Below are 143,660 nucleotides of genomic sequence, written 5' to 3'. Positions count from 1 at the left end.
AAATTGTCTAGGTGTCCCAGCAGAATCAAAGGAGATAAAGACAGAGTGATTCAAGTAATGAGGAATAACAAGGCCTGGAAAAGTCTGTCTGCTCCCAGAGGAATGTGCTGTTTGGGGTAATTAGTGCCTGTGACAGGGCAGGAGTAGTTGCTGCCACAGTGGGCATGAGGAAGTTACAAGGCAGGTTTGACACAGCTTAAAATTTCCCCTCCCAATCTGGCAATTTTGACTTGTATTTTTAAATCAATTTTAGAGTTGAACCACCTCAGAAGTCCCACCTGGGTTCACCTTTTCATTTCACCAGGGGTGAGGAGGATCTGAGCTGAGAATTTCTGGGATTAACCCACCCCAACCTTCTGCTCTGACAAAATTCACCTGCTCTTCTGTGTGAGAAAATATCCAAGGCAGAGTGAGGGCAGATTGAATCCTCTGACAAGGAAAGTCATTATTCTAAGAAATTCCCTCCAAGCAGCAAATAAAAAGGAATGATCTGACACCAGATGTCCATTTTCATTGTCAGGGCAGTTTTTGGAAGACCCACCTTCACCAGCAGTCTCTGGAGGATCCCTGTAGGACCTGGAAGCAGATGGATGTGGGAGAATGAAACAGTGCTGGCCCCAAAGAGCATTCCTGAACTTTATTTGTTACCAGTGATAGTAGTATTACATCATATAATTATTATTATATTATATAATTATATATGCATTATAAATAACTATATATGTATTATATATAATTATATGTGTATTATATATAATTGTATATATTGTATATAATTATTTATAGGCATTATATATAATTATGTATGTAATATTATAAATAAATAAATAGATGTACAATTTTATATATATATATATATATATATATAATTATATAACTCACCTAGAAACCTTAACCATGACAAAGCCACCCCTGGCACAGACAGCATCAAAACTTTCCTCAGACAGAAATTTGCTGCTCCAGAAGTGTTGTAACCTCATAAGTAAAGCATAAGAGAAGAATGAGAAATGATCTTTCAGGACCACACAGCAGCTTAACAATAAGACTGGGATCCAAATCGGAGCTTTTCTGGCTCCCAGGCTGCAATTCCACCAGCCAGATGGAATTTTATGGAATTTTTCAGTGGTGTATTGTAAAGGTACATCTCCCAGCTCATGCTGGAACATCACCCAGTGACTCTGGGCACATCCCAAATAAATGCCATCCCTGCCGTGTTTGGGCAGTCTCAGAATCATGGAATGGCTTGGGTTGGAACGGACTTGAAGGATCATCCAGTTCCACCCCTGCCGTGGGCAGGGACACCTCCCACTAGCCCAGGTTGCTCCAAGCCCCTCCAACCTGGCCTGGAACACTTCCAGGGCTGGGGCAGCCACAGCTTCTCTGGGCAACCTGGGCCAGGGCCTCCCCACCCTCCCAGCCAGGAATTCCTTCCCAATATCCCATCTAACCCTGCCCAGAGGGCAGTGGGAAGAGATTCCCCCTTGTCCTGTCCCTTCATCCATTGTCCCCAGTCCCTCTCCAGCTCTCCTGGAGCCCATTTAGGCCCTGGAAGGGGCTCTCAGGTCTCCCTGGAGCCTTCTCTTCTCCCGGTGAACACTCCCAGCTCTCCCAGCCTGGCTCCAGAGCAGAAGGGCTCCAGTCCTTGGAGAAGCTCTGTGGCTGCCTCTGGACTCTCTCCAGCAGCTCCATTTAATTTTTATGTTGTATCATGGGATGGTTTGTTGAGAAGGCACCTTAAATGTCACCTCGTTTCCACCCCCTGCCATGTGCAGGGACACCTTCCACTAGCCCAGGTTGCTCCAAGCCCACCACGTTGGTTCTTGAGGGGTAGCCCTGGTGAAGCAGCACATGGGTTGGGGTTTGCTCCCCATCCCTTGAGAATGATGAGGCCACACAAATCCCACAGCACCAACCATGGCCCTGGTGACACAGAGACAGGGACAACACCTGGGGCTGTCCCCTCTTTGTGTAATCTCACAACCAGACCATGGCTCTCCCTGGTTTATCCTGGAGGCAGCAGGTGAAGCCTTGCTATTTCCAGCCACATTTATTTATTCCTTTCCTCCAGTCTCCATGAAAACAAGTTATGATATTCCTGCTGCTCTGGGAGGTCAGGCTGTGCTGAAGCTGCTGGGAGCCCCTGGCACAAAGCAGAACAAATGCCAAACCGAGAGAAGTGTAATTTCTCTGCAAAGAGCAAGGAAATAATTGGCAAGAGAGTTGAAAAGCACTAAAAGTGAGAGGCCCGACCTTAATACCACTTCAATTATTGAAGAAGATTGTCTTATCTCTGTGTTTGGATGGGTCTGATCAAACCTCACACCGCTGAGGGCATCTCATCCCTGTGCACAGTCAGAGCTGACAGGTTGGATCCACCGAGGACCTTTGGATTGCTTTTTATCAGCCTTCCTGGAAAAGAGGAGCAAGGAGAAAAAAAACCAAACAAACCATGTGCTCTGAGCTGAGCTTGATCCTACAGAAATCAGGGCTATCAGGGGAGTTCAGGCTTGGCTCTAAACAAATAAACACAGAAATACAGATAGTCCATGTGTGCCATGCGAGGCTGAGCTGGAGATGGGGATGGTTCTGCTGGGAACCAGAACCAGATCCTGGGATTAGGTCATAGAATCATTAAGTTTGGAAAAGACCTCTAAAATCATCAACCCAGCACCATCCCCATGTTCAGGACCATCACACTCCCCTGAGCTGTTTGAATTGTGAAGAATGTGAAATGTCCTCCCTTATTAATTTATCAATACCATTATTAATTCCGTTAATAATCACAGGATGATGGAATGCTACCACAGGAATCCACTCTGCAAACTAGGCAAATACGAAGTTAAAACCCATCTTTCGAACAAGGACTGTAGGTGTTGGAGGGAAACACTGGTGTGCCCCACCTCCAGTATTTTATGTTTCACTTCCAGGATGTCCATCAGCCCCTCCCCAGGGGAGAATGGGTAATGCAGGAGCTGATGGGAATGTCCCAATAGATCTTCTGTCTTTCCACCCACCTGATACACCTCATTTGTAACCCCAATCACAGTAATCTCCTAACCCAATTCCTTGGCACAGAGTGCACTATTCCTTGTGCACGTCTTGGGCTGGAGTCCATCTCCATAGGGAATCCTGGGAGAAGTCTTCAGCACACTGTCACTATTTTTAAGAATCACAAACTCTGTTTTCACAGCCAGAAAGAACCTCTTGAATCATTTAATCTGATCTATAACAAAGATCATAAATCATATCCTTGATACAACCTCTTGTCTGAGCTCCAGCACAAAGTGTGGAGGGTGAACCCAACCAAAAACTGGTTCTAAGAAAGAATAAAAAATAGTAAATAATAATAATAAACAATACATAATGAGAGCCATACCTCCAGTCTTGCTTCAGCTCAGATGAAGTTACTCATTGCTGAAGAGCAAAGAAGTTTTGTTTGTGCCCAGACTGCCCTGAAGCCACTGATCCCTGTTTGCCAAAGTTCATCTTCTGGAGCCTTTTGGTAAAAGAGCAAAAATCAACTTGATGACAGAATTTGCTGCTGTATTTAACAGAATAAACATGATTGTGGTGGGTATCTTGAATATGTAATTGTTTTGCTGCAGCCAAGCCCTTCCCACTGCTCTGCCCTGCAAAGGCTTTTACACCTGTGCTCAGCAAACACTGGAATTCTCTCAGTACAAAATGGTTCATGGTCTCAGAGCAGATGAGAAGCTCTGAATCTTTAATAACCAGGTATTCAAGAAGATAATATTTTTGGCAAGTGAAGTAAAGAGTTATTCAAAGTTTTCAGCTGTTTCAAAGTCAACATTGGTCCCCAAAAATTCCCAGAAGGTGCCGGAGAGCTTTCCCAGAGGCTGCCTGGGAGCCATGGGGTTTATTTTCATTGAACCATAGAATCCCAGGATGGTTTGGGTGGGAAGGACCTTAAAATCATCCAGTCCCACCCCCTGCCATGGGCAGGGACACCTTCCACTAGCCCAGGTTGCTCCAACCTGGCCTTGGACACTTCCAGGGATGGGGCAGCCACAGCTTCCCTGGGCAACCTGTGCCAGGGCCTCAGCACCCTCCCAGCCCAGAATTCCTTCCCAATAATCCATCTAACCCTGCCTTCCTTCAGCTTAAGGCCATTCCCCCTCATCCTATCCCTACACTCTTTTATTTTATTTTCTTTAATGAGGAAGAACACATCAGGCTTGCAGGTTCCACATGCAAGTGGTTTGTTTCCTTGTTTTCTGGCCAAAAAACCAAGATGCCATTGCTGCAAATGTCTTGACCACAAGGAACTGCAAGGGTTCCTCTCAAAGGGTTTGGGGACAGGTTTGTGCTGCATTTTGCACAGAAGATGCTGCAGCAAGTACATTGTATCGTGTATGGGATCAAATGTATGTTCAAATGATATCATTCCCATGGGAAAGTCCTGCAGAGTTTAGTAAGGAATTTTAGTAAGGAATACAGACCTCCTGAGCAGTTGAAATGATGCTCCTGAGCCAGGTGAGATTTACACCAGCTTTGCACCTCCTCCATCTTGCACCAAGCTGTGCTACAGGACTGGGACAGAAGTATGCCCAAAGGCAGCACATCCATATGGATATATTCCCATATATCTGTATTGCCCTGGAGAAAAGAAAGAATAGAGGAAGAAATCAGCAGTAATTAGAGGTTTAATGTGTCTGAGCCTTGATTTAGTGTCAGTCACCAACCACAGGCAGCAGACGAATGAATTAAAATGGAGCCAATTTGTGGCTGGGTATTTATTAGCATTGAGATAATATTCCCCATCCGTCATATCCAAGGCATGTTCCAAAGTGCTCCTGTGTCTTGAGTGCCCAGAGGCCCTGTAAATCCCCTTCTCTGGATCCTGCCCACAGTCAAACTCATCCATCTGCATGAAGATATTCCTTGTGATGGAAACAAAGATCCAAAGGAGTCATAAAAGTGAGAGGCTGCAGATGGAGACAGAAGGAATCCAACCCTTCCCTTATGTACAGCTGGGATTTACAACCTGCCCAGCACAGATTTGGGATTATGGGAATAAAATCCCAGCTGCCATTGAGAGAGATAATTTGAGAGCACCTAAAAATTCTTTATTCAGAGGGTGGGGAGGCCCTGGCACAGGTTGCCCAGAGAAGCTGTGGCTGCCTCAGCCCTGGAAATGTCCAAGGCCAGGTTGGAGCAACCTGGGCTAGTGGAAGGTGTCTCTTGCTCTGTCTTGGCTGGGCAGGTGAGGGAACAGCCTTGGGACTGTTGGAGGGTGAAGTTCTTGAGGTCCAGACCTGTCCTAACCCTTGGCCAGGGTCCAGTGGCTCCTGAGGAACAAACATCTGAGGGGCTGCAGGACTGGAGTTGTGTTTCTCCACAGGGACAAGGAGGCAAACACTGCTCTGAACACATTTCCCTCCCAGGGTCTCTGTGGCTCTGGCAGGGTGACAGTGGGGACAGGGCAATGGGACACTTCAATAGTTGTGTCTGTGCTCAGAGCTGAGGGTTGGGTGTGTTAATCCTGCTCTCAGAGGCAGAAGAATCAGGGTTTTTTTAGAACCTCTGTGACAGTTCATCTCCAGTGCTTTCACCAGAGCAAAGTGAAAAAACCACCGATTTTCTCTGTCAGGCTGTGCCAGAGGGGTAGCAGCAGCATTTTTACATCCATGGCTGCCTGAGAGGAGAAACCTGTAATTGCAAACAAAATCCCAAATTGCCTCTCCTCTCCCTGCTCTTTTAGAGCACCCTGGAAGTTCTGCAACAAGTATGTCTGGGAGAAGTTTAGCACATCTTTGGTGTCACGCCTTGTGCCAGCTGAAGGTCACAGACAGAGCTGCCCTATCCCTCTGTGATCCATGATCCATGATCCATGTGGAGGCAGAGGTGGGTGGGCAGAGGCTGCTGCAGGTGGCTGGGTCATTTTCCTGAGAAGATCTGACAATATTAAAGGAGATCTGACAATATTAAGGAGATTTAGGAACTACTTGTCATGGTGGCAGATCAGAAGTGGTTTCACTTCACTCTTGAATCCTGACAGAAAAAATCATGGGAGTGGGATATCAGAATGAGAGGATGAAAGAGGGGGAGGAAAGCTAATTCCAACACTAGACTCATTATCCCAGCTGTGATCAGGCATCTCACCTACCATGTAGTGCCTGATAAACACTAATATTCTGTCATTAACATCCTGCAGCCTTCCATCTATAAAAGCTCCTTATCTCTCCTTTAGAGCCAGGAGAACCCTCCCCAGGGCAGTATCTCCCCCTCGATCTCCATCTGCTTTCATTCCTTTCTTTGTTTCTGTGCTCAAACAGGAATCAAACCGAGCCAGTTTTGTGCAAACCCCTCCTGACATCCATGCTAAGGTGATCTGGGATCCTGATGGCACATCCTAAACTTAGATTCAAAGGCAGAAAATCACTAATGGGCTCCTGTGAGCAGTGGAGACTCTGCTTTTTAAGGCTTTAAAGCTCCCTGCCGTGGATTGAGCCAGCTTGGACTTCTGCCATGGAAAAGCTGTCGATCATCCCAGTCAGTGCCCTCTCTAAACTCCATGAGCTGCTTGACTCAACCAGTGAGGTCAGGAAAAGGCAACCAGTGGTTTGGATCTGTGGTGTCACTGGGATAGAGGTGGGAGCTATGTGCTCTCAGCACTAGCTGGTTTTTCCCCCAACTCTTCACCTCTACCTGAAAGGAAATGGAGCAACAAAGGGAGATTCAGCAAGGAAAGGTCCAGCCAAAGAGGATGGAAGGGTGTCTGGATCTGCTAAACTGAGAACTGCCAGGGGGAGCACAGATTATACTGGATTGTGGGCTCATTGTTAGGCTAAAAGAAAGGGAGAAGGAAAGGGAAAAGGAAAGGGAAAGTCCCAATGACAAACCAGCTGTCCTTGCTCCCCAGTTGCTTTGTTACTCCACAAAGGGCCTCTCTGTGCATGTCACACATTGCTCTGTTCGTGTTTGGCTCTTTCCACAGTGAGGACACCACTCATCCCCTGCAGAGATGAGACTCAAGTGACAGGAACATCTGGAAGGGTCAAAGGGACATGGTTGGTCTCCTCAAGATGGTGTTGAAGTAGAGAAAAAGAAGTCAATCCAATATCTGAAGGGGCTACAAGGAAGTTGAAGTGGAACTGGAGTGCAAAGACAAGGGTGAATGGCTTCCCACTGCCAGAGGGCAGGGTTAGATGGGATATTGGGAAGGAATTCTGGGCTGGGAGGGTGCTGAGGCCTTGCCCAGAGAATCTGTGGCTGCCCCAGCCCTGGAAGTGTCCAAGGCCAGGTTGGAGCAACCTGGGCTAGTGGAAGGTGTCCCTGCCCATGGCACGGGGTGGGACTGGATGAGCTTTTCACATGCCTTCCAACCGCTACAAATCCTTGGAAACAAAGTTGCTTTGACTTCCATCCTGCTCTTCAACTGGAAGTGACACCACCAACAGTGGAGCAGGATGGGATCAGGCTCCATGGTTCTGGGGGCTGCTGTTCTGCACTGTGGTCCTTCAACTCAGGACTACACCCTATGACCCAGGCAGTGCCACAGAATTCCAGCTTTTTTGAAGGACTTTCTGGACCTACTCAGTGGCACAAGGAAGGCTGTGCCCAGTCTCATACCAGAGGGTATTCTTAAAACCTGTTAGTCCTGACGGGGAGGAGAGCAAAGGAGGGAAGTGCAAAACGAAGAGGCAGCAACTTGTGAAACACTAGAATTTCAAGCAGGGAAGTGTGAGGGAATAAAAGCTGTTACAAAATGTAAAAGAAATTCTACCTTTTGGGGCTTAATGAATCCCTGCCTGTGAATCTGATTGAATCTATCTAAAGGATCCCATTTCATCCTGGTCTGTGGATTTCCAAGGTTTCTTGGAGCTAGTCCAGCTTTCACCATTAGTAAATACAGCTCCTTTTGTCTGAAAGTTGGAAATGCCCAGCCCAGAAGGAGAATCCCAGAATCTTCAGGGTTGGAAAAGACCTTTAAGATCACCAAATCCAACCATCAACTAGCACCAGCACCATGGTCACCACGAACCACATCCTCAAGTGCCACATCCATGTGTTTTCTGAGCACTTCCAGGGATGGGGACACCACCACTGCCCTGGGCAGCTGTGCCAGGGCTGGACAACCCTTTCTATGAAGAAATTTTCCCAGTGTCCAACCTGAACATCCCCTGGCACAGCTTGAGGTCGTTTCCCCTTGTCCTGTCCCTTGTTCCACAGGAGCAGGTGCTTGCTGACACAAAGGCAGCAGATCTGGGTCTTCTGGAGGACACCTTTGTCCCCAGCACAGCACCACCAGCCTGGCATTCCTGGGGTTTCTGTCCCACCGTGGTGCCCAAACCTCTGGGCTGATGATCCAGCAGAGACCAAGGGGGGAGCTGCAGCTACAGCGAATAGAATCGTGGAACTGTTAAGGTTGCAAAAGATCTCTGAGATCCCCAAACCCAACCATCAACCAACACCACTAAAACATGACCTCAAGTGCCACATCCACACGTTTTCTGTGCACTTCCAGGGATGGGGAATCCACCCCTGCCCTGGGCAGCTGTGCCAGGGCTGGACAGCCCTTTCCATGAAGAAATTTTTCCCCAATATCCAATCTAAGCCCACCTTGGTGCAACTTGAGGCCATTCCCTCTCATCTTGTTCCTTGTTCCCTGGGAGCAGAGCCTGACCCCCACCCGGCTACCCCTCTTGTCAGGGAGTTGCAGAGCCAGAAGGTCCCCCCTGAGCCTCCTTTTCTCCAGGCCGAGCCCCCCCAGCTCCCTCAGCCGCTGCTGCTGCTCCAGCCCCTTCCCCAGCTCCGTTCCCTTCCCTGGACATGCTCCAGCCCCTCAGTGTCTGACCTATCAGAAAGAGCCCAAAGTAATTGCACAGAAAATGTCCTTCAAAGCTCATTAACTGAGGAGACCAATATCTCAGAGCTCACCTTCATGAGCCAGTAAATAAGAGAAAGTCTTACCTGTTCTGCTGGACTAGTGGAATTCTGAAGGAAAGGTGGCATCCTCTGTGTTTTGCTCCCTGATATTCCTAGCAGCAGTTCCTTGTAATAGGAAAAATGAGTGGAAAGCAGTTGCCACACTCAGATTTTGTGCTTTATAAAAAACTAAACGAATGCTACACAAAGCTGGCAACAATATCCATCCTCAAGACACCATCCCTCTGGAAAATGATGTGGTTGTGTAATTAGGGGGGATATTATAATGTAAATGGGTAATTAAATTCACAACATCAACCTCCATCCTGCTATTTTCTGGTTGATGCCTTCTTCCATTATATTCCATTCCTTTCCTTTATATTATTAGTTTAATGTAAGTTTTTATGCACAATAAGGAGCTTTCTTATTAGCTGTGGTTTGTCCCTGCTCTCACTTCCCTGCCTGGATGGAGTCACAAGGAGTCTCCTGCCTCCTGAAGTCCTGTCATTATCTCAGGATCTTCAATTAAAAACCAGAACTCTTGGAAACCTCCCTGTTCTGAGGAGAAGTGTGAGCAGGCAAATCCAGTGTGTTTGTGTCTGTGGAGGAGCCTGAAACAGCAGTTTTGAGAGATGCCAAATGTCCTGTGTTTCCTAATAATTAGCTAATTATTCTAGCAGCTCTTTCAACACCCATCCCATTAGGGAAGTCTGTCACCCCAGAGGATATTTATGGGAATAGGTAAGAAATCCTGCTGATGACCCTTGTGTTATTCCTTTTGTTTCCTCTAGAGATAAATCTCCTTCCATTTTTCTGGGAGAATTAAGGAACCCAATGCTCAGAAGTGCTTTGGTCCCTGCCTGAAACCTCCTGCCTTGCTCTCCTGAGTCTGGATTTCGAGATGTCTCCTGCAGGTCTATGCCCTGATCCAACATGGAGAGGGTTGTCAAGCATTGGAACAGGCTGCACGGGACAGTGGTGGAGTCACAGCCCCTAAAGTACTCCAAAAACATGGATGCAACACTTGAGGATGTGGTTTAATATTGAACACGGTGATGCTGCTAGTTGGTGGTTGGACTTGCTCATTGCCAAGGTCCTTTCCAGCCTCAATGAGTCTGTGATTCCAGGATTCTTCTGTTTTTGCCTCCTGATCTGGGGACACAAAGGGGCTGAGAAACTACTTGACCTCCGTTTGAAGTGCCTGTGGCTCACAAGGACTCAACTAATTCCAGAGTGTCCTGGTAGCTCCAAGCTCCAGGATGGTCCTTGAGATTGTGGGAGCAGCAACCACACAGGGCCAGGCTACAGAGCAGAGCTGTGCAGTTATTTTTAAGCCATCCCTCACACACAGGCACTTCATGGTTACGGAATATGGCTCAGGAAACATCTAAACCCAAAGCATCTCCCCAGCTTTTCACATCCAGTACAAACCTGAGGTGAATGATCCCCTCTGACTTCCTCCCAGAGCCATTTCAGTGTTAATCAGAGGGAACATTTCCCAGAGAAACAGTTCATATCAAATTTATAAGCCTTCCCTTGGGGAGGAAACATCCATTTCCCTTTCTACTTGTCATTCTTCTTCATTTATTGAATCAATAAGGCCTGAAATCTAGCAGGCTTTAAGTAAAAAATGAACTGCTCATATCAAAGAGAGCCTGGATGGATAAAAAAAAACCCACCCCAAACTGTTAGAATCAAGATGCAGTTAATGAGAGCAAAAATAAATAGAAACAGAATCTAAATGTAAATGAACATTACATCACCACTGGCATTTAAGCTCATTTTGAAATCCAGAATTAGAAACAGATTTAACTTGCATCAACTTGCTGTGTTCACACAGACAGAGCTGCTTTGGGGGCACAGCTCCAAACCTTCTGCTCCCCCCCAAAAAAACTCAGCTGGAGGTGGAGAAAGGATCAAGGGGGATCAGGCAGAGGGGGCAAATCCTGACTTTCTGGTCAAAAAGAGGGTGAAGAGGCCAGGAGAAATACAATTACATTCCTTTCTCCTCAGGAGATACAATCTGGTTGTGTTTGCAGCTCCAATTGAATTCACTCAACCTCAAGCAGATTAAAGGTGAAAGCAAATAATTCAATTCCGGCTCAGGAGAAGGTTGGGCCCTTAATTAAGTGAGAAAGAGTCCAGGAAGAGGAAAATAACCCCAAATGGAGTTTGAGCATCAGATTTCTTTCCCAGCTGTCATCTCAAATCCTCAAGATCCGTGTTGGCCAAGCTCAAGGTACAGTCACAGACTGAAAACACTCCTGGAGTACTAAAGCTTGGAGTGAGATCTTAAAGCTGGTGCACCTGGACACCTCCTCCACTACACTCCCCACAGGAGAACCTGCTCAATCCCTTCTCTCTTCTTCCAGGGGCATCACCCCCTGGATATTGTTAATCTCCCCCCATCTGTGGGGGCAGAACCTTCCTGGGGTGAAACTTCTCCAAGTTAACAATTCCATGGCACCCTTCCATTAGTGGATTCCTTCTGGTTTACAGGGCCTCACAGCAGCATTTTGAGGACTGTCATGATATAAAACACAAAAAGCACAACTCTCATAATAGTATTCAACAGTTCCACCAGCCTCCCATGACAGCTTGGCCCATGGTGCAGCCCAACAGGATCCAGTTTTCCAAGGAGACTGGAGGTTAAAACGTTATCAATACAGATAACAGGCTTTTAGAGATGCTTTATCCAACCATTTTCTCCTTCCTTTCATAGAATCACAGAATACCAGAATGGTTTGGTTGGGAAGGGACCTTAAAACCCATCCAGTTCCATGGACATGGACACCTTCCACTAGACCAGGCTGCTCCGAGCCCCGTTCCAGCCTGGGGTTTGGTCACTTTTGGAGCTCATGAAATCCCAGTTATCTTTCAGAGACTTGGATTCCATGGGTCAAAACTCTTTTTTACCTGGAAAATGTCATCTTCATCTTGGGCAAAGCAAGTTTGTACCGGAAGAAGGAGTCATAGGAAATGATTCACTAGAGGAGCTCTGTACCCTCACAGTTAGTGAGGCAAGGGCTCATGGAACTAATAATTTATTCTTTCTTACTTTGATATTCCTAATGTCACTATCCTGAATCACTCTGAGCTAGAAAGTCAAGTTTTACAGATCTGGAAATATCCACAGAAACATTTGTGGTGACACAAAGGGAATCATTGTTTAAAGGTCCTTCTGCCATGCTTGTGTATAATTTAATTTGCAATACAATGATATTAATACAAAATTATCAAATCCCTAAGGATCTTAAAGAAAAACTACTTGTTCCCAAATCTTTACTGCAGAGAGAGGAACAAACCATCTGATTTCAAGAGACTACGGCAGGGGGTTGGAAGAAGATGATCTTTAAGGTCTCTCTCAACCCAACCATTCTGTGATTCTATGACGGACTCCTGACAGATGAAGAAAGGCAAATCCATGCAAAGCAGACTTCAGAAAAAAAACTGAAAAAGCCAATAATGGCTCTTCCTTATTGATGGAGAACTTTTGGAGCAGCTATATTTAGATTTGTAACTGGAAAACAACGTTGTGCTTTCTGAAAAAGAACTGTGTCCTTTCAGAGTTATGTGAGGTCTAAGGTGACACAAGGTCAGTGCTGTTATTGGCTCACTCTGATCTCTTGGAATAGATCTTTTCTGACCAAGAATTCTATGAAAAGGTCAGTGGAATGCTGCTTTCAGCATGAAATCACCTTGCTGCAAAGGATCTGAGACCTGAACACTGAGGCTTTTTCCTTCCTCACACACTCCCACACTCACACACGTAAGCTCTGGTGCCACGGGAAGCTCCAGCACTGGTGGGCTCCTCACTTCAGCTGATTTCATTCCTTTTGCTTCCCTAAGAATTGTCATTGCACTGTGGAAACGTGTCATTTGTGAAGCCAGAAGAGGCAGGAGAGGGAAGGGAGCAGGGAGAAAGGCAAAGCTCACCATGGCAAACAGCCACATCTGCCCTGATTGCGGTGAACAGGGACAGGAGGCAACTGAAGTCTCAGCTGTTGAGGCTGGTGGAGTGTGTTTGGGAACACACCAGGCACAGACCAGCCTAAAACACAGCCAGGCTCAGTCCCAGCAGTGGGAGCACATGTTCCCACAGGGACTTTGATAGACAGAATAAAGTCGGGAAAGGAGCAGGCAAAAGCACCGGGACCTCTACAAGCACAAGTCATAATTTCACACAAACACTGAAGAAAGGCTTTGTCAGCTCCTTCAGATGGTCAGTCTTGGGGGTTGTCTCCTTTGGGACCTCAGACGGGATGAGGGCAGTGCCCATCCCTGTGCTGGCACTGCTGGGGCACCTCCAGCCCTGGGGCCAGTCCTGGGCCCCTCAATCCAAGACAGACACTGAGGGGCTGGAGCGTGTCCAGGGAAGGGAACGGAGCTGGGAAAGGGGCTGGAGCAACAGGAGCAGCTGAGGGAGCTGGGGGGGCTCAGCCTGGAGAAAAGGAGGCTCAGGGGGGACCTTCTGGCTCTGCAACTCCCTGACAGGAGAGGGAGCCGGGTGGGGGTCAGGCTCTGCTCCCAGGGAACAAGGGACAGGAGAGGGAACGGCCTCAAACTGTGCCAGCAGAGGGTCAGGTTGGACATCAGGAGGAATTTCTTGCTAGAAAGGGTGGTCAGGCTTTGGCAGTCGCTGCCCAGGGAGACGGTGGAGTCCCCATCCCTGGAGATGTCCAAGGAATGCCTGGCCGTGGCACTCAGTGCTCTGGGCTGGGGGACAAGGGGGGCATTGGGCACAGGAGGGACTCACTGATCCTGGAAGGATTTTCCAACCATAATGATTTCATGGTTCTCTGATTTTCTTCTGTATTAAGGCGCAAAGAATGCCTGTCCAACTCCACCGTAAGTTCAGAGAGGCTCACCTGGCCATGGCAGGCTCATGTTCCAGGTGAGTGTGAGGAAGGATCTGTGCCCAGAGAGAGAGAGCCCTGCAGGCACATCTACAATGCCAGTATGGTGGGGAGAGCCCTGTGTCCCCTCAGGGTTGCCTGCCTGTTTGCTTCCAACTAGGAATAATTCCTTCAAGAAGAAAGAGCCAGTTGAGCAGCTTCATTCTGCAGGAGCTCCTCTGCAGCACCCCAGGGATGCCTTGGATATGGAAACCAGGCTCCCACCAGCCACCGAGATGATCTGTCAGAGGCAGTTCTCCCCCTGCAAGAAGTTTTAAGATATTTAAGAGGGTATATTTCCTGTGTCATATTCCATAAATATATTTAAGAGGGTTGAAGAAATTCCCTGTGCCATATTCCATAAACATGATGTGCTCAGGTCCTGGGGAGGTCTAGGGAAGGCAGGTAGAATTCTGTCACCTCCATCATGTGCCTCAGACTCCAGGTATTCTGAGACTTTTTAGGTAATGAAGGTTAAAGTTGAATAAAGACCCCATGGGCAGCTAAAGAAGATTTGAGATGATTGTCCCTTATATGCCTTAGACAGTCCAATTCTTTTGTATAAGGTGGAATTTGAGGCTGAAATTAAATTCTTCTATGTGGGAAGAAGAGGGGAGAGGGATCCTTTGGCCTCCCATGAACCAAAGCAAGAATGACAGAGGAAAGGATGTGAATTTAGGAAGGCTGGCACTCTGAAATTTAATCATGTCTGCTGTGGCAGGGAGAATTAATTTTTTTGAAACAGGAAAAGCTTAAATATTTCCCAAAATAAGCATTCTCCATGATTATTTGTAAGGCATCATGGATGGGCTTGGCACTTCACTGACAGAAACACTGGCAGGTCTCTGCCTGGAGGAATTTATAATTAGAGCAGAGCAAGGGAAGATGATGGGTAAGACTGTATGGGAGGACAGGGATACAACAGGGAAAGATCAGGAGGAAAATTAGATATTCTTTTCTGCCTTTTTTTTTTTGGCTCATTTTAATGACACATTTTAAACCTAAGATAAAGATCTGACTGAACTTCAGATTTTTTGCTGCCCAAATTTTCTTCTGCCCCAAATTGAAACAGAAAACCAAAAATTTGAAATTCCTCCTGCAATAAATCCACACAGAAAGGGTGATGTGGGAACAGTCTCACTGAACTGCCTCACTTTCCTTGGTGGAAAAATTTTTATCCTGTTTATTCTCCTGGAAACAATTGTGACAGAAATGAAAGCACAGCATGACATTGCTGCTGTGAAACACCCAAGGCACGAGGCAGCCTTGGATGTCTCCGTGGTTTTTGTGGAAAGTTTTGGGAAAGAAGCTGTTCCTGTGAAGTGCTTTGATGTGGCTAAAGAGTTTCTAATGGAAAATGGAAAACAGCTTTAGGAGAAATCCCTCAACCAAACCCAACCCACCAAGGAAGAATACGGGGTAGAATCAAAGTGCTGGGCATGGGATGGTGTGAGAAAAAGAGGGGAAAATGAAGGAAAAAAGATGATTCCAAGGCAACAGCCCTTGAGGGAGGCCAGAGGAGCCAGGACAGCTGTGCTTTTTCCCAGTATTTGAAGAAGAATCAAACCCAAAGCAATCCCTCAGCAGATGAGCAGCCAGGAGCTGGTGTGGGAGCTGTGAGACCATGAGGACAGGTCCAGGAGAGTACAGAGCCCTCCAAAACCCTCTGGGAACAGGAGTGGGATGACTGGGCACTCTGAAAGGAGGACAGGTGCAAAACAGCGTGTTGGCATTTCTCTGACCCCTTGGACATCTCAGAGGAACAGAAGTTCAGTGGTTCTACTCCCAGAGGAGTAGAATTCACTGGTTCTGCTGACAGAGGAACAGAATTCACTGGTTCTGCTGTCAGAGGAACAGAATTCACTGGTTCTGCTGTCACAGGAACAGAATTCACTGGTTCTGCTGTCACAGGAGCAAAATTCACTGGTTCTTCTTTCAAAGGAGAGCTAAAATGACAAGCAGATGCCACATTTGGGGACACAGCTGCTCCCCTGCTAAGAAGAATCTGTCCCAAAACTCAGGGAGTCCCAGAATGCCTAAATCAAAAGGTTCCACACAGGATATTTGGATCTAATCTTTCTTCAAACTCTGTTTCTGACTTCTAAAGCTGGTTAGGGATTTCCCTGACTGCTGCCACCTCCCCAGATGAATGTAAAGCACATTTCCTCCCTTCCGCCTTTCAAATGAGCTCCCAGAGTCCAAAGTGCTGGGGACATGTCACTCCCTTTAACTGGGTATATGAAGTGACATCTATAACCTTTCAGGAATTGAAAAATGAGCAGGAAGACACATTTCTGTAAGATTACAGCCCTTTTTGGATGGAAAGAGAACAGCTGTGATGAACCCACACATCCCCTGGGTGCTGAACTGACATCAGTGACTGACTTCCTAAAGGATACCACCGGCCTGGAGACCTTACCAACCCCTGATGCCCAGCAGCATTCAGGGAACCTGAGCAGGCAACATATTCCCAGATCATTTCAAGTCTATTAATACAGTTCTGGAGTGAAGAGCTTTCCCTCAAGCCCACAATTGTGATTTGGAAGACTCTGGCTGTGTCTTGCACATCAGTGAGTCACACTGTATTTTCTTTCTGCCTGAGAAACAATATGACTGTGCAGGAAGGAGAAAGGCAAAAGAAGTTTTGATCTTGCTCTGGGTTAAGCACTTGATTTGAACTCAGAAATAAGACCCTGGGTGCTGTGAAGTCACTGCTGGGAAGGGGAAAGGTGGCTGGTTCCATGGAGTGAGGACAAAGACAGTCACACAAGCACAACAATAGAAATGCACCTGCTGCAGGTAAATTAAACCCTTCCTACAGAAGAAAAGAACCTCCCTTGGAGAACAAACACAGAGTGCCTGGGAGATGTTAAAGGCAGAGAACTACAAGGAATTATGTGATAAAACATGTGGATAAAGCCAAAGCAATGGTGTGGAGAAGGGGAAGGAGTGTTTAGGCACATGTTACAAACTTGGGCTTTTACAGAACTGTGCTCATTCCCTTTGCTGAATCTCCTGAATTTCCACACTTCCCTCCCCTGTGATCACCACTGTGGAAGTCTTGGCTGCAACAGTACAGGTTTGATAAGGAGAGGACAGGAGAAGGACCTGGGAAAATATTTAGCTGTGGATAAAGCTCATGAAGAAAAAAAAAACCAGCTCTGAATAAAATACGATTTTGGCTGCCTTTCATCCAGATCTCCCACCAGTTTTTATTTACACATCAACACATGGTAATTCAATAGAGGTTGTGGCTGCCCCACCCCTGGAAGTGTCCAAGGCCAGGTTGGATGGGGTTTGGAGCAACCTGGTCTAGTGGAAGGTGTCCTGGGGGTTAGAGTAAGATGACCTTTAAGGTCTCTTCCATCCCAACCCATTCCATGAGTCTGTGAGCCAGGAACAAAGCAGCAGCTGGCAGTGCCAGGCTCTGACACTCACCCAGTGCTGTAATCAGCACCAGGACCCCTTTCCCAACCTCAGGAATACTTACGGAGTACCCACAAACCTGGGAAGCGGCACTGAATTCCTCTCAGCAGAGTAAAACTGCACATCTGTGGGGAAAGAACTGTGTTCTGTACCATCCACACGCAACCAGCATCGAGGCCCATGTTGGCCCTGTTTCCCTCTGAGCTGGAATTCATATTATCTGGGCCATGGAAAGTGCCAGGTGCCTCCTCTCCAAAGCCATCTGTGATCAAGCAGGACAGTGGTGCTGGACCAGGAGCCTTTCCCACGAAGCAGGAGATACCAAAGCTCAGAGGCAGGGAAAAGCAGGTGATGCGCAGGAGCAGCACTTCCCAGCCTGGTGCTCCTGAGTGTCTCTGAGTGTGGAAGGAGCAGTGACAGTGACAACGATCCCACTGGATCCTCCAGCACCTGCTCCCACCACACATTCCTTCTGCAAGGGCAGAGGTTGCTGCTTGTGAGGTTGAGAAGGGTCCTCAGGCCACCAAAGAAACACAACCAGCACAAGAACTCACACTGGGGGCTTCAGGGGTGGTAAAGTTTCCCGTAGGATTTTCATAGGGCCAAGGGCTCTTCTGTTCTTGCAGCTGCACAGGAAGCCACCTGTGGCCTTGGGCACTTGTATTTTCCCTCTCTTGCATCCCAAAGAGCCCAAAGAATCCCTTCCTATCCCACTGAGGAACAGATCTCCTGGAAATGGCTCTTTCTGATGTCCATGGAGCTGAAATCAAACCACCCAACTGCAGATTCAAGTGGCACCTGCACTAAAGAGAACCAGGGGCCTTCAGACTGGGAAAAAGGAGAGGTGGGAGATCTTTCCACATCAGCTTTTACCTGCCTTCCTTGAATGTGCTTTCTGCCTTTCCATGTTGATTGTGAGGATCCAGAGTGTGGCACCAGGGGACAAGCAGAGCTCAGGGACCCCCCTCTCCAAAAAAAAGGAGTGTAGAACTACTCTGTAGAGACTGGGAGAACCCAAAACCCCACTTTGCTGCCTCAGATAGAAGGGACCAGGTTGCAGAGCACAATGTGCTGCACATCTGTTTCTTCCAAGCTGGGGCTGGTTTGTGCTCAAAAAAATAAAAAAGAGAAAAGAAAAAAAAAGAAAAAAAGAGAAAAGAGAAAAAAAGAGAAAAGAGAAAAAAAGAGAAAAGAGAAAAAAAGAGAAAAGAGAAAAAGTTTGGGAAGGTAAGGAGAGAGAGGAAGGAAGAGAGGAAGAAAGAAAGAGAGGAAGGAAGAGGGGTTGGTTCTGTATAAGGGCCTGTTTTGGTACCACTCTAGTTTACCCTATAACAAGTGCTTGAAGATGAATAAAAAGGCTCTTACCTCCCTCTGCGTGTGTCTGCAGGGTTTGTCTCAGACATCCAAAGCAGTTCAGGGAGTGATTCAGTGATTCTCCTTCCTCTGGAACAGCTGCTTTCAGTGCCCCTGATTTGCTCTGTGGATACAGAGCTGGATCCTGTTTCACTTTGCAACAAGAGGCACTGGAATTATTTACTTTTCTTAGGACCATTGGAGCACCTTCACTTCCACCTCCTCTCCTCTTCCTTCTGAGCAATAACTTGCTCATGCATGACTAAAGAAAAAGGCTTTTCATGTGGGATCAGACTTACAGGCCCCGGAGTGCAAAGGGATGAATCCTGTGAACTGTCCATGCTCCATGAATTTCTTCCAACTACCCCAAGCAGAGCTCAGCACCTCCTAAAATCAGGATTAATGAGCAACAGCAACAACAAAACTCTTTACAAAATGAGAATGTTGTGCTCACGTTTCTTGGGGGTGGAAGACACAAGTTCTGCAAGTTCCATGACTGGACCTTGACTATGATTCACCTATTCCACTACATCCTTTGGCTTTTCCACTTCCCTTAGGCCTTCTGAGTCATGACTCCTTGAGCTTTGGCCTAAACTCCAAATCAATAAAGCTGCTTCTACTATTTCTCTGTGGTCTAGTAAAGTCCAGATGTAGTAAAACAAAGCCAAACTCCTTGAATTGTTATTTCCTTCTGTTTAAAGAATTTAAACCCACAATTTTAAAACATATCTGATTTCTCTTTCTCAGCACAGGGCAGAACTTGGGATATGTGGAAGCAACAAGTGAACAAAAAAATCCATCCTCCTGTGGCTTCCCATCCTATTTCTTCCACGATATTTTCATTAATCAGGAGTGGAAAATGTAAATATTGGTTTAGCTTCTATGCTGCAACCTCCTCTAGGTTTTCCAGAGTGCAAGCTGTGCATCAGCAAACATGACCTGCTTATTCTGGATGTGATCCTAAACCTTCCCAGAGCTCCAGAATATTCTCAGTGAGCGATGAAAATACTTCCCAAGGAATCAGTAAAAAAAAGGGACACCACTTTTCTGGATAGGATGTACTGGTGCTATCACAGATTCACTCACAACTTCCAGTTAAGTGTTCCAGTTACAGTGGGTGGGGCTTATCCTTCCACACCCTCCCAGGATCCTCTGGGTGCAATCAGGGTTGTAACAGATGGGGCTCATTAGAGAGGCACATTCCTAATAAATATCCCAGCCTTGATACTTGTTAAAATCATTAATTCTAACTTTATGCAACAACAAATTATGCAGGGCAGCTGTGCTGGCAGCACAGTAATTTGTGTCAACCCTCCATGGTGACATTGGAAAAAGGGATCTGGGAATGAAGAGCCAAAAAAAGGCAGTGGTTTGTTGTTGGCACGGTTTAATGAAGGTGTCATTAATGAGGCCACTGATTGGTATCATCTGGGTGGAACAAAAGGAGCAGCACTTCTGCTGCCTTCCATTCCCAATGCCAGGACTCGGTAGTCATGGCTCAACAATGGGATCTGCTGGAACATCAGCAGGGTTGGAAATAGCCCCCCAGAACTCCTCAAGCACCTTGTGCTGAGGGTGTTCTTGGAGGGCGAAGTGATGAGGGGAAAATACGTATTACTGCTGAGCAGATAATGGGACATGCCTGGGTTAGGACTGTCATTCCATGCTCCAGGTGCCATTCAGATGCTATCCATGCCAGTTCAGGTGCCGTTTCCCCACGTGCTCCTTTCTGGTAGCTGTTGGGAAGCAGAGAGGTCATGGATTATTAGCAAATTGCTGGTTGTTTTACTCCAGGCCCAAACTTACAGAACCAGGTCTGGAACAGATGTTGTCCTCAGTGCAATCTGGACTGTTTGCTTTCCAGAACAGGCTCCCAAATGCCCAAAATATTTTCTATACATCCCCGTGTTACTGGGAAAAGGGTTGCACTGAAAAGGGAAATGGTGCCTTCAGCAATGCCAAGCTCAGGACAATAATGAGCTCAAACTACTGGGATAGTTCCACATCAACAGAAATAGGTAATTTCACCAAACAGCAGGAAAAGTTTGTTTTCCTCTCATTTTATCTGTGGAAATTAGGAGGAATTCTGTTGGATATGCACAGTTGTAAAAACCTTGAGACGGGAAAATAAATCATAGAATCTCAGAATATTTTAGGTTGGGAGGAACCTCAAAGCTCATCCAGTCCCACCCCCTGCCATGGACAGGGACACCTCCCACTAGCCCAGGTTGCTCCAAGCCCCGTCCAATCTGGCCTTGGACACTTCCAGGGATCCAGAAGCAGCCACAACTTCTCTGGGCAACCTGTGCCAGGGCCTCCCCACCCTCACAGGGAAGGATTTCTCCCTAGTATCCCATCTAACCCTGCCCTCTAGCAGTGGGAAGCCATTCCCCCTTGTCCTGTCACTCCAAGCCCTTGAAGTCCAGGAATTTTTCTCTCCACATTTGCTGACATGGAAGAAATTCCTGGCACCTCCACCAGCTGCCCAGGCCTGGCTGTGGGAAGGGCTGTGGACCAGCAGAGGTGCTTTAGGAGGCTGTGATGGGAGAAGGTTTCTGGCTCCTCCTGCTCTCCAGCAACATGTTCAGTGTTCGGCTTCCCCTGGAGACACTCTCTCACACCGGGGCCACCAGGAGCGGGCTGCACCACCCAACACAAGTGATTTGGAACCAAGTCACCCTATGGATCACCATTACCAGCCCTCATACTCTCAGGATACTCCTGTAGCATTGTCTCCAAGGAGTTGACAGAGTATCTGCTTTCTCCTTCACAGATGACAGGGCAGAAAACACTTTCCTTGCCCTGCAGGGACCCCAGCACTAAAAATCCCAAAGCAACACCTTCAACCTACCACAGGAAGCCCAACAGCGGAGGAAGGTACTAGTTTACTCACCTCCTGGGTGCCATATGCTGGAGGGTAATATTTTGGGCTTTTAGGAAGCTTTCGGCTTCCACGTTTTTCATGTGTGAGGAAGTGTCTACCACCAAGGAATGTTGCTCCATTGAGCTGCAAGCAACAGGTCCAAGTATTCCTGGAGAAGAGATATTTGGGTTTAGATAGGGTATTAATCATTTGCTCCATTTCCCTGGAGCAACAGGCACCCAGCTGTGCACCAGGCACAGAGGGAGAGACGTGCTGGAGAGTTAAATCCCACTGTAACCACATCATTTTCCAGCAGGTTGGGTCCAATCCCGGACACCATGAGCACATGTAGGACACAGTGACAAGCTGTGCTGTGCTGTGGCCCAATGCACAGTGACAAAAATCCCAGATCCCTAAAAAGAGATTTCAGGAAGTGGCTGGGTGGAAGGCTGAGCAGAGGGAGGTGGTAATTAGATCAGCGGAGGAAGGTGGTAATTAGATCTGTTGCTCACCACGGGCTCAGCCTTCAGCTGTCACTCCCCCAGTCCAGGGAACTTGTGGAAAACATTCCTGTCTCCTGGAGTGAGCACCCCTCCTCATCATGTGCAAATGGGCATCTGGGAGGGAAACTCTTCCATGAAAGCAGAGGAATCCTTGTCCCTGGATGACCAGCTCCAGATCTGCCCAGTGGATCTCAGGCATTCATCAGGAATGAAGTGACAGGTCAAGGAGTAACGGTACAAAGGGAAAGAGGGGAAATTTAGGTTAATATTAGGAAGTAATTCCTCCCTGTGAGGGTGGGGAGGCCCTGGCACAGGTTGCCCAGAGAAGCTGTGGCTGCTTCTGGATCCCTGGAAGTCTCCAAGGCCAGGTTGGACGGGGCTTGGAGCAACCTGGGCTAGTGAGAAGTGTCCCTGTCCATGGCAGGGGGTGGAACGAGATGAGCTTTAAGGTCCATTCCAACCCCTTAACATTCTGTGATTCCATGTCCTCTCATGGTTATAACTCTGAATCCCAACCAAAGAGCAGGGTAGATTCCAACATCGGCATGCTGAGTGCTCCACAGAGGTTTAATGTCATGTCATCTGACCACTTTCTGCTGGACTGGTTTTCCAATTGTTCCAGTGTTTATTTTTGACTAAATTTAGAACTAGTGGGACAACTGTGGCCCGGGGACGTGGTGGGGTCACCACCACTCTCTGGAAGTGTTCAGGAAGTGTCTGGGTGTGCCACTCGGGGACATGGTTTAGGGGTGATTATGGTGGTGGTGGCTTGACAGCTGGACTAGATGATCTTGAAGATCTCTTCCAACCTTGATTATTCTGTGGAAATTAGGAATGTTAGGTTTAGATTAGATATTAGGGAAAATTTCTTCATAGAAAGGGTTGTCCAGCCCTGGCACAGCTGCCCAGGGCAGTGGTGGACTCACCGTCCCTGGAAATGTTCAGAAAACACATGGATGTGTGTATTGGGACGAAGTCGGGATGTTATTTTTTGGTCTCTGTTTGGCCCTAGCCACCTGCAGAAGTTTATGGTTCTTCCTGCCAAGACTTCTGATAAAGCAGTGAACTTGGCCTTGGAGGGAGAATTTCTGTGTAAACTGTTTTAATTGGTCTATTGTGATTGGTCAATGGCTCGTCAAGGGCATTTGGAGGACAAAGTGAAGACTCCGTGATGAAGGCACTCCCCCAGCCTCAATTGGGAAAGACCCCCTTCAACTCACTGCGCTTACGTAAAGAGATTTCCAAAGTGCTCACGCATGCGCAGGAGGGGTGCACTGACATAACCAAGGGGGTGGGATTGAGAGCCCCTGACGGGGCGGTGCTGGCCACCCCTCCCCGGGGCAGGTGCTCTCAATAAACTTTATAAAGGCAGACACGTTTTCCGGAGGGTTTCGGCTCTTCATGATGGAACAAGTTGCTTTTAGCGGGGACGCCTGCTGAAGTGAGAGCCTGCCAGCCCTTCGGAACACGCAGCTGCTGCCAAGAAGCTCTATTACTGGTTAGAGTGGGTAAGACTTTCCTTACAGGTGACACCTGGGTGAGTAGGGTGTTGAGCCTTCTTTCTAGGGTCTTTTTGTGCACTTTTTCCTCCGCCCTAATCCTTTTCCCTCAGGCGCCTGTTTTTTCCCCTTTTCCCTGTTTGCCACCTTTCATAATAAATAGTTACTTTGCCAACTAGCAACGGTGTTTGGTTTTTTCACCTTCCAGAATCCCTCGAACCTGTTTTTTTCCCTGATACAGTAACCCTCTCCCCATTACAATGTGGCACTTGAGGACACATGGCTTAGTGGTGACCATGGTGCTGGTGCTGATTGGTGGTTGGATTTGATAATCCTAAAGATCTTTTCTGGATAATCCCATGCACATGGAATATAAATATTGTACAACACGCAGGTTTAGAGCACCTTAAAGTTAAGTTTCAGTAACAACTCTGGAAAGATCTCATGAGTCCCCATTTTTATTGCACATTCTCCCTGCAGTGATCCAGTGATTCCAAGACACAGATCTCCAGTCCTCTTCCATATTTTCTGATTTTCAGCCAATAGGCAGGACAGCATATCTCATGGCTACAAAAGCTTTGGTAGACTTAAACAAATTAAACAAATCTAGACTGAATCAAAGAGTCAAAAGTGAACTAGAGCACAATACTTAGGTGCAGTGGATGTTGTTGCAGTGTTACCAAAACCCCAGGCTCTAACCCCAGGTGTTATGTCCTACTAAATTTCCAGCTTCCTGAATTAGAAAGAAATTTTAAGGTTGTGAAAGAAATCCCCAAGCCATGAACTGAGAATGAAATCAAAATGATAAAAGTGTGGGTTGGAAAACCAACTGAATTTGGAGTTGGCCTCCAGGTCAGTGGCAGGTGGAGGCTGTGATGGCACAAGGAGGTGAAGTGAAGGTTGCAGAGACTCTGAATTATTTTCTCTTCCAAGGCAGGCTGATGTAATTCCCACCTTATGCAAAATGCAGGGATAATAAATCTCAAATTTAATCCTCGTTGTCCCTGCCTAGAGCAGGAGAGCAAACCAGCACCTGCACGGGAACACTAGAGGGAGCAGAGACAAGGGAGAGGATGAAGAGGAGTGAAGATAGGAGAGGAAAAGCCATTTCAGCTTTTGAGGTGGCTTTGAGGAGGAGGGGAAGGGAAAGGGGTTGTGGTTCTGGTACCTCAAGCATTGTGTCAAATTTAGTGAGCAAACAGAAGGATGAGTGTGACAGGAATGTGTAGGACAGAAGGCACCAGCTGGATTCTCCTTTTCCATGTGTGATTAAGGATTTGGGTTCTGCCAGGTAAGCACTTTTTGGGCATGACTCGCTCAGGCTCAGCTGGTCTCCTGGACAAGTTGGATTCCAGCTCACTGCCCTGGTGCTGCTGGGCTTTTCCTTCTGGGAAAGGGAGAAAACAGGAAGGTATTTTAGCTTAGTGAGCAAGGCAGACACAACTCAGATCCAGAAAACCCACCCATCCTACCTGGTTCTCCCTCAGGTTTGGACTGGAACTTCCCTAAACCACCCCAGCCAGTTCCAGGCTTTCTCACTGGTCTCCTCAGCGAAAATCCAAGCAGCCCTACCTCCCTTTAAATAACCAGAATATGACAGAGCTGCTCCCTCCCCATCTTAATTCTCTCCCATTCAAAGGTATAAGGAGTTATTAGCACTTCAGGAGTTCATTTTCCAGCTTTGTGCTTTGATCCTCTGGTTCCACCAGGCAGCTGTCCCTGAGCTGCTTCCTGACTTGTTTCATAGTTAATTTGTTTGGAGATCATTGGAAGTCCGAGGGCTCCAGGCACTGGGAACGTGCCAATTAGTGTCAGATGATTTAATTTGGAGTGGGGCAGGAGGAAGGAGGAGTTTAAACCGCTTAAAGGCTTGTCCCTCTTGCTACTGAGAACTAGGGAGAGCAGCAGATCTGCTCAGAAAGCCTGTGATTTAAGTTCCAAGAGGTGACCTTGGAGCTCATTTATTTTGGGTGCTCAGCAGATGCTGAGACATGAACTGTGCATGTGAAATACCAGCTTAAGCTGCTCTGTCATGAGGAAGCCAAGCCTCAGCCTCTAATAAATCTTAAAACCACTCCAACAGAAGGTTGGCAAAATAACCTTTTGAGAAGCAGCATTTTGACAGGATTTTTTTTTTAAAACATTAAGTTTTGATTGCTGGACCTTTGCCTTGCAAAGTGCTGGATCTGCATCCCAACACGCTGCAGGTTTAGAGAAAATTTCTAAATGTTGCTTCTTATTTTAAAAATATTCTGAAAAAGTGGATTTGTTTCCTCCAGCTACATTCTGGACTTTAAGAGATGAAACCTTTGGGATTTATCCCAGTCTTATTATATTAACATATTTTAATTGTATCAGTAGAAGTAATAATTAATAATAATGTAATATCTTCATATTAACAGCTGTCAGAATTAGCCCACACCCTTTCATGGAGGTGACACTACCATCAGTCTTTTTGTGGTAATCCCAGTCCAATTTCCCTGCTGTCCAAAGGCTCCTTTTGCAGGCACTAATTCTCCCTTTAGGAGAACTGTGCAGCTTGGAGATATTAAAGTCAGCAAAACTCTCAAGTACAGATTCATTTTCCAGGTTTTCCACCAGAGAATGTTCCTGAGGTCAGCCCTACCCCAGCACCATTTGCTGAAGAAGGATTCCAGCCTCCCTTGCTGGCACAGAACTCCAAGGAGAATGAAACTGCACCAGGAAAGCTCTACTTTGTACAAATATAATCAAACTACGTGCTGGGGGAAAGCACACACCACAAAAAAAAATAGATTTGCTGACACATGGGCTTTGGCATCGCACAAAGGAGTTCTGGACTAACACAGTTCTCAGGAATCTCCTGGGCACCCCTCATTAACTACACCAGTGAAAACAGTCTTTTTTTTTTTTTTTCAGCACAAATGAAATTGTAGAAGAGTTTCTACTGGCAAAATGAAAAGAATAAAAAAAATCACCCCCTGAAGGGGCACGGGGCCAACGTCCTGCAGTTGGGGCACCACAACCCCCAACAATAAAGGGGAAGTGCAGCTTGAAAGTGCCCAGTGGGAAAGGCCCTGGGGGTGCTGGTGGCAAGGGGGAACACAAGCCCAGGGGGGGAAAGCTGAGAGCACCTGGCTTGCGTCAGTCCCAGCATGTCCACAGGACCAGGGCAGGGCCCGTCCCTGTGCTGGCACTGCTGGGGCACCTCCAGCCCTGGGGGCAGTCCTGGGCCCCTCATTCCAAGACAGACACTGAGGTGCTGGAGCGTGTCCAGGGAAGGGAACGGAGCTGGGAAAGGGACTGGAGCAGCAGGAGCAGCTGAGGGAGCTGGGGGGGCTCAACCTGGAGAAAAGGAGGCTCAGGGGGAACCTTCTGGCTCTGCAACTCCCTGACAGGAGGGGGGAGCCAGGGGGAATCGGGCTCTGCTCCCAGGGAACAAGGGACAGGAGGAGAGGGAATGGCCTCAAGCTGTGCCAGGGGAGGGTCAGGCTGGACCACAGGAGGAATTTCTTGCTGGAAAGGGTGGTCAGGCATTGGAAGAGGCTGCCCAGGGAGATAGTGGAGGTGTCCAAGGAAGGACTGGCTGTGGCACTCAGTGCTCCAGGCCGGGGCACAAGGTGGGCATTGGGCACATCAACAAGGCACAGGACGAGAGGAAATGGCCTCAAGCTGTGCCAGGGGAGGTTCAGGTTGGATATTGAGGAAAATTTCTTCGTAGAAAGGGTTGCAAAGCGTTGGAATGGAAGTGGTGGAGTCCCCATCCTTGGAAGTGTTCAAAAAACACTTGGGATGTGGCAGTTCGGAACAGGCTTATTGGTGAACATGGTGGTGCTTGTTGATGGTTGGACTTGATCTTAAAGGTCATTTCCAACCTTAACAATCTCTTGATTCCTTGGCACACAAATCCCATGTTCAATCAGCTCCACAGAACAGCTACAGAACAGGTTTTGAGTGGAGAGTTCAAGCATCCAGAAAATACGGTGGCAGCTGGTGTGTGGATCAGCAAGAACAAAGCTCTTCAGAATAAAACTGAAAGGGGAGAAATGCTGGGGGGGGTCTGTGAAAGGGAATAACTGAGAGATGCACAAATGAGCTAAGGAACTTCTCACAAGTGACACCACTAGCACAGGTGTGAAGGTACTGGGGGTTTTTCCCTCAGAATTGTGAATTCACAGACCGAGACATGTGCAGGCACAGGAACTCCAAGGCTCCTGGAAGTGCAAGCTACAAACAGCGACCGCTTAGGAATTGAAAAAAAAAAAAAAAAACAACACAAAACCAGTAAAGCTTCAAATCTAAACAGCAAGGCAGAAATTTTACTAAAACTGTTGGGAAAAACAAAACCAAAGCAGAAATGAATCAAAAACTTCTCACAGCTGCCACATTTCCCAGGGTCACAGGTGCTGCTGTGGAAGGAAAACTGGACACTTAATGCAGCAACACATTTTAGCAGAACTGAGCACAATTGGCCAGGAATTTTACTGTGACTGTGTTCACTGATCCTACAGCAGAAAGGGCAGGTAGATCCAAGCGGGGATCACTCTGGAATGCAAGACTCAGATGTCCTCCCATCATTCAGGAACACCCAGGTTTGGTCCATTTTGTATTTCCAGTTCTGCTTCCTCAGGTGGTCGAATGCCCAGAGAAGCTGTGGCTGCCACATCCCTGGAAGTGTCCAAGGCCAGGTTGGAGCAACCTGGGCTAATGGAACATGTCCCTGCCCATGGCAGGGGGTGGAATGAGATAGTCTTTAAGGTCCCTTCCAACCCAAACCATTCTGGGATTCTGTAACTTCTGAAGCCATTGGCCAATTCAAACCGAATTTCAGAAAAACCTGGAGAAAATCGTGTTTTGTGAAAAAAAGAGAGACTGAGTAGAAAAAGGACCAGGAACAGTCTCCTTAAGCAACCTCTTGTGACTAAGAGACAGGAATCGGGTGTCAGCTCATTTGCAATCCCCCAGTGACTCACTCAAATGGGGGATGAAAGGGCATCCTTTGTCTTAAAAAAGCTACCCACAGGAACGTGGGGTAAGATTGTGTTGTGGCTTGAATGACCTTAAGATCAAATCCTGATGGAACAGGAGGGTGAGCTCAGTGTGGTCTTTAAATCTATTCTAATATCCCATTAGCAGCCCCTTCTACAGTGGTGAAACCCCACATTAATTCCACTTGTGCCTAGAAATGAGGCAAAGCATTGTTAAGAACTCCTGTGATGAAATGCTGCTGGCAGAACCGCAGAGCCTGCCTGCCGAGATCCCTTACAAATCCCTGTGGCAGTTCTCTGTAAACAGGCCCTGGAACGGGACATGGCACAGGGAACCAGCTCTTCCCAAGAACAGCTCTTTCTTTGTGACTTCTGTGCCCGTATATCATCACAAGGTAGCAGAGGCAATTTGTGAGGTTCCAAACCTCATCTCTCTGGCTGTATTTTTTCTTCCCTCCAGCTACAATTCTTGTCTCAGGGTATGTGACAGCACTGAGGCTGCTGCAGCAATCAAGGATCCACTCCCAGAATCCCAATTCCAAAGGCAAAAGATTCACTTCAGCAAACACCCAGCAAACATCCCCCACTGCTCATAAAACACCCTAGAATGGGTATTTGTGGAGTATTGGTTCAGCTGACAGAGCAAGATGCTTAATGATCACTCAGTTCTCATCCCATTCTGACCAAGATTGTTTTAATCATGTCACCACTATCATGATGTGAAGGTCTAAAGCTGGTTATGCTTCCAGGATATCTTATCATAGAATCTCAGAATGGTTTGGGTTGGAAGGGACCTTGAAGCTCATCGCATTCCACCTCCTGCCATGAACAGGGACATCTTCCACTAGCTCAGGTTGCTCCAACCTGGCCTTGGACACTTCCAGGGATTCAGGGGCAGCCACAGCTGCTCTGGGCAACCTGTACCAGGGCCTTCCCACCCTCCCAGCCAAGAATTCCTTCCCGATATCTAACCCTGCCCTCTGGCAGTTTGAAGTCGTTTCCCCTTGTCCTGTCCCTCCATCCCTTGTCCAAAGTCCCTCTCCAGCTCTCTTGGAGCCCCTTTAGGCACTGGAAAGTTTCATCACAGGTGACAAAACCCTATTATAGGAAGATAACCCTTCAACCCCACAGATTTAGCCAGATAGTGCTGTGTACTGGGTAAAGCATTCCTTCTGGCTCTTCCAGCCCCTGACCAACTTGTATTCACTGCCAGGAGCACCCTGGAAGAGCTATTTGACCACTGATCCTGCATTATTAAATGGGAGATTAATTAAACCCCGTAAAGTGTTAGTCATTGATTTTCATGCCTTAAAACCCCCAAGTTCCTATTTCCTAGACCTGTTCCCTGCAGTCTAACATGCACCTGCTCACATTAATGGTGATCACCCAGTATTGGTGTTTTGCCTTTATTCAGCAGGGCAGAGTCCACAGAGCCCTCAGAGTGGGAGTTGGGCTCTGTCCTGACCCAAACACGAGGAACAGAGCTCAGTTAACCCAATTCTGCTCCCAGAATTGCTCCTGATGGTGCTGAGCCAGGAGAGCTCAGTTTGACTCCCCACATTGAGCTGCAGCTGGAAATTATGAAGAACCCCAGCTTTCTATTTATGAAGACCCTGAGATAGAGAAGCCACTGAGAAACCACAACCACCATGGAGTTACTGTGGGATCACTCACCAATTAAAGCCACAAAACACTTTGAAGAAAATGTTTACACTTTGCTCCATAAAAAAGAGTGGGGAAAAGAGTGGGAGGAAAATGTAGCAGGCCAAAAAAGCTGACATTTTTGTAAATACCTGCCTCCAATCCTTCAGTTCCTAACCTTGCAGGATTTCAAAGTCCATCACTTGTTTTAGCACACCAGCTGCTTCTCCCTCGGAGCTGGTTACAGCGGGAGAGTGAGAATGACACCACTTGGAGACAAACCAGCTTTAGTGAAAAACAACATTTATATATATTAAACACAATATTCCAAGTTAAAAGAACATTACTGAAAAAGCTAAGGCAAATATTCCAAAGTTAAGAAATTCCAGGATCAAATGTCCTGGACAACCTTAATTGGAGCCTCTTGTGTGATGCAGCATTGCTGCCACCTCCAATCACACAATCATGTACTAATTTTTCTGCAGGGCCCTTGCCCCCCTCAGAGGAGAGGGTGGATGATTCTAAATTAATGAGCAGCTATTTAATATTTGTTTTCTCTTCTTGTTCAGTGTGTAGCCCATTTCTGATGGTTCCCCTCCTCAGGGGTTACTCAGAAACAGCTGAACAACCCCCTGATTCAATGTTTAATTACAGAACAAGATAATTTTGCCTCTGCTTAGTTTAACCCACTTCACCAAACTCAGGTTCTGCTCTGAGCACGTGATTAATTTATTCCTGGCTTTTCCAAAGCTTACATTATGAATACATTTTTGATTAACTTACTGTCCCATTTTATTTATATATCTTTCCATTTTATTTTGACCGAGTGGTGAAAAAATTATTAGAAAGTCTCTGTGTTGTAAAAGTGTTCATAAATTTGGGATATCCAATTTAGAAAATGAGATCATGCTTTTTACAGAGTGCTTAGTGTTATATGGGGCTTTAAATGCTGTGAACTCAGGTCCAGCTGCAGCTCCAAGAACACAGAGCAGATATTGCCTCAAATTGAGCAGCCAGAAAATGAGGAGCATCCAGTTAATGAACACTTTGAAAAAGGTTTCATTTGCAGCAACTGAGCCTTAGAATCTCGGTGGTGAAGGCAGAAATTAAATCAAGATTCAAGGCTGCATTGAGCTGTGGAACCACAAAACCCAGGGCTGGGTTATAGACACCCTGAGCTGGGCAAATGCACCTAGAGCCACAAAAATAGGGGAAAGAGAGGGAGAAGTCCCTAAATCACCAGGATAAAGGGACTCACCACTCCCTAGGGTCAGACACACTTCTGCAGCTCAGCTGCCCTGTGAGACCATTTATCCTGCACTTTAACTCATTGCTTGGGCTCTATTCCCAAACTGCTGCATCTCTGTAGGAGAATCAGAGACTTTTTGACAATAAAGCCTGCCAGGCTTCCAGTTTATCCCTAAACTGGTGAGCTTTGTGTGGACCAGTTCAGGAAGGGATGGGAGGGATCCTCTGTCAGTTGTTTCAGCTGGGAGGGGGTGGTGAGGGGTCCCTGGTTCCACACCAGGCTCTGGAGGGGCAGCTGTTTAGACCCCATTTCCTATTTCCTTCAGGTCCCTTTCCATTGCTGCCAAACTGTCTCTGCTTCAGTTCTGCTTCACTTCTGGTTCTTTATCCTATTTTCTTTCCCATTTTCCTCACCAGGTGCTCTTCAGTGTCCACATTCCTGTTCTAGCCCCTGCAGTCACTCCAACAAAGCTCCTGGAGCCAGCTGTTTTCCTCCTGGATCCTTCCCAACCACTTCCTAAACATTCCCTAAACACCATTCCCCCCATGTAAAGCACATCCTTTCCCCTCTCCCCATATGGTACTGACTTCCCACCTTTTACAAAGTCCTTAAGCATTTCCTCCCTCCCACTCCCAGTCTCTGCTGATCAGCCCTGGGTTACCAGCACCTTCCCTCCCCTCCAAGGATGACTTAGCCTGTCAAATTCCAGATTTCCAATCCAAATAGACATCCAGGCACTGCATGGGCTGTGGAGATGGAATCTGCAGGTCCTCAGGTTTCAGGATACACTGTCCAAAAGTCTGCCCCAGGAAACCTGCCTTCCTGAGACTCCTGCTATTGTCCAGAGGTGAGATTCCTCAATCCCTACATTGGGATTCTCCTCTGAAGGAGACTCTATCTGCCATGACTTGTAGCAGTTTATTCTCACAGGGGAACCTTCACTTTTCTGAGTAACTCACAGAATATATTGCACTGATAACTTGGCCAAACTTGGGCAAATTTTAATAAAGAGGCAGAAAAACCTACTAGTGGTGACAAATTCCATCACTCTCAGCTTTTAGTTCCACGTTTCAGGACTAGAAGCAGGAAGACCTCAGAGGGAAAGACTAAAGACCCCAAGACATGCAGAGCTTAGAGAGCCTTACATGTCTGGCAAACTGTCCACAAAGCAACTGCAACTCAGAGAAGAGGAGGGGATAAGGATCTTTTAGCCTGAGATGAGAAAGCAGAGATGGATGCACAGGAAAGCAGAAAACATGGGATTTCTGTGTGTAGATGTCAAAGAATAATAGAACCATGAAATGGTTTGGGCTGGAAGAGACCTTAATGACCATCCAGTCCCACCCCCTGCCATGGGCAGGGACACCTTCCACTATCCCAGGTTGCTCCAAGCCCCATCCAAACTGGCCTTGGACACTTCCAGGGATGGGGCAGCCACAGCTTGATCCACAAAATGAGAAACTGTTGCTCTCAGGTCTGACAGCTGCTAAACAGGGCCCTGTGCTCCTAAAGCTGCTGCATTTCCATTTTAAAAGAAAAATAGAAGTGGGAAGAAAGGACCTTGGGCAGAAAACACAGCAGGGTGTTCACAGCTCATGCAAGTTCCACTTGTGAGAGCATCATCCACTCCAGGACTGAAGAGACTGCCAGAGACACCACTGGTGTTCGGCTTTAACCATCTCCCTACAAAAGGCAAGTGAGGGGACAAAAGGAAATCCCAGAAAAGACAAGGTTGGTGCTGGCAGGGATCTATTCTGGGATCCCTCGAGGTCATTTCAAAGAACACACCAGCTTCTTGAACAGTCCTGACCTTTACTGTGAAACAAGCTGTGAAACCAGACAAACTGTCCTACCTCCATTATATTCCACATTTCCAGAATGTCCATTCTTTGCTTCAAGTTTTTTCTTCAAGAGGTTTTTGATCTGGTAAAAGAAACACATCAGCTCCCTAGTCACCAGTGCTAGCACTCAAAATTTATGTAGATATGCACAGAAAGAGTTGACCTCAGGGGAAAAATCTAGATTTATATTGCTAGTGCTGAAGCAGAATTCATTCCTCACACAGCAGACACGAAAACAGAGCTGTTTCATGGTGAGAAAAGTCACTGTACAACATCAAACACATTGTTTATGTAGCCCAGAGTTCTGACATTGGTCAGTCCCAGGTGATTTTAGAAATATTGTTACACTTCCAGGGAAAGATTAATACAGGAAATCTACTCCACAAGGGAATTTCCTCTTTACGTGTGCTGAGTATGTGTGTCTTACAGCCCCAGGCCACAATAAAAAATTCTGCTGCTAACTCTGGATGCTCTTATTCCCACATGGACACTGACACCTTCCCAGAAATCCTTCCAGTCTCTCAACCATGGTGCACACCTGCACAAGTGAATTCCACAGGGGAATTCTGTGCTCTGTACAGAAGCATTTCCTTCCATTAATATTATCTGTAATGCCTTTCAATTCCACTGAATTTTTCCTTGCTCTCAAAAACTGTCAGATTAATCAGGAATTTCTGCCTTCCTCCCTCAGTTTTATGTATTTATATACTCCTACCATTCCCCTCTCACCTGCCTCCTTTCTGGAATAAAGAATTCAGCAACTGTCAGTCTTCTTCAGGAGCCATTTCAGAGATAGTGGAACAGCCTGATAATTCCAACAATGCCTCAGAAACCTCAAACCTCATTCCACGTTTTATGATCGGGCAGCATGCAATTAAAATTAGAGAGACTGATAGATCAGCAGTGCTGGGCTAAGCCATTTTTACACCGTGTACTCATCCAGGAACAGGCTGGTAACTGATTTCTTTATTAAGTAAATTTTATCTCTACCAATAAAACCGAACCTTCCAGTTAGGATGGGAGAGAAGAACAACTCCACACAAGCATTGAAACTTTCCACATAATGTGATTTCATTTCGTTCTCTTTGGCTCTAAAGTTTCCTCTTACGCTGCAGTCAATATTTATAACATTAGCAAATGAAAAGGAATTTGATGGCCTGGCTTTATGAGAAACTTTACTTTTAATAACTCCTTTTTTTTTTTTACTGCATTCCTGCTCTGCTCTGGCTAAGGAAAAGCCATATTCCTTCCTTCCCACCAAGGTGGCTGGGGGATCCTGTTTCAATCTCTGTATGAGAAGAGCACCTTGACAACAATGGAGGCATGGAAGGGAGAGAAGAAGAAAACATCCCTTTGGGAGTGATTCCCTTGTACAACACACCTACCTCACAGGGGTGCTTTGATCCGTCGCTGTTTGCAGTTTAAATTTCCAAGAGAAAGGACAATCGGAAAAGATTCCCAACTATAACATTGAAAATAGAAGCAGCAATGGGAATATCAACAGTCTGACTGGGACACCAGGGATTTCCACACTGATGAAGAAGGAACGTTTCAATGCAGGGTGAGAGAGAAGCTTTGGGCTATTTTTCAGAGCTTGAAGAACTTCTCAAGGAGTTATAAACACTCATTTTCCTTCTAGGCCTTGAATTACTGTCAGAACATATCAATGAACTTGGAACAGCATTCCCTGTCCAGAGATCATGAGCACAAAGGCACTTTGGTCTAATGCATAGGATTGTACAATTCCAGAGTGGTTTGGGTGGGAAGGACCTTAAAATCATCCTGTCCCACCCCCTGCCATGGGCAGGGACACCTCCCACTATCCCAGGTTGTGGCAACCTGGCCTTGGACACTTCCAGGGATGGGGCAGCCAAAGCTTCTCTGGGCGACCTGTGCCAGGGCCTCCCCACCCTCACAGCCAAGAATTCCTTCCCTAAAGTCTTACTGAATCTTTACTGAATCCCCGATTGGAAGTTTTCCTGGAGTAGATAAAGCTGTACCTTATAAACCTGTTCCTGTCCACAGCCCCCCGAGAGCCACAAACTTCCAACTGACTGATACAATTTCTGACTTGTCATAAGCTTTAAAATAGAGAAGATTCAGGAAGTGGCAAATTTGACAGTGTGAGGAATTTGAGTGTATTAGTCACATTGGATTAAGAACAAGTAGTTGAAGAAAAGATTAAATGTAGCATCAAAATATATTAGAATCTTGTCAGACATTCCTTATTGGTTTAGTTACGAGTTCAGAGGCAAAGTGTTGGGGAGAGTTAAATGTAATAAAACTGGAGGAAAAACTCCCCTTGCACCAATGCAAACTGGTGGAAATTTGTATTCCCAGGCCTTTGCATATGTATATGTGTGCATATATATAAATATGTATGTATGCACACACATTATATATAGCTTTTCCAGTTGATATAAGACATAAGAAGCAGTGTATAAAAATATGAAAGGAAAGTTTTATGAAATGCAGAAGACAGAAAACTTCAGTCAGTAAGGAAAAAAGACCTTGGGGATGAAATATAAATAAGGGGTAACCATGGCGGTAAAAGTCTTTGTTGGGATTGTTCTTTACCTTCCACTGCTATCCAGAAATACAGAGAGATTGCCAAAAAATAAACCCAAAGAAAAGATCTGAAGTTATATCTACAGAGGGTATAACTGCTGAAAACCAGGCTTCTGCTCCCTTGAAAAGGGAGTTACACGTCCAGCTCAGTGTCCAGGTAACAAAGCCCAGGTTTTCCTCCAGACTAGCTGAGAAATGCCCCATTTTTGGTGTAAAGCACAAGGAAGTCCTAGCTGTGTTTCCAGCGGGCCTGGATTGTAGTAAAGATGCCAAGTGCTTTTTCTCCACCCCATTGATCTGCCCTGGAAAAGAATCAACTGCAATTGCAATTCCTCCCTCCAGCGTGAGCAGCTGCACTGCCCTCATCCCTTTGGGATCCTCAGGAAGAAGGAGGTGGAACAGGCACAGGTCACTCATTTGTTGGGGAGAGGAAAGCAAGGGATGTGAAGCTATTCTCCAGGGAGCACTGCACTGCACACCAAAGGATTCAGGGATGTGTTTTCATGCACACCAACATGAAAGTTGCTTTCCTGATGTGATATCCTGATTTATATCCTCTCTGATCCAGAGGAGCTTCATTAAGAAGTTTCCAAGGATCAACATTTTGACTGTTTCAGCCTTTAAGTGCCAAAGCTGGTTCATTTTCTGCAAGCTGAGGGAAGGAGAGTCACTCTGTAGGCAGCTGCCACTTGTTCCAGGACTGTTTGAGTCATATTTGGGTGTGCAGTGACACACTCCCCTGTACTTTCACACTAACTGGACACATCGGGTCTCTTGGCTTCATTGTGGCAATCCCTTTGCTTCCCAAATCCCTTCCATCTTTAGGATGGAGCTTCTTTTGGGCAGGATGCTTCTGTAAGCGAAGGAATGAGGTAGCCTACTTTACAAAGCTAATTTCTTTCTCCAAGTGTGGACATGAGGAAGGTGGCAGAGGGTGGGATGTGACTTCAAAGCAGATGGAAATGCAGAAGAACAGTTGCTTAGCACCTATAAAAGTCAGGCCCACTTCTTCACAAGAGATGTGTGTATTTAGGAATCCATATTTAGCAATCTGCATTTGAATTTTGGCCTCTAAATAACCTAAACCCATCACAGCTCTTTTGGAATGTGTAGATGATTAAATAAACAATGAGATTAAAAGTCATAGGGATCCTGCTGCGGTCCTGGCACCAACCAGCTCCTTGGCACTCGGGAACAGCTTTGCTATCTATTAATGAATGACAGGGAACAGAAAAAGGTGCTGTAAAAACTAAATTCCACAATGATTCCTCAGCCAGTGGGACAATAGGGATCAGCCAGCAGCCTTTGTCTGAGCAGGAGATGCAAATTAAAGATTGGAGTGATTATTAAACCTGGACTATTTCTGTGGGCACAGGAATGTTTGAGAACTGGTCTGTAGCATCTCTTTCTCTGGGAATAAATCGATACAACACGGCAGGACAGAGGTAAAGCATCTCAGAAATGTATTTTTAAAAAGGCTGTAGAAATGCTCGACAGGCAGGGCGAATGTGCTCCAAAGCACTTGGAAGCTGAAAATATTTCCTTCACATTCTACTCCTTACTCGATTAGGAAAACTCACCCGATAAAAGGAGCACGAAAGTACCCTGTAATGACACAGTAAGGGAAGAAAACAGAAGCGTTTCATTCCCATCAGCATCTCCTGCCTTTGTCTCAGCCTGCTCTTTAAACCCGGCTTATGCCGACACTATTAATGTGGGTATCTGTGACCAACTCCGGGTTTTTATGTTACTGACCTGATTCCGCACTAACACGCTCCTCCCAGCTCGGTGAAGCTCCCCATGTGATCCATTCTTCCCCCTAAATAAAGTTGACAAATCTGGCTGTGCTCAGAGTGCTGCCGAGGGGGTGCGGAGCTCTTCCCCTCTCCGCAGCTGCGGCGCCGCCGACGCACCGGGGCCGCGCCGGGCCGGGCTCGGGGCTCCAGCACGGCGGGGCTCGGGGCTCCCAGCACCGCTACCCCCTCTGGAGGAGCCCAGCGAGCCGAGCAGGATGCGGCCGGAGCAGGTGAGCGTGCGTGTATGCTGCGATGGATCCTTTGTGCGGCTCGCGGGGAACTGGAGGAGGGAGGGGGCAGCGGGGGCAATTTTTTAATGGGCAAAGCCCGAAGGTTTGTTCCCTTCCCCGTTGCCCCTTTCCCAAGGGATGTGCCTGATGAGCCGATTCCCAGCAAAGCCCGTTTTCCCCGAGTACGGACAGCGCCTGCGGCAGCGGGGCCACCCGGGCCGGGCACGGGGGAGATCGGGAATGCTCCGCTGCATCCTGCGGTGCTGCTCTGGCCCCCGCAGCCCCCCGGGCGGGTACTCGGGCGTACCCAGCGCACGGCGCTGGGGCTGGCAGGGCACGGCACTGTACGGTACCAGCGTACGGGCTTGGCACGGCACGGCACGGCACTGCTCAGTGTGGTACCAGCGTGCAGGACCGGCACAGCACCGTGATACCCGAGTGCAGGGCTGGCACAGCACGGCACAGCGGCAGCCCCGGGCCAGGCTGGCACAGCACGGTACCAGTCTACGGGCTGGCACGGTACCAGTCTACGGGCTGGCACGGCACTGCACCGGGCAATGTGGTATCTCTGTACAGGCTGGCACGGCACGGCACAGCGACAGCCCCGGGCCAGGCTGGCACAGCGCGGTGCCAGTGCACGGGCTGGCATGGCACGGCACGGAGCGGTACCGGTGTGCAGGACTGGCACTGCACTGCACAGCACAGTACCTGGCACAGCACAGCACCGTGACACCCATGTGCGAGGCTGGCACGACACGGTACTGCACATTGAGGTACCAGTGTGCTGGACTGACACCATCCCTGAGCAGGTTCCAGGGCTGGCCTTCTCATCCCGCTGTCCCCCAGCCTGGCTCGTGGCCCCCCCGGGTGTCCTGCTCTAGTCCCAGGTGTGACCCCCTCCCTCCCCTGGGTGCAGCTTCCCACAACCCCTTCCTACAGACCCACATCATCCTGCTCCTGGCACAAAGGTGTCCCTGGAACCACCTTCCCCCTCCTCTCATGGGATGTGCATCCTCCTCTCCATCCCCACCGGGGCTCCAGGGACCCCCCATTCCTTCCCATCCATCCCACACCTTGTCCTGCTCCCTGTGCTTCCTGAACTCCTCACTCTCCTAAGAGATGATGCCCCCATCCCATGCCCTCCCAGGCAGGGTTCAGCAGTGCCCTGGGATCTCTCACACATTAACTGATCCCAAAGGCATTTCACTGAACTTTTCCCATTTGGAATGTGATTTGGAGCTAAAAGGAAAGTCTCTGCAGCAAGCACTGACTGCTTAAAGTCTTCATTCCCTTCTCCCCCCCTTACCTATCCTTGAGCCTCTGTGCTGGGATCAGTTCACTGCACAACAGTTCAGCCGCACAGAGCCCAGTACTGGCTTCAGACTGGGACAGAAGGGCAGTGAGGAGGAGGGAAGGTGCTTCCTTGCTGTCCTACACCTCTCAAATCACAAGGAGACTATTCCCAGATCGTGCTGTGAGAAAAGAAATAAGATTTGATTCCAGAAATGTACAGACACAAAGTAGCTACCTCTAAACTGACATTCATCACTCCCCCTCCCAGCCCCTGCTCCCTCCCACCCTTTCACTTATTATTTTCCTTGCATAATTTGAAAGGTGAAAATCCCTGAATACTGAATATATGGCAGTTCTAGACTGTGTCTGTTCATCAGGAACAGCCACAGTGGCTGCAAGGTGAAGAGTTTTCTTTTAAAATGAGTTGGATGAAAAACTTGAATGTTCAAACAATCTTTTGCTCTTTAGCCTATTAAAAAAAAATGTTATTCCTGCAGCAGTTTCAATCTTGGCAGATTTTAGATCCAAGAGAAAGGCTGCAGAGTCTCCCATTTATAACTGCTTTCCTTGCTTGTGGTAGGGAAGGAGAAATAGGGAGAGGAGATATTAAATAGGGAGGGGGACACAAAACCAGATCTAATTTGTTCATCCTTATCACAATCAGCCCAGAATTAGAACCCTCCTTCACCTGCACAGTAAATGAGAATAAAGAGGCCATTGATCCTATTTTAGGAGGGTTTTTAGGTTTTAGGTTTGTTCATTTGAATTCAGCTCTAAACAGCTTTCAGTTTTCATTTACCCTCTAACTCAAGGGAACAATTAAACATCCACCTGTACCTGCACTGGTAAATCCTTGTTGTGGCTCCAAAAAACTAACCAGAGCATTGGGGCAAATTGAGCTTAAAAACAGGTAAATGGGGAAAAATCACTGAGCAGGTTTAAGTTCAGCGTAGGCTTGGGAACTGCTCACTCCAGGGCTTTTATTTACACAGAATAACATTTCAAATACAGACCAAGAGAAAAATTCCCAGGTTGCCTCTCTGTGATCACAGGATGCAACTGCCCCTGATTTTGGAAGGTGTATGGGAAGAACAGCATAAAAAATAAAGAATATGAACTAAATCAGAAAAAAGACCAGTTTCAAAAGGAGACAGAATCCCCATTTCAAAGGGGACTTTTTTTAGCTGATGATCTAAGCCTGTTCCTTGAGCAGGAACGGCTGATCAGGAAAATCCTCCCTCCAAAAAGAGGAATGGTGGTAATGCTTTGAGAAAAACAATCTCACCTGAGTTTTTAAAAGGCAGTGAAGCCTATTTCCAAGTGAACACCATGAAGGAACAGGTCTGCTCAACTGCTTAGAGAGCAGCACTTTGATCCAGCACTGTTTCCCAAGTTTCAAAGGGAAAAAAATCCAAACCCTTTCCTAAATGTAAGCCTGTGAAAGGAATAAACCTCAGTGTCTCTTCCTCACATGTTTCTGTGCATGGCTAAGCCTCAGTCCACGCACCTATGGGGAGCACTGAACAAAAGCTACCCTAAAAACATCATACAAGGACTTCACTGATCAGGATAAGAAAATTCCAGGACAATATACTTTAACTATATAGACAAGAAGGCTAAAACATGGATCACAGGTGCCTTTTAGTGACACTGGTTTAGGGAGGGAATTCATCAGGTGTTCCCTCTATGACTGATGTGTAATTTGTTCCTGGTAAAAGGCAGCAGCAACTTCCATAAGGATTTGGGCTTTGTACAGCCCAAAGATCTGCCAAAATATGCAGTTACAGGCAGGCTGTAATCACACCTCAAAAAAGCTGCTCTGTTAATCAATCACAGTTACACTAAATTAACATGTTATACTACCACAAGTCACCAATAAAACCAGAGGGATGAATATCAGCTTCAGAGAGAGCCCAAATCTAAACACAGCACTGTTGCTTCAATGAATTTATGCTTCAGGGATTAATGAATTAAAATTAAAACCTTAAAACCAGAATTAGCTCCATGTGGGTCCTCTGTAAAGTTAATGCCCAGGAAAACAGTCCCTTCTGTTTCTGGCCTACAGGAGCTCTGCTGGAACCCAAAAGCAGATTCCTGAGCAGTGGCACATCCTGAAACTTCCCCCTAAATCCTAGGAGCTGTTTTGCTCAGTATCTTTCCAGGCAGAGGGAAGATGGGATCAGGTTCTGCTCTACAATTACTTGATTTTCTCAAACATCAAGAAATCCCTCAGAGTTCTCCGAGCCCAGAGCAGCTTCAAGGAAAATGAGAATCCCCTCAGATATTGTTCCTTTCATAGGAACTGGACTTTCTATTGGCTCCTGGCTCTGGCCAGTGCTGGGATGAGTTCTCACAAGCGCTTCCAAAACTGGCAGCCTTTTTTCTCTTCTTGCAGAAGGAAACCTCAAGTGTAATGAAGACAGAACAGGCTGGACAACTGCTAAGAGCAGAGTCCTCTTGTTCACCAGGATAAAACTAGTCTAAAGTGAGAGACCGGGGCTAGAACTGTGTACACTTCATTAAAAGATTAATTGACTTGCTTAATCCTTTATCTAAGATGCCAGTTATAGCACTGGATGTAATCAAAAGGGGCTTATGCAAATTCCATTTCCAAGGATGACCACATGTGAAAATCTAATACAGGTAATTTTTCCTCTTTTATTTTGGGATTAACAATAGAGAAGAAAAAGGCATAAAGAGGTTTTTTGATTTGAGGACTTTCCAGATAAATCTATGGTGTTTAACACCTACAAACCTGGTGACACTGCAAATATCCCTGAAGTGTCTTCCTGGAACAAGCCATACTACAAAGGATAGAGATTCTACAAGGAAGGAGGAAGCCTGGCTGAAAGATTTCCACCTTAAGATTTAAAAAAACACTTTAAGCAGCCAAAAATAAATATTTCTGTGTAAACAGGTACATATTTAAAACACTCCTAAACCTTTTGTTCTTACATGGGGGATTATAGAAGATGCAGCAAGGCTAAAAATCTCATTACATGTTTTTCAAAGCCTTTTCTCCTTCTTCCATTCCTTCCTCCTCTCCTTCCCTCCTCCTTGTCCCCACTCCCATTTGTTCCCACTCCCACTCTGCCTTTTGTCTGCTGCTCCACAGTTCTGGAGGAGGAGGAAGAGCCATTTACATTCCAGGTTTCCAGTATGATGGAGACCCTTCATCCAAAGGTTTTTCACATCAAAAAGATGCAAATTCAGAGAAAAGGAGCCTCATTCTTCTCTAATGCAATTAAAATGGAAGAGATAATTTGAAAGGCAGCAGGGAGATTTACAAGAAAGCTGAAGGCAAAAGGAAAGCAAGGCTGAAACTGTATTAAAAAATCAATGTGTATTTAGGGTTATATAAATAGTAGAAGTAATTCAGCATTGGCACAGAGAATGTGGGGATGAGAACACGAGAGAGACACACAGAGACAGAAAACAAGACTCTCCTGCTACTGATATCAGATTTCTTATATTAACTCACAAGGAGCAGGTTTATAGTTTCAGGTCAGTCACCTTAACTTCGGGAAAATGTTTTTGTGTTGCTCTGAGAAAGACCTTTTTCTCACTTGCTGCTGGTTTATCAACCTCTATGGTCCTTATCAACCATCTTTAATCTCCAGCATCAGGAAGACAAAGGAAGACTGAGTTCCTCAAAGGTCAGGGATGAGAAATCAGCTTCCCACTGACAAGGAAGGTGCAGGAGCTCATGTGATTCATCCTTCTGATGAAGCTGAAGATTCCAGACATCACCAAACTTGCTCCTTCCTTTGAAACACAGAATCGGAAAACAGAGTTATCCCAACAACATAAACCCCCAAACCACGTCCAATTAAAACTTCCTACAAGTCTGATCTCCCATGTTATTTTGACTTAATTTTTTTTAGGGATCCAATGCAAATCATCAGTAGTCTCTTTAATACGACACTGATAACATCATTACTGCCAAGGCTCTGGCAAACAGAGGCAAGGGCTGCCCTTATGAAAAGGGAGGAATCTCAGTGAAATTAAAAAGCTGCTGATGAACATTGTTATCTCTTTTCAGTAATTCAGGTTTTGACAGTTGCCAATAACCTGAATTAATCTTGAGACACTGTTTTTTGTGACTGTAATTTGCTTTGTTCCTCTCACATAAATTGCATCCAATCCACTCTTACTTTTCCATCCTCAAAAACTACAAAAAACCCCTTAAAAAATCTGTTTCTCTCTCCTTTGTTGGAGTATTCAGAGCCACAGAGGTCAAGCCTGGAGAATAAAAGGAAAGACAATGCCTGTCCTAAGGATATTAGAAAACTAGGAGCAGATTTTGTCCTCCCCACCTTATACTGAGTTGTACTAAAACAAAAAGACATGGAAACAGGAGCCAGGGTAGGGAAGTCCATCCCTAGGCAAGGACATGTTCTACATCAAGAGTCTGAGTTTATATAAGTATCAAACTAAAACATCACTATTTCATTAAAAGGTTTAAAAATATAACTTACAGATTTTCTAATGTGCTTTCACAACAAGTTTATTCTAACAAATCAGTATTTCTAGACCAAAAAAAAAGAAATAAAAATCACTCCCATTATTTTTTTCAATACCTGAATCTTTCTAACATATTTTATTAAATGTTAATGGGAATTAAATGTGCACAGGCCTGAAATCCTGGTTTGCATGTTTGCAATGCTCAGGCCAAATACACTGAAGAATTATGACTCACACAAAACCAACAAAACAAGGGAAGAATTATTTATTCTCTGTTGCTTGAATTAAATCAGAGCATGGACAAGGAAGAATGTTTGGGGGGGGGGGTTAAGGGAAAGTTTCCTTTTCTTTGCACATCCTCTGTTTGAACTTCCCGAAGTTCCTCTGTGTCCACCTCTCCAGTTCTGGAATCACAATGACCTGGATTATCAGCCAGTACTGTCCCTGCATGATCCCTTTCCATGTTGGAGTTGTGTCAGGATTTCCTTGTTCACCCAAACAGCCCTTCCCCCTTCCAACTGACACCCAGGCATGTTGACTCCCAGGAAAAAGCAAGAGTTCTCCCATAAAACTTCCTTCTTGGCACTTGCAGACATGGGGGGTGGGTCCCTGCAGCCCCAGTTTGCAGTTTTTGAGGTTTCTCTCACCCTTCTTGCCATCCTGGGTCCCTGATCTGTGTCCAAGCAGCAGGAAGGAGCATTCTGTGCCCTCAGGAAGCAAAGGAGGAGTGGAAGGTGGTGGTGGCACCCCACGGTTTGTCACAGCTGCAGCAGAGCCACCAACAGAGTCCTCACACACTGTTTTGAAAGGATTTCTCCATAAAAGCAGCTTCTACCCCAAAATGCAGCTGGAGCACAAGCAGAACTTTGCAGATTTAAGATTTTAAAAGCATTCCTGTTTTGATTTTGAAAAGCCACATATCTGAACTGACGGAGAAATGGAGTTACAGATGACATCCCTGCACCTTCCTGAGCAGTCCAGTCCAGCACCAGCTGCCTAATGACTTTAAATCCTTCATATTTTATTTTCCCCTCAGGAATCTGATAGCTGTGGATACAGATGAAATGAGATGCAGGCTCAGGCAAGTATGACAAAATCTGATTTCTCTTAGCACTGAGACATTCCACCCTCCTGCACTTCCACGTGGGTGGTGGACACTTGGCTGCTCCATAAATCAGAGGGGGCATTTCTCAGTTTCTCAAGTTCTTTTATTGCAGTTTCTTTCTTTAGGCTACTTGAGAAAGATGTTGAATATGTAGCCCAGGAACACTAAAATATTCTGCTGTCACCCCCTCCTGATCTATGACTTGCCAGCAGTGCAACACGTAGACATTCATCAAAGACGTGCCACGTTGCACTTGGTCCCTTATGTGAAATGAACTTCCAGTCAGCTTCACAAACACCTCAATATACAGTAAAATGTGATTTTCAAACTTTCTGTAAAATCCACAATTATTTCTGTCTCTGGGAACATATTGTTCCAAACTGGCAAGAACTGCTATTTACATCCTTTAACATCAACAGAGTGCTAATCTGCATAAACAGTCATTATTGCTAACAAGAATGGGCTGTTAATTAGTAAGAGGGACCCTCAGCTCCCTGCTAGCCTAAGTAGGATGAACCTCACATTTCTATTAAGAGGGGGAATTACAACTGCACCCCATCAAACAGAGTATCTCTGAACAAACATTTCCACTCCCAAGATATCTGAAACCTAATTCTGGCCTCCAAGTATTTGGGAGGAAGGTAGAGGGGGTTCAGAGCAAGCTGTTATTTGAAATAAATAGGCCTGAACATGCTTAGAGCTCCTCAAAGTAAAATATCCTGGGGCCAAAGACCGAGTGGAAGCAAGAATGAAGAGCAGCCCAGCCTTGTTCCTCCTCAGATTTAAGTCTGAAACAGGATTTGGATGTGGGGAGGGAAGGGGGAGGGCAGAGCAGCCCTTGAGAACTGCTCAGATGAGGAAATATTTTGGATTTGTCACACACAGCACGTATCAAAGCCAAATGACTTAAATGCGTTTGAAATTCCAGCAGAATTAGGAAAGAGGAGGGGTTTTAAATTCTAAATTAAAGCTCATTGCCTGTAGGGGAGCTCTTCAATAATCCTGTGTCATTTTTCACCCAGGGCCTTTTTCCAGGTTTCAGATTTGCAGTGAGGGGACCTCCCCAAGTCCAGGATAACGAGGACAAAAACCCCCAATCCAAACCCTCTCCAGACAATCTCTGTCTGAGAGCAGAAATCAGAGAGGAGGGGAAATAAAACCTCTTCGTGAGAGCTCCTGTTTGCAGCTGATTTTGTTCATGCGTGTGGTGTGAGCAAACACACGTCACAAAACCTGTCTTTGATTTCACCCTCTTTTGGGAATATCTGGGAGAAGAAAAGAAACACTTCTCAGTGCAACAATTCCTAAGATATAAAGTCCATTTGTTGCAGTGACTTAAGCCCAAGGATAAGCTCTGTCACCACAATGTTACTGGAATATTGATTTGATTTTCTCCAGTTCTCTCCTCTAGAACACAAAGAATCCCAAACTGGCACTAGGCTGAGCTTTCTTCTGACCCTTGGTGAAGAAGACAACACATTCCTGACCTCCTGACTTGGGATATAGAGGAGCTGTGCTATAAACTTCGTGCCACAGGCTGTTACTCCTGCCATCCCTGCCTTCCAAAACAAAGAACACTTCTGATCTCACCTATGCCTGGAGAACCTGAGGAGAAAACCATCTCCTGGATGACACAGGTGCCAAGAGAATCGTAGTTCTTGCTTCATTGGGAATTTTGAGAACACCTCCTGAATCCAAATGAGGCCCAAGTTCACAGAGGTCCCTGGACCTGCACTTTTGGCCTCACCAGACTATGAAAACTTTGCTAAATTAAATACAACAAGGGACACTGAAAGTGAGCAGCTGGAGGGGTCCCTGTCGTCCACCATTGCGCTGATTGTCGTGCTGACCATCATCTTCTCCTTGGTAATGACATCCCTAATAACCTACTGCTTCCACAAGTGGAAACTTAGAGGGAAAAGACTGCAGAAAGCACAAGAGGAGTATCAGAAAGACCATGAAAAGAGCATTTGCCAAAGCACATCTGGACTTGTTTCATAGAAAAAAAAAAAGGAAAAAAAGGATCCACCACGAAGAACTCTTGAATTACCTGGAAACGAAAATAATGAAAGAACTGCAACTATGAGATTTCCAAGCAAATACATCCTTGTTTTATCTAATTTCTAAGAGTTGTTAGCAGTTTGGAGATTTCCTACAGCTTTATTATACATATATATATATTTATATATTTAACCTCATTTGTGCAAAGTAAAACATACACAGTCATTTATTTCTAATCTCTTTTGTCATTTTAATCTCTCCACAACCTCTCTGGGCAACCTGTGGCAGTGATTCTTGGCTGTGAGGGTGGGGAGGCCGGGGCACAGGTTGCCCAGAGAAGCTGTGGCTGCCCTGGATCCCTGGAAGTGTCCAAGGCCAGGTTGGAGCAACCTGGGCTAGTGGAAGGTGTCCCTGCCCAAGGCAGGGGGTGGCAGTGGATGATCTTTAAGGTCCTGCCCAACTCTAACCATTATTCTCTGTATTACTAAACCAGTAAATTCAAATCTGCTGCTCAGACTCTTTTAAAAATCCACTGGAAGGTAAAAAGTCAGATTTTGGTCAGTGCAAACCAACTGATCCAAACCAGTGGAGTTATGTTGTCTTGCACTGATGTAACCATGGGCTGACGGGGTTGAAATCCAACTAGAGTCTTGAGTAAATCCGATTCCCAGATGCTCAGAGCAGCAGTCTGGTCCTGAAGAACTGCTTGTGTCTTCAGTGACACTCCAAGCAGGACCAAACCTGAAATTTAAGTCAGGATTTCCTGAGAGGTGCTCGTGGCATTCCAGCCACAAGTGGATCAAGGACATCCAACACTAGTGGAACCCAATTTCCCAAGGGCAGGGCAAGCCCACCACCCTTTTTTTAACTAGGCTTCTAATTCTTTTTAAACCAACCATACACCAGTGTGTTTCTATTTGCAGAGCCTGTAATATCATGTCACAGAGAAATTAGAGATTTATTGTGTAGCATCTCTAAGTCATATTTTCTAACAAAGTGATGGATGTAATATTAATAGATGTAACTGTTTTACAAAGTAGAAACCATGTAAAGTTACCACCAAGCCCCCAGCGCAAGGATATAGCTTGCTTGCAATTACCAGTAATGCTGTATGTATTTTTAAACAAGCTATAATACTGTGATGATGCTGTAAACTTACTTCTGTAGGCAAAAAAAAAATGTTCTATTTAAAAATGTCGAGATGAAAGATGTAAATGTTCTGGAAGTGCTACCAACTAAAAATATGAATTTTCACAGAATATTCTAAAGATTCTGTTCCATGCTACAGATATATTTTACAAAGGTATTTATGGGTCATACACACCAGTCTGTGAGAACAGTATTATTTTATTACAAAATAAATACATGAATAAACAAGCAGTGAATACCCATGCCCAGAAGCTGGAAAATGTTTGTTTCTTTAAAATCCCATGATCAATTCTATAGGTCATTTGAAAGATGGAGAACTTTGTACCTTATTGACATAAGGGATCCACCCCAACACATGTCCCAGCCTCCCCCATCCAGATCCTGTCAGTGGAGCCAAAATTCTGCAGAATCAGTTGTGGAGGAAAAAGGGACATGAAAACAATGCAAATGTAGTATTTTTAAGATTAATCTCTGTTTTGCCCAGATTCCAGCCCATTTTTTAAGCCAGTGGCATTCAGAACACCAGCCCTGGTGCAGGGAGTGATCTGCACACACACAGTGTCTCACTGAGGGGAGTGAATAAATAAAAATAAAATAAAAACTCATTCTCTGAAAATGTGAGTGGTAATAAAATTACACTTTGAAGAATGCAAGTATATGTGAAAATACTTTAAAAATACAGGGCTAGAAGCACTCCAGCTCTTGCTGGAGGATCTATGGGTGATTTGGGATAACTGCCCTGAAAGCTGCAGTCTGGGGTTTTACCAAAGAAGAACTGGGAACGTGAACCCTTCCAGCAGCAAAACCTTGTCCCTGGTGCCACCAGCTTAAAGTTCTTTGTCAAGCTCCCAATATGAGTAAAAGGGTTCAGCTCCTCTTCTTGGAAGCTGATCAAACTGGCTACGGGAAAAAACAGAACTCAAAAACACCTGGGTCTCCCCACAGCCCAATGCCAGGAGTGGAGATGGGTTTATGGAAGGTCAGGGAGTGACCCCAGGGCAGCCTGCATGTTTCAGTTTTTAGTAAAACTTCAGGGAAAATGTTCAAGATTAATGTAAGGGGGTCATGAAGATGGTTGGAGGGTAGGAGAACCTCTCCCGTGAGGAAACGCTGAGAGAGCTGGGATTGTTCAGCCTGGAGAAGGTTCCAGGGAAACATCCCTGTGGCCTTTCAGTACTTGAAGGGGGCCTACAAGATGGGGGCAAAGTTCCCAGCAGGACCTGCTGCCTCAGGACAAGGGATAACGGTTTTAAACTGAAGGAGGGCTGATTTAGATTAGATATAGGAAAGAAGGTTTTTACAATGAGGGTTGTGAGGCCCTGGCACAGGTTGCCCTGAGAAGCTGTGGCTGCCACATCCCTGGAAGTGTCCAAGGCCAAGTTGGAGCAACCTGGGCTAGTGGAAGGTGTCCCTGCCCATGGCAGGGGGTGGGACTGGATGAGCTTTAGAAGGTTCCTTCCAACTCAAACTATTCTATGATCCTAAACTGGACCAATGGGACTACGACATATTCCCCCAGTAGCTGCAAATCATTATTTAAATATCCCAGAATCCCAGACTGGTTTGGGTTGGGAGGGATCTTAAAACTCAGCCAGTTCCAACCTCTGCCATGGGCAGGGACACCTTCCACTAGACCAGTTCAACTTTGAATATATTTACCTTTGTTCCCAGCTCAGATCCAGGCACGTTAATTACACTAGAATTTAATTCCCATCAAACCTGTGCTAGCAGCCTGTTGGGACGGAGATGGAAGTTTATCCTAGAGGAGATACAAAGAGATGGCCCAAGAGATGGACAGAAATGAGACTAAGGAATGACTGTGCCTGGCAGCCAGGTTAATTTTTTTCATAGCAGAAGCAAGGGCAAATGGAAGTGAAAATTCCCTTGCTGCAGTCCACAGGAAAACTGATTTTAATTTGAAGAATACAACTTTATCCAAAGGGCCAGTTATAAAGCATAAGATCACAAAAGTGGTTATCAGCATACACATAATATAAATACGATAAACTTCTATTTGCACAAAGTTCAGAGCAATAAACTCACATCACCAATCATTCAGAAGATTAAATAATGCAACTGTGTGTGTCATGAAGGCCAGAAAGAAAAAGCTCCAAAGCATTTTTTCCAGGCAGATTGATTTGTTGCTGAGCCACAGCTGCTTTCCATATGAATACCCCTTGAGCCATCACAGTCCTTTTATACCCCAGAAAGCACAAACAAGGCAGCAGATGAATCAATATTCCTTGATCAGAGTTTTCGAGTGTTTCTTTGGATCAAAAAGAAAAATCTACTGCTGGTGGGGGAAGCTCCTGTGAGGGGAAAAAAAGGAAAAGACGTGATCTACTCTCTTTCCCACAATCTCCCTGTCAGAGTTTTTGGATCTCTCAAGCCTCAAAGGCTGTAGGATTATAAAATAAATTATTTAGAGGTCTGGATCATTCATTCCATAGTACATCCCTAAGATCTGCTACAAGAAAACAGAAGGCAAACAGTCAGATCTTGGAGTCATCCTTGATAAAAAAATGAAACAAGTGTAGGGAGCAGCAGGAAATGCATCCAAGAGGCAGCAGCAAAACCTACTTTGATTTTTCAGAGGAGTTACCTGAGCTGTGTTTGTAACATTTATGCAAACAAACAAGAGCTGTGCAGTCACTGTGTGTGAGCATGACAACTATTCTACAGACAAACATTGTCAGACTCCTAACCCAAATAACTCACAGTTCAATGTATTTGCAGGAAGGCTCCATGGGAGCTGCAAAGCTCTTTACAAAGCTTCTATCAAAGGAAAAATACCAAAACATATGGATTACATTTTTAAGAAGAGTCCTGGAGCTCCCTTTTCATGGGTTAAGGGATGAAACCTGTGTTCATTGGCAAAACCAACAAAATTACATTTTCAGAAGATTCGGCTCTTTCACCTGCCAGCCCTTATGAGTCTCCACTTGGAACACTGTGTGCCCTTTGCCTCATGTTTGCAGATGGCTGAAGAATTCCAAAGGCTTGGGAGAAACAGGGAGTGCAGAGCAAAGCAAATAAGGAACAGAGATGGAGCATCTAAAAAGGAAAGGTTTAGGAGATTGGAAGGCAGGAACATTTCTGAGGATTTCAGAGGAAAAGGAAGAAACCAGGAGAGTTTATTCAATACACAGGTAACCATGTAATCTGCCAACACCTACCTCCATATCCAGCACTTCTCTTCAGGTTTTCCATTGATTTATGGGAAGGGAAAGCAAGAGGCTAAACAGCCCTCAAGCACTCTAAGAAACACAGAGCACACAGAAGGGAACAACTACACGGGGAGAAAATACAAACCCAAGTTCAACAATGCATTTTCCTTGTCCCAAAATGGGAAAAAATCAAATGCAACGGGAAGGTTTAATCCTCTTTGCTTTGTAACAAAAATTCAGGGAGAGTTCATAGGCAAGGATATCCCTTCAAGATTTCCAGAGGCCTGAATGCAGAGAAAGTCAGGAAGCAGGAGACTGATGAGAGGCAGTAACTTTGTGAGTCACACAAGGCCACCAGGTCCCAGCAGGAGCAATGGGACGAGCTCTTGTTGCCAGCACTGATCACAAAGTTGGGCTGCAGTTGTGCCCACACATCAGCTTAAGGCTTTTGAGGCCACTAGGAAGATGATTTCATTGTCCAACCCACTGAGATTCCCAGCACAAAGCCATTTTATTTGCACATATCCTGAACCCCAGATATATTCTTTCAAAGACAGTGACTTTGTCATCTTGAAAAATTACAACAAATTCTGAAGTATATTCAAAAAAAAAAAAAATAGGCAAAAATATAATTCAACGTCTTATTCCAATTTTCATCCATGTTGTTTTTTCTCTCCTGGACACCTCTCCTATACAGATTCCATGATTAATTTATTATAATTTCTCATCTCGTTGCCATCCGCAGTCTTGCTGATTTAATTCTGTTTTAGACTCATTATTTTACTTCTATAAATACCCCATTTCATTTTACTGCTTTCTATAGTTACTTTGCAACCTGCTTTTTTTCTCCTCCACCTGGGGCCCTCACTTCCAATTTAACATGAGACAGTGGGCAAAGATTGAGCTGAAATGCAGTAATTATACCTCCCTGCCCCAAAAAACGGAATCATTTATTTTTCTTACAGATGGAAGCAGCTGTGAGCTGCTCTGAAATCCCACAGCAATCCTACAAAAAACAATACTTATTACTTGCCAGATTAATAATAGAAACTCTTGGCTTCTGTAATTTGAAAAACATATAGAGATGGATTAAAATGTATTATAACATTTGCATTTAGGAAGAATAAAGAGTTGACTCAGAACCCAGACACAACATGCTGGACATATCTGGTTCCACCTGCAGGAATATTAAACCATCACCCAATTCATCACTGCCAGAGTAGGTTATATCCATATTAGTTGGTATTCCATGTGCAGCTCTCCCACTTCTTTATGTCCTTGAGTCATTTTAACACTTTCAGGCCTTACATTTTCTGACCTTTCAGCCTTTGCCACGAGGCCCTGGGATCCTCTGAAGGTTTGGGAAAGCTTCTGAGGGCTTCTCCTAGAAGTGTGAGCATGTTCTGAAACAGAAAGAAAACGTGGATTTGTATTCCTGGCATTTCTCATGTCCTTTATCCCACACCTGCCACTGGCAGCTCCATCCAGCCCCTCAAAAGCAGCTGAGTGGGCAGCACTTCAGCGGCACAAGTTGCGGGGGTTTTAAAGGGTCCTGTTTTAAAGTGTCCTGTTTAAAAATTCATGGCCAGTGATCTGCTCCCTAAAGCAGGTTTCTTCCCTAAGGAGGGAAAAGGAAAAGCAGATGGCCTTTGAGGGAAGCACGGAGGAAAACAAAGAGGAAAAAAGTGAAGCTTCACTTAACACTGAAGTTCTTAAATCTTAGGTATGGAGTGAGTGAGAGTCAAAAATCAGGAGAGTGGAACTATTAGGGGAAAAAGGGAATGTGTGGTACAGCACAAACTCCCACCTTGCTCATAAACACAGGAAGAGATCCCAGAGCTTCAGGAAGGCACTACTCATTCACTGCTCAGGAACAATTTGACTCCCTTTCAAGAAGGGAGAGAAGAGCTCTTCCTTCAGAGAGATCCAAGGAATTCTCTACCTTTCAGCTCCATTGCCTCCCATCTGCTCCAGAGGCACTTCCTACCCATAAAGCTTCTACCTTGTGACACTGGCACAGACAGAAAACAGTTTTTCCAAGAAGAAATCTCAGAGTATCTGGAAGGTCTCAGCCCCCATAACATCTTTCAGGGTCCTATTCCAAGACTCCTACACCAAAGGATGAGCAAGGAAGACCAGAATGGGCACAGTTACCTACTATCACATCAATTTATTTACCCTTTTGTCTTGCAAGGCCCATCAAAAAGCAAAAACAAGAGAGACCCAGAACCAATCTAGGACATCCTGGGAATGACCTTCAGCTTCCATAAATCAGGCAGGCTCAGATGATTTGATCACTATGTTGGTCCTAAAGTATTTTATTAATTGCCAAATTCTATTTTGACTTGCACTGCATTCAGGTCACTCTGATCTCACTGCCATCAATCAGGGGGAAATCTGCCTTACAGATCCTTTAGTTGCAGTACCTACAGAATGCTAAAAAAACATTATTTAACAAAATTTTTTTACAATATTTGCTTACTCTGGAGTAAATCTGTTCTTCCAGTTTCTCTTGGATTAAAGCACCTTCCATCAGAGCCTTTTTTTGCCTGACAAAGGCAATCCTCGCCAGCTCTGCCTCCTTCTTCTGGCAGTCGGGGCATGATGAAGCCTCGTGGATTTGAGTTTCTGTCACCTGGAAGAGGAGACTTTGGTGCAATGAGCAATGTCTGTCCCAGTGAGATGGCCACTCCTTAAGAATAATCAATAAAAATACAGCTAGAGGGACTGTCTAAAGACAAAAACTGGCTTTTTAGGCAAATTCTTTCATAGTCAGCAATAACTCCACCATCTCGACGTGCTTGTCCCTATGCTGGCAGTGTTCACAAGGCCTCCAACGCCAACCACAGAGGTTGTGATTCTCTTCACAAATTCTAAGAGGCAAATAAACTCTGAAGCAATTAGTTCAAATATGCAGCTCTGAGGCAGAATACAAACAAAATCCTACAGTTCTCTTTGGGAGATAACCAGTTCTACTCAGTAACTCCTGTGTTAGTTCATCCACCATGAAAACTGAAGAGTATTTAACGGCATTACACGAACCCCAGTGTTTGTGCTTTTGTGAAATATCAATAGTTTTATCTGATTTCATTGACACTGATTCCATCTAGCTACATAAACACAATAAGTTGCTCCAAAAGCAGCGGAATAATCCTGGTAAGTCACATCTCAAGCCTCTCTATCCTCTTCTTCCTTGACTTCTTCTCTGCATAAAAATGTGTGTGGAGGTAAAGACAGAAGCAAACAGAGCAGTTACTTTTCTTAGAAAATATATATTTTCTAATATAAACCAAATATATTTAGAAAATATATTTTCTAATATAAGACAAATAAAGAGGAAGTAAAAATTCTACAAAGTTTGGAAGGTGAGTTAACGTTAATACAGTGAAAAAATGCAGATGGTTGAAATCTCAAAATAATTTAAACAGACAGATTTAAACAGAAATACTTTTCACACCAAAACTGAATTTAAAGTATTACTTTAAATACCTCATAAAGTATTACTTTAATTACTTTTACAGAGGGAGGGGAGGAGCTGTGGCAAAAAGCCCATCCTGTGGTGGGAAAACCCGCTGGGCTGGTGAAAAAGAAAAGCACTTGGAATTGGGCAAAGGTGATACAGATGTTTCTTAATCAACGGACTAAGGTCACCAAGATTTTGTTGGGCTTGCTTTAATTCTTCAATATTGCCTAATACCTAAGAAAGCTGGGAGCAGAGGGGTTGCCTTTGGAATACTTCTAATCCTGGAATCACAAAGACTTCACAGCAAATAATATGCAGAATAATTTGATAAATAACTAGTACCAACATAACCAGCAAAAAAGGCTTTTTCTTCTGCTGATCCAGGGCTTACTGGGTGTGCAATAACTGATGATCCCAGCCTGGCTCAGTCACACAAAGCATTACTTTATCAGCAGCCAGTTTTTGATGATGATTTGATTCTTTACTAGCAGGAGTGTCTAAGAAAGGAGACAGATCAATGCTGGGGTATCAACCCAGAAGCTCTTTCAGAGGCCTGAGTGAGGCATCACTAAGCTCTGTTTGATTTGATCCTCATGGTATGGCTTTATTATCCAGTGCTTTAGCCAAAATCTCCCTGGCTTTCACCTGTTTAACAGTCTCTCTGGTGTTTTCCAGGAGGATTCTGTTCATCAGCTGACCAGGAACAATGCAGTTCCCATCTCCTGTCCCAGTTTTCACTGCTGGGACTCCATCCTGCAGCTTCCTTGCCTTGCCCGTGTTTCCCTGCTCAGGGCTCAGCTGCTGGTTCATCCCATTTATCTTCCTGGTGCAAAAAGACCTGAGAGCATCCAGTTCTCCATCAAATAATTCAAGAATTTCTGTCAGGCATAAGTCAATAAAACAAACCCATCAATTCCTGTATCAAGGAAAGAGAAGAATTCCTTCCTATATCTATATATCTATATATCTATATATCTATATATCTATATATCTATATATCTATATATCTATGTATCTATATATAGATAGATATTCCTTCCTATATCTATCTATCTATATCTATCTATCTATATATCTATCTCTCTCTCTCTATTCCTTTATAGATATAAAATAAATACATATAAAAATATTAGATATATAAACATTAGCTATATAATAGATATGAATAATAAAATATTTATTATATAGTATAAAACCAATATAGAATAGCTTATATATTATTTATATTTTTATATATTTATTTAATGTATATTTATATATTATTTTATATTAATATATATTTCTATTTATATACATATAATGTTTAAAAAAAATCTTTTCCTCTTTCATCTTGTCTTATCCTTCCCTGTGGCATGCAAAAATAAATGAAATCGAGATTATACTTCAGATGGGTGGGTTAGGATGGATTTTTTTATCATCATCATGGCTGGGCTTCGCGAACGAAGATTTGGGGAGGGCTCTACCCACGTTTGTTACAAGCATGCTAAAAAGGCTAATAAGGCCAGTACGAGATAGGCACGTCCAGTTGCAAAAGGCACAGCAGAAAGACTCCTTAGGTGGTATAAGGAGATTTTTTTATACATAATATATATTTATATATTATATATATATATTTTAGATATTATATAATATGTTTTATATATTATATTTTTGTATGTTATATAATATATTTTTCTAAATTATATATACATATAAAATAAAAATAAATATAAAATCCGGATAAGAACTGCAGGAACTTGCACAATAAATGTCTCTATGAACAAGCTCCAAATACGGGAACAGAAAAGAACCTGAAAGAATGAGGCTACTAATGATAGAGATTAAATATCAGTAGTTAAATACTATGACATTAAGTAACCTGTCTTTCAATAACTGCCTCATACAGATTTAGCTTCTTCCTACCTGAAACTGCAGGTTGCTAAACCAAAATGAATTAACACTTCAAGAGGGCTCCTCTAAGGAGCAATTCATAACAAAAATTAGAGGCAGTGGCTGTGGAAGTCACTCTGGAAACATCTCAAATAGATTCTACAACCTCAGGCAGGCACTTCTTTTTTTGGAGAAGGGCAATTCCATCAGAGAATACTTTCTCCTAAAGCTTCAAAAATTGTTCTTTATAAGATCTTGTTTAAAAAACATCTTCCCCTCTCTCATCTTCTATTATCCTTCCCAGTGGCATGTAAAAATAAATAAAATTGAGATTATCCTTCAGGTGGGTGGGTTGGGATGGATTTACAACTTTATTCAGTGCTTTGTGGGGGATTTTCCACAGGCTTAAACCACAATCAATACAGTATTTCATGGGCATCGGCATGGAATGATGCTGTGCAGCTGTACATGGCCTGATTACGGAATTTAAACAATCCCTCCACATTGTTTTACTCCTTGTCAGGTTTAAATTTGGTTTTATTTCTCCTAGCCAGGCACTGCAGGTTTCCTGGTGCTTGTCTGACAACCATTGCCATGGGATATTCCAATGCCATGGGACACCTTGGCATAACCACAACACACACTCTTAAAAAAGCAGGAATGGAAAACTTCCCCTAAATGCACCGGCATGAATTTAGTCTTGAGGAGACAAGACAGAGCTGTGGAATTCTGCAAGGGAACTCGGCATCTCTTCAGAAATGCAGCTGATGTTTATAAAGGATAAGGGGATCCATAGTTAAAATGAAGCAAAGCAGGAGTTTTGTTTCATGGACAACATGGAAAATTAAGTACATTTAAGTCATTTAAGTACAACTACCAGTTCAGAATCAGACACCACAGAGCAGTTTATTCCTCCTTAGAAGATGATGTATCTAACTGACTGTAGACAAAGACATGGTGACGATTTATAGACAGATGAATCAGAATAAGCAATACCTTAAAATGCAATTTAATGAAAACAAATTTGCTTTGTAGGATCATAAACATTTGAGTGGAAACCACCATTTCAGTCAGCAGGTGACTTTCCTTACTATTACAATGCGGACAGTGCAAATCATGTGCCAATTCTGGGTTTAATTACACACTGAAAAACAGGGGCATGTTCATTTATGCCGTGCAGAGAATTAATTAAAAAAATTTAAAAGTTACCACTATGGGAGGGGAAAACCCAGAACAAAAGCATTTAAGTACTCAAATCCATAAGTAAAACCCCTGGAGGCTGTGACAATTTAATACCAGCCTAATTAATTCACTTAAGGTTCTCCTGACATACAGAAGTGCATTTTTATTAAGAATTGGTTTCTAATAATGCATGAATTCTGTGCTGCCACACACCCACCCCTTTGCTCATCTGCACCTACAGACATCAGAAAAAACACCAGCAAAGAGAACAGCAAGTTTTAAACCACACTGCACGACTCGTTTCTGAAGTTACTTTTTAATATTGATTCCCATTTAAAAGTAATCTCAGAGAGAATAAAAATTATCAAGGACTATAATTTTTCTGAAACAAGAACAAAAAAAAAACTATGAGAAAAGTCAGCACACAGTTAAATTGGGGAAAGTTTTGTCTTTTCTCTGCACACTGACTCCAGTTTCCAATTTTTTCCCAGGTGGAGAAGATTTACTTGTCCTTCAGCTCTGCACTGGTTTGTTTTATTTCTGGTATCTCTCACATATTCCCTCCTTTCCATCCCAGATCCTTCTCCATTTGGGGTGGCAGATTTAAATGTCCCTGCCCTGTGCCCACAGAGAATCCCTGCAGTGCCAATTACTGCTCCACAAGAAGACTTTCCTACTGCTTGGCTGCCCCAAATCCAGTGCTCCCCACACCTTCTTCACTTTGCAGCAACAGCAGTGAGAAGACAAAGGGAAGATCCCCGCAGAATCCATGGCTTTTGGAAGAAACTCCTTCTTTCCCAATTCCATCAAGGCATTAATGAACGTTTTACAAGCAGGGTTTCCATTTCTGGCTGGAATTTCCACATCCAGACCACATTAATTCTTACTTACTTACAGAATCAGAAGACAGGTCTGGAATCTCAAGGTCTTTTTTATTTTTAACTTGACACAACAATCGCAGTAACAATAATGATTAAATGAGTGATAGTGACTGAAGGAGGGATGATGCAGAAGAGGTGACAGGAGCAGCAGAAGTGCCACCAGGACAGGCATCGAGTCAGAGCCACATCTCACGCAGCAGGAAGGTCATGAAACATGGAATATTTAGGAAGTAAAGCCCCATAGTGGCCCAAGAAGCTGCTCTGATGACAAAAAGCCTTGGTGTGTACCACTAGAGATAAATTAATCCATATGTCTAGATCCCAAACCCTGCTGGGAACTTTGTAACTAAGTGACCTACGTAAATTTTGCTTTCTGTGACATTTTAAATCTGTGAGGGGCGGGAGTTTTTCCTCAGTCTTTCCTCAGTTTCCTTTCCCTTTGAAACTAACTTTAATAGGAAAATTGGCAGGCATTTTGTTATTATTATGCTCTGCTGATACTCTATTTTAAGAAGAAAAAAAGGAAAATGAGATCATTGTGAAAGGCAGCAACTGGTAACTACTCTCGAGAAAGATTTTCCCTCTGCATCTCAAGATCTTCATGATTACCTAAAGTGATTTGTACAACTGAGTGCAGCAGGTCAGGGTAACATGCTGACAGCAAACAGTTTGTGAAAGATCCCTGCAGGCAACATATAACTGACCTACCAGGCTGAACTATCAGGTTATTTATCACGAATATGAATTTAAAGCAAATTAAACTCCTCCAGCACAGTGAATCATTGTAGTATCATGGAACGGTTTGGGTTGGAAGGGACATCAAGGATCATCCAGTCCCACCCCCTGCCATGAACAGGGACACCTTCCACTAGCCCAGGTTGCTCCGACCTGGCCTTGGACACTTCCAGGGATCCAGGGGCAGCCACAGTTTCTCTGGGCAGCCTGTGCCAGGGCCTCCCCACCCTCACAGCCAGGAATTCCTTCCCAATATCCCATCTAACCCTGCCCAGAGGGCAGTGGGAAGCCATTCCCCCTTGTCCTGTCCCTCCATCCATTGTCCCCAGTCCCTCTCCAGCTCTCCTGGAGCCCCTTTAGGCCCAGGTCTCCCTGGAGCCTTCTCTTCTCCCGGTGAACACCCCCAGCTCTCACAGCCTGGCTCCAGAGCAGGGTTTACATTTAGGTGTTGCTGGTTGGAATTTCCACATCCAGCCTACATTAATTCTACTTAACTACAGAATCAGAAGACAAGTCTGGAATCTCAGGGCGTTTTTTACTTTTAGCTTGACACCACTATCAAAGTAACAATAACGATTGAGTGACTGAACTGTATCTGAGCGAACTGTATCTGAGCCACAAACATTTCTTTGCCTCCAAATAACACACATTACCAGCTCAAGCTCTCCCACTTTTGACAGCAATAGTGCAGTGGAAAATATACAAGCAATGCATTTAATGTAGGCATGTTACAAAGGTGAAATCAAACTTGTGAGCACAGCACCACTCACAGGGTTAAAAAGCCCCCCTTGAATTTTCAGATAGATCCAAGTTGAAGAATTGCAGTTTGCTGAGTAAATTTTAAAGATGAGTAGTGATTTTTGAAATAATCTATATGGAATTGGGGATTTAGAGTCATGTTCTGATGCATTTAGCCTAATAACTCTGGTGGAAGAGGGACAGAGAAGAGGATAGAAAGAGAACTATGACAAAAATTTCTCCCTTCTCCTAAGGCCAGCATTCAGCTTTTTCTTCTTTCAGCCCACAGAGAAAACTAGGAAAAAATAAGAATCACATTCCTGGACATTTCCATAGGTACACTAGAACTTTTTTTTCCCTCCCTATTAGGAAGATAAGAAAAAAAGGGTTTATTACAATGAAGACAAATTCAGAAGTACCCTGCATGCTCAGTGTACACATAATTCACTTTGCTGAGTGTACTGAGGGGACTCACTGTGCAGCAAATCTAGTTCTAGTGAGCTCATCTTCTATTATATTTTTGTTTAAAAATCTCCAAGTTGTTAAAATAGTATAAGGCTTGGGAGCTCCTGCACACTGAATGATTAAGTCAAAGAGAAGGAGGTAGTTCTAGATGTCAGTGTGCAAAAGCTGCTGTGCTTTACTTTATTTGTATGTTAATATTCTGCAATAAATGTAGTCCATGGCTAAAGTATCGTTGATACTGATGAATTTGGGGGTAACATGGATAAGCATGAAGCATATTTTGTGCTCTTCATATTGATGGTGGTTGGGAGCACTGGTGTAACAATGACAAGGGACAGCACAGGCAGAAGACAACACACGCCTTCATAAATCAGCACTAGAGAATGGAACAGAACTGCTCAAGGCCTCTCCTTACCCATCAACATCCATACACCAAAGGCAGAACATTCTCTTGTGCAGAACTACAAAAATCTGGAAGTGATCCTATGAGTAAAATCTTCCAAGTGCAACTTTCAAGGGAAAGTAGAGATGGAAAACATCCTCAACCTCAAACTGTGGTTTCTCACTCAGTGACTCTGGAACTCCTCGGGTCCCTTTTAATTTCTCCGTGAATCAGCCACAGGATTCTGAGGTATTTTAGGAATATCATCTCTGAGGAGCTGGCCAGGAGAAGCCTCTCTTCTACAGATGAGCTGCTCTACTAAAAGCCTGCTTGGTAGCCTTGAGAAAGCAGGAACACAAGGATAAATGCAGAAGATGAGTCAGGAACTCACAGCTTTGACTCACCACTGCTCAACAATTAAGAACAGCCTAGAAATGACCTTAGCTCCTGTTTTCTAGGATGGTTTGAGGATGTTTGTGCCACAAAGTGCCTAGGCAGGAGGATCTCCTGGTTAATCAGTCTTACAAGTGACCTACAAGTTCACTTCCCATGAACACACAGACTGAGGAAGACTCCCTGTCTGCTTCCACTAATTTTCTGCTCAATTCCAGCTTTCTTGCTCTTTTTTTTTTTTAATTAAAAATAGCACCTCTGACACACTTTTGAGAGAGACTTTAGCAGGACTTGCACCCCACCATCTGTTCTCACAGTTGCTTGTGTAACCAGTACATGGAAACACATCCTCTTCCTTCCTTCCTTCCCCTCTCCTCCTCCTCCACACTCTCCATCATTGTGGTGGTTAAAGCTGCTCCATTGTTCTTGCCAAAATTGGTGCCCTGCTGCCTCCCTCAGCTTGGGAAAGGAATTAAAACAGGGCAAACAGGTAATTCAATAATCCATAAAGCTGGTTAACAGGGTGTCCTAGTTAGAGCAGCTGGGACTAGTTCATCACTGTGTGGGTGTAACCCAAACTGTGTATTCTACACCCTCCATGTCATTTCCCAGGAACTGTTAACAATAGACCATTTGCAGCAGCTGCCCAGAGCACACCTGACCCCTCAGGCTATAAGCTGAGTGTCAGGAAGCCTGTGAGATAGGAGGATGTTCCTGTCCTCACACCAATGACTCAGGTGTGATAACTCCCCTCTGGGGAGTCTTTAGCACCTCCACACCCAGCCTGAGGGGTCATGTCTGCTAATGGGCTACCAAGGATTCCAAAAATATCTCACCACTCATGGTCACCCATTGTGGAACTCCCCGCCCTGGGGGAGGTACTGGGCATTCCCACTGGAACCTGAGTATATACTCTTGGGGTCTTGGGACTTCTGGTACCACTCATCGGATCCAGAGGAGGATCAGAACTTCGAGCAGACTGCAACCACCATTCTCAACCAGACTGCGATCACCATTCTCACCAACAGGTTCTCCTTTCCTTTTCCTTTGGATGCAGGGGCCAACAAACACCACTCTGTTCGTGCCCCAGGGTCCTGGGTTATACATCTGGGTTTTGTGGGTTAAAACCAATTGTTTGTCCGTATAATTGTATTTATTGTATTATTTTTTTTAAATTGTAACTCTGACTTATAATCTCTCTTGAGCTGGGTTCATTTCTCCTGCCAGTTTACTTTTAAACCAGCACACAGGGGAAAAACATCTCACACAATAAATTCCAAAGTCACGTTTATTTTGGAGGGAAAAACTCCACACTCCTAATACCTGTACTGGTACTGGAGCTGAAAGAGAAAGCTGGAGAGAAAAAAAAACTTAACAATCCAGTAAAAATTGAGGATTACAGTTAAACTTAAAATGTGGATACATTTTTTTAATGTGTTTATCCAGATTCTGTGATAATGCATCACTAGGATAATGTCACTATATCAGGAGCATCAAAGCCATGCGTGTATGGGAGGCAAAACTGCTTGGCAAGAAAGCCTAAAACAGAAACTTTGTATTTAATTACCTGGCTAATTATCCAGCTTAACAGCCTGCATATAAAATTTAAGTCTAGTTAAAAGTTTACATCCCCTCTCAAAAGAAATGATTACAACCTCTACTGAAGTAACTGAACTCACCACCATGAGTTTTCCTGACAGAGTTGTCCTGTTTAACCTCAGCTTCTTTATTTTTCAGATCTCTCCATCTTCCCATGGCATCAATCCATTTTCCTATGGCAACTCTTTCCAGAGCTGCAGAATCCACTCCTTCAGATTGCTCCTCTGCAATGAAAAAAGGCAACTTTGAACACACCTTGTGAGGTAAGCAGGACTGCAGAAAAGCAAACAATGCTCCACTTGAATGTGCCAGTTTGCCCTGGTGAGGGAAAAGAAACCCCAAGCCACAGGAATACACAGATGAGATCAGAGATTTCAGCTAAACAAGCTTCTGTGCCATAAAATACCTTCCACTACTCATTCCTAATCACCCCACTGAACCAGGATTCACTGAGAAAATGGGAGCCTGTTCACACGTTCAATTTGATCTGTAATGTTACACTAATCTCATCTCCCTCCTCCCTCCTTCAGCCCCATCAGTCATTTCCAGCTCTTCGTCTTGTGGTCACACACTCTTAGGAGCTCAGCTGAACTGTCTCAGGGTATTGATCCAAGTGGAAAATAAGGTGGCACAAGGGAAATAAAAATTCTGTATCAGCTCCCTGTTCTCCAGCTTGTTCCAGTTGGACTCGATGATCCTTGTGGGTCTCTTCCAACCCAGAATATTCTGTGATTCTGGGAACTCCAGTTCTGCAGGAACTAAGGAAACCACAAAGATGTGAAAGCAAAGAGCTGGGAAAGGACAAAACACTTAGAAGATCTGAGAAGTCCCTACCAGTGACAGCAAGGTGCACATGGTATGGCCCCAATTCAAAACAGGGAGCATCTCCTTTCTCTGTTCTGTTTTCAGGGTTCTGACAGCAAATTCCACAGGCTTAGACAAGGAAATAATGTGTCCCTATGGGAGCAGCAACATGACAGGCTTTCTGTGGGTTTTATTATTTATATATGCTGCTCTCAGGAAAATATATACCACAGAAAGCAATCAATTCCCCCCAAAAATTCTGTGAATTATTCCCCAGTTTCTCATTTAACTGAGAGCATTCAGAAGACTCTGTTATTTTATGAAATATTAATCTTGTAAAGATAAAAAGTGGTAACACTTACTAAAGAAACCCCTATGCACACAGTAAGGATTGCTCCTAGCATGTGTTCCTTGATGTCAGAAATAAGGATTTCAATCGTTAGACATGGAATAATTTAAAGAATCTTGTTATATTTCCAGGAAAAAAAACTAGGGATTAAAACATATCATTTGTAAAACTACAAAAATTTTAAGCAAAAAACACAAATCAGACACTGTTCAATTTTAGGGATGTATCATGAATTGATACCAAGACAATGATCACCTCTTTATTCAGATTTTTGAAGCACTGATCTCCAATGCTGAATTCTGTGCTACAATAAACAGGAATATGTATTTGACAGCAAAGTTTGGCCTCCATGGGTGGCATTTCAGGCTTAAACAGTATTTTTAAAGGATTCCTAATGATAATGGTGCCAGTTCTTACTGTAGAGTGAAAAAAACCTCAAGTAAAATGTTGGATGGATGAGGGATAGGAAGAACATCTCTACTGGACTTGTCTATAGTAGGAAAAGAAACAGCTTCCCAATATGAAACCACAGTAACTATATTTAACATTATCTATTATATAATATATAATTACAATATATAAAATATATATAATTATAATATATAATTAACATTATATATTGGTATATGTCAGCTGACCAAGCTGAACTGAATAGAATCAGATCACAAAACTAACAGCCAACAGACATCAAAATAAATCTTGTTTACACTACCTTTAAAAATACATTAAAAGTGTTGTAGCTAATCTTTGAAGCTATAAAGTTTTATATATGCTGCAAGCTCCCAAACTAAATTAAAAGATTATTCATCTCTTTAAGTATCCACAATATTTACCACTCCAAACTTGGAGAAAAGGAGAACACAAGAGAATGACAGAGAACCCTGCAGAGAGAAAAGAAAAAACCTAACAGAGCTGATTTATCCCTCATTTAATGCAGCTTCTTCATTGCCCAGAGAAGCTGAGGCTGCCCCATCCCTGGAAGTGCTCAGGGCCAGGTTGGATAGGGAATCCAGCCTTCCTCAGTATTTCAAATCCTGGAACTTTCCCTTGGAAAACTTATTTTATGGCCCAGCTACTTTTCAGATGTGGTAACTCAGTCAAGACAACTTGCGGAATATTTTTTTAAGATGCCAACAGAATTTCAGCACCACAAGATTACAAAGGAAGGGCTTCCATGGCCAAATCGTTCCACATGGAGCTGTTGGCGAATCCCGGGAGCACAGATCTGGTCAGCACACTGAGGATCTGTTCCTCTGCACAGCAGGAACACTGTGTGCAATCTTCGCATGTTTATTTTTGCTGATTCAAGTCCCCAGAGCACTGATTGGAAGCTGAGAAAGGAGGTCTCTGGGAGGGAAAGCTCTGCATACCTGCATGACTTTGGCCTGCCAACCATGATGTGCTTTCCAACACATCTGAGCCCTCCAAATCCTCTGTGGGACAGCAGGAGCCAGATGGTTTGATCTCCTCCTCCTCACTGAAGGACTCAAAGGTATCTTCTGAATAGTCCAAAGCAGAGCTGTTGTAACTCTGGCTCAACTCCATCCACCCCTTTTTGTGGCTCCCAGAGCTGTCTGAAGGGACAGTCCCCTGCCCCTTTTTTTCTTGCAGTGTTACCTGCAAGAAAAAAACAACAGTAAACAAGTTGAATTTCACAGGGAGAGGGACAGGATTACTTACAGCACAGGGGACGTATGGAGGGCTGTCACAGCTCAGCTCACACCTCGTTTAGCTCCCACAACAGGGGGATAAAATCACAACTCAGCCACTGGATCAAGGCAACACCTTCAAAGCACAAGTTCAGATCCACAGGGTAAGTGCACAGTAACAATCAGCACCGAGCATTAGCCATGAATCCTGAGCAGCATTCCTTTCAAACCTGCAGTGAATTACAGAAACACTTGGACAAAATCAGTCCTCTGGAAAAAAAAAATTAAATGGTAAATTTTTGCTTTCAGATTTTGTGGCCTCTCACCACTCCAAAATACAAAACCTCCTTTTTCTGCCTAGATTTCTTCTAGAAAATGAAAAAGAAAACACAACCAGCATGAGCCAGCTGGTGCTCTCAAATGAAGAACCAAGCTCCTAAAGAAAAAAGAGATAAAGTTCTCCAGATACAAGCTCCAGTCACAAAACAGGCCTCAGACAGAAACCTATCACGCAACAGATTTATTTGAAAGCTTTGTTCTTACTTATTTTATCCTTTTTTAAAATCAGAATAATACCCCTTCTTCCTGTGAACTTAAGGACCAAAATAGCTTTGTCCCAAATAATTTTGCTCCAATTTTTTCCCTACTCCCATTAAGTAAGGAGATTAAATATGTGGGCAACACCCCTCTGGAAAGATGCTGGCAGCAGTCACAGTTCCTCCACCCAGAGAGATGGGAACCCAGTGTGATAATAGTAGGTAGAAAAAGGCACTTTCTGTCCTGTACTCGGGGTTTAGGCAGCTTTGGTTTAAAGGTGCTGACTTTGACCATTTCCCTACTGAACACGTTCTGCTGCCTGTTTCGCCCGCCCCATTACTGCCAAAATCTTTCTGCACACTCTGTAAAGACTTTGTGCCCCTAAAACAAATTCAGCCCTTCCTTCCCAAGGCTAGATGTCCAAAACTCAGCTGTAGTCCCAAATCTATAATTCCAGAGGTTTCCTTTTTGTTCGTGGTGCCAAAAATGAAAAGAATTGTTCTGATTTGAACTGGAGATATTAATGAACACTAAGTAGTTCTTTTGTTCCTCACACTACCACTGAGTCAGTGGTTATTAAGGTCTGGTGTGCTGAAGAAAACAATAGGAATTGCAAACACAGTGAATTAGTTCTCCAGCCCCCAGCTGACCCAGGTGGCAGCTGCACAAGCAGCATGGGGAGGGTTAAGGAACAAGAAAATTAATTTTGGCAAGTCATAAGACTGGCTGAGTGAGAAATGTTTCATAATATGTGATGCAACTGATATTCGCTCATTTCCACAGTGAAAGCAGCTGTTTGTCAAAGTAGCAGCAGATAACTGTAATAAACTGTAAGTATACTTATAAATAGCACATAAAACTGGTTTCAGAAAATTTTAAACAGTTTTACAATTGTAAAGTTCGATCTGCTGTAATCACTGTGTAACCTGGTCTATGGGAAGGTGCCCCTGCCCATGGCAGGGGCGTTGGAAGGGACCTTAAAGCTCATCCAGTCCCATCCCTGCCATGGGCAGAGACACCTCCCACTATCCCAGGTTGCTCCAAGCCCTGTCCAGCCTGGCCTTGGACACTTCCAGGGATGGGGCAGCCACAGCTTCTCTGGGCAACCTGGGCCAGTCTCCCCACCGTCACAGCCACCAATTCCTTCCCAATATCCCATCTAACCCCGCCCAGAGGGCAGTGGGAAGCCATTCCCCCTCGTCCTGTCCCTCCATCCATTGTCCCAAGTCCCTCTCCAGCTCTCCTAGAGCCCATTTAGGCCCTGGAAGAGGCTCTCAGGTCTCCCTGGAGAGCCCTTTTCTCCCGGTGAACACTCCCAGCTCTCCCAGCCTGGCTCCAGAGCAAAGCGGCTCCAGCCGTCGGAGCAGTTCCGTGGCCTCCTCTGGATTTGCTCCAGCAACTCCGTGTCCGATAACTCCTCATCTGTGTTCCCCCGCTCCCCTTCATTCCTCTCGGCCCCTCACGGGCTCTGGGAGCTGCTCTACCCTCCTCACCCCCTCCAGGACGGCTCCTTACCCAGCCCGGCTCCCCCAGCCGGGAAGCGGCGGCCCCGGAAAGCGGCGAGGCGGGCACGGGGCGGGCAATCCGGACCGCCCCGCCCCCGAGGCGGCCCGTCCTGCCTTAAAACATTCCCGGTTAGATGGAGGTGGGAAGTTGCACCTCGTCCAGCTCTGGACCCTGCACTCTAAAAGAGACATTTAGGCGCTGGAGCGTATCCGGAGAAGGGGAATAAGGCTTGTGGAGGGTCTAAAACACTCGGCTGGTGAGGAGCGGCTGAGGGAGCTGGGGGGGTTTAGTCTCGAAAAGAGGAGACTCGTCATAACAACGGTACCAGGCACCTCCAAAATTTCTGACCCTCCTTACAAACCAGGATAAAGAGCACTTTACTGACAGCGTTGGTGCCCAACAGCCAGCCCAGGACAGCCCCACGTCCCATGGCTATCAGCTCTGTCCTGGGCTGGGCATGGGGGAGAGCAAAACAGGCTCTAAATGGGAACACCACGAGGTTTCCCAGTCCCTCCACCAGGCCTTCCACACCAAGCCATGCCTGTTACACATATTAAACATCAGAAATCATTGCAAAAACACGGGTTAAAGGGCTGGCCATGGAGTGTTAAAATGACTTCTGCTAAAAGCATCCTATGCTCCAGGTCAGCCGCAGCTCTATTTTGCCATTAGAACAGAAAAGCCAAGAGAAACAGTAGGTAATTTTAAATTTACTTTTTTACTGTTATTTTTAAATTACTCTTTTACCTTTAGGACAGTGTATCATATCCCAGAAGATGAACACAGATGGCTCTCAAGACACCTGTAATTCTTTCTCTTCAAAGCAACAGAATCACTCTGTACAACTTCCCCCCCAAGCCCCCCCCCCCAAACAGGAGGTTGTGGTGAGGTGGGGTCTGGTCTGTTTGCTGCGCCTGCAGTGAGAGGAAAGAGGGAATGGCCTTTAATTGAGACAGGGGAAATCCAGATTAGATATTAGAAACCAAATTTTCATTGTTCAAGTAGTCGGGCATTGGAATAGGGAGAGATTCTGCCACCCAGGGAGGTCATGGATTCACCATCCCTGGAGGCATTCAAGAGGCATCTGGATCTGGGGCTGGGTGATGTGGTTTAGGTGTTTAGGGGTTACAGTGGTGGTGCTTGGTTGATGGTTGGACTAGATGACCTTAAAGGTCTCTTCCAACCTTGGTAACCCTGGGATATAGCTGTTGTTAGGCTGGAGGTGCTGGCTGAGGCTGGGTGTGCCCTTGGCTTGGGGTGCTGGCTGTACTGTGGCTGCACTCTCAGATGCGACACCTCATGGAAATAAAGGGCAAAAAGTTTGTATTTCAGGGCATGAAGTCTACCTGTACTTTCAGGTACAATTTCCATCATGATAAAACCAGCTCTTCTGTACCTTGGGATCTTGCTTTAATATTGCTATTTCAGGTTAGCACTACCACGTTTTTTTCTTTCGGTGAGGTTCTTTTTGGCAAGAGAAGCTGATTCTCCAGTTCTGGGAGATGCACGGTGTGTTGTCTGGCACTTGAAATCACTGAGGTGTTTTAGCCTCATAAGCACCTCATGCTGTATTTGGACTGACTGGCCAAGATCTCAGCTTGGCAGAAATCTTTAGGACAGATCTAGTCTTCTCTCACATTTGATTAAGTGCAGCCCATGATTTCAGCAGTAATCTCGTTCTCTTGAAAGAGACAACTCTGCGCTGCATCTATATATCTATATATATATGATATGGTTTGAAGCTGGCTCCCTGCCAAGTCCCCAAACCTCACCACAAGACTCCCCCCCCACAAACCAAGGGCGAAGAGGAAAAAAAAAACCAAGAGAACCGAAACAAGAGAGAGACAGCTAAAGCAATATATATATATATATTTACACTTACATTACAGTTATATACAGTTGAAATATATGTACAATTTCACAAGGGAAAAGGGAAAGGGGAGGAGAAAGGAAAAAAAGGAAAAAAAACAAAATCAAATATACACGATCAATAGCCCAAGATCTAGCAACTAAAAGAATTAGCAAAAGAATATCTTACTACTCTCCTTGGGACAACAGAAAGTTGCGCTGGAACAACCGCTGGCAACCTCCGTCTCCCAAGGTCGACAAAGCCTTACCAGGCCTCGCTCCCCAACACGACAGACTCAACAGCAGGGAACCTGCACCTCCAAGCCACCGGAAGGAAAGAAAATGAAGGTCTTTCCTCCTTTCTTCTTATAGCCCGGCTTACGTAAAAATTGTAGGGAATACTGGGTGAATCTGGGCACTTCCTTGGTTACAAACTGGTCACCAAGGAAGGCCTAGACCAAACTACCACAATATAATATAAAGAAAGATTGGCCAACATAATGAAATAGATCCACAGTGCTGCAAGAGAGTAAATAAATGCATTGATACAATGGAGTGGAAAGCAAAGTGGAATAAACAGCTCTGCCTACACAGTTGTTTTAAGATCCAGTCGTTGGCTGCTTTCTGCAGGGTGGGCTGCTTGAGGCTGGTGCTTTTCTTCTGGTTTGCTATGAGAAATTAAAATAATTCACTTGTGATAAACATTTCTTTTACATTTTCCATCCATAGTAGTGATCAGAGAGGGATGGGAGTAGAAGGGGCAATTATCTGTTCTACAGGAAGTGGGAGTCAGCTGCAAGGAAGGAAGGAAGCTGCAAGGAAGGATAAGTTTAGCTCAGCCAAACCTGCATTGTGTATTAAACCTATCTAACCCAAGGATTCACCTCGCACTGATATAGTTCCTTTTCCTTCTCAGGAAAGTAACATTGCAGACTATCTCTCAAGCACCCAAGTTGAGTGAGATCAGCATCTGGGAGGATCTAAGATACAGCCTGGCAGATTTCATGCTCTGGGTTATAAATGGGAAAATAGGGTTGGGAGAGACATTACATTTTCTTTAAAGTTCTAATCAACATACACAGAGAATAACACAGCTCCTCACAGTTCTCTCTACACACCTCCCTGGCAGCTTGCTACTTGATTATTTAGCATTCCTCATTTTTTTTTTTGGAAACAGTTGACATTAGATTATGTCAAGAAGTCATTGTTTGGGGCTTTCTGTATTTACAATGGATATTTTACCTTCCCTTAATTCACACCTCTAATTAGAAAATGGATTGATCTTTGCCTAAAGTTGCTGGAGACTGGCAGGTGTCCATGGCAGAGCAGAGCTCTGCAGATGAATGGGAAAAGTGTCCACGGAACTTCAGACAGGGGGGAAAAAAAATAAATGTATATTTATAGGCAGCTGTTGTTAATTATGCTTTGGTTGGTGTAGGAAACCACAATTAGCTCGACTACACTCTGCCTTCCTAATTTTGCCTTGTGCTTTCAGCTGGATAAATCTCTTTCCTCACTTGAGTCCTAATGGGGTGGGAAAGACCAAATCTTAATCTTCCCACGTTGATGCCTTTCAGAACAAGCTGCAGGTTTCCTGGTGAGTCCTCTCTCCTTCCAGTAGCAAGAATTTCAATAACCCTGTGGGGAAACATCTGAAAATGCAATGAAGTTCCGTTAGGCAGCGATATCAAATATCTATTCACGTGGATCATTTCCATTTATATGGAAGCATCTGAACTCCTCACCAGAGACATGTAGGCTGGGCCTGAATCTCTAAATCACATCTTTCCCAACAGTCTTGATCTTTTGGGTCTGAATAAATCCAGTGCTGCTTTTAACAGTAATCTGAGCACAGGAAAATTCCCAGATCTTCCTCTGAGGGACACAGAAAGGTGTTGGGTTTTTAATTTTGGATCCTTGTGGATGTATTTGCATCAGTTCATTTGAATTTTTCTTCATCCCATGTTATTGTAGGTGCTTTAAATAGTTGGATATTGGAGACCAGTGGTTTATCCCTGTGCTTACAAGGAATAATGCATTCCCTTAGATGGACAGCTTGTTTTTTTATTTTTCTGAACATCACATTAATTCACGTGAAAGAGGAGAACTCAGAAACCCGCAGAGTCAATGCTTGATATTTCTTTCATTTTCTTCTCTCCTTTTATTATTTTTGCTTTAATGATTTCCCTGGGGGCCATCCTGCTGAATTCCCAGTGTGTTGCTGTGGGGAGAGCTTTCAAAGGGAATGGTAAAGGCTTTTGCCAGATCAATACTAGACTTATTAATCAGTTTTCTTTGGTAATAAGTTGACTCTTTTGGGAGTCTTTCAGAATTTACTTCAAACTGATGAGTTATTTTGACAGTTCAGAAAATGTTTTAATTTTGAAATTGCACTTTTTCGTATTGACATTGTGTTTAACCCATCATGTTGTAAAAACACAGGGTTTATTTGTTCCTCAGAGAGCTTTTGGAATCCTAGTCATTGCAGGATTGAAGTGCCCTACACATGCCGGAGGTCATATTAGCAAGGCTTTTTCTGTTTTCCTTCTAATTCTTTATTGGGGGAATATTATTTCTGCTGGAGAAGGTGGAGTGATTTTGTAGTTTGTTCAGAGCACCTCTTGTTTCTGAGCAATCTCATGGTCCCAGAAGAAGGAACATCAATGTTGCTCTGAGCATTTCCTCACTGGTAAGGAGGGGAGTTGTTTTGGGTAACTGTATTTTTGGAAGAAAAACTTCTTTCTTCATTTTCTGGGACTGTTTGAGAAGTCAGAAAATAGACACTAATCTAGTTTGTGCCACTTGCTTCTGTGTGTAGGTGTTGAGGACTTCCATGTCCTATCTGAGACAGATCTCAATAAATAATGTCCTCTATAATCTGAAATAGTGATTTTCACCGTATTGGTCAAGCTGTCATTATCTTAACAACAACTATCTTGAAACATGGCTGGTGTCTCCAGCCATTGGGTAGCTGAAGGCAACCAGAAAAACCTCTCTGTGCATTCTGGAACATTCCTCATGACTCTGAGCTGAATAATGCTGCAGCTATTGAGTAAATTTATCATTCCCTCTGTGTGTTGATTATAGAGAAACCACCATTGTAAAACTGTTAACTCTGAAGTAGCACTAATATAATGGCCCTCGTGTAAATTTTGATGGGCTTTTTGTTGTTCTCCAATTATTTCCGGCTTTGAAAAGTTCCTATTAGACATACAAGTATGCATGTGCATAAAATATTCTTAAAAACCAATTAAATGTGTGTATGGGAACACATTTTGCACTGCAATATTTTGAAGAATATTAAAAACATTGATTACTCTCCAAAGACAGGTGAAATAAGGATTAGTGCTGCCACACCATAGGTGGGGAATCAGAGGCATAAAGAGCAAATGACTCCTTTAAGGTCACACAGAGTGACAGCCAGGATTCCTGGATTCAATCCTTGCTGTGACAAGATGCATCTTGTTCTTCATTATCTTTTTCATTATTCACCTTTGTTAGGGAAAACATTTCCTAATTGCTTCTGTTCTCATTTGCAGTGAATCACCGTTTCACAGCATCCTCAAGCACAAGCTCAGAACTTTAAAAGTCCTATGCTTTTTTTTATCCCCCCCTAAATTTAATAAGCTTACTGATAGATCTTTATGAAATAATTATGCCCTGTTTGAGTTGCTCAACCACCCACAGAGGGAAAAGATTGACAGCAGGAAGCTGACACTGAGTTTGGCAGACAGGTTAAGTGATGCCATGCCCAGGGGATTTCCAGAGTCTGTGTATGAAAGAGGGTTTTCAGCATTCAGAGGACCTCACAAATCCTGTCAAATGCAGTTAATATCTCGTTCTGTGAACTACAGAGATTTATTCCCTCTCTATTGTAGGTGCTTGGGCATAGCCATGCTCATAATCCTTTCCATTTGATATCAAGTTGATCTTTGCTGTCAGAGCTTAGAGATGGAGGGCTCTGGATAATGAAAAAGGAAGGGGGAATCAAACCCAGGCTTTTTGGGTTTGATACATTCACTTGAAGGCTGCAGCTCTGCCTGGGGCTGTGGAGTAAGATCAGAGACTGATTCCTTTTGACTCCATCCATAGGCATGAGCCAGATTTCCAGATCTGTGTTTTCCCAACCAGCTCCACAAGTGCCGCTGAACCTTCCTGAGCTGCTTTCGGGCAGCTGGAGGATCAAAAATGCACTAAAACCACGGGCTTAGCTCAGCCCTGGCACGTCCTCTGCAGTAAATCATTCTATCCCATGCCACTAGACCAAGTCTCCAGCAGAAAATGAACGTGATGATCTGATTCTAATTAGTTTCTTGATTTAATGGCAGTAATTTTACTTTCCTGATGGTTGTCATTGCCCCAGCTAGCAGGAATAATAGACTTGGTTTCCTTAAAGGCCTATTTACGGTGCATCCTCTGCTGAATCTTAAGCAATAACAAGCAGGAGCCCATATTTATTTCAAAACTATGGTATTTAGATGGTTAAAAATGTCAGGTTCTCTTGCCTCAGATTGGTGACTGGGAATTGCCAGTATAAGAAAATGAACAGTCATAAAGTTAAAATATAGTTTGAATTGATCCCATTGCATTCTAAGATGATATTTTTTTTTCTTTCATTGCTGATTTAAACACCTGGAAGTGAAAGTCTTCACAAAATTAGGAACAGGCCAACCAAATCTTTTAGGAAATTAAACAGCATAGAACGTGATGTGTTTACACCAGTATAAAACCAGAATGACTCCACAGAAGAGAATTAAAAACAACTGTAACAAATGGACTGATCTTCTTAATATCCTAATGGGTGAAGTGTCATTAAAGTATGCTTCAGTTTGGGTTACCTGAACCAAATATGCTTCCAAAAACTTCAGATAGAGAGCTATAAAAACTTGTAAGCTGAGTTATTTTCCTTTTTAACTCCTATAAATTTAGCTTCCCACAGGTAGATTACAATTGGACTTGGTATCTCCACTTTTATACCCCTGGTGATTGGCACAATCCAAGGCTGAATTCAGGTAGGGAAAGCTGCCTACCCAGAAGCACTGAAGGTTTGGGCTGGTTGTCAGCTCCTTGTCAAGCTTTATTCCCTTCATTAAGACTATATATATATCTACATCTGCCCTGCTTTGTGCTGTATTAAAGGGAATTTTCCATTATAATTTCTTGCACCTATTTACCTTTATACAATTTACAAAGCAAGGAACACTTACAGCTCTGAGGCCTTGAGCTTTCAAATTCTCCATTCACAGAACACCTGCTGACTCCTGTGATAACTCAGAAGACTCTGCTCCATTGTTCCTGAATTTTGAAAAGCAAAGTACATTTATAGTCCTCTCTGTTATGAATAATAATAGTAATAATATAGACTCTGATCCACTGCATTCTTATTTATGTGTGAAACTGTATCCATGTGTGTAGTCCTTTGGGCCTAGTTTATGAAATAAGGGCCAAATTGAGCCAACGTTGCATTTTGTGTGTTTGTCGTTAAATATTTAAAGCAAAATAGTTGTAAAAATAGATGGAAGATGCATTTTGATTGAAGGTTGCAATGAAAATATGTAAGTGGGGAAAACACACGCTGGAATGTGCTGATGGTTTTAATTAAAAAATGAAGTGTAAAGATGTATTTCTATTCTATGAGGAATTTGTGCTTAAATGTTGTGAAAGATTCACAAATTCTGAACATGTTTAGATCACAGATACACATAATTTGTAAGAGGGAAATTTTCTCTCTCTGCTCTGACCAGCCCAAGTGTCTCTAACAAATGTGTTACTCCAAAGTGCAGATCAGAAAAACAACAAAGAACAAATCATAGTCAGAGCAGAGACCAAGATATTAAAACCATAATTCAGCCCCCAAGTTGACAGAGTAAGATAAAGCAGTGAAACTGTGGCACCATTAGCATGTAACAGGAGCTGTTATGTGTGTTTAAATTTATTCTGCCTGAATAAAATTGCTTGTCCTTGCAGCAGGGGTTATCACTTTGGTCCTTGGCAGCACCAGGGAACATTAAACAAACACAAGAGCAAGCTCGTGTCTAAAACTAAAAAGTCTAGATAAGATGACCTTGATCTAGGCTGGGAGAGTCCCAGGAGTTCCATGAGCTTTACTAAAACTTAAAAGTTGAACTGTTATTCAAACTTTATTCTCTCCCCTCCCCAAATAAATGAAATATTGGCAGAATCTCTTGGCTGGCTGCGTGATGTGCCAGCTGAGGGTGTGTCCATCACCCTTGTGTGGATCTCTCTGAGGTACCAATCCAGTGGGTGCTGCCCATGGAAGGACAGGCTGAGGTGTTTTCCATCAGAACTGATTTCACAGACTCACAGGATATGCTGAGCTGGAAGGGACCCACAAGGATCATCCAGTCCAACCCTCAGCCCTGCACAGGCCCATCCCCAAGAGTCACACCCTGTGCCCCAGAGGATCATCCAAACCCTCCTGGAGCTCTGGCAGCCTTGGGGCTGTGCCCACTGCCCTGGGGAGCCTGGGCAGTGCCCAACCAGCCTCTGGGGGAAGAACCTTTCCCTGAGATCCAACCTGAGCCTGCCCTGACACAGCTCCAGCCATTCCCTGGCTGCTGTCCCTGGTCCCCCCAGAGCAGAGCTCAGTCCCTGCCCCTCCTCTGCCCCTGCCCAGGCAGTTGGAACTGCACTGAGGTCTCCCCTCAGTCTCCTCTTCTCCAGCTGAACACACCAAGTGCCCTCAGTGTCCTCACATGGCCCCTCCAGACCCTTCCCCATCCTCGTGGCCTCCTTTGGACGCTCTCTAATGGCTCAATATCTTTCTTATATTGTGGTGCCCAAACTGCCCCCAGATCTTGAAGTGAGGCCGCCCCAGGGCAGAGCAGAGCGGGACAATCCCCTCCCTGATGCCCCCAGGACAGGGTTGGCCCTCCTGCCTGCCAGGGCACTGCTGACTCAGGAACAACTGCCCACCCACCAGCATCCCCAGGGCCCTTTCCTGGCACTGCTTTCCAGCCTCTCATTCCCAGTCTGTCTGTCCATCCGGGATTGCTCCATCCCAGGGGCAGAATCCAGCACTTCCTCTGGTTGAATTTCCCATGGTTGGTGATTCCCAGCCCTGGGATCTGTCCAAGTCTCCCTGCAGGGCCTCCCTGCCTTCCAGGGATTCATCAGCCCCTCCCAGTTTTGTATCTCTTTGTGGTGCTCAGGAGTGTGTCCCGTCCACAGAACCACTGCGGTGGGAAGAAACCTTCATCAGTCCTCCAAGAGATCATGCAGTCCAGTAAAATTTCAGTCATCTCCTACTTTGCTCCAAGACTCTTACAGAAATCCTGGTTTCCAAAGCTCCTGACTTTGGGCTGGCACAGCTGCTGCCCACTCCAGATTGGGTTTGATAACAAATGCAAAATATCCTGCCTCCTTTCAGCTGTGCCAACAACTTCCAACCCTAACTCAACCTTCCCTTTCTGTTTTCAGACAAGTATTTTTGCCAAGTCACTGTGAACACTTTCTACTTGGTGTACAGATGGAAATAGTTCAAGAATTTCAGATTTTCACTCGTTTTCAGTACTGGGATTTTTCCCAAAATGATATGGCAAGTTGGACAGTGGGGCACCTTTCTTCCTGTTGCAGTTATAGCCACTGTTCTGGAGAACATGTGAGATAGACTGTGTTTTCCTGGTTTTTCCTGTGGGTTGTCAGGGTTGGGGAGCTATTTCCACAGGCACAGCTGGAATTTGTGATCTTTGCAGCCATCCCAAAAACACTTGCCTTGTAATTCCTTCCTGACCTAAGTGATCCTGTCAGACCCCATATCACTGTTGCAGTAATGGAGTCAGTGTTACTACTACAAAACCCCACATTTTAGGATCTTTTATTTATAAAAAGTGCGCCCATAGAGTCACAGCAAGTACCAAACTAAGTGTTACTTGTGAACAGGGCTTCCAATGGCTTCAGGTGCCTCTTCATTATTCCGTTTGCATGTTTGATATTCTGGTTTTTTAAAGAGAAAATATTACCAGTGTCATGGGAGCCATCTGTGTTCACCTTCTGGGATATAATACACTGTCCTAACGGCAAAGAAAAAAAAAAAGTCATTTAAAAATGACCTACCCTTTCTCTTGGCTTTTCTGTTGTGCTCATTATTCTGGTTAGTAATGAGGCTCAGGAATTTTGGGGTGCCTGGGATACTGATGCAGAAGAGGTGTAGGAAGAAAGACGGTCATGTCAGGCTATTCCAGACTACCTGGGCCAGGCTTAGGGCTAAAAAAGCAACTGCCTTAAGTCTTAGAACCAGTGGAAGCATAAGGAGATTAGTGTCTTAGTGAAAGGTCGGGAATAGTCACATCCAAAGTGACCTGGGATTGTGCATTGTGCAAGGGAGATGAAGGGAATTTTCCCAGATAGGGAAAAGTCAGTAACAGAATATGATTTACAGTGCTGCCCGCTCTGCTCCTCATCCTGTCCTCTGCTCACAGGACACCTCTCCATCATTTATAATTACTCCCCGTGTACATGAGAAATTCCATGTTTGAAAGCCATAATCAGTTCTGATCTGTCTTTTACAGCCTCCTAAAGTAAAAAACCCCAGGTCTAAACATCCCCGTATTTTGTCATAGCCAAATTTTAATGCTGAGTCTTCAATCCATGTGTATTTTTTAACTACAACATATTAGTAATGTTTTAATTGTAAGCATCCCTTCTCCTGCCACTGCATTTGTGATAGGAAGGAAACCAGGGCCATCAGAGTGCTTTTGGAGCCTTAATCATCTTGCTTCCCAATCAGAGTGTTAAATTTGGTTACATAAAGATCTATGACCATGCTTCTCTCCGTGCTTCATCTCTGCCTGTCTCTAGAGGAGGAGGAGGTGGATAATTTACTCAGTCAAGTGTGCATTTAAGGCTTCAGTTGCTTCTCTTAGGTAGAGCCTCCTCATCCTGCATCTCACAGTCACTGAAAAGCAACAGGGAACTGCAGATGTCAAATGTAGTCCTTGAAAATGTGCTTTTTAGGCCCATATTTTCCACATCTTTGTAATGCTTTAAATTTGCAGGAACACAGTAGAGTTAATGAGTGTAATTTATCAAAAAGATAATGAAGCATTAGGCCTGGAGCTGGCCCTGACCTGCGTATGCTGCACCTTCACCAGCCAACACCACCACAAAAGTGGGTGGGATGAAGGTTAAATATCAGGTGCCTGCAGTGAGGTCATCCAAGTTACATTAAACCATTTAGGTTTGGTTGAAGCCACATCATCCCACCTTTGGGGGGGCACAGACAGTACCTCTAGTGCAGCTGAAAGGTGGCAACTTAGAATCACGGAACCACAAAGTGGTTTGAGTTGGAAGGGACCTTAAAGATCGTCTTCTTCCAACCCTGGACACCTTCTACTATCCCAGGTTGCTCCAAGCCCCATCCAACCTGGCCTTGGACACTTCCAGGGATGGGGGACTTACTAAACTCCTGTAACGTGGTGGTGTTGCTGACCCTGCTGGAATTTGGACTGAACCTCTCACCACAGATGTTGAGACCTTGTTCAAAAGAAGCTGAGTATATAAGAAAGATATTAAGTTAATAGAGAGTGTTCAGAGGAGGGCAATGAAGATGGTGAAGGGCCTTGAGGGGAAGTTGCGTGAGGAGCATGAGGATACTTGGTGTGTTCAGCTGGAGAAGAGGAGACTGAGGGGAGACCTCAGTGCAGTTCCAACTGCCTGGGCAGGGGCAGAGGAGGGGCAGGGACTGAGCTCTGCTCTGGGGGGACCAGGGACAGCACCCACAGGAAATGGCTGGCGCTGATGTCGGCAAGGTCCAGGTTGGATCTCAGAAAGGTTTCTTACCCGCAGAGGGTGATTGACGGCACGCCAGGCTCCCAGGGAAGGGGCACAAGCCCAAAGGCTGCCACGAAGTCCAAGGAGGGTTTGGATGATCCCTGGAGGAAAGGGTGTGAACATCTTACGGGATGCGGCCTGTGCAGGGCTGAGGGTTGGACTGGATGATCCTTGTGGGTCCCTTCCAGCTCAGCATATCCTGTGACTCTGTGAGTGTTGAGGCCCAACCCAGACAAACTGCAGCATCACATTGAGATCCATGTCCTGCCTGGAACAGCCACACTGGGCAGTGACACTGTGTGGTCACATGAAGTGGGAAAAGCAGAATCCCTGTGCCTTCTGCCCCTTCCTTTTCCTCCCATATGGCAGAGGTCTTTGTGTTTGACACCTACTCTGAATCAGCTTCTCCCTAAACCACTGAGTTCCCTCCTTCTGACTGAAGTTGTCCCTGGCACAGAAACCTCTCCAAGCTGTCATTCTTCCAAAGAAACTTCCAAAGAAACTGAAGGCCAAGCAGTGCTGTGAGCCATGTGAAAATGAGCCTGCCTCTGCTTTTTTTTTATGAGTGGATCATAAGGCTGGAAGGGTTCAGTTCAGCCACCTGAAAACATTCAGCAAGATCAGCTTCAACATTTGGTTTCTCTCTCTTGATCCATTAAAGAAGAAAACCTGCCCTGGCTCACTCAGATGGCTGGTGCTGTTGGGATGATGATTGTGCAGGGAGAAGATGCTCCAGAGCATTGTTATCACAGTGAAATATGGGAGGTTGTGTTGGTGTTAGGGATTATTTTTATTTATTTACCAGTAAGAATTATTAGTATTAGCTGTGCTTGTCACAGAGAAAGAATTCCATGCTCATTGTGATAAACCTGAAGCAGTTGTTTTAAATAACAGACTGGACCTGCAATTAGGAGAGGGAGAATCCATTATAAGCTTTTTAATTGCTCAGGCACTGAAGAGAGACAAAAAAAGTTGCTGTTCATCACAGTGGTTTTACAGCAATTGTTGCTTTCTTTGCCTGGGATTTGTCATCCTGATGATTTAAGCTTCCTTTTTAAGCAAAATTTCTCCTAACTCAACATACCCTCTTGGGAGATTTCAGCCTCTGGGCTAGTTGATAATGTGATTGCAGATGTTTGCTTTTTTAAACAGATTACTGAGGTGGCTGAATGTGATATTGAGACTTAGCAGTTGTTATTAGGACTTGTCTTCCAGCAGGCCTGGGATGGGAATTTCAGTTTAATCACTGCAAGTTGGAGTTATGAGGTTCAGATAACTGTTTGCAATTATGTGGCTGGAGCCTCCTGAGAGATCTAAAATTCACCTCAACCTGTTATTCAGTAAACAAGCTCTTAACTTGCCTGGCATGATCCTTCTCTACAGGAGCTCAGGTGCTCCAACAGCATTTTGCGGGCCCAGGAGAAGTGATGAGCCCTGGCTGGACAGGGCTTGGAGCAACCTGGGCTAGTGGAAGGTGTCCCTGCCCATGGCAGGGAGTGGGACTGGATGGGCTTTAAGGTCCTTCCAACCCAAACCATTCCATGATTCTGTAATTCTGTAATTCTGTGATTTATCCAGGCCCTGCTCACCAGTAAAGTGTTCAGGAATAATCTGATCTTTGGGATTAAATTTTTCCAGACCAGCTTCCTCATTTTTGTCCTCCTTTCCCTTCCTCCTTTCCACCCTGTTCCATGACATAATGATTGTAACAGGGTTTCTATTGTATATAGGTGGCAAGATCAGGTTCTGAATGTCTTGGCCTTGTCATTCCACTGCAAGTGATTTACTACCAGTTGTTCTTATGGTGTCTAAACAAGTTCATGTTCTGTGGTGGAGAGAGCTAAGAAATGCATAGTATTTCACTATGAAAGAATTTCAGGAGCTCTTACCAAGGGATTTTAAATGATTTTACTTTAAAATGTTAATTAGTTCAACTTCCTGGATGGTGATGTGGCCATTTGCTTGAATGGGGAGTAGGTACAGAAAAAACCACCTTGCTCAGAGTCATTTAGACAGAACAGACAGAAGCAGAATTCAATGATCCAATCATTTTAGAAAGGCTAGTACTTTTTTGGGAAAAATAAATTTGATTGGGTTAGTGAATAAAAATCATCATGAGGGGAGATGAAGTGTCATCACCCAAAGCAAGTAAAATGTCTATCAAATATTTCCATACCTGTAAAACCGGGATGATTTTTCTTGTATTTGTCCTATCTGTCATTATCACAGGCCACCAAGAACTGGGGGTGTCTCTCTTGCTGTGAGTATGTTCAGCTCGCAGTGAGGTCTCACTTTGGGCAAAGATCTCTCGACATCATTCTAAGACAGGTCACAATGACAGTGGTAGATCTGGAGTCTAGAAAATTAGGCTTAATCACAATTTACAAACTTAAAACCTCCATCCAGCTCCTTTCAGCTCCTGAAAAGGTTTGAGTTTTGGAAAGGGTGCATTTTTCCTTGCCAGCAAACAACTCACTCACTCCAGGTGATGAAGTAATTTCCCATCCTGTCTCTCCAGCAGAAGTGCACGAGCTACAGCTTGACTGGAACATGAAGAAGAGGAAAGATACCTTCCCTCCTAGAGCTGTCCCTGCTCAGCACATCATTCCTCTCATACCAGAGCTTGCCACTGCTGGGCCGTGTCCTTCCTCCATGGAAGCTGTGGGAGATTTCTCCCATTTTCCTCTCTGTTCACATGGCTGAGAGCTAGGTGGTTTTGTCTCTCTCCTGTTGATGTCTGGGAGGATGCCCTGACTGTTAGATTAGACTCCACCTGAGCAGAATGATGAATGTTTAAAAAGCACTAATGACCACCCCACATCTGGAATTAACACCTCTAGAGATCAAGAGTGTAAGCAACACCCTCACCCTCAATAAAATTCACATTTTCTTCATATAACAACAGTGAAAAGTGAAGTCCACTCCCTGCTGACCTGTGGGAAATGAGAGAGACCTACAGCCACATTCCTGGGAAGAAGCAGTGAGCACAGTGTATCCTTCAGCTCCATAAACTGGGAGCTCTCTAATTCCATCAGCATTTTAGATGAACTCTGGAGCTTTCCCAGATTTGCATTCCTGCATGTAAATGCCAGAATATCTTCTGTTTTCAGCTCACCTCTGGCAAGCAAAGCACCAGGGAGCAGAGGCCCCACTTAGAATAGATTGAATTCCAGCCACAAAGAAACCTCATTTGGATGCTTCTTGCAGGAGACACTGTGCTGTGTTTCTTCAAACTCCAGAGTAGGAGTAAAACTGAAATTATTGAGGCAAACAACTTAGGGAGTTTCAAATGAGGATTAGACAATTATATGAACAAGAATAGGGAGGATAAAAAGATAAGGGCTATCGAGTTGCCTGTATCTGCTTATAAATTCATCACCAGGATACAGGGAAGGTAGAAATCCCATCAGCATTGCCATCAGGGAGGAGATCTCTGCATGAGCTGCATTGTCTTGCAGCAGTGACTTTGGATGTATCTCTGGGTTGCTAGGTAGAGGTGTTTTAAAGAGACCTTGTTTTGCAGCAGGTAGCTGTTTTGCTCTTTCTGACACCCAGATCCCTTTGTTGTGGGAAGAGATGATGCCTCAAATAGCTCAACACCTTGGAATGCCTGTTCCCTATGAAACAAGGAGTATTTGCTAATCATCAGGGACTCAGCTGAGCTCAGAATAGATTATTACTCATATTTTTTAAATTCTGCCTAATATATAGTAATTATTCCCTACCACAGAAGGAAAAGGAACCGGGACCCATCAGTGCTGTATGAGTGTTATATAGGCTATGAAATCTGGGGAGAGTTTCATTTTTAGGTTTATCTTACCCTGAGTGCTTAACTGAGTGAAATATCAGCTCTTCTGAGGGGGCAAAGGGCTTCTCACAGTAAAAGCATGACTTGGGGTCTTAGATCATCTTCCAGAGGTTTCCCTGTCCTCGCTCTGGAAAAGCCAAGGCAGGTTGGATATCTGAGTGAAGCCTGAGTTCATTGGCACACAGTGTGGCTCTGCTCTTACCCAGCTCCCCTTCCCTCGTGCCCAGCTGCCTTATCCCAACTCTGCTCCACATCTTAGTTGTGCCAGCCCAGCTCCTTTTTGGAACCAAGCTGGAATATGTCTCAGCATGTTTTGGGGATGTTACCCACAGGGTTCTCTTTTCCTCCTCAAAGCGCCAGCTCACATTGAACCAGATTTGTACCTTTCTGGGCACTTCACAGGTGTCAGCAGGATGCCCCTAAGGTTGGTCAGAGCCTTAAAATGCCAAAATAGTCTCCTTCTTCCTAAAATGGGGATCCTTTCCCGATAGACGGGGATCCATTTCCATTAGGTTTTGTCACTACGGGATTCGTGACACACAGATGAAGAGTTTTGATTCTCTGCAGCAGAAAGAAGCAGTTCCCAGACACACTCCAGTGAGAATGACATTTTTCCCTCTGTGTTTAGTGAAGTGACAGTCACGGAGGGCATAAACCAGAGAAAGACTACAGATAAATCTGTACCTAAATTACCACCAAAGAGCTTTTCTCTCACTCTTTCTCTCATTTCATACACTGTTGACCAATATACCCAGGAAACCATCTTCTAATGGAAAGGAAAGACTTCCTCCTAGGCAAGGGGAAAAGAAATTTTAAAAAAAGATTATTTGCTTGGACAGATCATCTGGAGCAGGGAAATCAGTTGGGATTGTTTATTCCGCAGAAGAAGCAGGAGCGATGATGACAAAACAATCACTTATAACCCAGGAGAAAAATCATACCCTGCTTGGCAAAACACTCCCTGTCCATGTGGGACCTCTGCTGAGGTTTTTTTGTGGTTGTGACACTGAAATAAATGTGTTTTACTGTAAGATGGCCAACTCTGTTAGCCCTCAGGGGAACTTTGGAAAATATCAGGGCTGCTGGAGGGGCATCTTTGCTCCTGGATCTTCTGCGATTGAAACTGGAGTAGTCATGTGTGATTTATCTATGTGTATGATTTTTAGGGACCAAGTATTTCCTTTCCCTATGACAGAGGCTGCTGGAATTTTCCCTTTCCTTTCCCATCTTCCCAGCACTCCCCACTCTGCTCAGCAGAGCACTGACATTATTCTCCGGAACAGCCTTAGAGGAAAAATGGGCTGTGTGGTAAAAGGAACTCATTTCCAGCAGCACCTGGAGAAAGGATGGCTGAGCAGGCAGGGAATTTCCACACGAACTGGGATCAGCCCCAGAGAGGTCACAGAAGGTGCTGTACAACCTTCTGGAATTGTTCCTGGAAATGCAGCCACCGAAACCCATCAGTCCAGATTATCAGGCCACTGATGTGATCCTCCTGTTACCTGTGCCTCCAGCATTTTGCAAGTGAGAGATTTATAATCCATCTTTAATTTTAATGTAGTTATATATTATAACTATAGTTGTAAATTGTCTTCAGTTTTACCATTACATTGTGTCTGAGCACAGATGAATCATTTCACCCTCCATCATAGCTGAGCCTCTTCCGGGTTTGGACTAAGGGGACATTAAAATGTCAATATCTGTATGAAATTATTGCTCCTGGCAGAGATCCTGTTTCCAAACATCCCTCCAGAACTACTGTATCTCTTCCCTGGACTGCAGGTCTGTTCAGAATTCACTAATCAGCCTTCAAAATACTTTTGTTATTAATATCATTAGTATTTTATATAATATATTCAATATTCTTAATTATTAATATTAAAATACTATAATTATAAATTTAATAAATTATTAAATACTAAAATTACAATAATAATGATAACTAATTGATTGTTGATTATTAATAGTATAAAAAGTCCTGGTCTGGTCACAGCCAAGTTCTTTGGCAGAACTGTTGCTCTCTGACCTCGCTGATAGGAAATATTAGTGGGGCCCCACCAGATTTCCCCCCAGATTCCCAGTGGGTTATGCAGTGCTGGGTGCTGGGGACTGCTTATGGAAGTCCACGTGACGTAGACTGAAAATGTCTGGGGAAAATGTCAGAATTTTGGCAGAAATAGCTCCAAGCCCTTCAGCAGACTCCCCAGGGAGTTCTCCTGTGTATTGATAAATACAGAAGCACTATCCTGATGGATCTAATCATTAAAGCAGTGCCAAGGATGTTTGTTGTCCATCCCCCACCTTGCTGAGGTGCTGCTCTGAGTGACACAGCTGAAGATATTTTGTATTGCAGCTGTTTAGTTGCCAGGGCTTAATTTTGTTACTTTATTTTGATTTGACTTGGCTTTGTTAAGAACAAGACAAATGAATTGTCTGTGCCTGAAGGTGCTGTCTCAGAACCAGGCTGCAGTTCTGTGTTCACTTCAGCAGTGCAGGAATCACTGCAAAATACACCGACCTACAGCATCCCAAACACTCCCAGAATATTTAATTCATGTGTTGGAGATAAACTGTGAGACAAACCTTGACTGAATATTATGATTAATTTGGGGGAATACATATGTTTGTGCTGGCAACCCCAGCTGCTCTCTTCTGGAGGGAATCAAAAACATCCATCTGTTTATTGTCAGAGTTTCTAGGCTGTGTTTGGATTCTCTTTGTAAGACCAGTGACTCAGAGATGAAGATCTGCAGACCCCTGGAGTTCCAGGAGTTGTCTATTCTGTCATTTCAAAGCTAATTTGGATACCTTGAACAGCAAATCTTTATTTGGATGATAGAGATAGAAGTGTAAGAAGAGAATGTTACCTGTAAAAGCAAATACTTGCTGTGTGTGACAGGGGAGATGCCGCACAGTCTGTTCCTCCCCTTCCCTTGGCAGCTACCTCCAGAGGGCCTTGTGTGTTCCTGAATATACATGGATACATTTTTTTCATGTAATAATTCCCTATTTCCCCTTTTCCTCTGTAAGCTACAGTGTGCAAATGGTACAAGTTCATTAAATTTGTGAACTTTATCAATAGAATGTTCATTAAAAAAGTAAAGCACCTGGATCACTGAGCCATAGTGTGTTAAAAGGCTTCATTTGGGAAAAGTGGTATGGTGTCTTTAAAAACAGACTATTGAAAGGGCCTGAACATTGATGATCCTGTCAGAGATCCTGCGAAACCTATTCCCAAAAATCTCCCCAGAACTACCATCCTGTCCCCTGGATTGTGGATCTGTCCAACACCAGCCTAAGTGAGGGCCTGGGTCCAGAACCAGCTTTCTCAGGCTCTGACAGACTAAACACTACTCAACTATAAAGATGGGCTGAATTCTGAATTTCAGCACCCAAAGTGCCTGCCAAATTCGTGGTCCAAACTCATGGTCACCTGATTGTTCCCAATTTTGCCTGGCCAATTAAAAACAGACCAGCAAAACATACCGTCTTTTAATTTATTCACACGTGAATCTTGCACTGAGATGTGTTACCCATTCATTTGTGAACGCAGTGGGCTTTCAACAAGAAGGGACTCAAACACTCAGCAGTGAAACAGGAGATAATCGCAAACACTCTGAGCCAGGGTTTGATGCCTTAGTGAGGTTTTTTCCTCCCATTTTTAGGCATCAGTTTGATCCTGCCATAATCCAGTGCCAGGGAAGAAGCCTCAGCCTCTGACCTGACAGACCCCTTTGGGATTCCATCCTTCCATCCCTGTTTCTGATAAACAGGAGATTACAGTCCCATAATACCAGAACCACATGGAAACCTCACATCAGTACAATAGTGACTGTGAAGGCCTTAAGAGGAAAAAAGAAATTATTCCAGCAAAATCCATGAATCCATGGAGGTCTGTGGGTGAGTAGGCTGCTACAGCAGCTCCATACCATACTCCCTAGGGAAGGAAAAACATTCCCAGTTTCTTTCTGCATCTGCACCCAGGACTGCCAGGCTGCTCTCCTTTATATCTGCTGGAGCAAGGCCTGCTCTCAGCAACAGGGATGAGGCTTGGAATGAGCACTGGGATACTCTGCCAGCCAGGAGAGAAGCAAAGTGGCAGCCCTTGGGGCAAGTCAAACCTTCTCCTAGTGCTCAAGGGAGCTTTTTTCGTTTAAAACCCACACAAAATGGGTGCTGGCAAGAGGGCTTGGTTACAGACACATGTGGCATCCTTTAACAGGGAAGGGGAGCACGTCAGGAATTGTTATTTTCCAAGAAGAGGTTACACCTTCTCACCTCCTCTGCGTCCTGCAGCAGCCCACGTTCACTCTCGTGACCTCACATTGTAACTGCCTTCACTTTCCTCTGGAAGCACCTAACGAAATAGTATAACTTCCATACAGGGAATGCTCCTCCTTGCTTTGAGATCCCACAGAAATCTGTAGGTTGACTGGGCTTTTGCATTCTGATAATTTCTGATCCATTTGCCCAAATACCTATGACTGAAGAATAGCAAATCTGGAGCTCTGCCTGAAGGCTCGAGGGGTTTCTTGTTTAGTTCAGAGTTGAATTGACTGGATTGCAACAAATCATGTCAGGTCTTTGGGAAACTCTTGGCATAAACAGAAAAAAATCAGACTGTTTGTAACAACTCTGGTTTTACATTTCAAACCTGCAGCTACGCTGAATGAAAGCAAACGTGTCACTTAATGCCAGGCAAATATCCATCATTATTCTTAGCCAAAGAAATGCATGAATACTGTGGATTCATCCAAGTTATGGAGCCAGGGTTGTTGGAATCTCCTCTCAGTTCTGCCAATACACTCTGTGGCCTTGGAAGAGGTAAAGAGTGAAAGAGATGAAAAACCTTGACTGACTTTGCTGTCCCTTAGTTTGTTCAGAAAGGGAGGTTGCTTTTTATTCAGTACATAAAACATCATCATTCACAGTAACAGAACTAAAAGCTCTTTAAATTGCTTTGGGTTAATTTTCTACGAGCAGAGAGGGGATTAATCAGTAGTGGATATCGATCCAGTGGGAAAAAAATAAAAGGAATAAACCGGGAATATTGTGGAGACAGCTATATACAACAGAAACCTGCCATACTTTACACTAGTTTGGCTAAATCTGCCCCCCCAAAAAATCTGAACAAAGATACATTTTGGTTTCTCTCAGATCAATCAGGAACAGATTGAAGTGACAAAAATTAACCCTCCTGTTGAAAACACCGCAGTGCTGTGAGCAGACAGGACTGGGAGAAGCCACACGGACATCTTTCTTCGAGCCTTGTAATGTGTTTTTTTGCGGGCAAAAGCTTCTTCACCTCTTCAATTCTTAACTCTCCTTTCTTCCTAAATCCAGAAGGAACACACTGAGAACAATTCCCATCACCTGTGTCATTACTGAGGCTTAAGAAGCAAAGAGGGTAAATCATTTCTTAATTAGAAGTGGAGGGGGTTGGGATGGGGCATCATTAGGCAAACAAAGCCCATCCCGAGCACAATGGGTGCTAAGCAGGCTCTTAGTCTCTCCTAAGTGCTTCTGCTTTAGCTTGAACCAGGAAAAGCAGTTTAGGGGAGAGAAAAAAGGGATTTAGCCTGAACGTATCCCATCTAGCTAAAGATGTGCTAAACTCAGTAGCAAGGCCCCCGCAAATTAGTAAAGGGGCAGAATTTACGTAAAAACTGCTTTTTCCTCAGGCCCCACACGAGTTGATCCGGGTTTAATGCTAATTGAGACAGAGGTAATCCCAGTTTACAGAGGGGCTTGGTGGAAGATGTTAAAACAAATGCTTCTTAGAAAAACGTCTGTGCAGCCCATGGAGTGCAACAAATCGATTCGTTCTTGTTTTCTCTGGCAGTTTTGAAAAGAAATGTTGAACCTTTGAAATACTTGACCTAGCTTTGTTGCCTCGCACATTAGTTTGAGCTGTACAGAAAATACTGTGGCAGGGATCCAGAAGATCCTGTTGTTCCCGGTACTTTGCCAGTGAGCAGCTGCTCTGCTAAACCCCTTTAAAAAAAAAACCCTTTTCTGAGGGTTTTTTGGTCTCAGTTTTCCAGTTGGGGTATAGATGAGGAGAGGAAGTGCTGACTCCAAACATTCTGCTAATCCTTACCAGAGAGTAATTAAGGCGGCGCTCACGGAACCATTTAGCTTTCCCATTCCTTACTTCTGATTAACTCTTTTCCTTTTCCTTCCTTAGGGTTGATCCTCTTGACCCTTTTCTGGTTTGTGGTATTAGCAAGGCTCTGTCTGGTTTCTTATTTAATTTAAACCCTTATCCTGCAGCTGCCTCCTGGAAAGTTTTCCATCTCTGTTGGAGCTCACAGGAGCTCTGTGACACCACAGACCTGGGCTTAAGTGGCTGTCAGGTCACATATTCCTTTACCTTCTAGATCAGAAAATCTACAGTAGTGAAATAGAAAATGAAATAAAATTGAGCTATTTAGCGATGTAAGTGTGACTTTGCAAAATGTAAAACTGCTTAAAAGTTTCTGCCCAAACTGTGGGCAATTGAGATAAAATAGCTTAGAGAATAGGGAAGGCTTTTTAGCACATAGAGAGGGGTGGGGAACCTGAAACTGCTTGAAATGATAAAACTTTATGTAACTACTCTATAATGGTAAGATAGGAGGTAAAACTAAATGTCTATTTAGATAAGGCAGACTGCAAAAAGAGTGTGTGTAAAGATAATTTTAAACTTGCTACTTTCAAACTGTATGAAAGGCTATCGTATTTCTTGGTTCGGAGGAGTGCACTGGGGAGAACACCTGCCCCTTTGCATTCCCCGGCCGTAATAAAAGTGCTTTTCAGATTGGCAGAGGTTTCTTTGAATCAGTAGATAATAATCATATTTATTAAAGGATAGAGTTGCTGATAAACCCACCTGTTCTCCATTTCTACTGCCTGAGTCTACCAAGCATAAAATATACCTTCCTAAAATGATGGGAGTTGTATTTCCCAGAATAAAGAGCCTCAGGAAAGATTTTGTCCATTTATCTCTGAACTGACACGAGTTTTTCTCACGATGTACTATCAAAATTGGCCATTTAATGAGATAAATTCTCCACTCAGCTACAGATTTTCCTAAGCCAGCTGCAAACAAATTTCTTTATAGAAAGGGTATAATTTTTGAAGTGCTTTCAGCAATACAAGGTTAAAACTTGAAAACCCAGCATTCCAGGTGCTGTCCTGTGTGTTGGCACTTCTCCATAAATCCCAGTGTCTTCCACTGATTGTGCCAAGGACAATGCTTGGAGGTTCATATTTTTGGAAACCTTGACTTATTATTTTTCAGGACTAAAACAAGTGAACAATGTGAGTCAGTATTTTGGAGAAGCTCTTATTTTTAGGGTGTTCCATTTTCAGGCTTATATTTTCATTCCAAGTTTAAGAGGAACTGGCCAAGCAAACTGAAAATCACAGCCGTGGGTCAGGTGAATTGTGAAATTCCTGATTCACCCCCAGGAAAGAGTCAGGGAGTATATCCCCTTGCCCCTATAAACCAGGGCACTCAGTATGAGCATTCCTGGAGGACATTCTGCTCACCACAATTCACATGGAACATTCTGAAGTCAAATATCCATGGCCCCTGTCCATTGGGTTCCATCTTTGGGAAGGACAATACAATAAAAATCAATCAAAACCAGTGGGTTTGGACTCATTTTTTATATACTACAAATGCTACTTGGTAAGTACTAATTCAGTTTAGAGCATGGAGTACATGGCAGGTGTGGTGGTGAAAGAGGAACACATTATACACTGCACAGTCTGCAAGAATCCAGAGAAATGCTTGTGATTTTTAGATCTTTGTTTGTTTGTTTGTTTTAGCACCAGTCTAATGATACACCTACCCAAAGGGTTTAAAAACCCAATTAATAAAAGGAACAATTGTGTTTTCTCCTACTACACTATTATAAGTGTCAAGACAGTTTCTGTGCTGGTATTTCATATTTAGCATTGGATTGCATGACAGAAAAGAGAGGAAATAAAAATGGAATTTACAAGTTTTGCAGGAGTAATAGAGAGAGCAGGCAAAAAAAGTGCATGAAATGTAATGTATACATTTCTTCATAACTACATAGTCTCTGTTAATCTTGATAGACACAACTTGACCAACCTGTTACTTTCCCATAACTCAGTAAAATACACTTAAATCAGTGCAAGGCCATGCATTTGTTTATACAAAGTCTATTAACTTACAAGAGATGCCTCCAAACCCCTTTATGGTTTAAAACCATATTACTACTAACCAGTTGGCTGCTTAATAGACAGCACTAAGAGGGGAAAGGCTCCGGACAGATTTTTAAGCCTCGGCCCCTGCTCCTGCTGGTAACACCCGTGGAGTCCTTTCAACCTCCCTTCCCAATCTAATCCCTCGGGATCCAGGGCTTGGAGGAGGTGTTAAAACACTCCAGCAGCGAGGAGGATATTTTAACAACTTCTTCCTCTCAGTCTCCTGCTGGGAAGGGGATGGCTCAGCCATCCTGCATCCCAACAAGAAGCCAAAGCAGGCTGGAATTTAATTTGTTCTTACCTTCCCCTTTAATTCTTCAGCCATTGGAAGTGTCCAATTATGTAAAGAAGGAAAAAAAACCACCGCTAAGCCACTGGAAGAGAGGAATCAACACATACACTGTTTTATTATCTTCATGTAGCATCTGTACAAAATGTAAATATCACTGAAATTTGGGCTAAAAGTTGCTCCTTTAGCAGCACAGCTTGCCTGAGGGTCCAGCAGGGGCAGCCCAGCCACGGGCAGTGTTTTACCATCAATTGACTGGTCCAAGCATGCAGGTTAAGCACAGTCCTCCTGTGCTGTGCAGGCTCTTGGGTGTCCACAATTAATAATTCCACTAAGGCACCTCCCTGTCCGCAGCTGCAGGAATTGAAACCAAGTCCTCTGACATGTCCCCCAGAGCATGAAAGGATCAGGGGAGGGTGGGACTCAGTTTTGGAGCTCCAGTTGTTCCCTGAGCAGGTGTGCAGGGCTCAGAATCTTCCCTTTTTCAGCAGCATTAAAATAATACAAGTGAAAAATGCCAAGAAGCTAAAATAAGTTCTGAAATGGTGCCCTCAGAGCTGTAAAAAGCCAAAATTGATGCACTTCCTAGTAGCACCAAATATTTCCAAGTCCTCAATTCAGTCCCAAAGTAGTCATGATGACCGTGAGGCAGATGCAGGTGGGTGCTGTGAGTGGCAGTCAGACATGAACTGCTGAGAACACCCCTGGCTTACCCTGTGCCACTCCAAGAGCTGCCTCAGCACCATGTCCATGAATTGTTCTTTTAAGGAACGGTGCTGGAGTGTGATCCCTTGGGATCCCGTGGAGAGCACGGGAAGGGTGTGAGAGCTGTGCACTGGCGCATGGAGGGGAGAAGAACCGAGGGTTTTGAGCCAGCCCGAGGACAGGGAGGGGTGGAGGCAGAGCCGTGCAGATGCTGCTTGGAGGGGCGCTGCCCAGGGAGCCCCTGAGGGCAGAGCTGGGGAGGCCAGAAGGAACGTCAGGCTCTAGTAGCCAAGTCTGGCCGGGTGCAAGCCCACTTTGCTGCCCCTCAGCTCGGGATTTGAAGCATTTGCAGCAGCAAATTCCAACGCAGGCGCCACCAACAATAAATGCCACGAAGACGGAGCCGACGAGGAGGAAAGGCAGGTACACGGGCACTGAAATCGCAAAGAGGCATTAGGAACAATCATCCACGGGCATTCCAGGGTATACTCTGCTCTCAATCCTTGCACCAGGGGTAGCCCAGAGTGGTTTCACTCTCGACTCTTTTGCTGCAGCAGGATCAGACACTGGGAATTGTTACAGCAGGTCACTTGAGAAAGCTCGAAATGCAGAGGGTCAGTCCTATAGCCCCGGCCGTTAATCCGTGCAAGAGCTCTTCCAGAACTCAGGTGACACAGCTGCTGGTCACTCGTGTGTGATAAAGTAGAAATTAGCCGAGTTTTACAGTTAGTACTTAAACTGGGGTTGCATTGCCTGCACAGTTTGGGTTTGAGGGATACAAGCCCGAACTGAAGTTAAATATGTTACTTAGAGCACATGCATTAATAGAATCATCCAGAATCACGGAATCAACTAGGTTGGAAAAGAACTCTGAGATCATCGAGTCCAACCCATAATAGATCAGCAACACGTTCCACGGGGATATGAACACCAGAGGTGTTCGCAGGGTACTCTGTTAGTAGTTTAGAGGGTTTTCTAGGAGCAGGACTGACAGAAAAGCCTTCTGAGTGAACCCCCCAGTTATTCCCTGTTCCCAGCGAAGGGTGCCAGCGCTCCAACCCTTTCTGCCGCGGAGGTGACAGCTTGGAGCTGCGGGGACAAAGAAAAGAAGGGGCCCGGCCGATGCCACCAAGGGAAGGTGGCACAGAAGGAAGCACAGCCGACATTCCCTCTGCACGCTAGCAAAGCTCACCTGGCACAGGGGTCCTGGGGCTGGGCAGGGGCTCCCCGGGGCATCTGCCCTGGTCCAGGCGGCTCTCGGGGGCCGAGCAGCAGTAGCGGAGGCTGCAGGAGCCGCAGCATAGCGTGGCCAGGGGGCCGTCCGAGCGCTCGGGGCACTGGAAGCCGCGGTGCCAGCGCTGGGCACCCCCCGACCAGCCGTGGCAATACTCCCCCGCCCGGCCCAGGGCGCAGCCCAGCGCCAGCAGCAGGGCACAGAGCACACCCCGAGCCATACTGGGCACTGGCAACAAGCTGCCCCTTCTTCCCCCTCCTTTTGGGCACTGCCTGAGCTCCCGCTCCAGGAGGTTTTATCTCCCCCCGGGACCTGCCCCTAATCCCCTCTTTGCAGCGACAATGGAGGACCCACTAATTGAAAACCATTTGCGGCTCCTCCACCTCCACCTTCCTCATTTCCCTCCCTCATTCCCGCAGGGAGCAGGTTCCTGCTGGGAATGGCACAGTGGTTGGGCACTGTCAGCAGCAGAGAACCGGGATACGGAAAGTCCAGGGTTATCCTGGTACCAAAACGTGGAAAGCTCAGGGGTATCCTGGTACAAAAACTTCATGGAAAGCCCAGGGTTATCCTGGTACCAAAACTTCATTCCTTCAGGATCTCATCAGTAGCCGAAGTGTCAGAGGAGGGAGACTGGGGACAACACACGGTCACAAGTGAGAAATAACATTTCTGGAGTAGAAAGAAAATCCAGGGATAACCAGCTTCCAGCAGGCTCTGAGGTGTAGCTGGTTCAAACCGGTATCAAGATAATTTTTACCTGTTTAACATGGATAATGAATTACATGGATATAAAGCAGATTTTAATCCAAAAATGTAGGAAAAAAATAGTCTTCGAAGCTTTAAGCTGGTCTAGTTTCTGTCTTTGGAGTTGGAAATTCCAAAGGCTCTTTTGCACTTTTGCTTTCCCTACACAGAGTGCAATCCATGAGTGTCAAGGAACAAAATGTTTTGAGCTCTCCAGAAGTTTCATCTACATGGGAAAATCCTACAGCGTTACAAAGACCCTGCAGCAGCCCGGGAGTGGCAGTGACTTTTTCAGCTTTGAACTGAAAATAAAACCAGACCATTTGGGGTCTTTCTTAGTCCTCTCCCAACTGTGTGTTAATAGGATCCACGTCTGGAGGCTTGAAGATTCCAAAACATATTTAATGTGCACAAAAGCTGGTCCCATACAATTTTTAGGAGTGATGTCAGTGGTTGTAGAGGGAAGCTGTCCAGTGATCCGAATTTTAGAAACATTTGTGCAGAATTGTCTCCCTTCTGCTGATTTTTGGTTTAATATTTGAGAACAGTTTGCACATTTATGCTTTATTAACGAGTTTGGAGGTTCAGTTGAGTCATAAATCAACATGCCAACAACATTAGTCTCATCACCTTTGCCAGTCGCTCACCTCTCATGCCTCATTTTTATTTGGCTTTTTGGCAAACATGGGTAAAGAGATCCCTGGATTCAGAATTGTTAAGTGAAATCTCTGTTTGGAACCAGAGACCTTTCCAAATTGGCACGCGCATTTGCCCTGCTGCATTTCAGCCCTGCAAGTGTAAGGTTGGCTGAGTGCGTGGGACCTAATCCTATAAATCCATGGGAATGATCCAGAAAATCCCGAGCAGCCTTCCCAGACAGCCAGGGGTGAGTGATATGCCATCAAATCACTGAAGTGACACTTCAAGTCCAAAGCTGAATTTGCCTTAAGGTAAATTCTAGTTTACTCACAGGCTCAACCTCAGCACTATTAAGCCCAGACTAAATATTAACTTGAATTCTTTGTTGTTATGAGGAAAAGCAGCCTTAGCTGGGCTTTACCAAATGCTCAGCACTGTGCAGAGTTCAGCAGGAGCAAATGTGCCTCAGGAAAGAGAAGGGATGCAATTATTTCCTCCCATCTTTCTGGTTAAAAGAGTATGAAAACCCTGCTAAATCAGGGATTCAAATGCAAAGAGATTCCTGGAGGTGTTCCTTGCGTTAACAATTAACACTTTCCTGGCTGCCCTTACCGATTTCCTCTCTCTGCACACACGTCTTTAACAACGTGGATTATTTTGGGACTCCACCACCTCACTTTGCAGGGATAAACTCTTGGAAACCAACCGGAGAGTTCCTGTTCAGGGTCAGAATGTGTGGCTGTGTTTTTATGTGAGGAGGGGGTTTTTTTGTGTGTGTGTGTGGTTTTGGGGGGTATTTTTTTCCCTAATTCAAAATCTTTCATCTGCATTTTGCCGTGGGCTGTTGTGTGCTGTGATGTTCCCTTAACCACTGCAAAACCAGACATAGAATCATGTATGAAATTGTATACGCTTATATTTAATTGTGTATAAAATCAATATACAACAACATACTTACGTAACTTGTGACCCACTTGGAATTTTGACAGGATCAAAAGGGACACGTGGATATTTTGGGATGCTGGTTGTGAACAACGAGGTTAAATCATGAATCATTTTCTCCTCTCATTCCTTCTGTTCATCTTAGTCTTCCAGCTGCCGGGGGTGAAATTGTGCAAGCTCGTTCTTTGCCAGCTTCGGGGAGGTTTTAAACCAAAGCAGTCCAGGCTTTTTTTGCATGACAGGACAGTGGTGATGGTTTCCCATTATTAACAACAATGGTTTCCCATTATTAACAACAACAAACAACCCTATTACCTTTTCCCGCAGCCAACACAGCTGGAGCTCCGAATTTACGAGTTACCATGGAAATAGCCCTCAGAGAGAAGTCTTTATTTTCAGTGTGAGGGTTGTTTCTCTTATTTAGGGAAATGCACATTCCCCCTCGTCGATTTTATGTAGGGAGCTGATTAAAAATTCCTGTTATTCTAAAAGCACAAACTGGAAACTTCCCGGTTTGTAGCTGCGGTACCAGATCCCAGAATCAGGATTTTACAATGGAATTGTAGGATTGAGGGAGGCTTGAAGGTGAAGAGAGAGTCAGACCTGTCTGAGCAGGGAAACAAGAAACAAGGGGGGGGGGGCTTGGCCTCCTCAGCAAAGAGAACAGGACAGAGATGGCTCATTCCATGGATTTAACACCATTAGTCCTTTTGGGAGAATTATTTTGTGGCTGAGCCGGCAATATCCAACAGACTTCAGTATAATGCAGGTCTTGAATGTTCCCTGAGTGAGACTTTGACTTCGCTCCTGGTGATTTGTCCTCTGCCCCCAACTCCACCTCTGTTTTTCTCCTGCCTCAAGACCCAACCTCATTTCTGCACTTTTCCACCCCAGGTATTTTGAGGAGGAAATTCCATGTTCCTGTGTTCCCTGCTGGGCTCGCCCCTCTGGAATGAGCCCTTCTTGCTGTCAAAAAAGGCTGCCCAGCCCAATGACCCCCCCTCCCCTAAGGACCCCACGTGGGAAAGGGGAAGGCAGAGCTCATTGAGATGGTGATTTCCAGAGGGTGCTTTGGGAGCGGCTGTTCTGCCTGAGTGCTCCTGGTTGTTCAGATATTGTTCAGATGTGATAAGTCTGATTTTCAGGAGAGGAGTCCTCGTGGCTTCTGTGTGAGGATCAGGTGAGCTCAGTCCATGTAAAGCTCAGGTGAGCTCTACCTGTGTAAGGATCAGGATGAGCTCTATGTAAAGCTCAGGTGAGCTCCATCCCTGTAAAGCTCAGGCAAGCTCAGTCCATATAAAGCTCAGGCCCAGGTGGTGCCAAACAAAGCTGCAACTGCAGGTGGAAACCAAGAGTCCAATGCAGTAAGAGCTGAACCAAACCTTCGTTCCACCTCGAATCACAAAGTGTTCGGACTTCAAACCAGTCTGGAGATTTTTGTTAGTTCGTTTGTGAGTTTTTCTTTCTTTTTTGAGATGCAGCTGCTTTAGAGTTTAAAGGATTAGAAGCCTGGATTGCTGGAATCTCACAGGAAAACCTGCTTTGAAAATCTCCAGCTCTGAACTGGATGAGTCTCTGACCCTTGGGCTCTTACTATTATTTTTTGTTTAATTTTTATGCAACAGGCAAGTGTAAAACACTGCTACCAGAGACTTGGCATTTACACCTGAACTGCAGTCACTGAGAAGGACCAGGACAGCTCAAATCCTGCTTCATCAGCCTAACTCCAGACGTTTGCAGCATCTGGGCTCACCAGAGCATGGTCAGGGTGTCTCTTAGGCTGGGGAATAGCCAGTTAATTTTTATTTCTCTGTGTGTGTGTGTTTATTACCTGTCGGACAAGAAAAGTGTGCAAGGTGCTGCATCAAATAATACAGAAAATAATATAGAAATAATTCCTGCCCTGCCAATAGACTCCATGGAGATGTACAATGGAACAGTAGGACTGGATCAGCCCTGAGGTCAACTTGTTGTGAGCTACAGCTCCTTGGAGGAGGATCTGTGAGCAGTTACAAAGACCTTCTCTCAATCAGAGCAACAGAAGGCGCAAAAAACCCCAGTTTCACTGAAGTTTGAACAAGCTGGAGGCTTTTCTATGCTCTGGCAGGGAACTGGAATGAACATTTTCAGAGCAACTGAGAGGTGGCAGAAAAGGTGAAGAGCAGCCATGAAGATTTTGGAAACTGGTTGAGGAAAAGGCTGTGGAGGTGCTGAAAATAAAGAAAAGAAACTTCTGCTTGATAGGAGAGAGAATAAGGAGTCAGGAGAGAAGGCTCAGAGAGAGGGGAGAACAGACAGAATTGGGTTATATTTATCAAGGTGGTAACCATAACAATATGTTGAAAGTCTGGCAGTGCTTCCCCTAAGAACACTTGAAAAACTGAAAATGAAGACAAGAAAATTATCCGGTAATTTCATGCAGGAACATATCCTTCACAGTTCTCTTAAGCAAAGAAGATGGGATAAGCTTGGCCAAATCCCTTGCCTTTTTTAAACTTCCAGAGGAGCAAAGCGAAGCAGCAAAGGGAGGGTCAGGACCCAAGTTTCAGATCTCGGTGAGTCCCAGGGAAAGGCAGATGGACACACGGAAAACATGCAAACCAGCAAAGAGAAATTCTTCCAAAAGCGCTCTGTCACCAAAGGGTTTTCAGCTGCCAGTGTGGTACCTGAGCTGGAACAAAGGAAGCAGTGATTTGGGTGTCCAGGGCAAGACTCTGGTATTTCTCGGTACAAGTCCTCTCAGAGATTTCTGATGGCTCTTGTTTCTTGGATGAAGTTATTCTGATGTCTCTTGTGGTTGTCTATCCTGACACTTCCCTGCAGACACTGCCCCTTGATAACCATTGATGTGACAGAAATGATGAGCGTGCCTGACACGAAGAATGGGCGAATTCCAATCCTGGGAACATCTGGAGAGGGTCTTGCAAGGGGCAAAGGGGTTTTCTTTTCTATGACAGTGCTGGCTGTGCCAAATGGAAAGTTGGGAGTCGCCCAGTGTGGGCCCTCAGTCCCGTCCCTGGCAGGGCTTGTGCCCCTCACACCTGCCCTGGGCTCTGGCTTTATCCTCTGTGCCCTATGCCTTGGGCATCTGCTCCCAATCCCTCATTTTAATCCATTGGTTTGGGATTGCACTGCAGAGGTTCATCCCACTGCAGCACAGGGATGTCTCAGGTTGTAAACCATGAAACTGGGCCTTGCAGAGCAAGGGAAGACCCTGGAGAGTGCAGACTCCCTCCCTCCAGATTTTTATCCTGATTTCCCACTAAACAACATGTGAGCAAACCCTGGGAAGCTGAATGTTGTTTGTTGCTCCAGTTTCCCATCACAGCTCCACCTCAAAGGCTGGGATAAACAGGACGCAGCCCCTGTGATACAACAGGGATCACATCTTCTCCTGGTGCCACGCTCTTCATTTCCCTCAGTCACCATCTGGGATGGATTTGGACCCAGATGTCCCCTAAAATGTTCTGACAACACTTATGTGAACACAAAGCAATGAGGGAAGGGAAGATTTGGAAAGAGAAGGTTTGGGAAAGGAAGGGGAGGGGAAGGGAAGGAAACTGGGGAGGGAAGGGAAGGGAGCTGGGGAGGGAGCTGGGAAGTGCACTGAACCACAGGCATGGACAGTAAAACTGCCCCCTTGGCATTTAGGCAAGGGGAAATATTTGAGGAAGATAAACAGTTCACCAACTTGTGCCCTCCTAGGACTCAAATCTTTTGAGAACTTTAGAAAAGTTCAGGTCACTTTGTATTTTTACTGTATTTTTATTTCTGCTCCATGGCCATTAAAACAAGAGCCTCCCTGATTGATTTTGAGTAGAAAGTGGTCACATTTCATTATATTCCTATGACCAGGCAACAACAGAAAATGTTGAAAAAGCAAGGTGTCCTTCTTGCCCCCTTCATTACCAAGGGGTTCAGAGCATTTGAAGAGGCTCTGGTATTTCCGGATACTTGATCAAAGCCAAACCTCAACCTCTGAACCTCTTTCAGCTTGACCATTATTTCTCATAAGTGTTTTAATTTTCATCTAATGCCAAGAAAAGTCTTCTATTCTTCCCAGCTGGCCTCAGAGATACGGGATTAAATCCCCAGACATTAAGACATGGAACAGCTCTGTCATGTGTTACTTTAGTCTCCTGCTCAAAGTCTTTCTTCTCTTCCCACTGATCTCTGATACAATGCAAAATAATCAGTCTGCAAAAAAAAAGGGGGGCAATTTAAAGCGGGGCTTTGAAGTTTAGCCACTGTTGCCCTTCATTTTCCAGCCATCTGAGAGGTGTCTGTCCTGAAGGGTTAATTCACATCTCCAGTGGTTGATGTATTCCAGCAGGGAATACTCTTAGGCTGCGCTAGGAATTGGAAACTGCACTTTCACTGAGATCTGCCTCTGATTTTGCCCTCTCTGAGAAGGCTTTTCCGTACTCTGCCAACTATCTCCTCCCTCCAAATGCCAGTATTATTATGTTGTACACAGAGCAATGACTCCCAGCTTGATCTTTGCTGTGCCTACATCAGAGGTACTGCAAGAAATGCATTTCCCTCCCAGACATCCGTGTATTCCAGGGGCAAGAGATGGTATCCAGCTCTGCAAATCTTACCATCTTAGACATCTAAAATAGCATCTCAGTCACAGTTACAGAAGCACATCTAACTCAGTCAAGGGTCAGGAAAATACAGGAACATGCAACCTAAAATACCCACCTGAATTTGTGCATACAGACATTTCAGGGATAATGCCTGAGCTGCACAAGAAACTGTCTTTAGGCAGGATTACATAACTCTACGTGAGATTAAGAACCTAACCCCAAATGGCAATTTATTCTATTATCTAAAACAAGTGAAATATTTGTTCTCATGCCTGCTTTTTTTGTCATTTTTCAGTCTAGTTTGGTTTCCAGCATCTTCCCTTTCCCAAGACACAGCCCAACACGTCATCCAGGTGACAGGAGAGGTGCCAGCAGGACTTGGAAAGAGCAGCAACAACGTGGCACAGGCCTGAAAAGAAACTCCTCCCAAAGAACCCAACTCGGACTTTCCCTGAGCAATCAAATCCTGCCTGTGTTCTCTGACACCAGAGGGTGCCAGTGACTGGGAAACCACAGCCTTGGCAGCCCCTGCGGGATTCCAGAGATCTCTGGCTCCCAGTGACAGTGGGATACACACGGAGGATAAAACTGGCTTTTACTTTTAGCTCCCTCCTTGGAAGGAGAGATATTGCCCATCAGCAAAGTTCAGCAGAGCTGGACACAAAGCCCCAGCACTAGCCCAGAGAGATACTAGGGAAACAGCCCCATTTTCTATGTGTTCCCATGGTGCGAGATGGTGGGAAGGGATCCACTTTTCAGAAGGCACAGCTTGCCTGTAGAGCATCTCTCTGTGTTCTTAACCAACATCCACACCAAGAGGCTTGTAAGGCCTTTTTCAGGATCATGGAGTCATGGAATCATTTAAGTTGGAAAAGCCCTCTCAGACCATGGGGTCCAACCATTCTCCCAGCACTGTCAAGGCCAACTAACTCATGTCCCCAAGCAAAGGGAAAATTGAAAGGGCCAGTTTCTCACCTAAAATAAAACTTTTCAACGTGATTAATCAGCTGAACATTTGGTCTAAAATCTTTTAGTTGACAGAGAAGATAAAAATAACTCATTCTTTTCCATTCACTGTTTTTCACCTGTCCCAGCTATGGAAATTTACCCCCTTTTTCTCCTGTCAGCCATCTGGAAAGACCAAAGCCAGGCAACAACACCAAGCTGGAGCTTGTTCTGTCCTGCATGATATCAACATATGTATGACATACGAATTTCCCTGGCATAACCAGCAGTGCAATTCCCAGATCAAGCCCTGGATCATATCCCCACTGAAAGAGTAGCAAGGTTGCACATTTGAAATAAAGGGCACTGTTTGGTCTGGAAACCTTCTTTAATTATCAATTAATGTAATCAGATGAGTGTGCAGAAAGAGTCCACCTGTCCTGGGGTATGGACTTACTGGCTCTAATGAAGCTGAAACTCTGGGATGAGGTTTTATTTCTCTGTTTATTTCACAGAGTCCCTTCTGACAGCAAAGCTCCCCTTTGGTACTGCAACAAATTCCTGAGCTCTGCTGGAATGCCAGGCAGAAATAACCTGTTCCACAGACGGTTTGGAGGGACAGGAGCTGAGAGAAATGGCAGAGACAAGCAGGATTGTAGGACTGAAGAGCCAGCCTTGATGTGCTTGAGTGAGGCATATGTTATATAGGAATTAGACTTTATTCTCAGCTGGGTGACATTTTCCCAGCTGCAGAAGTGTCACTGATGAGGAGGATTCGGTGCTTGGCAAACTCCCCAGAAGAAGATATCACCAGGAAAGGCTGGTGACAAGTTAGGTCAGGACTGCAGTGCCCTGTGGAGCCCTGAAACTGAACTAAGGGCTGGTGCAAGTCAGGGGTGGGTTTGCAGAACTGCGTGTGGGTACCTTGTTTCCCTGCCCCTGACACAGAGAGTTCAGAACATACCCCGAAAACCCTGAGGGCATTTCTGCCACACACACCTTGTGAACAAAACCTGTGCTCTGCAGCTTCTCCTTCAATTCAGGCACTTAAACTGAGCTTACAGAATCACAGACTGACGGAGTCATTTAGGGTGGAAAATCCCTCTAAAGCCATTGAGTCCAACCATTCCCCCAGCGCTGCCAAGGCCACCACTAACCCATGTCCCCAAGTGCCACATCCACATGGCTGTTAAATCCCTCCAGGGATGGGGACTCCACCTCTGCCCTGGGCAGCTGTGCCAGGGCTGGACAGCCCTTCCCAGGAAGGAATTTTCCCAATATCCAACCTAAACCTCTCCTGGCACAACTTGAGGCTGTTTACTCTTGTCCTGCACTTGTTACTTGGGAGAAGGGACTGACCCCACCTCACGACCTTTGGCAGCCTGAAATAGCTCCATCAGCCTCTGGAATTGTGGCTCCCCAGGAGCTGATCCTTGTGCATATCCCTCCTTGGGTACAGCAGAGGAGAGATGGTTCAAGAAAAGAAAATCATAACAAACCCCAAGTCATTTCAAACTGAAGAACAGCCCTTCCCATGGATGCTCCCCGTGCTCTCTCAGTGATTCCCAGTGTGATGGATGGGGTTTGATACACACAGTGACTGAGAGAAATCCCTGCCTGTCAGAACAACCACAGCCAACACCACAGCTCTGTTTACTGCCTTCCAAACTGCAATCTACTCTTGGTTAATTGGTAAGCCCAGTATTGCTCAGGCTGATGGTCTCTGGTGAAGCACAGCTGAAGGCATTAGAGGAGGGGTGGCAGGTCAGCCTTGCACTGCTGGTGCATATTAAATTGTCACTGCCACACACTGCTGTATTGCTGTGCTGCTTTTCTTCCTGTCTGCCTTTAAATTGCTCTGCTTTGAGCCTTGCAGCCCAAAGCAATTAATAAAATCCACAAACTTGCATGTTAGAAAATAAAGATATAACAGAAGAGTATGAAATAATTCACACTAAAAGAAATATTAGAGTTACTGAAGGGGATACTAGCTTTAGGATTCTCAGGTCCAACAGCTGATCTTGTGTCAGCCCTCTTTTCTCTTGCATCTCTCAGACTTTCTAATGTAGGTACTTATTATACTTACCTTAATTGAACCTTAATTCCTTCCCTTGAGCAGGAGGTTGGACTAGGTGGCCTCCAGAGGCATCTGCCAACCTGTTTTTGATCTTTTTTTCCCCTGTGATTCTATTTTACAGCAGCATGATTGACACAGAGACTGGATGCCTCATCCACTTAGTAAATGAACATGAAACACTGAGTATAGAAGGTCAGATGCTGCCACAAAAGAAAAGCTGAAGGTCTTGAAAATGTGATCAAGATGGAAATAACAGGATGGTCTGTCTGAGCCTGAGAAAGCCTGGGAGTTGAAAACTTGGAGTTTCCACCTCTGGAGATGACCCAGACAGGAAAATTGCCATCAGTCAGAACCTGTGGCACCAGCTTTGTGCCACAGCTTTGTGGCATTAATTAAGATTCCTCCAGGCCCATTGTGATTGTTTCGGCGCTCCCAGTGGTACCTTTACCTGTGAAAGCTGCATCTGTGGCTGCTGACACACTGTGGGATCCCTCAGGGGATCAGGGGATCCAGGTGTCCTAAAACACAGGTGAGAAGGACACCATGAGGGTCCGTGTGTGGATGTGAGAAGATGGAGACACAGCTCTGCTAGTACCTGAACTATGGCAGAGTGGAGACACAAACATGACCATCAAGTTAAATGGGGTAAACAAAGGTAACTGTGGTTACATTGGTTACTAGATGTGCTGGTTTAAGAGTTAACCAGCAGGGGAAATGAACTCAACTCAAAGGAGAGATTATAAGTCAGAATAACAATTTATTAAAATAATACAGTAAGTACAATTATACAAACAATTGGTTTTAACCCACAAAACCCAAATGTATAACCCAGCACCCTGGGGCATGAACAAAGTGGTGTTCCTTGGCCCCCCCTTGAGTCCAAAGTAAAGGGAGAGGGGAAAAACCTGCTGGTGGGAGAGCTGCTGCAGTCTGGTCAAAAGTGGTGATTGCAGTCCAGTTGAGGGTGGTGGTCTCAGTCTGGTTGAGAGCGGTGAGCTGCAGCCTTCCTCTCGATCCCACGAGTGGTGGTAAGGTTCTGAAACTCCAGGTTTATATATTCTCCAGTTCAGGCAGGAATGGTCAGTTGTTCCCTCAGAGCGAGGAATTCCATAAAAGGATGCTCAGTTCGTTCCCTCAGAGTGGGGGAATTCCATAAAAGGGTATGAGGACAGGAACACACCTCCCCCACCTTGCAGGCTCCCCCCCCCTACAACAGTTCCTGGGAAAATGGCATGGAGGGCCATAGAATACACAGTTTTGGGCTACACCCATCCAGTGATGAATCGGTCCCAGCTGTTCTAACTAGGACATTAGACTCATTTATTTCCTTAAGAGGTTGTAAATAACTGACAAAGCTGCCTGGAAAAAAACCCAAAATTTGAGATGCTAATGTATTTATTTTATTATGCAGTGTCATGGTTTGAGATAGCCCCAAAATCCAATCCCCTAGCTCCATTCCCCCTCCCACATCTCAACCCAATGTGAGATTTTTTTTCCAGACAAAACACACCAGACTACAAATGGGGGAAAGGGAATATATTACAATGACTGTACAAATAAATATTATAACACATTATACACACGATCACAACTATCTCTACCATGACATGCAGCCACTGCAGAAACCTTTCTGTGAATTAAAAACAGCCTAAGAAGGGAGAAAGGACTTCAACATTTCCCAGAGCAATGGTCTCAACAGAAGAAATGGCAATAGAAGTCTATATTACATTGACAATCTTTGTTTTCTAACACTCATGGACTCTCAATGAAAGGAGTGACATCTGAAATATATAATTTATTTTCTTAAGATTATACTGGGCCAGCACTTATGTCGGCAAATGAAAAACTTTAGGCTTCCATTTCGAAAACAATAAGATTGAACAAGATCTCAGCTGGGCAAATATAACCATTACACAGATTTATTTATTTATTCATTCCTGGGCTGGAATGTCTCCGTCAGATTGCACTGCTGGAGAAATGGTGGGGAGGAAGATCACTGGGAATCTCCTTTGCAATCATGGACATGAACATCCTGGACGGACTGAAACTTTTGTTCAGTGAAGTATTTTGTTTAATGTTACAAAACACAGAGTGATTGGTGATTATAATTCATTACAAATGTTCCCAGAGCATTCCTCACCTGGCTGAGTGTCTGACTGGGATGAGAAACAGCAAATTATCCCTGCAAGGGCATTTCTTGGGACCAGGGAATTTCAAAACAGCTTCCAAGGCCATAGAGCGGTAGATTCTGTCTGGCATCCCAGATGTGCCAAGGGCTGAAGTATTTATGAGGGAGATAATGAAGTCTTTGGGAATAAAGAGTAGATGGGAGACGCACAGCTGCGGTGCAAACTGAGCAGTTCTGCTTTGTATAGGCTTGTGGAGGGGAGCTGATGAAAAAAGAAGGAACATCAGTGTCACACGTTGGTTTGAACATCCAGGTAAGAGGATTTAAGGTTTAGGATTTTTTTTTCTTCACTCTGTACAGTTTTGTTTCCAGAATGATCATGTTTTATGATGTGTTTTCTGATCATACTCCTTTCCCCCGAGGCTCCTGAGCCCCGTTCACCAAAGGCACAGTTCAGGGGGTGAACTGTGACATGCCAGGAATGACTTATCCATGAGCTGGCCAGGGGAGGCTCTTTGCTTTCCAAATGTTAAGTGAAACAAATGTTCCAGATGAGCTTTGTTACACAGGCCCTGAAATCTGAACAGAATAAAAACCCGCTTTTCATCTCTTTGGAAAGAAACCTTATTGGATTCTTCCTCAACTTTGTGTTGTTATTCAGTTAAAATCTTCTTCATCCCTGCAATGAAAGGTCTTTTTTTTTTTTTTTTCCGCTTTGCTGCATCTTTTAGTTTTTCATTTAACCTTGTAAAGAATTGACTAAGCTGAGGTGGTCCAGGAGAATGAAATATGAGCTCTAGACACAAGTTTGCTCTGCTGATGAGCAACTGAATTGCTGTGGCCTTTCAGTAACTACCTTGGGTTCAGCAGGAAAGAGAAAAAAGAAAGAGGAAAGATTTCTACTGCAAACAAACTGGGAAGAAATTGCTTTGTAGTGTTGGTTCCTTCAGGGCTAATGAGGTTCTGAGCCAGCCTTAGTTTGTTGATATAAAATACATGATACCCTCTGCACCTAGAAGGTAGATGGCCTCATTAGCATGACAAAGTGTTAATTGCCCAGTTTATTGTAAGTGTAAAGAAGAAGAATTCTGCCTTTAAGTGTAAAGACTAAGTTTTCTATTAAGTATCTTATTAAGATAACAACAAAACTCCTCTTAGGACTCTCTTTTGGGACTCTTTCTCCACATTTCTGTTTGCCCAGGCAGGTCTCTTACACCTTCATCCCACTGTTAACGGAGTGTGAGGACACACCTGACTCTTCCAAAGCTTTTTCCCTTGGAAGTGACCAACATTCCTGCCTGTTTAAACACAATTGGCTCAGTCAATGGAAATAGTGGGATGTCTGTGCCCAAGTTCCCTACCTAGAACTACCTGGGGGTTTGTTGTGTTTCCCTTCTGAGGTTTCCTATCAAAGACAAATGGGGGGGAAAGTGAGAAATGGCAGTTGTTAGTCAGTGTTTATTGGCTCACAGTGTGAGTATAAACCAGCCCTTCTGGACTGGAAGGATTTATCCAGGGGGAACAAGGCTCTGCCTGGGGGTGGGTGATGCCACAGTCTTTCCAAAGTGAGGTCTCACCGAGAGTTGAGGGTGATGGTGCCAGGTCAGCAGTGGGTGAGTGAATGTGGCAGGGCTGACCTACACCTGATAAACACTCTGTTCCACAATTCCCAGTGTCACTGCCAGCGGAAGCCAGCTGGGTTCTCCCCTTCCATTGGTTTTTGTCCAAGGGCATGAAAGAGGCCTGTGCTTCTTCACACTGCGGACTTTTTGTCACCACTTCTTGGTAGCTGAGAGTGCAAAGAGCTGCTGGACAAAGTGCCCTCTGTCAAGTTTGCTTTTAGAGGTTCCTTGGAGTACTTTATCAGACAAGCACATATTCTCTCTCCAGTTCACCGTAGAAATATTCCTGCTTCATCTGCCCACGTTCCTGCTGTAACAGATGTTCCAGTGGGTGCTGGGCAGGGCTTTGGCATTGCACAGCATCAGCTCAGCAGGAAGAACTGAATGGGATCCACCATTCCCCATGGCATTTCCATTGCTCTCCAGCTAAAACAACCTTGTGACACCTCAGTTAAAGAGGTGGCTTTGAAAAGACTGTTCCCTGCAGCAGCCCCACATGAAGATCCTGTGGGTGCAGGGTGCTTGGGAATAAAACCAGCCAATCTATCCACATGGGGCTGGGATATTGGAACAAGACCACATGAACCAGTGTGGTGGTAACTGGGATGGATGGATGGATGGATGGATGGTTGGATGAACACGGATGGGTCTTCCGGTGCTGGATGACTGTACAGAGCTGGTTCTGGTGTTTGCACATTCTCAGGCAGATCTGGGTAAAAAACAGCAGGGAATGGAGAGAGTAGTAGAGCCATTGGAATGCGAAGGCCTGGGGAAAACACTATTGGTAAGATTGTTATTTCCCTCTCTGCCCCTTCACTCTTCTCCAATATTTTTTTCCAGCTTATTTCGTAAAGCCATTTTGACCCTGTCAGCAGTGGACAGAGATGAGATGGAAGTTCTGGGATGATGATATTCCTTGGAAATGAAACCTAACAAAGCACACTGCAACTCAGAACCACTGCACGCTGGAACAGGCAAATGTGGCTTGTGGGCAACTGCCTTTGGGAAGTCAGGGAGCCCCTCTGGAAGCAGGTAGGAGTGGGCTGTCCTTAGAATAAACATCCACATTTAGTCTGCCTTCCTTTGAAATTTGCTACTGTCCCTATAGATAAACCCACCAAGGATTTCACCAGACTATATTGGATTTGAGTGTGGAAGTACCAAGTCATCCTGCTGCCATTTGCTGTCACTCAGAGTTTAAGATCTCCCCACACTGCTGGTGACAAACAACCTGCAGTTTTCCCTCTGTGTTCCCTGGGCTGCTCCCCCTCACAGTGGGATGACTCAGCCCAGCCATGTTGTCAAGATGAGCACAATTTCACAATGAAATAATCGGTCACTTTTTTAAAAAAGGGCAAATTTACTCAGCCACTCGTAAGAAAAAAGCAAAGTGCAGCCTAAAATTCCTTTTATTTACAGTGGGAAATGAAGCATGAATAAGATGATTAGAACTGTAATTAAACAATAGAGTCAAACCCACAGATTAGCACAACATAGAGAAGGAGGCTTTAGGAGAGACAGCATAGAGGGATCCTAAAGGATTTTTTTCCCCTGCAAGCCCTAGGGACATCCCTCATTAATTTGCTGCCTAACAAGAAGCTCTCTCCAGAAGCCCCTCTGTTTACCTATGAATGAAAGCTGGGCCTCAGGAAAAGGTCGAGCTGATTTTCCCACTAAAATACTGTGCACACACAGTGCAGGCAGAGATCCTGAAGTCTGAACTTCAGTACAAATGGGAAAAAACAACTTTCTGAGTATGTCAGGGGAAAAGCCCAGAGGAGATTCTCTCTGCAGCCAAGGAAAGCTGGAGTCTGGCTCCAGTCCTGAATTATATCCCTCTCTGTCACTTGCCAAACACCATCTCAGCTCTCCAGATGCTGTGACATCCAAATACCGTTCTGCATTTCAGTACCATCCCTGCTCTCCTTCCTGTATTATACAGTTCTTGGCATTTTTCAATAGCTTCCCTAACCCCACATCCGAATTCCCTCAGATAGGTTTCAATAGCTTGCTGAGAGGCAAGGATTGAGGCCTGTCTCAAAAAAGGAACAACTCCATTGCATCAGAGAAAAGCAGTTAGGAATAAATTTGCCACTGCTAACAAGGCTTGACTGGGTCAGAGCTTTGTGTGCTGCAACAAAGAGTTTAAGACCCTGGAACATGTTCGGATTGCAGAGAAAATTCTATTCAGGCTCTGGAATGCACTGGATCACTGGTGGATTGCAGATCACGTCTTACACCAGAGGAATATCGGATCCTTACAGAGCACCTGCCCTGCTCTGGAGCTAATTCCACATGATCTCTTATCTTTTTGAGGTGTTAGAGTCAGGCAGAAGACAATGCCAGGGGGAAGACAATCATTCCCAGCTCTCAGTCATCAACTCATTCATCCATGCAGAGCTTTAATCCAACTGGGAGCCCAAGGTGCAATGACAGCTGGTAAAAAAAAGTTCCAGGAAACAACTTTCCCACTTGCCAGCAGGGTGAGGGAGAACAGCTCTGTGTCCTTAGGGACAGGCTCTGGGAGGTTTGAAGGCTTTGTTCTCCCCCAGCAGTGACAGACACACACTGCAAAACCTGATCTACAGAGGTTTGTTGGAGACTGTAAACACATTTGCTTTCGCCTTGCTCAGCCTTCCCTCACAGTCTCATTCCATGAATGTTCATGCCAGGGACTTCTCAGCAACTCATCTCTTTGTGAAAGTCAGATTTACGTCTGTTTTCTCAAGTTTAGGCAGCAAGTAAAATTTATATGAGCATGGCTTGTGATGTTCAGGGAGACTGTTTTAATTCTAGGGGTACAAACCAGGCCACTTAATTATAAGATTTTTAAAAACAAGAAGTGCAGCTTGAATTGCAAGGCAATAAACACAAAGAATCTTGTAGAATAATTCTGAACATGAGAATCATCACAACCTGCTCCTGGCTATTCACTGGAAAAGAGAAGAAACTTCCCTGTCTGAGCTCTTTGTTCATGCATTCGGTTCACTTCCAAGAGCAACAATGAAACTGTGTGTTCTTCAGTTCCCTTCTTAAACTCTGCTGGAAGTGGACACAAGTGTCAGGTGATTTCACCAGACTTGTTATGATGACATTTTATTTTCTTTCCACTAAAAACATCCAGCCACAGCAACTGCAAAGGAAAAAAAAACACTCTCCCAAACCTTTCCTTCCTTCACAGTGATTTTCCATTTCTGTGAGTGATGCTTTAAATAATAAACCCCTTCTGACTCTGAACAGGTGGGGGGGGCTGTCCCACAGTCCCAGCACAGCATGAGCAGCAGGTTATTAATCTACAGCAAAGCAACACAACCAGGGAATCTAAAAATATCCAGGACACCTGGTTGCTCCATCTGATTGTATTGAATTTAGAGGAGGAGAGGGATGGTCCCTTCATGCAAACTGTTGGTGTCTGGTACAATCACAACCTCTTGGTGTTGTAAAACTTTTGGAAGGGAGATCAGGATCAGGAGTTTGGAATTACTGCAGCAGGATCAGCTCGGGGGCAGCTCAGTGCTGTGACTCCTTCAGTGGTACAAGAGATGAACTACTGTGTTTTGTCCATCAGATCTCTGGATGTCCCAGGACATGGAAGACTCAACTGCAGTACAACCGGAGCAATGAGGCTTTAGGAACCACCTGACCCACACTGGTAGCACTGAGGGGACCATCACTGTCAGCAGAAAAAGGGGTAAGAAATGGTACAAATTTTTTTCTATGAGCTACTTTCAAAACCTTCAGGGAAACTCATCAGTTGAATCATTTTGGGTCTATTAGCAGAGGCTGTAAATAGAATCCCAGAGTCCCAGACTGGTTTGGGTTGGGAGGGACCTTAAAGATCATCCAGTTTCAGCCCCTGCCATGGGCAGGGACACCTTCCACTAGCCCAGGTTACATAGTGATGCTGTAGCTCCTCACATAAAGACTCTGATACCACCTCATGATATCAAAATTCACTTAAAAATTTCCAGTGAAGGGCCCTTGAGAATCAGGACAATTCCAAGGGTTAAGGTTTGCAGGAGCCCATGACCAGCTCTGCTTTCATTCTTCTCAGCAGCCTCATATTCCCCGAATGAAGCTACTTGTAAATTTTTCTTCTCTGAGAAGATACTTCAGACTGTATTTGTGACAGTCAAAATTCTAATATATGGGCAAAATGTGTTCTCCCTGAGGCTCTTTCTTGACACAGCTATTTCTTGAGTACCACTAAAGTGAGAAAAACAAACTCTGAAGGCCAAATTCCTGCCTGGTGTTTCAGCTGGCCTTGGCATCAGCACACTGATGGACTTGGTCATGACATTCCTTGTGCTGCCTGCTCCCAAAATGACAGGATCTGGGCTCTGGGCGGGTCTGTGTGCACTGAATTGTATCTAAACTTATTATCTCAGTGTATTTTTGGCACCATTCTCTTGATAAGACTTGTAAACAAGACTCCTTTTCCAACAGCCCCTTTGGTACTTGTATTTCAGGAGCTTGCAGTGTGGGTGTCTGGTAATGCCCCTCCCATCCTTCTCACAGTAAACGTACACAATAAATTGTTCTTTTCTCAAATATATTCCCAAAAATGTAATTTTCATCCGCATCACACAAGATTTGACTGTTTTGTTGATAGAGATTTATTATGTTAGATTTTATCTGCCTGTTAAACACTTCCTAAAGGGTGAGTGACTAATAAAAATGACATTACAGAAATTGCTCTTCAAACTGCTCTGCAGATTGAAAAAAAATTCAGAAAGCTCCTCTTCTCTCCATACAAAACCTGTCCAGCCTGAGGGTGGGCACTGGGTGAATGGCAGAATCAATGTCAGTGTAAGGAACTCAGAGCAAGATCAAAAGAGTTACATATTCCTGTAGTATAGGAGAAATTCTATAATAAATGTGACTTAAAATGCAGCAAAAATGTGTAGTCTGAAGGTGCTGTGAGCTGTACTCACAAGTTCAGTCAAGCCTGGGACATGGCCTTGGTGGCCTGGTACAAGTCCTGCTCTGTGTCAGTTCTGTCATACATCCAACAAAATCAGCCCCATTCATCACTGACCTGGGTGGTTATAAGGTCCTTTTTTATGAGTTCACCTTCCTCCTCAAATACACTCAAAATGTATTTGCTGAGCTCAACTCTGTGGCCTCATTCTCCATTTATTTTCTTCTGACACCTCCCTTTGCCTCAACTCCTCAGGCTCAGTAAATGCAGATTGCAGAGAGATGTGGACAATACATCTATTATTGGGGCAAAGCTCCCTGGAAGAAGTCAGCTCTCTTTATTCCTTGGGATTGCTGCTCAAACTGATCCCTGTGGCATAATGATTAGTTTGGGAATAAGCTGTGAGGGTGATAGTGCCTGGCTGGGCAATGCAGCTGTTACTCCAGCTCTTTTAATCTCCACGTGCTTATTTCTTCCCTCATTTTTTTTTATTTTTGCCTTCTGTGTGTGCCATTTCCTTTGGGAAGAGGAGGAAGAAGAGTTGATATTATACACCCACATCGTGGAGTATTGTGGAGTCCCTTCAACCATACCCACTCTGTTTATTAGTAACCTTCTAAAGTATCCTCATCCTTCTGCAAACCCCAGGAGAGGCTAATGGGGGGAAAACCGATTTTGGATTATGTGGAGCACAAATGCAAAGCTGTAATTAATAAATTCTGCCCTCACTAATAGCAGAGGAGGAGTCTGTGCTGCTCCACACCCAGGATTTACACCCCATGTGTCTCCTCTTCCCTGGAAGTACAAACAGTGTGGGTTTGTACAAGTATGGAATGTTTGTATGAGGGGTAGGAATTTCAGATTTGGTTAATTCTGAGGGTACAGATGAAAGGATGAAGCCAGATCTGTGCAGTGTTCCCTGGCTGGGGTCCATTTGATCCTACACAGCTTGAGATTCCCACCAGGGAAGGAATGGCAGGGTATCCCCTTTTCCCTTTTCTTGTTATCTCTAATCATGGCTAGGCTTCGCGAACAAAGATTTCTTATCTCTAATAAAGTGTTTTAATCAACACCTTATGGAGTTCAAGTCTTTTCTTGCTGGGATCCATAAAAACACTTCACTGGCTCATCACACCAATATCCCCAATTGGAAAAACACCCATGGAAGGTGTCCCTGCCTGTGACAGGGGTTGGAATTATATGTGCTTTAAGGCCCCTTTTCAACCCAAACCAGTCTGTGATTCTCATTATGTAATAATTAAAACCTGTAAATTCTCAGACTCCACACAAGATCACCCTGCTGAAGGGAATTTCTCAGGAAATTGGGACTTAGGTTGGAAAGAACACCTGGGGAAGCAGCTGCCCCCCCCGCTGTGTGGGACATTAACACTCATTGCAAGCACTTGAATTAAAGCAGTTCTTCGGGATCAAGGCTAGGTATCCGTGAGAGGCAGCGCCGTGCTCTGAAATTAAAATACAGGGAAAACCTGACAAACAGGTATTATTAGCTCTGCTGAGTGTGCCGAGCATTAATGTGAAATGCACCTCTGATCCCTTACACCAGTGGGGAGGGCTATTAGCCCATTGAGGGCAACACTGTTGGCCGTACATTTTGAGAGGGAAAAGCCCCACATATTCCTCGGGAGGGGCATCCCGGGGATTCCAGGAGAGGAATCCCGGGCCGTTCCCGGCGGGCTGTGCCCTCAGCGATACCCTCACCCAATATGGCGGCGGCGGCGCCGCGCGGCTCTCGCGAGCCCTGGGCGGGGCGGGGCGGGCGGGGCGGGCGGTCCCTCATGGCGGCGGGCGGCCCGTCAGGCCGGCGGGCCAGGCGGCCATGGAGCACATCAGCACCCCAAAGGTAACCCTCACTGAGCTTATTCCATTTAACGGCGGGATTTATTTGGCTGCACGCGCCGTGTTTGATCCCCGTCGGGGCAACACCCCCTGCGCGCCCTCAGGTCTGAGCGCGGCGGGTTTAAAGCCGCGGTGTGAAGGTGCTGGTGGCTCCGCCGCCGTGTTGGGAAGCGGGTTTGCAGGGGGTGACACAAAGTGTTTTGGCGGCAATCCCTGAAAATTTCCTTTATATCCACCCCCCCTCAGTCGCAAAGAGTGAATCAAATGTCCTTTTTTTCCCCGTCAAATTCAGTGAAACAGGAGCTCCGGTAGTGCTGTGTTCAGGCGGCTAAAAATAAATTGCATTTACTTGAGGCAGCGGTTGGTAATTTAATTTTACCTTTTGCTGCCATGGAGGTTGTTATATTGTTATATTTTGGTTTATTCTCTAGGGTATTGCTTTGGGGATGCTCTTTCCCCTGTTCCCTGTGTTGCTTTGCTGGTCCTGCTTGTGTCTAGTGCCCTGAAAAAGGGAAATATTATCTATAATAGTTATATTTGCTGAAAAATATGACATGCTAAGAAATCATTCAGCCTCTACCTCTGTTCTACAAGTTTCTTTGCTGACATTTTCCATGGCTTATCTCAGACAATGTAAGAAAACTCACACATTCAATACCCAAAGCTAATCTATCATATACTGTTAAAAAGCTTGTTTTTATTATCCATCCAATTATTTTTCCCCATTATTTGTGCTTAATGGTGAAAGAAAATTTCCATCTACCTTCATGAAGAGGCAAATAGGCCAGGAGGAAATCAATGAAATACTGTCAACTATTTTATTATGTCTGTGCTGATACTTTTTAAAGCTGCTTTTTATTAATTAGCTTGATGTGCTTTATGAAATGCACTTACAGGCCAGGAAGTGAGGTACAAGAAGTAGCTCCTAATGTTTTTTTACAGGCACGGAGCAGTTGGAAGTCAGACTGGAGAAGGCTGTTCCTTTCAGAGCAACACTTTGATTACTCTGAACACAGACAAGTTTTTCTTTGCAGTTCTTTGTCTTGTTATTTGTCAGCCTTGTCTGGTAACAAACTGGAATCATCTTGGCTACACATCCGGTCGGCCTGTTACTCACACTGGTGCTGAACCTTGGCTGTTTGCTTAACCTTTCTGGCTTTAATTCATGGAGAAATAATAGCATAAAGCTGAGCTGGTGTTGTAGGGCAGACTTAAATTCATGTATTTTCCTGTATTGCTTCATGAGTTGCTTATTGGAAGCTGAATGACTGGAGTTCAACAGGTGTTTAGATAATTCCTCCATCAAAGTTGGACATCAGGAGGAATTTTTCCACGGCAAGGGCTGTCAGGCATTGGAACTGCCCAGGATGTGGTGGAGTCCCCACCCCTGGAGGTGTCCGAGGAGGGACTGGATATAGCACTCAGTGCTCTGGACTGGGTGACAAGGTGGGGATTGGGCACAGCTTGGACTCGATGGTCTTGGAGGACTTTCCCAACCTCAATGATTCTGGGATTCTGTAGTTTTTTCATCCTCTTTCTATGTTGCAGGTTGAGAACGTGAAGTTGCTGGATCGCTATGCGAACAGGAAGGTGGCCAATGGGACATTGTACCTGACAGCCACGCACCTGATCTACGTGGAGGCTTCTGCTGAAGTCAGGAAGGAAACATGGGTATGTTGTGGTGCCTGGGGCTGTGTAAACACACCTATAAAAGTTATTTTATGTCACAGGCTGATTTGGTTTGGGAGGGACTTGAAGGATCATCCAGTCCTGCCCCCTTACCATGGGCAGAGACACCTCCCACTAGCCCAGGTTGCTCCAACCTGGCCTTGGACACTTCCAGGGATGGGGCAGCCACAGCTTCTCTGAGCAACATGTGCCAGGCCCTCACCACCCTCCCAGCCAAGAATTTCTTCCCAATATCCCATCTAATCCTGCCCAGAGGGCAGTGGGAAGCCATTCCCCCTTGTCCTGTCACTACATGCTCTCATATCCAAAATAAACAAGTTTGGAAGTTCCACAGCTCCAATGACCTTTTATAGCATTTTAATACCAACAGCTGGTTTGGAAGGAAATGAGCACAATGGTGGCATGACTTGATAGAGTTCACTCATGGAATTAGTGTCAGTTCAAGGAATATAAAAAACTTGTGTAATTTCCTCTCTCAAACTCAATATACCAAGCCACCAAACTTGAATTTACAGCTTTTGTAAGTGCAGAATTAGCACTGAAATGAGCCTATTTTATTGATTCTAAAGCAAAGTGAGAATGACAGAATATATTGCATATGAGAGTGGGAAAGCAAAGTGCACCAGGTAAACCAAGCTGCACGTCAATCTCTGAAAGTAATTTCTGTGCATCTGTGTTTTTTCAGTCCTGCTTTAGTTACCTGGCCTTTAGGTGCAGTCTGTGTGTTTATGTTTGATAAATAATCACAAATAATCTCATTTTCTGCTGCTAGTTAGCTGCAGGAAGCATAAGTAGCTGATTGTGTTACAGAAACTTCATTTCTGCTTGTGCTGCTCGCAGCCTTATCTGAAAAATGTTGTTTATTCCCTGTTTTTCAGATCCTGCATCACCACATTGCAAGTGTGGAGAAGCTGCCCCTGACCACAGCTGGGTATCCCCTGCTTATCCACTGCAAGAACTTCCACGTGGCTCACTTTGTCCTGGGGCAGGAGCGGGACTGCCACGACGTGTTCACCTCCCTGCTCAAGCTCTCACAGCCAGGTATTGGGAGTGGGAGTCTCTTCTGGGAATTCTTGGAGCTCTCTAAGCTGGAATGCTGGGCTGAGCCCTGGGGAAGCTCTGTCTGCCCCAGCTTGGGTTTGGGCTCTCAGTGCAGGATGTGGAGTCGAAATCAGCTTCTCCCACCAGAGACAAAGGATGGGCTCAGGAAGTAGAGAGCAAGACATTTGCTTAACTAAACACAGTCTTTGAAGCCTACAAGAAAGATGGAGATAGACTACTTACAAGGACCCAGAGTGACAGGACAAGGGAGAATGAAAGAGAGCAGTTTAGGTGGGATACTGGGAAGAAATTCTTCCCTGTGAGGGTGGGAAGGCCCTGGCACAGGTTGCCCAGAGAAGCTGTGGCTGCCCCATCTGTGGAAGTGTCCAAAGTCAGGTTGGACGGGGCTTGGAGCAAGCTGGGCTAGTGGAAGGTGTCCCTGCCCATGGCAGGGGGTGGAAAGGGATGATCTTTAAGGTCCCTTCCAATCCAGGCTGTTCCATGATCCTGTGGCAGTGGGAATGAGCTGGTGTTCCGCAAGGAACTTCTTGAGGCCTGTGAAAGGTTCATTTGCCTGACTGAGTCTGTACCAGGCTTTTTTCTCATGTCACTCACACCGAGTGTCACATCCCATCCCTGGCCACTGTCAGTCATTCATGTGACCTGGCTGTTTTCTGTGTGCAGTTCTGCCCTCTCCAGCTGACCCAGAATTCGGGAATCCCACAAATAAAGCCTTAAACGTTGTCATCTTCGATTTGTTTCCAGCAGCATGTTTAAGCTGCTCTGCACTGTTTGCTCAGCTGTGACACCCTGTGTTTCACCCAGGCTGCCCTGACTTGGAGTCACTCTGAAAGAGGGTGAGCAAAACATCCTCAAAAGCCTGTGGTTTCTTCTGGCTCCAGCTTTTTATTCCATCATAGTTGAATCCTCAGGCTTCTTGTTCTTCTTACAGCACAGCATTCCACTGAGTTCCTATCTGCCTTCTGCCTCTGTTTTTGGGGTGCTACTTCAGTGAACCTGAGTTGTGTTATTATTACAAGGATGTAATTTGTAATTGCAATTTGTAAATTACGTCACTAGTCTGAGGGAGGGGAATTGATGGCACCAGGCAGCTTCTTGCTGCCCTTCACAGGACTGGGCTGGAAATCCTGTAGGAGAAATGGGTTTTGCCGAGTTTTTTTTTTTAATTGATATTAAGGCTTGTGTCTATTCCCAGCATCCCCCTTGTGCTCTTTGGCGTTTTCTTAGTTTTGCAGTTCTAACTCTTATGCTGTATCTGGCAGGTTTCTGGTGTTACATTTAAAAGCTGTCCCTGTTCTTTGAGTTTTGCAAATTAGAGACTTAGGTAGTGCCTTGAAGCTTGGGAGGTGTCACTGCAGGGGAGCACACCAGTTTCTTGTAGTTGTTTGTCTAAATGCTGTAACTCTTTCTTTTCTTCTACTTAAGGATTTTGAGTGCTCTGTTTTTGGTTTAAAAAATGTCAGTGTGTGTTCCCTTCATGGTTTTTTGGCAGAGTGATGGACAGCTAGGGGTTACCTGCTTTATCAGCCCCTGACAGGTTTCCCTCTGTCTCTGGAGCACTTGCTGCCTTGGGAGTTAGCTGAATGAGTTATTGGCTGGGTTTGCATTTTATGGAGAGAGGGAAGGAGGTTGGGATGGTAAATGGCCATTTGTCAGACCCAGCCCGAAGCCTTTGTTGGGCTGAAAGTAACATTTCAGACAACTCTCAGGATTAGAACTTGTTGTTGAAGGATGAACTTTCAGGTGTGGAAGAGCTGTTGTGTGAACTCTCCACAGAAAATAGATCTTTTAATATGTGTTGTCATTTATGGGTTAATGTTTATGACATAAATCCCATCTAACGTGCCTGTTGTAGTGAATTTAGGAGGAAATCATTTGTTCAGGAAAAATTACCACTTCAGACTTAGAATTAATTCTAACAAAATGTTGTAAGCCTATTTCCTTGCATGTGGGAACTGAGTATTGGAAATTCCTGAGGATTTCAGGAGGAATTGTCAGCACTTGGTACTACCCTGACCAAAATCCTATAAATATGGGGTTGAGAAGTTTTAAATATCTCAAATACTCTTCTCTGCAGCACTGAACGATTGATTTCCAGAAGTTCTGGCCTCTCTGTATGTCTTTGCATCTCTTTAGTTATTAAATAGTTAATTTTTTTTCTTTCTTCTTCCCAGTGAAACCTGAAGAACTTTATGCTTTCTCTTACAATCCTAAAATGTCTAAAGAGAACCGGGAAATTGGGTGGAAACTAATTGATTTAAAACTGGATTACCAGCGCATGGGAATTCCAAACGACTACTGGGAAATAACGGATGTTAACAAGGACTACGAGGTAATTCCTGCCCCAAGTAGCCATTTAATGCAGTATCTCCTTGTTGTTGTTAATGACACAGAGCAACTCTGCTGCTGCCTCTGGGGAGGAATGAGCTCTCTTGTTTTTAAGCAGCATCATCTTGATGGGAAGTTGCAGATAATGATACTACAGAAGAGCTGCAGAGTCACCTTGGTTTGCTTTGATCCCCCTGGCAAGGGACCAGAGAATTGTTCTGCTAGAGTGTCATGGTTTGAGATAGCCCCAAAATCCAATCCCCTAGCTCCATTCCCCCTCCCACATCTCAACCTAATGTGAGATGGGTTTTTCCAGACAAAACACACCAGACTCAAAGTGGGGGAAAGGGAATATATTACAATGACTATACAAATAAATACCATATCACATTATACACATGATCACAACTATCTCTACCATGACATATAGTATTTACAGTGGATCAGATCTCTTCTCCCCTCCAAATAAAAGTCCAGGAGGGAAAGAAGGACAGATCCCTTCCAGTCTCTGAACAGCAGCATCTTCTGAGGCAGCAGTCTGTATTCTTCACATGCATGCAGCAGCTGATAGCTGGCTTTCTGCCAGCACTCACGAGGGAGGTATCCAACCTCTCTCGGCCCCATCGCCTCACAACCGAGGGGTCTTCCGTGGGCTTCGTAACCCCAGACAAGGTCGTATCACCACGTCATATCACGAAGACACAGGGGGGTCTTCGTGACGGTCTGGTATCTCCAGGAGACTCAGCTCCTTGCAGGGCCTCTGTGCCCTGTCTCTCAGGCTGCCACCGTGGCAGCAGTGCAAGGGGGGGGAGCCAAGGTCAACTCCCCCCGCATTCCATCTGGCTCTCCTAGTCCTTTCCGGCAGTGCTGTTGAGCTTCAAGGCTCCTCTCTCACTCCGGTGCTCATGTCTTCAGGAGGTCAGAGGGATCAAAGGAGTTTTGGGGGGCTGGTACAGTCTTACCCCCAGAACTCTGTCTCTCAGGCTGCTGGCTCTCTTTTCCTCGGCTCTCCTTCCAGGAGTCCTTTCTCTGGTGCTGCATGTTGCTTCTGCTGCTCCTTCAGTTCAGGTCTTATCTCTGGCTCTCTGCCACCGTTTCTCTGGTCAGTGCCGGCTGCTGCTCTGCGCCCATGGAGAAAACATCTCCCGGCATAACTACAGGCACCTAGCCCAGCTTTATGCTGTTCCAGGTCCCCGCAGCCCCTAGCCAGGGGCTGGGAGGCCCCAGAGGGCCCAAGGGGCTCAGAGCCCCTTCCTCGTGGCTCTACAACATGGCCACCTCTCCTCAACAACCAAAACTACAACTCATCTCTTCCGGTGAGCTTGTGGGATGTTGACATTTTTGCAGGAGCGCCCATTGGACAGAACTCCAAAACTTCCAGGGGTTTCCACCCCTTGGGGTCTACCACTTTTCTTAGCCTCTGGGGGAAAACAAAGTCCAAACCACTACATAGAGAAATGGCAAACCATCTGTTAGGAAAAGCCTGAAGTACCCTTAGCTGCTTTTGGTATTTCTGAAGCCTGTCCCACCTGACTAGGGACAGATGTGTAGGAGAGAAATAAATGCAGCAGTTTGGATTGGTAGGGGGTGAGGCAGAGTGGAGAGGGACTAGGGAGGGAAGGAGAAAAACAGACCTTCTTTTGCTTACTTGGTTGGATCTTCTGCTTTATAAAGCCTTTCTGTCATTTCAGTCCAAACTGGCTGCTGCTGTTATTTTCTTTGAAAGGCCATCTTGAATCTAAACAACAATAAACAACAGCATTTGTCAGCAAGCTTGTTCAAAATCCTGTTACACATTATTTCCCTTTTTATTTCTTCTAATGTGGAACAGTCAGACCTGGCTGTCAAAAAGCCAAAACAGGCAACTCTGAGGAAGAATCCAACATATTCGGTCCTGAATCCCTTCCCCTGCTCCCCACTCTCTTCCCTGGGCAGCTTTCTTTGCTGTTACACTTTGGGTTGAAGAAATACAAGCCTGTGCTGTCAGAAGTGACAGCTCATTTTACCTGGCTATGTGTTTGGATGCCTGAATTGAGATGTGATGGCAGAGATGCTGTTTCCAGTAGCTGATTAAGGCACCTGAATGTGAGCAGCTCAAATCATTAATCACTCTGAGGCTGTACTTGCTCAAGTGTAACTCTCAAGTGCCAGTGCTTTAGAATTTCCTCAGGGTTTCCAGCCTGTGTGTTTAAATTGTCAAACCTGATGTAAAGCCAGGCTTGGGGAGGAGCTCATCTGTGAAGTCTATGCTGAGAGACTGTACTGGTTTGAGGAGGAAGGATAAAGCTGGTCTCTGAGGGTGCTTCCTGATTGCTGGTAACTCCTTTTCAGAATAAGATTTAGAGGGAACTTTTAAAATATAGTTGTTCTTACTTTCTCTTTTTGTGAAAAAGAATTCTTGGCTGTGAGGGTGGGGAGGCCCTGGCACAGGTTGCCCAGAGAAGCTGTGGCTGCCCCATCCCTGGAAGCGTCTAAGGCCAGGTTGGATGGGGCTTGGAGCAACCTGGGCTGGTGGAAGGTGTCCCTGCCCATGGCAGGGGGTTGGGACAAGATGATCTTTAAGGTCCTTTCCAACCCAAACCATTCTGTGATTCTAAATCGGAAACTTTCATAAAATTTATGAATTTAAAGAACTTCTTTTAATATGTGCTGTGTGCAGTGCAGTCCATTTTCTAGGTTCACTTTTAAAATTGATCCTTTCCTTCACATTGTTTTATTTTGAACCTATTACTCTGTTATTTTCCTAAATAAATCTTAATGTCCTGAGCTCAAGATGAATTTTTCATGGATTTTGAATTGCTCAGTGCTAATATCTGTTTTTTTTTTCTTTCTTCTCACTCAGGTTTGCAGCACATACCCTCCAGAAATCGTGGTGCCTCGAGCTGCCTCCAAGGCAGTGGTGATGGGAAGTTCAAAGTTCAGAAGCCGAGGGCGGATTCCGGTGCTTTCTTACTTGTATAAGGAAAACAATGTTAGTGCTGGCTTGGGGTGAGAGCGAGGGTTCCCCTTTTTGCCCAGTTCCCTTCTAGTGACAGGAAATAATGAGATAATTATTAGACTTGAGACATTTGAGAACTGTGCTTCTCTTAATGGCTTTAAATATTAGTTCTTTCTGAGTCACAGAATAAGCCGAAGACAAACACTTGGGGTGCATCCAGAGCTCTGCAAAAAGCCCAAACTTTCCAACCTTCCTTTTTATTTAAATCAACTTTCAGCAATTCCTTCTGATGTAGGGCTTTTAAATCTCCTGTTTAGCTATATTCAATAATGTTTTACCAAGTTCTATGTTAACTCAGCTAGATTTTATTAGTATTGAAGAGGAGGAACCACTCTGAAATAAATCCCCACTAGGTCACAATAAGTGAAGGTTTCATTTTTTTGTTTTTTTCCACTGAAGACCAGAATGTAAATTTTTTAACTTTGCTGCCTCAGCAGTGTTTTAGATGCTGATGTGAGGAAAATGCTGTCACAGCCAAATTGTTGTTTTCCTGAGGAAATGTGCCTTGACCTGGGCACTGCATGGAGTTGTGCTGGCAACTTAAAGCATACTCAGTGCACTTCTGAGCGTGGAACAGTAACAACTGAGAAGGAAAACTGTGGAAAAGAATGGTTTGGAAATAGAAACCAACTAGAAAACATGAGAAATTATGGCCTTCCAGTGCCTTATGAAAAGGAGGGAGAGGGATTTTTTGTAGGGGCACATAGTGACAGGACAAGGGGGAATGGTTTTAAACTGCCAGAGGGCAGGGTTAGATGGGATATTGGGAATAAATCCTTCCCTGTGAGGGTGGGGAGGCCCTGGCATAGGTTGCCCAGAGAGGCCGTGGCTGCCCCTGGATCCCTGGAAGTGTCCAAGGCCAGGTTGGACAGGGCTTGGAGCAACCTGGGCTAGTGGAAGGTGGAACATACTGCTTAGGGGGTGGAATGAGGTGGTCTTGAGGTCCCTTCCAAGCAAGCCCTTCTGGGATTCTGGGGTTCTGTGGACTGCTAACATTTGGGATCCTGATCATCAGGCAGAGCACACTGTGAGGTTTCTTGGCCTCTCTACTTAATGAAGTTTCCCAAACCTCTCGCTTGGAGAAATAGCCCAGTAAGGTTTGTGTGGGTCCAGTTAGCAGCAGTTTTTCAGTGAAAGAGAACACAATTAACACCCATTCAGTGGGTGTTTGGGGTGGGTGGGAGGTGCTGTGGGATCGGAGTGACCCTCTGTGTGTGTGTAGGTCTATGGGATCAGGTTTGACCCTCTGTGTGTGTGTAGGTCTGTGGGATCAGGTTTGACCCCCTGTGTGTGTGAGAGGTGCAGTGGGATCAGGGGTGACCCTCTGTGTGTGTGTGATGCTGTGGGGTCAGGGCTCACCCTGTGTGTGTGTGAGTTGCTGTAGGGTCAGTGCTCACCCTGTGTGTGTATGAGATGCTGGGGGGTCAGTGCTCACCCCATGTGTGTGTATGGGGTGCTGTGGGGTCAGTGCTCACCTTGTGTGTGTGTGTGGGGTCAGTGCTCACCCCATGTGTGTGTATGAGGTGCTATGGGGTCAGGGCTCACCCTGTATGTCTGTGGGGTCAATGCTCATCCCGTGTGGGGTGCTGTGGGTGAGCTGTGTTTGTGTGTTGCAGGCTGCCCTGTGCCGCTGCAGTCAGCCCCTGGCCGGGTTCAGCGCACGCTGCCTGGAGGACGAGCAGATGCTCCAGGCCATCCGAGAGGCCAACCCCGGGAGCCCCTTCATGTATGTTGTAGACACAAGGCCAAAGGTACCTTCCTGGGGTTCTGGGCTGCTTCGGTACCTCATGTCTGAATTAGTAAAGCTGGTTCCAGGTTACTCTGGCACAACTGAGATTAGCTCGGTTGGTTAGAGTGTGGTGCTAATGCTGAGGCTGTGGGGTCAGTCCCTGTATGAGATGATCCTTGTGGTTCTCTTCCAGTTCAGAATATTCCAGGGTAACAACTCTGCCAGTGCTTTCTAGGCTGTGTGGGATCAGGGATGCAGGGTCACCTGGTTCAGGATATATAACTGCAGAGTTGTCACCTGGTTCAGGATATATTACTGCAGAGTTAAGTGCTGTTGGGATCTGGCACTCCTGGAGTCTCCTGGGTTGAAGTTTGTGGCATATCCCTGCAGAGAGTCCATCATGTGTTGAGTTGGGAAGAAGCCTCAGAATGCAGTTTCATGGCACTGGAGTCTTATTTATCTATCTATTTATTTATTTATTTGAATATATAAAAATAAACAAGACTCCATATGGACTTTTTATTTATATACACATAAATATATATTTATAAATAACAATATTTATATAAAATATTTATTTTATTATTATAAAATGTTTTATTATATAATCAATTACATATATTTTGGAGAAATTATTTATATTTCTACACACTAAATTATATTATTATATTTATTATATATATTATTATATATATATATAATATATAGTATAAAAAAATACAAAATATTAAAATATTTTTTAATGTATTTATTGCAGACCTGGGAGGAAGTGAGGCTGTGTTTGGGGTCTGATAACAACTAAGAAAAGCAATTGACATATATATATTTATACATACAGATAAATAATATTTTTTATTCATATAATAAATATATATAAGTATATTATTTTATATGTGTAATATAAATTATATTGTTCTATTTATTATATAATATGTAATAAATTGTATATTGTATATTAAAATAAAAATTATAATATATATAAATATTAAAAAGATACACTATTATTTATATATTTACTGGCAGACCTGGCAGGAAGTGCGGCTGTGTGGGATCTGATAACAACTGAGAAAAGCAATTCCTCCATTTTTTTACCTTTTAAAAGTAACACCAGTGATGTGCAGCTTGGAGTTTAATACACTTCAGCTCTTCTGGTCCATAGCCACTGTTTGGGGCCAGAAGTTCAGAGCTGAGGGTTTTATTTAAGAGGATATTGATAAAATACTTGCAAAATTCAATCTCTAATGACTGTCACCTCGAGGAACTGAATTTAAGAACCAAATCAAATGATTCTCTTGTAAGCATATGGATTAGAAGTGTTGGTGTAAGGAAATTAGAACACAAGGAATTTCATAGCACACAAGTATTTAAATGCAAAGATTTAAAAGTGCACTGACTGTTTTGAAATCGAGCTTTCTGAGAACCTGCTTCACTGTTCAGATATTGCAGTTATTTTATAGACACTGCATATTTAGTTAAAACTATGGCAAGGGCAAGAAGGGAAAAGTCTTTTGGGGAAAATGGGGAATGTTTCACCTGTTGTTCCAGTGTTATTTTGCCTTTTTGTACTGCGACATTTCCTGAGATCACCTATTCTGTAATGATGTATATGTTTATAGCAATCACTGCAGATTTTTTTGGTGCAGGCAGCTTCCAGTGTCAGAGATGTTCCCCTGAAATCCATCCTTGATGGCAATTTTGTTCTAAGATATTTGATGAAAAGGGGATAATTTATAATTGGTGACATTTCTCTTTCAAACCCCACATACCTTACTTTGGATGGTAGAACTGAAACACTGGAGTTATTTGATAGTCTTAAACATGTCTGTACCATAGCTGACTTTTCCTTCCCTCCTCTCTATGGAGGCAAATCCCTCCTCTGCCCAGAGTAACCTGGGGGGAGGTGGAGCTCTGTTTTCTGTCACCACTCAAGATTTCCTGTAGCTCTTGAACTGTTTGGGTTAATTTTTAGGGCAACTGGCTTCTTTTCTACTTTTCTGCAGTTCCAGTTGGTTGCTGTATTCTTCCTGCTCAACTTGAATATTTCTATGTTTCCCTCAGGTGGCTTTATTTCATCTGTGCATGTATGTCTGTGAAAAGCTTTGGAATTCTCTTACTATTTCTATCCCACCATGTATGTATGTTACTGGGAAAAATGACTTTCCTAGTTTTGCTTTCCTTTGCTTCTCTCTGCATTTCCTTAGGTAGCTGCACAGTTAGGGCAGGCTCAGTGTCTCTCTGCCTGCTTTGATGACAGCAGAAATTGGGGAAATTCTAGACAGGGTCTTAATGAGCCTCTGCATATGAGTAATGGACTGGAGACACTGGTGTAATTTTAGGGAATTAATGTCTGGGAGGTGGGGAAGTACAGCTGAGTAACAGCTTTGTTCAGTCCATTTTCTGGGAGATTTTAAAAAGAAAGAATGTCTTGCAAAACAGGCTGATTTCTTTCTGTAGAGTGTTGTAATTTTCCCTTCCTTTTCTCTCCCATTCCCTTGGATTTGGCAGTTGAATGCCATGGCCAACCGAGCTGCTGGGAAGGGCTATGAGAACGAGGACAACTATGAGAACATCCGCTTCAAATTCATTGGCATAGAGAACATTCATGTGATGAGGAGCAGCCTGCAGAAACTCCTGGAAGGTGGGTACAGCCCAGGGACTGGCCTTTGCTACCCCTGGCCACTTTTGGACAAAAAAATATCCAAATCCTACATGCACAGCATTGTGCTGGGAGCAGAGTCAGTGTCTTGCTTTGTTTGCTCTGTGGAAGTGGCTGAAAGTACCATTGTGGTTAAAATGCTTTCCTGCTTGACATTTGATTTGTTCTTGTGCTTGGTTTTGTAGTGGTTCAAAACCAGCAGCCAACACTAACAGCATTCCTTAATTAATGTGCCAAATTAAAAGGAAAAGGCTATTACATTAGAAATACTACATTTTGCAACTAAGTCTCATGGTTGCTTCATGAGGTGTTGAAAGAAAACTAACAGAGGTTGTTTAGCAAATACTTTTTGGGGTTTGATATATTGAGTTGGGAGTATTTCAGTGTTATCTGAATTGAATCTGATTTGAAATACAGTTTCAAATTTCTAATCTCTGATTTGACATACATTTTTGGCATGATCTTCCAAAGGTTTGAATCTCATATGTACCTCGTTCTTACCTGTCATTTATTTCTGATTTCTTTTGATTAATACATAAATTCATTTTTTAATACATAAGTATATTAAAATGCAGAACCTCAGGTAATTAAGCTCCTTGTTATCTTAGGGGAAAAAGCAAAGCAGAGCAGAAGAAATACTTACCTGAGCCATTGGGGATCAAGAGGGGGATGATCACAAGTAGGAGTCCTCAATTCCCTGTTCCTGGCAGATTTATTTTGTGGTGGAAGAGAAGGCAGAATAAACACTTGATTGCTCCCATATTCTTCAGTAGTGATAAAACTGCACTCTCTGGTGCTTATGGACTGTTAGTGAACTTAATTACTGTCAGTATTTTCTGTGCTGGGTTTCATTACAGCGTCTGAGTTGCCTTCAAGGTTAGACATGTTATTTCTCTCTCTGTAAATGAGAACTCTCCTGTCTTCAAATCTCTGTGATGCTGAGGGAAGGGTTGTAGATGTGAGTGTGATGGTGATTTATAGTGAAGTAACAGATCGCTAAACACTCGCTTTGTTGGAAAAAACTGAGCTGAGAAAAGAATGAGTTACCATTGAAAAACAGAGGAGGATATTTTCTGAGCCTGAAGTTCTTAAACAAACCAGCAGTTTTTAGTTATGAATTTTAAGTATTCAACCAGTAATTTCTGTGTCCTTTAGACAGGATGTTGCTGCTGACACTTTAAAAATGTAGCTGTTAGGATACCAGGCTGTGGAGAGCTAATGAGGAGGTGCAGGAGATGCTGTTCACAGGGTGTCAGCTCATTCCTTTGTGTTTGTTCTTAGTGTGTGAAATGAAATCCCCCTCCATGAGCGACTTCCTCACTGGGCTGGAGAACTCGGGTTGGTTACGGCACATCAAGGCTGTCATGGATGCAGGTGTCTTCCTTGCCAAGGTAAAACTGCTCTCCAGCCTGCAGGTGAATTAAAAAACATGTAGTTGTCCATTTGGGAAGGTGGAGAGACAGTGGGAAAACACTGCTATCCAGGTTGGCCTCAGCTCTCCAAACCAACTTGGAGGACATAAGTGGGTCATCCAGCTGGGCTCTCTCCTAGACACTGCTGTGACAAAGTGTTGGGGTGTTGTCCTGTGTGCTGTTTTGCAGCAAGTGGTTTCTGAGGCTTTATTAGAACTCATTTGAAACAGGTAAAACCACAGAATGTGAATAAAATTAAATAGAAGCAGTTCTGTCCAGTAGTGCAAACAACTCATAACCCTGGGCTCATTATTCAGTTACCTGCTCTGCTTTAATGGCAGGATTGTTTTGACCAGTTTATTTGCTGGATTTATGTGATGTGGACACTAATTTTGACTATTGTACACAATCCTTATTTCTGCAGAGCTCATGGCTTTGCAGGTCAGGAAAAGGAGAGAAGTCACTAGGGCTCTTTAGGAGGAGTAAAGGGTGTGCAGGAAATAACATTGCAAGAGTCGTGAGAGTAATTGTCTCTTACAATTTTCCCATGTAGCAAGCATGAAAATGTTATTGTGTTTTCCTGCCACTGGTACAAGGGGAAGAAGATGATCCATATGGGAGGAGGTTGGGATCAGCTCTTCTAATTTGTCTTGAAGTTCCTGATCTCCATGTGTCCAATTCTTTACCCATACACCAAATCTTTCCTCAGAGGAGGAGACTGAGAATTCTTGGCCCTTCGGGAGACTGAGTACTTGAGATCACAGGCTCTGTTTCTTGCCAGTCTGTTGCTGCCAAGACACGGTGCAGCATTTCGTTCTAGTTGGGGTTTCTGTGGGTTGATGTTCAACCCACAGACATTGGTGCATTTCCGTGGTCCAGATGAGAAGTGACAAATATTCCTCTGGAGTTTTAGGTAAATATAGATGAAGGGGTAGCATTTATTTCGGAAGTCTAGCTGGAAAGGTGCTGAAGTGCTGTGTGTGGTGTCTCCTCAGGCTGTGAGGGAGGAGAAGGCCAGTGTCCTGGTGCACTGCTCCGACGGGTGGGATCGCACAGCCCAGGTCTGCTCCCTGGCTGGGCTCCTCTTGGACCCCTTCTACAGGACCTTCAAAGGCTTCATGGTAAGGACACCAATGTTGGAATTTTAAAAATTCAAAACTAAAAAGTGCTTCCTGCATTGGAAAGGTAAACAGGCGCTAATTAAGTGTTTGAGGCCCTTTCCTGGCACAAGCAGGAGGTGACCTATATAAAGGAGCTTTGATTCTGTAATGAGCTTTAATTGCTCTGTGGGCACAAAAGGCAGGGGTTGATTTACAATTCCCGATTCTTTGTTTCCTTGAATGTCCACATGAGAGCCACTAATGAGAGGTTTCAGCAAGAGATGGATGAGGAAAGGATGCAGCTCTGGCTGCAATCCACCAAAAAGTGCTGTAGGAGCTTGTCATGTAGGTCTCTTATCTGCCGAGATTTCGAATTGGGTGAACTCACTGTCGAGCACGAGGCAGTGTATAACCTGTATATCAGTAAAATCTACCTCATTTCAGAGCTTTTTAAAAGCCATTTCATGTGAATTTGGCTGTTTGCTTCTAGTGCGGGCTTCTTCTTTTTTGCAGCCATCCCTCCATGAATACAGTGCAGTCTGGGATGTGCCTTTCCAGTCGTCCCTTGTTAAATACCTGAAGAGCTGCTGCTCTTTCTCAAAAGAGATCCATATAAGAATCCCTGGAATCACAACAATGCAAATTTTGCCTTCTCCCATGCTAGGACTGTTTCCTTACATTCCATGCTACTTTTATTATTATTTTTGCTTCTGGATTATACGACAGGTTTTTTTAACAGTTAAAATTACATCAGCATAGGAAACATCTGCCTGGGCTTTGGCTGTGAACAATTCTGCATGAACTGAGAGACATGAATTTCTTAGGAACAGGAGCGATTACTAACACAGATACATCCTTGGCTGTCCCTTGAGACAAGAGTTTATAGGCACAAGTCCCCTGACAGTGGTTATTCATAAATGAATTAATGAGGAATGAAAAAATTTGATAAGCAATATAAATGAAGTCTTTGAAAAACTCTGTTGTGCGTTTTTCCTGCCTTCTGTTCTTTAAGCCTCTGCATGATGAGATCAGGAATTGATCTTTAGATATGATCCAGCAAGAAATAATGACTGCAGCATCAGTCATGTGGTTCCTTTTGAGACATCTTTCAGGAAAACACTGCTTCCTTATTATTTTCCTATAGCTAGCACAGGGATTCTATTTAAAATAGAAATTGGTTGTTCTGATCTCTTCCTGAGCTCCTCAATACACAGCTGTACTTCTTATATTCCTATTTGTGTGTTAAACATTTGTTGAATTCCAGCTGCTGATTTATTTTGGTGAGTTAAATAGCACATAGGGCAATATTAAGCTGTTAATTCTTTTAGCTCGGTGTGCTTATATATTATGACTTTAAGAACATAGAAGCTCCCTCAAAATAGTACTAGACTTGCTGAAGTTCTCATTCCAACAATGCCATTGCACAGGTAACTGGATAATCTGTAAATCACAATTACTGTTCCCATTGATTTCTGTGGATATACTTGTAACTATAGAGTCAGCAGCTTTTTAGGCTTTAGCATCAAAGGCTTCACTTTTCTTTTTTAACCAAAGTAATGCTCTTTTTTTTAATCCCTCTTTTGAAACTGCAGGTTCTGATAGAAAAGGAGTGGATTGCAATGGGCCACAAGTTCTCCCACAGGTAAGAGGAGCAGGTTATTTGGGTGGAGTGACTGGGTGGGACTTGACTGGGAAACCAATACAGTGTCTTCAGGTTTAAGCGCTCCCAGGAAAAATGTAAAGGAAAATACAGGTGAGGGGAGAGAAGATTTGGAAAAGACTGGAGTTGGTGACATAAAGCCAGTATCTTCCAGGGCTGTTATTTCATCAGTGTTTTTTTATTACTTTGCAGAATTATAGGCTTGAATTCATTGTCTGAATTCTGGGTGTTTTCCTACCCGAAAAATTGTATTATTTGAGGAGTGCTAATCATAAAATCACAGAATCATTAATGTTGGAAAAGACCTCCAAGATCCTAAAGTCCAACCATTAACCCACCCCCATGTCCCCAAGTGCCACATCCACTCCAGGGGTGGTGACTCCCCCCCTGCCCTGGGCAGCCTGTGCCATCAATAAGGTTCTGATTCATTCTTTTGCAATTATCTCCTGAGGGAAGATCTCAGCTGCTGTTTTTCAGGACTTTTACTGAGTTCAAACCATAAGCTTGAAGAACTGGAAGAAGACTTCCCATTTTAGTGTTTAGGGGGCTCTTTTTGTGTTGGGTGACACAGGATTTAACCCTGTTTACATCTCTCCAGGTGTGGCCACTTGGATGGGGACCCCAAGGAGGTGTCCCCCGTGTTCACCCAGTTTGTGGAGTGTGTCTGGCAGCTCATGCAGCAGTTCCCCTGCTCCTTTGAGTTCAATGAGAGGTTCCTTCTGGAAATCCATGACCATGTTTACTCCTGCCAGTTTGGCAACTTCCTTGGGACCTGCCACAAGGAGCGTGAGGATCTCAAGTGAGTTGGTAGTTGATAGAGCCAGAAGTGACTTGAAATGTCAGGAAAGGGGCAGGTTGGATGTGTTTGTGTGTTTTAATATAACTCTGGATTGGTTAAGGGTAGCATTGTCTTGAGAGATGCTAAAAAATTATATCTCAGAAGACAGATGTTTTAATTTGGACCATAGTAAGCCCTTCTGGATTGGCTGGTGGATTATATGTTCCTCAGGGATGTATCTTGCGTTTATGTAATTAATCAGATAATGTGTAAAAATAATTCATAGCTTCCTTAATCTAATTCTCCTCTGAACAGTTAAGAGTTCTTAATCCACTTGCCTCTTTTTTTTAGTGATTAGATGTTATTTGTACTTGACAGAATCTTCGAGAAGACCCATTCTCTGTGGCCTTTCCTCTTACAGAGGAAGCAGGAATTGAGAAATCCTTTGTACAGAGGGTTTACAGCTTACAAAGAACTTCAACCAAACACACTGCCTTTCAGTTTCCAGTAAGTTGCTCATTTAAGAAGGGGGGATTTCTTTCATTATGATGTAGATTGATAATTCGGGTTTAATAAAATAAATTTGCACTGATCAGCTTGGTTTGTTTTACCCTTCCCCTCCATTCCTTACCCATAAACTGAGATTAGCAGTCCACTGGTAATGGTTAAATAAGTGCAGGTGCTGTAATTTAATATTTTTTTCTTTGGGGTTGAGAAAGAGGGTGAGGAAAGGCAAGGAAAAACATAACTTCAGATGAAGATAGAACCACACACCCCCTGACTGCTTGCTCTGTCACATGTAAGTCATAGGCTAGACAGTTGTTTGAGAAAGTTCCTCTTTTTCTCCTTTTTAATATATATTAAGAAAGTCTTTCAAGCAGGAATTTTGGTGCCCAGTCACACCCAGGATGATGCAGTCAGGGTTTTTTTCCCAAGAAGGGTGTTCTGGTTGCTTGCCCAGAGTGTTACAAGAGGTGGTGAGTTTGGCTTTGTGTCTGGTCCCTGCTGAGGGAGAGGGGGATGCAAATGTGTTTTTAAGTGCTGTATGTGGTTACTGGTGGGCAAAGAGGACTTGAAGGCGAGCTGCCCAAGTCTCCAGTAAGTCTGCTATAGAAAAAAAAAAGTGTATTTTCATCCTATTCTAATACCTACTGTCAGGTCTTTTAACTTTATGAAAATTTGCCCACTGAGTCAGAATTTCATAATCCAAGGCTGTGGTGGTTTTTTGCAATCAATTACCTACCACAAGCTGTTGAAAATTCTTAAAAGAATTCTTGAAGAAAATTCTTTTCTTAACAGAATGTTGGCAGTAGGGCACAAGTGACCTCCTAATTCCCTTTTCCTGCCCTGTTCTTGAGGTTTTGGTGTGGGATGTACAATCGCTTTGACAAAGGGATGCACCCAAAACAGTGTGTGTTGGATCATCTGCTGAGCTGCATGAGCCAGAAGGTGCAGCTGGAGGACGATGCATCTGAACTGGAAAACGTGAGGCTATTTATATTTCTTTAGTATTTCAAATCCCATGAAGGCTTTGGCCAATGTATCTGGGTTTAAATATTGGCACTGGAGAGTTGTTTCAGTAAGCTGGGCAAAATGAGGGGTTAAATGACAAGGCTCTGCTAGCAGTAGATTTGCTGTTTGTATTAAAAAAAACCCAGAACACCCATAGACAAACTAAAAAACACATCTGAAAATATACCAGTGAGAAGGCTATCACTGTCCTTTGCCAGTTTAATGTGGATGCTGAAAACTTCAGCTTTCCGAATTAAACTCTGGTCTTTGTATCAAACATGTAAAGATCTGTGCCCATGGACTTCAGTGCTGGAAAAGAGGCACTGGCACAGGGCTTTTGTGTTGACAGCTGATTTTTTGTACACTGTTGACACCTGTGAATAGTACCTTTTATTAATTTTTTTTAACATCTTTTTATTTGTGTAGAAACTTCCTTTCCTTGACGGTCCTTTGCCTGGTGAAGCTTCCTCCTTCCCCAGAGCAGGACATGCTGCTCCCAAAGCCCCCATGCCCAACACTCCTCAGGACTATGGAGGGGCAGCACCCCCTGTGCTGAGCAACGGGACCTCCCCTGGGGCTGGGGGCTCAGCTGTGGACCTGAAGCACAACGAGAACCTGTCTCACCACCACCAGGATCTTGGTGCCTCCACGGAGGTGTCAGATGGGAATGCTCAGCACCAGTGAGGAGCTCTGAACTGTTGGGTGAAGCAGGCTCTGGTGGGGTGACCCCACAGGGTGCAGACCCCCATTTACAGCTGAGTGTGAGTACAGGGTGTGCTGGGGGATCAGGTTGGGTTTGGGACATATCCCTGTGCAGCTGGAATGATGCAGAGCTGACCAGGAGGCTCCTGGAGCTCGTGTAAACTCGGGTTTTGGTGGAAACACGTGTGGTTTTAAGGTTTGTGGCTGCCTGCCAGCACTGGTGTTTGAAGCTGGAAGAAATCCTGGCCAAATAATGCTGAGAGTTGGGCAGTGTTTGTAACCAGAGGAGAGAGGATGCAATCTGTCTGTGTTCAGTGCTGGTACAAGGTCATCTTAAAATGATAAAAAATTCCAGTTCATCTTAAAATGATAAAACCCCCAACACCCTTTCTTAGCTGTGAATGACTCTCTGCATGGACCCTCACCTTGTAGCAGAACTGACTCAGTTTTTGTTTCCTATGCATTTTTGTTACACAAAACCAAACCCCCGTGCCTTTTTCTGAGGTTGCTCTCATGTCCAGCCACACCATGTGCTGTTTTTATTATTGTAGTGTAAAGTGTAGTGTTGGGTCTTTGTAGTCAGTATTTCTAAGGAGGTTTTTACCTGCTACAGCCTCCCCAGGATCTTTGCTGATCCCCCTGAGTTCAGTAGCTTCTTTCTAAGCTGACCTCTCGAAGAATAAGTTCTTATGGTCCTCATTTACTGCAGCAAGCCAGAGTCAGCCTGTAACACATGGATTTTTGACCAGAGGGAGGATTAGAAACGAGAAAAGATAGGAAAACATTTCTGTGGAACTTTTCTCTCTTATTTTATGGTCTTGGTTAAGCTGAAGCAAGACAGTAACTCCGTTTTAAGCTGGGATCAATGTGCTTTCTCCACATCCACTGATGAGGCAGCAATTACAGATGAGCTATGTTCTCTTATTGAAATGGGGCCTAAAATGATTTTATCACTTGCTGAGTGATTACAGAGAATGTTATCTTGGATGTTAAAGTTACATGGACTGCTGGGATGTTTTGTCTGTACCATCAAGATGTGGTGAGATGAACAGTGTCTCTCATGGCAATGAACTTGGTAATTTTGTGACAAAAGGAAAATTGGGGTGTGAGCCCTCATTGGAACATGAAGTGAACATGAACACCTTGGGACATGGCTGTGGCTCCAGGGCTTGTTAATGCTACTTGGAGTCTTCCATGTGCTGGAATCTCAAGTGGAGATACAGTTCAAAGTTGCAGGTTTAAAACAGGGACATGTATTGCATCTATACAGAAGCCCTGTAAAGAAACAAGGACTTTTTTCCCCAAGGAATGGGTGTCCCTGTCACAAATGAGTGTCTGAAGGTCCCTCAAAGAACACCCAGCAAAAGCAGGTTTCATGGAACAGTAGAAGTGTGACCAAGTTCATTGGCAAGGTTCACTCTACTGCTTCATATACATGGTTAAAGCACACGCAGAAAAAGCACACTAAAAGAGAAAATCAATCATTGTAAAACCAAAACCAACCAAAAATTATCCACCTGGAGGCTGGGGATGGAAAAGGGTCAGGATAAGAAGGAATAAGGGAGAGCCTTCTGTGGAGGCACAAGGTTCAGAGTAGACCACACTGCCAAACTGGGCCCTGGGCTTGACCAACAGTTTAGGCCTAAAGGTTTCATAGAATCATAAGCAGCACTTAACAGCACTGAATCCATAGCTGGAGGTAAACAATTTACCAAAGGATTCCTGGAGGATTTACTAAAAGCACAACTCCCTTGGAGGCTGAACTTCCTTACAGCTCTAAAGTACTTAAGAATCCAGGAGAGCAACATTCCCAGTCCATTTGCTGTGGCATCCCACAGCCCTAAAGGAGTGTGTACAGGTATATCCCTGGGAGAAATTCCCCTGGAATTCAGTGAAGGACTCGTGTTGGATGCCTTTGCATGTTCTCAGCAGGCAAAGGGTTGAGGTTTCAGCCCTGGCTCCTCCAAGTAGAGCAAACTTGAGAGTTTTGTGGCTCTGAGAGGTGTCCTGCTCCAAGGGAGATGCTGGTGCAGCCACCTGTGGTCTAGGAGAGCTCCAAGGGTCTCACTCAGGACCCCTGAGTTGGCTTTAGTCACAGTCATTTTCCATCCTGACCACAATTTGGGTCAATAATGTTCTTTGCGAGATCAATAAACAATGTTTAAAAATCAATAAAAATGTTGTTCAACTTGTTCAGGCAAGAAAAATCAGTTTCCAAGGCTGTTGGTTAAAAACCAGGAGCTCATTATCCAGCAGAGTTCCTGGGAACAGACTGTTTTTGAAGAGCTCAAGGGTTCAGCCCAGGTGCTGTTTGTCAAGGCCAAGGCTTGAGGAGCATTTCTGAGATCACAGCATGGCCAGGGAGAGGTGGAGGATGTTCCACCCCCAGGAAAACTGTCCCACATTCCACGTTCTGGACAAGCTTCTACAGATGTGGTTAATTGCACAGAGTCCCTTTGTGCAGTTAATTCAGGATGCTTTTTTGCTTGCTCTTGAAACTGTTGTTTTGGTGCTACTGTTAAGTTTTAAAATCAGTTTTTCTCTTTTATGAAGCAAATATTGAAGTGAGCCTTCCCAATCTCCAGTAAGAAGTAGAAACATTCCATTATAGCATCATAAAATGCAATATCTGCCTCTCATTGTGTTTATAACCCAGGGTGAAATCACTGGGTGAAGTTTGGTCTTCAAGGTAAAGTAGAAAAAAAACAACCAAAAACTCCCCTGAGTGTCTCACTTTGGGTAAGAAAATATCTATTTTATTAAGCATGTCAAAAGACTCTAAAAGGGCAAGAGCCAAGAACACAGAGTTCCTTCACTGCCTGGAATGGCAAAGAGGAAGTTTTTTAATACTGGGGGGTTGTCAGTCATAAAGCAAATAATAGAGTTGTTTTCAAGGAAGGAGTGGGAGCTGAAATGATTGATTAAAAACCAAGCACACGAAATGCTGCCCCAGCTATGACTTACAGATCAGCCTCTGTCTCTTCTTTCCAGGTGGTACAAGAAGGTACTGGCTTCTTGGAGCAATCTCAAATGGGAAATGAGGCCCAGAAAGGCATTTTTTAGGACCAAGTATTCTAGAGATCATCAGTTCTTTTAATATCTTTAATATCTCTAATTTTCATTAGAGATACAGAATTGTAGAGGGTTTTGACTGACTCCTGAAGGTTTTAGACATGCCATTGATTAATTATTGTGTAAAACCAGCTTGCAGGAGGATTCCGTAAATGTTTACACGTTGCCTTGTCTTTGGAATTGCCACAGATTACCTTGAGAAAGTTTAATTATTATTAATTATTCCTGATCTCTACAAATCCTCTTGACTACAATGTTACTACAGGTGTGTGTTACCACCACCAGGTCACTTCAGACCCTGCAAGTGTTAGTAAGCTTGTAGTAATCTTTCTGCTTTCGACTTCAGTGACAGAACAATGGGTGACTTTATACTTGGAAATACAAAAATTCATGTCCTCTCTTTTTAAACCTCTTGCATTTAATGTGTACAGACTTGGTCAAACCTCCAGTGTATTAAAAATCATTCATGCTGGTGCTGTAATTTATGAAGCTGGAAAAGATTCCAGGCTTTCCTGGCTTTCCATGAGCTTATTGGTTTGAAAAGCCATTAGCAAGAAGCTTTTTAGTTTTGATGGTAACTCTGGGGTGCTTGAAGACCAAAAACGAAGGTCAGGTGGGATCTCCTTCCTGAAGCATTCCAAGAAGCCTATGTTCCCTCCTCATGGAACGCCCTGCTGACTTGATTCTCTGTTTCCTGGAAGTGTTAAAGGAGTGGAAAAGCTGTTACATAGGAATCTGCTTCAGCAAGCCCTGTATGAGAGTTACTGTGACTTATTTATTCCTAGTGGAGTTTCCCTGCGTCCTGAGGTCAGAAATCCTGCTTTTATTTGGAGCTCTTGAGTGAACAATGCAACTTCCTTCCATTTGGATTCTTCTGACTGGGAGAACTGGGAGGGAGAAGGGATGTGGTTTGCTGTGGGTGGGCTCTGTTTGTGTAAAGCTGTTCTTTTCTGGAGCTCCTCTGGCTCCACCAGGTCCCTCCAAGGCTTCCCCAGGACCCTCCTGCCTGTGCTCAGTGTCCCTCCTGCTACAACCAGGTGTAACCTTGCAGTAGGTCACATTCTATGTTAAAACTACTACTTTGAAGTAGAAGAGGGACCTGTGGAACTTCATTTCTCAGTTGAAATGTCTTAATGTGAACTTCACTCTGGTGGATCCTTAAACTGTGTTTTGTTTTGCAGTTGGCAGAGAAAATGCAATGGGTGCTGTTTGGTCTGCTGGAAAAAAAAGGGAATAATGGGTTTGTCCATAGTTTTAGTTCTCCACTGGCCTCTTAATAGGTGAGAAAAAGCAGTCTGTTAAAGGTTTAGGTGTAGTTTCCTCCTGGCTGCCTGGTCTGTTCCTGTGCTTAGTGGTTGGCTGAGTTAAGTCCTCGGAAGAAAACTCCCCCTGCAGTGTGGCTGGTGCAAAAATGCCTGGGATAGAGGAGGACACTTGCTTAGAGGCAGCTGGGAAGCTTTGCTTGTCTTCAGTTTCTTCAGGAAGCTTCTGGAATCCTGGAGAGCAGGATTTGCCAGGAGCTGAAGGTGGGCTTCAGAGGATTTCCACCTGGAGTGAGACCTTGTGGGGTTACAGGTTGGAATCTCCATGCTGAAGAGCCCTGTGACTGCTGTTCCCAGCAGGTTTGGAGACACAGAGCCCTGGCAGGAGCTCCCAAAGCTGCAGCACCCACAGGATAAGCATTTCCAAGGGAAGAGCTCCTGTTCCAGGCACTGCTGCCTGGTCCTTGGGCAGCCTCAGTCCCTGAGGGTCACCACCCAAAGGATCATTCCTTGGCACAGTGTAGTAATGGATATCCATGAGGGACCAGGAGAATTCCTGCAGTGTCTGTGTCACTCCTGCCTGTCCCACAACTCTGGGTGCTGGGGTTGTTTTTGTAGGGACCAACCCAGTTATTCCTTGTTTACATCCCAGCCCTCACGCACATCCAGGCACTTCCCTGGGGGGAAGAAGCTGCTCTGAATGTACCAGTTTTATTTACTACCCAGAGCTTGATTAATTAGCTGAGGGACTAGGTTATGTTAAGTCCATGTTCAGGCAGCCAGGTGGGTGCCAGCAGCAGTCGGTATCATTTGTTGGGGCAGGTGTTGTAATAATTACATTAACTTGACGTCCAGTTAATAATTACATTAATTTAATGGCCCCTCTGCAGTGCAGGAGCGGGGCAGGAGGGCAGTGCGTGGTGTGTCTCTCCCACCATTTCTCTCTGTAAATGCATCTGTATTTAATGTAGCAGATACTCCTGGAGTAACTCGTAGCATTGGATCCCATCCCGAGCCCAGATGGACCTTCCCTGTCATCCACAAACTGATCTTTGTAGGAACATTCCCAAAATTGTGTGTAGTGCTGGCTGGAAATGTCAGTGTTGCTGTTTGTCTGTGTCACTGCTGAGGGACAATTGTGTAAGTTGTGGGTGGTGAAACCCCCTGTTCCAGAACGTTCCATGATGGCCCTGTGTGTCAGTTTAGTTTGTGCACTGCTTGAAAAAATAACTGTCCATCTCTAGAGAAGCACTGTGGTTTTTTCCTCTCTAAATGTATTTGTCCCAGGAAGTTTCACTTGTATTACAATTTATTTTTATTCCCTACAAAAATAAACACCTCGCCTTTTTAAAGTAGATAAATGGCTGGTCTGATCATTGTTTATTAATTAACTCAAAGAACAACTTCACACTTGGAATTGTGAAGTCAATTAAAGGATCTTAAGTAATGAGCTTATCTAAAAGTGAATGTGGTGCCACTTCCCCTTCCTTTACAGGAGAGAAACTGGGTGGCCTCAATGGTTTTGGGGGGTGCAGCACTGCCTAGGTTCTTTAAAAACAACCCAAAAATTATTACTAATGAAGCTGTGTTAAAACTTAGTGTCTTCTTTACACTGTGCTACTCTGATATTTTTTAATTAGATTTTTCTTTATACATAAACCTAAATATCTTTAGATATTAAAGCCAAATATCTTCAGCGTTTTCTTTCTCCTGGGAAGCTGTTTGTGTCTCAACCACAGGTGACTCCAGGCTGACTGCAAAGCTTCCTGAGGAGCAACCAGAGCTTCTGGCCTCTGAGAGGAGCTTAGTCCAACCTTTGTGGGTGATCTAGGCTCCAGGTGAAGAGATTTCCCTGGTGGCTTTTGAGTGACGAATCCGCAGCCCCACTGCTGAGGGTGTAATTTAAAAATGCTATTTTATCCCATTCTTTTTAGTCATTAATTCAAAAGTCAAGGTGAGTTGTTACATTTTCTGAGTGCTGGCAAACTCAGGTGAGGTGGGAGAATGCTCAGGGAAGAGGGGGATTCCAGGTGCAGAAAACTTGCCTTGTGTTTATGAACGAGATTGGAATCAATACTTTACTTAGAGCTGTGCAGCAACAGTCAAACCTACAATTAAATCTGCAGAGTGGTGAGACATGAGGTGAAAGGAGTTGATTTGATGTTTTGAAGGCTTTCCCAAGTGCTTCAGGCTGCCATTTGCATTGGGAGATGCATGTGGATAGTTTAAATCTGCCTGGCAGAGCCGCGCAGGCTATTTCAGTCATCAGTCTGAAAATAAGCATTTGGAGGTTTTTAATACTCCTGTGGGAGCTGAGTAACAAGGAGGGGACCTGCAGGAGATGCTGGTCCTGAGCTCTCCATCCTCACTTGGGGCAGGATGAGCCTGTGAACCCCCAGAATAGACCCCAGACCTGTTATTGAGCCCCTGATCAATATTTCCCACTGCACTGTGCACCTTAAAAATGGGGATTTTCTAGCTATTAAGGCAAAAAATTAGGCCTGGCTCTTGGGTATACTCAGTCCCCAGGTGTTTCACAGCCTTTTTTTCCTTCTTGCTAATTTTAAATGTTCTTAATGTTGCCAGTGAAATCCTTCATTTACCTTAATTAGACTTGCCTTACATTTAATTGGATTATTAGCATTAACACTGACTACAATTGATAAAGCTGCAGTTTACATTTGGGGGAAATTCAGGCGAAAGATGTGTTAATTGTAGCTTCCCTTGCCTGCAAACAGCACGTAGATTGGAGCATTCTCCTGGAAACTGTATTTTCCTGCTCTTTAGGGGAGTGGGGGGGGGGGATACAAAACCCAGTAGCCTTTGGAGTAACAACCCTGAGTAAGGGTTATAGTAAATGCTAACCCTTAGTAGGGGTTACTGAGTAATAAATGAGTTAGTCAGAGCAGGGCAGTGGGGTTGGGAAAAGTCAAAGTTGCTTTATGAATCTGAGCTTTTTTGCTCCCTCTCTCTCAACAAAGGACAGATCTTGAAGCCTGCTCAGCCATGGGAGAGAAACAAGGAATTCAGTGTGAATGAGAATCCATGAAGACATATCCATAAGCAAAAATCCCCATGGATGGATCTGCAGATTGGAACAGGTGCTGTTCCTGTTGAGGGATTTCCACCTGGGAATGTTCCAGGCCAGGCTGCATAAACTTGGAGGAACCTGGTTTAGTGGAGGGTGGAACTGGATGTTTTTAAGGTCCCTTCCAACCCAAACCATCCTGAGATTCCAGGCTCCAAAAGGGAGCTCCCAGAAGGCTGTGGAAGCAGGGAGCCCAACTCCTGTGGCTCTAATGCTGCTGAAATTCCTCAAGGAGGAGAAGAAACAGGTGCTGGATTCCTCCTTCATGTCTAACTGTGCATTTTGGGTGTTAACGCACCAAGTAAATTGGGAATTGCCTACAATGGAGTGGTGGCTGTGCAGGTATGTGCAGGGAGCCAGGGAATTCTGTGCGGATGTCTGTGCCCTCTCCTGGGGAATACCTGAATCACAGGGCTGCTGGAGCCACCTCCCGGCTGGGCAGAGAGATGGCCAATAGAATCCACAGGGATAAGTGCTGGAATGTGATCGGCATGGAGGGAAACTCCCAAGCTCAAAGGCTTCACTGCGGTCTGGCAGCGACTCCCAGCTCAAAGTAGCCCCACTCAGTAGCTGCGTTTCTGACCTTGAGGACTGTTAGTAAATCCTTAATCCCTGCAAAATCATTTATTTGGCACTGTTTAACTCCAAACTTTTAAATCAGGATGCTTAGCAGCCTTAAATCCAAAAGCTCATTAGCTCTCCTCAACTACCTTAATAACTATAATCTCTTTAATGGAAGCAACTCTGGACAGGATTTACCTTCCCAAAAAACCTTATTGACTGGGATTAAGTACACTTCTGCCTTCTAATTCTTCCCCAGTGAAGGAAGAACTGATAAAGAGTTGCTTTGCTGGAGCCCAGGCCGGGTTAGCCTCTGGCTCAGGACAGATGCTCACGCCAGGAGCTCCTAGAGGTAAAGGGTTTTCCTGCCTCCTTGGCCTTCCCTGGAGTTTGAAGCACTGGGAAGCTTCTCCAAAATGGGTCAGGCTTATCAGTCACCTCTCACTGGGCTCCCATCAGGGTTTATCTGGCTCTGCTGATGTAAATATCCACGTGGGATGCGTGGAACGCATTCCTGCAGCAGCGCAGGGAGCACCAGGAGCATGTCTGTGTGTGATTCCAGTTGAGGAGGTTTCTCAGCAAGTGCTTCCTCATTAGTATTTGGTTTAATCTGCTCCTTTACCGAAGAGCTGCTCTTGTTTCTAAGATCTTTCTTGGGTAACAACTAAAGAGCAGCAACAACAACAAAATAATAAGCAGTTTATCATTAATTTCCCTTTCAAGGGTTTTCCTTTCATCTCCAAGTTTCCTACATTTCACATTTTCTGACGTGTATTCACTCTGTTGTCTGCACTCCCTTTTTTTCCCCTTTATGACACTGTCTTTTTAATGGCTGCTTTGATTTCTGTGTTTTGTGGGTTTTCTCACCGCAGCCTCCTTGTTGTGGTCGCAGCTTCTTGACACTCAGTAAACCTTGAACTCTCCACTCCTGCTCCCATGTTTATCCACGTAATACTCCACAATTCCATTGGGGAAACTGACCTTGTTGAAGTAATAACCTATTTTTGGCTGAATCTGGAGAGTGAAAGTACGAGGAAGCCAAAAGTCTAAACGCAATCAATACTGAGCATTTCCCTGCTCTTCAGCAGGGCCCACAAACCAGGTGGTGGTGACATGGGGACATCATACATTTTGCAGAGCCCCCTGATTTCACTTCTTGCAGCAGTGGAGATTTTTCTGCTGGACAATTTGGTTCCCCTCTCATTATCTTGTGCCACTGATAACTCTGCCTCAAACTGCCAGGCTGTTCCTGCTCCACTGCCGAGGACTTGGGAGAAGGCTTCAAGGGAACTGGATAAAATACAATTACACTTCCCAGCTGACAGCTTTTGATAAGAGCCCCAGTGCTGTTTTCTGCTCCTTTTGTTTGCCCTGTAAAGTTTCCTGCCTTCCTCTCTGCTGCTTAATTTTACAAAGCCATGGCTGTGGTTCCTTCTGGCAGGTGCATCCAGGGGAGAAGAAGTAGGAGCACCTCAGGAGGGAAATCTGGACTGTCTTCGATGGCATTTGTTCTTCTAGTGTTTAATAAGCAATTCTGGATGATGCAAATGGCCATTTTTGTTGCTGTGAAAGGGGAGAAGGTGGTTAGGAGAGGGTTTAAGAGGGAATTTGGGTGACTGGCAGCCCTGGCAGGGGACCCCAAACTGCCCAGTTCCCTGTGATTCCTTTGAGGAAACAGTGAAGCAGATGCTTTGTGTCTGCTCAGATGGGTCAGGCAGCCCCCAGCACCTGTCCTAGCCTCCCCCCACCTCACTGCCCTCACTATATTTACCCAGGGGGAACTTTCCAAGAATGGAAGTGGTAAGATAAAACCCCTGAGGGGCTAAAATTAGCCCCAGGCCCCGGCCCTGTCCTGCCGTGGCATTTCAGCTGTGAGCTCTGAGCCTGCTCTGGTCACACAGAGCAAGTGGCCATCCCCAGCAAGGTCCCCTCTCTTCTGCTCCTGGTTTTGGGTTCAATCCACAGGAGGACTCTTCATGGGACCCCCAAGGCCTCAGGTGCTATGAGCATCCCCCCCTCCCCAGGTAAGGCAGCAGCTCCAGGACCCCCCGGCGGTGGGAGATGGGAGGTACCTGAGAACCAGCTGTACAAGTGGGTTCTCTGTCACAACCTCTTTTTGGGGGGGTCTGTGGGTGCCTGGACAGCTTCTTCCAGCTCAGGACATGACAACTTTCTCTGAGGGTGGGGAGGCCCTGGCACAGGTTGCCCAGAGAAGCTGTGGCTGCCCCATCCCTGGA

The 143,660-nt window shown here is 44.7% G+C and overlaps 4 protein-coding genes across 5 annotated transcripts in view; 2 read left to right on the top strand and 2 right to left on the bottom strand.

Annotated features, from left to right (window-relative positions):
- Positions 1-49,163: 49,163 nt before the first annotated feature.
- On the bottom strand, positions 49,164-91,444 carry CUNH8orf48 (chromosome unknown C8orf48 homolog). The gene is made up of 7 exons (XM_018083242.1): positions 91,421-91,444; positions 65,130-65,376; positions 62,687-62,830; positions 55,008-55,240; positions 53,382-53,534; positions 52,218-52,302; positions 49,164-50,041 (listed from the first exon to the last, which is right to left on the bottom strand). Exons 1-7 carry the CDS (start codon positions 91,442-91,444, stop codon positions 49,980-49,982), a joined length of 948 nt encoding a protein of 315 aa, XP_017938731.1. The 3' UTR covers positions 49,164-49,979.
- A 576-nt stretch (positions 91,445-92,020) lies between these two features.
- Positions 92,021-93,567, bottom strand: LOC103763059 (protein shisa-1). The gene is made up of 3 exons (XM_018083241.1): positions 93,306-93,567; positions 92,320-92,547; positions 92,021-92,073 (listed from the first exon to the last, which is right to left on the bottom strand). Exons 1-3 carry the CDS (start codon positions 93,565-93,567, stop codon positions 92,021-92,023), a joined length of 543 nt encoding a protein of 180 aa, XP_017938730.1.
- A 21,720-nt stretch (positions 93,568-115,287) lies between these two features.
- MTMR8 (myotubularin related protein 8) lies at positions 115,288-142,048 on the top strand. Its single transcript, XM_029963740.1, is given in 13 exon segments — positions 115,288-115,485; positions 116,382-116,544; positions 118,740-118,897; positions 121,736-121,864; positions 123,508-123,642; positions 126,126-126,258; positions 127,558-127,667; positions 128,684-128,809; positions 130,381-130,430; positions 131,047-131,247; positions 131,605-131,733; positions 132,585-132,711; positions 133,165-142,048. Coding segments are annotated over 13 exon segments (1,917 nt in total). The 3' UTR covers positions 133,423-142,048.
- Positions 142,049-143,244: 1,196 nt separating this feature from the next.
- The window catches only part of ASB12 (ankyrin repeat and SOCS box containing 12), a 4,105-nt gene continuing 3,689 nt past the window's right edge, over positions 143,245-143,660 (top strand). For both annotated transcript variants that reach the window (XM_008929759.3, XM_018083297.2), the window contains exon 1: positions 143,245-143,447. The gene's annotated coding sequence lies outside the window, so the exon portion shown is untranslated. The remainder of the gene's footprint in view (positions 143,448-143,660) is intronic.

This window comes from Manacus vitellinus, unplaced genomic scaffold (assembly GCF_001715985.3).
Source record: "Manacus vitellinus isolate BGI_N305 unplaced genomic scaffold, ASM171598v3 scaffold_62_pilon, whole genome shotgun sequence".
Taxonomy (NCBI): Eukaryota; Metazoa; Chordata; class Aves; order Passeriformes; family Pipridae; genus Manacus; species Manacus vitellinus.
This window is presented reverse-complemented; position numbering and strand designations above follow the sequence as displayed.

What these genes read in the sequence shown, in the direction of transcription:
- CUNH8orf48 (XM_018083242.1), bottom strand. Translation starts at nt 91,444, where the DNA reads ATGGCTGAAGAATTAAAGGGGAAG. An exon ending in TGTCAGGAAAACTCATGGTG is followed by an intron (nt 55,241 to 62,686) that starts GTGAGTTCAGTT and finishes TATGCCTGACAG; the next exon opens with AAATTCTTGAATTATTTGAT. An exon ending in CCAGAGAGACTGTTAAACAG is followed by an intron (nt 53,535 to 55,007) that starts GTGAAAGCCAGG and finishes CTCCTCTTCCAG; the next exon opens with GTGACAGAAACTCAAATCCA.
- LOC103763059 (XM_018083241.1), bottom strand. Translation starts at nt 93,567, where the DNA reads ATGGCTCGGGGTGTGCTCTGTGCCCTGCTGCTGGCGCTGGGCTGCGCC. An exon ending in CCCCAGGACCCCTGTGCCAG is followed by an intron (nt 92,548 to 93,305) that starts GTGAGCTTTGCT and finishes TTGCGATTTCAG; the next exon opens with TGCCCGTGTACCTGCCTTTC. An exon ending in CGCCCCTCCAAGCAGCATCT is followed by an intron (nt 92,074 to 92,319) that starts GCACGGCTCTGC and finishes TGCCACTCACAG; the next exon opens with CACCCACCTGCATCTGCCTC.